Here is a 107,955-nt window from a genome sequence, read left to right as displayed (position 1 = left end):
ATGACCGGAGTCGAAGTCGGACGCTTAACCGACTGAGCCTCCCAGGCGCCCCTAACTTAATTATCTCTTTAAAGACCTGATCTCCAAATAGGATTTCGACATATGCATTTTAGCGGGGAGGCAATCCAATTCATAACACCAACGATCCCAGGAAATAATTATTTTCTCAGGGAAAGAAGATGGAAATAACGGGCAATGAGCATGGTTTATTGTCCTTAAACAAGGCACTGCAGGGAGCTGCGTGTTCCTTCCCAGGAGGCAGATTACTAATTTGGAACAAGAGAAAAATATCAGATAAATTTGCAAAACTTCTTGTGAATATTCCTTCTGATCCTAGGTAATACACATTTTGCTTTTTAAGAAATAATTTTTTGAACAGGTATTATAGTCACTTGCTTCAAAACCCAGAGTCACACAAGGGGTAAAAGATGATCCTTCCTCCCATGTCACTCTCCTTTCCCAGAGGCACTTCATGCTTCCTGTATCAGGAGTGGTCCTCTGCACATAGAAAAACGTGCACATTGACACATTTCTCATCATCTCTTTTTTGTACACAGATGATAGCATTCATGCACTTGTTCTGCACTTGGCTTTTCCCATATGACAGTGGATTCTGTAGATTGGTCCAGAGCTGGGACACCTGGGTGACTCAGTCAGTTAAGCATCTGACTCTTGGTTTCAGCTCAGGTCACGATCTCATGGTTCATAGGTTCCAGCCCCACATTGGGCTCTGTACTGACAGTGCAGAGCCTTCTTGGAATTCTCTCTCTCTCTCTCTCCCTCTCTCTCTGCCCCTCCCCTGCTTGCACGCACTGTCTCAAAAATAAGTACATAAACTTAAAAAAAAAAAAAAGATTCGTTCAGGACTATTATATTTGCTTTTCCATATCCACTTTGTATTTGGATGTATCGTATGCTACAACAAAATGTTCCAGGCCCATCTTGTGATCTTCCCTCCCCAGCTCTGAATCAGCCATTTCTCCAAGGACTCCTGGTTCCTTTTAGTGGCAAACAATATTTTAAATGTCAAGATCTAGGGGAACCTGAGGGGCTCAGTTGGTTAAGCATCTGACTCTTGATTTCGGCTCAGGCCATGGTCTCATGGTTAGTGGGTTCGAGCCCCATACTGGGCTGTGAGCCGACAGCGTGGAGCCTGCTTAGGATTCTCTCTCCCCTCTCCCTGCCCCTCCCCCACTCTCAAAATAAATAAACTTAAAAAAATAAATAAATAAAAGCCACGATCTGAACTCTAGGTATGCTCTCTGTAGTCGAGGCGTCACTGCTCCCAAGCCCTCTGGGGACAGCTAGGGAATATCTGTGTGTATGTGTACATGTGAACATGCACTGTGTGTATTTATTTCTGCATCTATTTGAGTAGATGGTATATCATGGGTCCCCACCGATACCTCCAATTCCAATCTGACACAGCTGGGTTGGTTATTTTGTTTCCCTTTCTGATTTTGTAACTCTGCTCCCACTTACCGGTTTCAGAAGGGACTTGTTCAGTAATAGGAGGGACGAGGAACTGCATTATAATGTGATGGTTGTTGCCAAATTGCCCTGCAAAAAGAATGTACCCATTTATACCCCCACCAGATATTTTTAAGCTTTTTCTTTTGCCGGTATCATAGGTGGAAAATACTATTTCTGATGTTTTAACATGTATTGCTGTTATATAAGATAGCTTGCTCATTTTTGAATGTTTCTTTTTTTTTAAATTAATTTATTTGAGAGGTTGGGGAGGGGGCAGGAGGGGCAGGAGAGAGACAGAGAGAGAATCCCAAACAGGCTCTGTGCTGTCAGTACAGAGCATGATGCCGGGCTTGATCCCATGAAGCATGAGATCGTGACCTGAGCCAAAATCAAGAGTCAGATGCTTAACCCTCTGAGCCACCCAGGTGTCCCCACTTTTGAATGTTTCTAATGACAAATCAAGAAACTTGGCAAGAGTGTTGTAGTTGGATGTAACTACTGTCCTTCCACTTCTGCCCTAAAGAAAACAATAGAAGGGGTAAAAAACCAAAAAACCAAAAAACACCTCTCGGCTTTGGAATTGATGCCTGGTCGTTGCTGGCAGAAACTTGGTTGCAAGCAGTGGGTGTCCCTTCTGTTGCCCATCCCAAAGAGCAAGTGAATCGGCCCTGCATTGGAAACTTGAATTGGTCCTGTCATTTCTGAAGACTCCCCTTGCTGGCAGGGGCCAGGAGCTGGTGGATTGTGACAGAAAATCTGCTATGCTCTGTTTTTGTTCAGGATAGACTCTGGGACAGAAAGTCTCTAGATACTTGTCTCTGGGTGTGCTGAAATTCCTTTCTTGTGATTAAAATAATTAAACTTTAGTCAATCCAAAGAAGAAAGGCATTTCTTATTTTGGTAGATCTTTTTTTTTTTTTTTTTTTAACGTTTATTTATTTTTGAGAGAGAGAGACAGAGAGAGAGAGACAGAGCATGAGCAGGGGAAGGACAGAGAGAGAGAGAGAGGGAGACACAGAATCTGAAGCAGGCTCCAGTCTCTGAGCTGTCAGCACAGCTTGAACATGGGGCTCGAACCCACGAACCATGAGATCATGACCTGAGCTGAAGTCAGACACTCAATCGACTGAGCCACCCAGGTGCCCCTTATTTTGGCAGATCTTTGGTATTAGGTTGAAATTGCCCATAGCTGACCTTTTTTATTAACCTGCAAAAACAACAACTTTGGATGATTCTAATTTTATATGCTGGTATTTTGATCTATGGCCTAACGAGTCCCCTTCCCACTTACTTCCTTACCTGTGTTGTCAAAACATGATCCATCCTTCATGATGTAAAGTGAATGGCACCTTCCCTGGGAATCTTCGCTCATCCCGAGAAATGAACTCTTCCTCCCTTCTCACTACTCAGGCACTGTGCTGGTGCTCCATTAGACTTTTTTAATGAAGTTTTAGGTACCTGTTTGGTCTCTTTCTCCCTATTAGTCTGCAAGCTATTTGAGGACAAAGGCTGAGTCTTGCTCATTTTTGTGCCCCTGGAATCTAGTACCAGGCTTTGTATTAAGTAGATCCTAAAAAAAAAAAAAAAAAAAAAAAAAAAAAAAAAAAAAAAAAAAAAGTTTTTTAATTTTGTTTTTAATGTTTATTTAATTTTGAGAGAGAGAGAGAGAGAGAGAGAGAGAGAGAGAGAGAGAGAAAGCATGAGCAGGGTAGGGGCAGAGAGCAAGCGAGACCCAGAATCCCAAGCAGGCTCCAGGCTCTGAGCTGTCAGCACAGAGCCCCACGCGGGGCTCGAACCCATGAGCAGTGAGATCATGACCTGAGCCAAAGTTGGACGCTCAACCAAATGAGCCACCCAGGTGCCCGCCCCCCCCCCCCAATTTTATTAAACGAATGAACAAATGATTGGAACATGAGTGAGGACAGTCTTCCATCCTGCAGACAGGTTACACCAAAAGTCCCTACAAGTGTTTGGACCCCGGATGCTCAAGGGCTTTGGGACCACCCCAGAAGCCACAGCAGCCCTCATGCTTGGTAGTTGTGTTGAGCCATAGTCCTTCCATCACACACCCCAGATCACCCCCAGATGTTCAGCCCTGGCCCCCAGGATTAACCTGAGAACGGGCTGCCTTTGCTGGAGGCCGGGTTACTTGCTCCTCCAGGGAGGCTGTGGGTGGGGAAGTCCATATTTGCCAAGCCCTCTGCAGTGCCCTGCCAAATGGAGAATCATCTACTACCCCGGGCTCAGGAATAGGTCAAGCTGCCCCACATGGGCTGCACAGGACATTCCTTTGTTGTGAAATTTTCTGGGTCCCCTGGGGCATCATGGGAAATCTGAAATGCCAAATAGCTATTCACCTCTTGGCATGGGATGGGATGGTCCCTAAGCCCTGCCATGTTCCTCTACCACTAGGGAGCTTAGGAGAGTGACCTATGTATGTGTATCTATCATCTATGTGTCTGTCTATCATCTATCAATCATCTATCTATCATGCATTATTTAGAGGGGAAATCACAGTTTTGACTTCATCTCAAACACGGACCTCTTGGACGCCAAATCTGCACAATTTTCAATGTCTTCTATGTCTTGTTATAAAGAGTAGGCAAACCATACTTTAACTTCAGGAATAATGACACAAGTGTAAATCAAAACAATGCCATTTTCTTTCAATTGGCATATTTTTTAAAATGATAATCCCCCATGCTAGCAGGGCTGTGGGAAAACACACACTGCCAATGAGAGTATAATTTGGGATAACTTTCTTAGTGGGCAATTTGAGATATAGCAAAAGCCACTAAAATGTGGATTTCTTTTGATCTAGCATTCCATTTCCAGTAGTTTATCTCAAGGAAATAATTTAAAATACTATCGGGGCGCCTGGGTGGCTCAGTCGGTTAAGCGGCTGACTTCGGCTCAGGTCATGATCTCGAAGTCCGTGGGTCCAAGCCCCGTGTCGGGCTCTGTGCTGACAGCTCAGAGCCTGGAGCCTGTTTCAGATTCTGTGTCTCCCTCTCTCTGACCCTTCCCCATTCATGCTCTGTCTCTCTCTGTCTCAAAAATAAACGTTAAAAAAAATAAATAAATAAAATAAAATACTATCAAACCCTTGGTTATTAGAATTTTTTAAAAGTTTTGGTAATCCAAATGTCTAAATTACCAATAGGATGGAAAACTGCAACCATTAAAAATTATGTAGATGGATGTTTTATGAGATTAAAGTAGATTGTGAAGATTAAAAAATCAAAATACTATTTAAAAATGATCTTCTTAGGGGGGGCCTGGGGGGGCTCAGTCGGTTAAGTGTCTGCCTTCAGCTCAGGTCATGATCTCACGGTTCGTGGGTTCAAACCCTGCACTGAGCTCTGTGCTCACAGTACAGAACCTGGAGCCTGCTTCCCCTCCCTCTCTGCCCCTCCCCCAGTTGTGCTCTCTCAGTCTCTCAAGGATAAATAAACTTAAAAAATAATGTTTTTAATGATCTTTTTAGGGGCGCCTGGGGGGCTCAGTCGGTTGAGCGTCCAACTTCGGGTCAGGTCACCATCTGGCAGTTTGTGAGTTGGAGCCCCGCGTCAGGCTCTGTGCTGACAGCGCAGAGCCTGCTTTGGATCCTCCGTGTCCATCCCCCGCCTCCACTCTCTCTGCCCCTCCTCTGCCCCCACGATCTCAAAAATAAATAAACATTAAACAAAACATAAAAGTGATCCTTTTAAAAGAGGAAACTATATTTAGGCATAGAAAAAAGAACATTACCAGGAGGTGGTAGGTTTTCTCAATTTTCTGAAGTATGTGTTATTTTCGCATATTTTAAAATACTTCTACGCGATCGATAGGAGAAAGACCTACCTGAGAGGTTACTACTTTTGTTGTTGTCCAGGGCTCTCCGCTTTCCAGACGGGGAGGTGGGGGGTTCAGCAGCAGGGTAGGAAATTCCTTTTCTCTCCTCCCACCACCTTTCCCCACCTGTGGCAACCACTTCAAAGCCAGCCCTTCCCCCAAACACCCCCCCAGGCTCTGCAGGTTTTGTGGCTTTTTGCCTTTGTCCTCCCTCATCTGTCTTTTAAGAGAAAGGTAACAACTCCAGGTTGACCCCACGTTGGAAAGTCTCCCTTCCCCAGCATTCCTTACCTGATGGGACACGTTTCTGCCGGTTTTCCAGTGACAAAGAAGGCTTATCTATCAAGGAAATAAGCAGTCTTTCCTCTTCATATGTTTTTTTTTTCTCGTGGAGGAACAATTCCTGCCGCTTTGTGAACGTATTTATCATGGTCTGCGGAGCTGAAATGCCCCCTCTCCCTACACTGCTGGGCACCTGCCGTTCTTTGACCCTTAGGTCATCTGTTATCCTACTGAAGGGTGTGCCATTTCCCTGCCATGCCATGAAATTAGTTTTTCCTCTGCCTGAAGCTCACTGGTTGGAACAGAGACTGAAAAGCAGAAGGAGGGCAGTAAGGGCCTTGGGAGGCAGGCAGTGTCAGATGGGTTGGGAATGGGACAATGGGACAGGGAGGGGAACACTTCAGCAGAACTACCTGGGTTTGAATTCAATCCTGACCCCACCTTGGGCAAGTTAATCCCCCTCTTTATGCCTCAGTTTCATTATATGTGGCCTGGAGCTCTGAGCGATAAGGGCACCTGCCTCGTAGAGCTGCTCTGTGGCCCTGGGGGTACACACACCAAGTGCGTAGAACTCTGCCAGGTACGTAGCGAGTAAGTATTAGCTGTTACCACCCTTACTTTCAAAAGCTGGCAAAGTGCTCTTCCCTTCACCTCCTTACAACTAATGGCAGTGATGTTTGTGCGGACCCTACTGAGGACTGGGGTGGAGACTTGGCACAGATGCTCCTAAAACGTTTTCCCGACACTTTTAAGTATTAGAGAAACACATCCTGACCGTTACCCCAGGACAACGTTGAGAGCGGCCTGATCTAAAAAAAAAAAAAAAAAAAAAAAAAAGTGGCCTGATTTTCTATCCCACAGTGCCCTGCTCTTCCCTCTTCTCACGCCCTTACCACCTTTTGTGATTGTTCACTGTTGTTTGTGATTGTTCACTGTTGGCCTCTCCTACCAGGCAATGACGTCTCCACCTCTGTGTGCTCTGCCCTCTGGTCTTGAGATCTCCATCATTCCCGCCCCAGACTGTGTCTTCTGCTTCTCCACCTCAGGGAAGGGGATGGCTAGCTGCTCAAGGTGCCTTCCTCCAAAGACTGACTTCTTTAGTGGTCTCCAGGTAAAGTACGTTTTATCCCCCTGAACAGTCTTAAGCGAGGGGGAGAGTGTCCTCCCAGAAAAGTGGAGCTTACTACATCATTCTGTTACTTAACACTGTCCAAGTGCTTCCAGCTACCCTGAAGATGAAGTCAAACTTCTCCACTCCTTGCTTGGAGGGCCTCCAGGACCCAGCCCCCGCTGCCCCAGCCCCCGCTGCCCTCTCCTGCCCTGTGCTGAGCCACTGTCCCCCCAGCCCTGTGCTCCTTTTTTTTCCCTTCCTCCACTGAATGTGCCTTCTGCTGCCTTGGTGTCCACGCACACGTGGTGTCCCACCCTTTAGCCTGGCGGTACGGCCCTTCCCATCACAGCTTCTTTGCCCTTCCATCCAAAAGATGCTTCCTGTGCCCCACCCAGCGTGGCTTCCCTGATCAGCACTGCACGCTGTGGGGACGGCCCGCCCTCCCAGGGCAGTAATTGTGCCCGGGTCCCAAACGCAGGGGCCTGCTCGCTGCCGAGTCCCAGTGCAGCACAGGGACTGGCACACTGAGAACGCCTAAGACCGGTAGTGTGTTTCCACTCTGGTTTGGGGCCTCTCCCTGATACCGTCCGCCTCTCCCTGTCCTGTCTCTTGCTAGGCAGCCCCTCCCCAGAGCTGGTGCATCACCACTTCAGGAACTCCTACCACCTAGGCTTTTCCTGCTCGAGGGTTTCTATGAAAACTTCCTGGAAGGATCACATCGCTCACAACTACCTTCATAAGAACCTTTTTAATTATTATTTAGAAATGCAGTTATATACATAGAACAATTAAAATTAAATTAAACTTTGTACAAATATTAAAATACTATCTTCACACCCACCGCAATGTACAGGATACCAAAAAATATATAAAATAAAATAAAGCAAACCCAAACTGATTGAGGGACATCCTGCACAGAGTCAATGATGCATGTGTCGTTTGAAACCATCATCTAGGAGTACCATTCTACAAAGGATTCCACAGTGGTGTGAAAAGAAGCCAGGGCGGGGTGTGGTAGGCCACCATGCAACCCGCGTCCATCTCTCCTCCGGCCTGGCAATCTGAGTGCTGTGCCCCTCCGTTCCCTCCAGCCAGCTCTGCTGCCAGACAGAGGGCTCAACCTCGGGGTTTCCATTCAAGATTCTTCTAGGTTTTCAACTGGAAATTAAGAGCGGCAGCTTCCCAGCAAAGCTGAGCCTGTTGCCGTTCCCTGTTCAGGGAATCAGCTACTCTACCACTCAGTCTGTGCTTCGGCCAAAGTCTAGTTCAGCCCCTCCCCGGGCCCCAGTAAAGACTGGCCCTACGTTGAGAGCCGGGAGTCCCAGAAGCCCTTGGCCTCACTGTCCTCACAAGCACACGGGGACTTAAGCCTGTGTAGCACTTCCCTTCCGGGCCCTTTATTCTCTTTCAGGAGGAAAGAAAGGCAAGGATGTAGCAGTGTTTGCAGCATATCCCATTCTCTATGTGAGGATATCCCTGTGAACGGAGGAGACATTGCTATGTGGCCAGAACTGGGAGGGAGGGGAAATGCCGAATGCCTGTGGATCCCTGTGCCAGCACTAAAGAAGCAGGAAAAGTCTACCTTTGTCTGTCTTGCCATCAGGCTTCTCCACAGAACTTTAAAGCTGGCGGGGGGGGGGGGGGGGGAGAAGGGAGAGGAGGGGGAGGATGAATGGAGAAGACAACATTAGCTTAAGTTCTGTTTGCAAATGGAGTGTTAGTAGAATGCACACTGAAGTGCCTTATAAAGCCAAAAGAACTCACAAAGTGGCTGGGACTCAGTCCATTTCACAGTTCACACCAGTGAGATGGGAACACGGCACACAACATTCAGAAATGGCAAAAGAGAGAGCCTATCTGCTAAACTAAGGCATTGAAAGGGACGGAAACCTTAAGTGATTTTCACCACATACTGGCCCTTGAAAGTCGCTGGCAAGTCAGCAGGATAGAAAACCACTGAGTCAGCTCATGTGTGCAAAAAGACACTTTTAGTCCTTTGGTGCTGGCTACCCTCCTGGACAAGCCCTCTGCTGGACTCCCCTAGAGGTGAGCCCAGGAAAGCCAGGGCTGTGGTTTTCCCACCTGCTCTGGGATCCTTTGGCAGCCTCCTGCCCAACAGCCTGCCACCTGCCACTGCGCTGGTCTCTCAGCCAGGCCCCACTTCAAGGCAGCTGTGGAGTCCCTAATCCCTTGAAAGGGACAAACCCCAGAAGCTCTAGAAACAGCAGCACCTGGCTGATGGCTAAGAAACTGCTTCAGAGAAGAGAACTGCGAGAGATGAAGCCAGCAAGGATGTCAGCTGCAATGGGAGGCCTGGATCCTCCCCCGACAGGCCCCGGGAGGTGGGAGGTGGGAGGGGGGAGGTGGGAGGTGGGAGGGGGGAGCTGGGCCTCAGCAAAGCCAGGGACAGAGGGGACGGGAGAGAGGTGGCAAGGGTGTGTGTATGCTAGGTTCCCATTTATCCAGACTTTCTTTCCTACCAGGTAGGCAAGTCTGGGCTTGTGATCCGCAGGACAGTGTTAATGGTGAGCAAGGTGGAAGAAGGCTTCAGAAGAAAGGCTTTTCATTTTTCATTTTTTCCCCCAAGGGCTAAGTTCGTCACCTACTCGGCTGAATAAACCTCAAATAGCATAATCTCTTAGGGAGGGAAAGATCCAGAGTAATGATATAAAAAAGGGTAAGATCTTCCATTTTAAAAAATATTCTAGACTAGAATTCAGGCTGCAGGCTCAACAATGAGACTTTGGATTCCGCCCCCAACCCCCGCCCCCCACCGCCATTTGTCCCTGCTGTCTTTTCTGGAGGAAGACAGGGCACCCCTGTGGGTAAAGGAGGCAACTAGGGTCTGTAGGGACCCTACCCTCCAGATGGGCCCCGTGCCAGCAACCGCTGACAGGCACATCTCCGGAAATGGCCTCTTTGGAGGCAAGGGCAGGCCCCCTGGTCTGCTGCATGTCCCTCAGAGGCTTCTGTGTTCCAGCACCTTCACCAACCTGCTCTGCATGGAAACACGCCAGCCAGGGCTCTGCGCACAGCACGTGAGGGCTCCTGGGTGGGGAAGGGGGGAGGTGTGGGGTTGCCCGCAGGCCCAGAAGGCACTGCCCTTACCCTGAGCGAAGGAAGACTACAGTGGCGCCAGGAGGCCGGAAGCGGGCAGGTGGTAAAGTGCGTGTTGAGAGTGGCGAGGGAGGCTGAGAGGAGGCCATTCCTCTTAATCTTCGCGGCCAACCACGCCTAGAGCTACCCTGTTAGGTCAGGTACTGAAAATAGACTGGGTTCTTTATTGTTTTCACCATCCCAAACAGAGCGGCTGGGGAGCAGCAGAGGTGCAGGTGGGCTCAGCTACAAGTCTCCCGGCCCCAGCGCTTCAAAAACAAAACAGAAACAAGCATTCTTTAATGCCACGTCTTTTGAGGATGACAGTAGCCTGGCTGAGCTCTGCCACCCCAGCCCTGGTCAGCATTCACACGTGGCAGAGCGAGAGCCTCCAGCAGGAGCATCTGGGAGCACCGAGCCCACCCGCTCCGACTCCAGGACCCGGAGCCAGGCTGCTTCGCAAGCATTCACCCGCTGCAGACCAGCAAGGGGGATGCACAGGAGTGTCGGCCCCTCCCCCAGGTGCCAGGGACTCGCTGGTGGGCTGGCGCGTGGAAGGGTGGCAGGGGGGCCAGGGGAGAGAGCAGGGACTCGCTGGTGGGCTGGCGTGTGGAAGGGTGGCAGGGGAAACACAAGCAGGGAAAGCAGCAGTGCAGCAAGCAGCAGCACGCTTCCTGGGCACAGTTACTAAGGCACGTGACTGTGGTGACGAGGACCCTCAGGACCGGGGCTGGAGCTGCCTGCAGCTGCCTGGGGACTCGGTCTGTGCCTCTCGGGCTCCCTTCCGTCACCACGAACCCAGAACGGGGCAAAGTGCCCCAAATGCCACTGGCCACACAGACCTTCCGTGGCACCTCAGCAACTCTCCCATCCCAGCGATGATTCACCTCGGGCCCCTGTGGGCAGCAAGGAAGCTGGGGCTGCCAAGGACCAAACCCAGGAGGCAGCAGGCCACTTCCCCTCACACTCCAGTGAAACAGAAAAGACCAAGGCCAGGAAGGCTGGTGCTAGAAGTAGGAAGTGAGAACTTGCATATTAGGAAGACAATCGCCCATCAGCCACCTTCCTTCCCTCCCTCAGGATCTTCTCAACGCTTCTCAGAAACTCAACAGGGCCAGGGGCCAGAACCTCTGAGCTGGACACCTGGGTGCTGGGATAGCTTTGGCGTGATTTTCCACATCCTCCAACCTCAGCCAAAGAAATGTGCCACGGGTGTCAACCCAGGGCAGGCCCGGGCACCCACATCCTTGCCCTAATTAGAGCCACTTTTGGATCTGCTCCTGCTAAGGGCAGTGGTGCCAGCCCTTAAAGGTGACAGGCCAGACCCAGACCTGGCCCTCTGTGTGCCGGAGGGCAGCAGTGCAGCCACCAAGGCTTGTAGGACAGCAACAAGCCTGCATGACAGGGAAATCGAATGGGCTGGGTGGGGGAAGGCACGAGTAAACACAGCGGCTCTCAGGCCCACGCAGGCTGGTGGGGTCTGCCGCCAAAGAGCTGGCTGGAGGGGACCCGGAGGGCTCAGGGAAAGGAAGAGTTCAGTCCAGCACATTCAAATGTCTCCGACACAGATGGGAAGGCTGGAGTAGGCAAAATGCCAGCTCCTCCAGCTGTCCAGCGGGCAGATGGCGAGAATCATCTTGAGTTTCCAGCAAGGTGGGCCTGGAGGCCCTCAGAGATACAGAGATACACAGATACACAGGTGGCAGCTCAGGTATCCGGGCAGGGTGGCTGGAGTATGGCGTACTCAAACCCACAGGGAGAGGGAAGAGGGGCAGAGAGGACCGTTGCAGAGAGGAGAGGCCCGTGGCAGCACTCATGCTTCTTTCAACAGCGGGATATCTGCAGGAAGAGAAGAAAGGAAAGCACAGTGGTTACCCTGCTGGGTCTCTCTGCAGCACGTCTGATCGATCCCACTGCATGCTTCCCATGCAGGCCCTGGTCTGAAGAAACAAAATGTTTCACTCATACCTTCTAGAGGAGTCTACCCCTTCGCCCCTTCTTTAGGCCTTCCTTGCTCATCTCTCCCCCTACCTGTGTGATAAACTCTGAATGTTTAGTATTCAAACCCCCTCTGGTCCCACCACCTTGAATCTCCTGTCTGCCTTGACTCTGCTGGTCTAGTTGCTTCTCTTTCTATCCTTAATCTCACCCTATGAGGCTGCTGAGCCCTGCTTAGGTCCTACCTCCTCCTTAGAGCCAATCACCAGCTGTGTGATACCGAATAACTCACTTCCTTCCCTGGGTCTCGGGTCTCCTTTTACGTCCATTGGGTTACACGGATGCCTCATGGTCCTGATTTCCTACGGTGCTGTCAGCCTCAGACAGCACAGGCAGTCTGCAATGACCGATGTATCTTGTTTTCTGTGCCCCTCACACTGACACAGACCCTACAACTCCTGGTTCCATATTTCTTGAATATAGGCCCGATCTTCCCAAGACAATCCATGCAGGCAGACAGCATGTTTCAAATTACTTTCTATCATCTCAGAAATCTAACTGGCACCAGACACAAGATAGGTTCTCAAAAATGTTTGTTCAATAAATGGAACAAAGCAAGGTACTGAGGAGAAGAAGGGAGAGGAGCAAGCACCATCAGGGCTCCTTAGCAAAGATAAGGGCTGAGAAGTACACTTGGGACCTGTGTCAATACATACAGACACACAGGGGCGCCTGGGTGGCTCAGTCGGTTAAGCGTCCGACTTCAGCTCAGGTCATGATCTTGTGGTTCATTGGTTCAAGTCCCAAGTCGGGCTCTGTTGACAGCTCAGAGCCTGGAGCCTGCTTCAGATTCTGTGTCTCCCCCTCTCTCTGCCCCTTCCCTGCTCACGCTCTGTCTCTCACTATCTCAAAAATAAACATTAAAAAAAACTTTTTTTAAAATGTACAGACACAGGGGCGCCTGGGTGGCTCAGTCGGTTAAGCGTCCGGCTTCGGCTCAGGTCATGATCTCGCGGTCTGTGGGTTAGAGCCCCGCGTCGGGCTCTGTGCTGACAGCTCAGAGCCTGGAGCCTGTTTCAGATTCTATGTCTCCCTCTTCCTCTGACCCTCCCCTGTTCATGCTCTCTCTCTTTCTCTGTCTCAAAAATAAATAAATATTTTTTAAAAAAATGTACAGACACATAACATGCATAGCTCGCTGTCCATTGGGTCACTGGCTTCCATCTTTAAACGCAGGTCAATTAGGTAATGGCCCCTTCCCAGCTCTATATCCCACCAAGAGGAAAGAAGGCATGCTGTTGATTCAGGAAACTCCTAAATATGATCTGCATTCAAGAATTTCCAACCTCTCTGCTTTCAGATACTCTCAAACTCAGACATTAATGGCACCCAGGACCTCCAGGGCACATAAGTCTTCCTCACTGGTTTTCGGAGGGGCTTGGTAAGTGCAGAAACCTACTGTCAAAAGGGAAACCTCTAGGTTTAGCCTGCATCCTGAAAAGCACGGGGGTTTCATATAAAGATATTTTTTAAAGTGACAGAGTCAATCCCGATATTCAATTCTCCAGGCCCCAGAAGAGGCAGGTAGGTCAGGAGTTGGCAATTTCCTTCTATGGCTGGCTTGCCACCAAGAACCCAGAGTCACCTGAGAGGTAGCATGGCACTGTGGGGTTATAAACACGGGCTCTAATCCCAGCTCAGCTACTACCAATGGGCAAGTGACACCTCCTCTGGCCTTAGTATCCTGATCCGTAAAATAGGGATGGTAATAGTATCTACTTCTCAGGATCGCTGTGAGGTTTAACTGACACAGTGCAAGAAAACCAACTAGCACAGGACTTGCACGGTCCTGTTGAAAATGAAACTGCTGAATCCCGAGCAAGAAAGACTGGCTCCAGTTTTCTCTGTAACATGACCCCATACCTCTTTGTCACTCCTGTCCTTTCAGGAACATAAAAATCATCACAAGAGAACAGACCCTACTCCCGCCTCCAGCCAGCTGTCCTCTCTTTGATTTAGCACAGGCCTGTGACCACAAATAGTTTTGGAAACTCTAAACTACGAAGATTCACAGACAACAGTCAAAAGTCTCCTACACAGAGCCCAAAGCCCTGCCGGGAACTGAGGGTGAGGCCTTATTCTGCAGGCTAATCCCCCAGGTATTATCTTCCTTTGCCTCCAAATACCCAATTATGAGAGAGGCTCACAGTCCCTCCTCACTCCCAGCAAGGCCCCCGAGCAGCTCATAATTCACAATCAGTGCAGACCACCTACCATCTGTGTAGTCCTCCGATGTGAGGGATAAAAGGCTTTGTATGTCACTGTTCTCTGAATCTGGGGCTTCTTTGTATGCCACTCGGCTGTTCCCTGAGCCGGCCACCCAGGAAGAGGTGGTTGCCTGATGCACCATCACAGTCTCTGAGCCCTGAGAGCCCCAGGCTTCACATAGTCCAGACTGGCCCGGGGCCTCCTCCTCTCCGCCTGCAGAGGAACAGGCCCCCTGGTCCTGCAACTGCTGCTCCCTTGGTCCGTTCCTCCCACCGGGCCCAGACCCTTCTGACAGCACGATCTGCACTCTGGGGTCAGCAGGAGGCACACAGTGACCGGAACTGCCGTATACAGCTTCCTCGTAGGACGGTAGCGCAACCTGGACTCCATCCACCATGATGGAAACCTGGTCGCCAGATACTCCCTGGTCGCGCCTGCATCCAGAAGAGAAAAAGACAAAGGAAGAATGAAAATACACAAAGAAATAGATACCAACCACGACACCAACAATGCCAACCAGTTTTGAGCACTTACAACGTGCCAGGCACAGCACTAAGCGCTTTATCCCACTGAACCCGCAGGTGAGCCCTTTCAGGTACAGATTCACCAAGAATGCAGATGAGGCTTAGAGAAGTCAAGTACCCTGCCCAGTCACACAGCTGGTGCGGGAAGAAGCTGGGATGTGAATCCAGTTCCTGGGCTCTTACCCTCTGGGTACCCAGGCACCCAGCCCTCTCATACGGTGTAAAAACTAGGAACCTAGAGACGTAGAAATAAAGCCATTATGCAGCACAGGGAGGACAGGAAAGTAAGAGAGTAATGCTTGCACATATCTGTGAGTATAGTGTCTGAACGCTTTAAGTGGGCACACTGTGTGGTGTGTGAATTAAATTTCCATGCAGCAGTGGTTAAAAAAAGGAGAGGGAAAAGAAGCATTGTGGTCTTGGGACGCCGGAGTCAAAATGTGAAGAATTCTATTTCTGTGACTCAGCTACTGTACTTGCCCTTTATTTTATTCAATTTTTTAAAAGTGTATTTATTTTGAGAGAGACAGAGACAACATGTGGGGGGGGGAGGGGCAGAGAGAGGGAGAGAGAGAATCTCAAGCCGGCTCCACACCACCAGAGTGGAGTCCGATGTGGGGCTCGAACCCACGAACCGTGAGATTATGACCTGAGCTGAAACCAAGTGCTGGACGCTTAACCGACTGAGCCACCCAGGTGCCCCGCTTGCCTTTTTACCTTTAACTTAAAAAATTATATGTGAATTACAACACACACACACACACACACACACACACACACACACACACACACACAAAATAGAAAAATATACAGCTTACTGTTTTATCCCAAAGGTACTGCCCCTACCGAGGTCAAGAAAGAGCATGCTGCCAGCACCCCACACACCCTTGCTTCCTGTCCCGATGACTTCCTACTTCCTCACACCGGAAGTAACCACTATCCTAACTTACATGACAATCAGGCTTTTGCTTTCTATTTCAATAGTTTTACTGCCTAAAATGAACCCCTCAACACTACAGTTGAGTTTTGCGTACTTTTGATCTTTATATAAATGAGATATACAATGAATGTGTGTGTACATATGTGTATGTGTATCTGGCTTCTTTTACTGAACTTTGTGTGAGATTTATTTATGCAAACACCTTTTTTTTTTTTTATCACTTTTTGATATGAACACACTTTTGTCCTGAACCATTCTGAAAGTAAGTTATTTATGGCTAAATAGAACATTATTCAGCAGCACACTCCTCCGAAGAACCTCTTCTACATACCTGCAACATTATTACCTCCTTGAAATTTAACAATGGTATAATACTGTCATTCAAATTTTCCTAAATACCCCAAAATAGATCTGTTTCGGCTGCAGTCTCGTTTGTTTTCGAGGACCCAATTAGGGCTGGCTCATGCATTGCGGTTAGTCCTATTCTATCTCCTTTCCTCTAGAACAGTCCACGATAGCTCCTCCTTCATGACAAGGATACTTTTTGTTAGAATCCAGGCCAGTTGTCTCCTACGATGTCCCACAGCCCACAGTCCGGACTTAATTGTTTCCTTGGGATTAAGATTCCAGTCAATTTTTGCCTGGAACACTGTATCATTTGTGATGCTGTGCTCTCCTCAGGGTATTACACCAGAACACACAGAAGCTCCATGACTGGACCACATTACTATTGCTAGACTGTTATTAGCTCTTAATTTCCTCATCTGTACTTGCAGATAAAATCTATGCTACCAATTCAAATGGCATAGACACTGTGAGGATGACAGAAGGGGTACTCAGAAGTGCTTGGAGGTTTCTGGAAGGAAGGGAAACTGATGGCAAGGTCACATAGAAAGCACTGTGCATTCTGGTACGTGCTTAGCTTCTGTTATTCAAAATGCATTTTGTTGTTGTTTAAAAAGTAATATAATACGTGGGGGCGCCTGGGTGGCTCAGTCGATTAAGTATCTGACTCTGGCTCAGGTCATGATCTCATAGTTTGTGAGCTCGAGCCCCATGTCGGGCTCTGTGCTGACAGCTCAAAGCCTGGAGCCTGCTTCAGATTCTGTGTCTCCCTCTCTCTCTACCCCTCCCTCCTCATGCTCTGTCTCTCTTTCTCTCAAAAATAAATAAACATTAAAAAAAAATTAAGGGGTGCCTTAATTTGGTGGCTCAGTTGGGTAAGCATCTGACTTTGGCTCTGGTCATGATCTCATGGTTTGTGAGTTCCAACTAACAGCTTGGAGTCTGGAGCCTGCTTCAGATTCTGTCTCTCTCTCTCTCTCTGCCCCTCCCCTGCTCACTCTCTGTCTCTCTCTGTCTCTCTCTCTCTCAAGTAAATAAACATTAAAAAAAAAACTTTTTAATTAAAAAAAAGTAATATGTGTAACACAGTACAAAATTTGAACAGGGCCCATAAACAAACAAACAAACAAACAAACAAACAAATCTTTCTTCCACTCAAGTCAGGCAAAATCAGCCAATTACTTTTAACACACTTACCAGGTAACTACAAAGGGAAAATACTCCCTAATTTGGATGAAGCAACAAACAGATCAGCTTGACTTTACATGGAAATAGCCAATTCTTTCAAGTAGTTCCTCTTCATTCTACGAACTGTGTAACAACCTTGAAAAAACAAATAGCTACTACCTGCCCCCCCACCCCGGCCCCCGAAAGAAACAAAATAGAAAGAAGAAAGAAAAATCACACAACTACACAAAGATGAAACTTAGCCTGAGCCTGGTCTGTAAATTCCAGACCAGGAAGCGTTTGATTTAACACAACTTAGCTTGTTCCTCTGTGCCTGTGGATGACGACAGTGACTGATAAAGGGCTGTGAGTGCACATCAACTATTCTCAGGGGAATGAGGAGCTGCCGGGGCAGCCCAAAAAACTGCAGGGGGCCATGACAGCCCCGGGGCAGAGTTTCCCCTAAGGGATACCCTCAGGGCCAGTCCCCCACCACTGCCACCCCCTCCCCCATCTACCCAGTCTGGGACGACTTGTGGGCAGCGCACTTAACTGAAAAAAGGAAAGTGACAAAGGTGGGCAAAAACCCCCACTTCCTCTGTTTCTAGCACAGTATGGCACAGTGGTTGCCATCCTGGCCGCACATTAAAACCACTGGGAGCTTTTTAAAAAACACTAATGCCACAGGGTGCCTGGATGGTTCAGTCGGTTAAACGTCCAACTTTGGCTCAGGTTGTGATCTCACGTTTCATGGGTTCAAGCCCCATATCTATGCTGACAGCAGAGAGCCCACTTTGGAGCCTCTGTCTCCCCCTCTCTCTGCCCCTCCCCCGCTCGTTCTCTCCCTCTCTCTCTCTCTCTCTCTCTCAAAAATAAACAAAAACAAAACAGGGGCGCCTGGGTGGGCGTCCGATTTCGACTCGAGTCATGATCTCACGGTCTGTAAGTTTGAGCCCCGCATCTGGCTCTGTGCTGACAGCTCGGAGCCTGGAGCCTGGAGCCTGCTTCGGATTCTGTGTCTCCCTCTCTCTCTGCCCCTCCTGTGCTCACGCTCTGTCTCCCTCAAAAATAAATGAACATTAAAAAAACAAATTAAAAAAAAAATAAATAAAAAACAAAACAAAAAACACTAATGCTAGGCTCCCACTCCAAACCAAATTAATCAGAATGTCTGGGGATAGAGGCTTAGGTGTTGGTATTTGTGTTTAATTCCCTACAGATGCCTCTATGTGCAGTCAGGATTGGGAACTAGGGGGCCAGGGCAGTGGCTTGCAAACAGAGCCTGCCTCAGAATCACCTGGAGGGCTTATGAAACTACGTGGATGGGTCTCGGCCCTAGAGTTTCTCATTCAGTTGGTCTGGGATGGGGCCTGAAAATTCTCATTCCTAACAAGTCCCCAGGTGATGCTGATGCTGCTGGAACCACACTTTGAGAGCCACTGGTATAGGGCAAATGACAAGGCTTGGGGGTTGGACAAGTCTGGGTTCAAATCTCCAGGTGGTCATCATCTAGAGGAGTCACGACCTTGACTGAATCTCTCTGAGCCTCAGCTTCCTTATCTGCAGTGATCCAATGAGGATTAAGCTAATGATAAGCAAAATGATAAGCACAGTGCCAGGCATATCCAGGAGTTGAACACATGGCAGGGCCCTCCCCTTCCCCTAGGCACACACATCAGAAGAGGCTGCCAGGCCCACAAGCACCCCTCTGCAGTCAAAGGCCAGGCCTCATGGCAATGCCCGCTGCCCCCGACCACGGGCCTCACCTGCTGTGATGGAACGACTTCAGCTTCGGCTGCAGCAGCACAAACAGCACCACGAGGAGGAGAATGAGTGCCACGGAGCTGGCAGTGGAAGCAACTATGGACAGCGTGGGGACCCCAAGTGATGTGTGGGCATCTTTGTCTACAGAAATAAAACCATCATCAGAAGTGTGCTGTGCCCAGACCCATAACATGTGAGCCCCATAGCTGATCTCGTCAAAGGTCCCTTGCACGGTGCCATGGCCATGGCCATTTTGGAAGTCTAAGTGTGGAGCAGCTTTTACACATAAGGTAAGGGGTCATTTCCCCATCCTGTTCTCGAATCTAAAATTCTCTTCACTTCAGACCTTTGAGGACCATCTCACACCTAACCTCCCATGCCCCTAGAGATCTGGCTTTTACTAACCACTTCTGATCCTGTCCTCAGTAGCAGGTTGGTAGGCATCAACCATGTGCATGGACACAGCCTTCCACCATCCTAGGTCCCACCCATGTTTCCCCACATATGGCAGGAAAACTGGTAAGAACTGGGCTGTGATCCCCTGTTCTAAGACCCTGTAACTTCAGTTGCAAATCTCAGGCTGGTCCCCATCCATCTCTAGGGTGTCATGGTCTAGGAGCCCGAGTGTGAGGCACGAAGACAGCTGTAGGACACATACTTTCCTGCAGACAGTTGGATTTTCCTGTCATGGATGACAGGAGGAGGCAGGAGGGGTCTTCTGTCCAGCTGGACTGTAGCTCTATAACAAACAGTCCATTTCCATTCAAAGAAAAATAATATAAAAGAGACACTCCAGAAGGTGTTAGCAGAACATGGCCAAAGGTCACCAGCACTTGGCTGGGCAAACGAGAGATCCTAAGCATCAAAGAGACTTTACAAAGCAGAACAGATGCCTCGATAAAGCTACCAAGCCCCTCGGTGGCTCAGCTGAAATGCAGTGGGACACGCACCAGCAACCCCAAACGTCTTTTACAAAGACATGAAATCCCAAAGGAAGGGAGGCTGAGGGGCATCAAAGGAGCTACACCGCCCACAGCACAGGTGCTCTGGAGGAAGTGGGCGCCACTTCCCATCAGCTTAAAGGAAGCAGGACCCCAGCAGCCCCCCTTTCTCATCTGCCAGACTAACCCTCATTGAGACGGCAGCTGATCTCCATGGCTGGTTTCCATTCTCCATTCTTACACGTCAGGTACTTGTAATCACCCTTCAACATGTAGCCTTCAGCACACAGGTACTCAATGACGCTGCCCGCGTTCAGGGGGTCTCTGCAGGGCCGGGGGTGGCAGATATAGCCACCATTCTCTGGCTCCGGGGGTAGGGAACACACTGCAAAGACAGAGAGAGAGTGTGTGGGGATACAGCAGTGAGGTTTCCCAGTGGGATCCTGTCCATGCTGCTGACGAGGACAGGAAATGCAGAAGGATCTGAGAGCCATTCTCTTAGAAAGGCTATTGGCCAAACTCTGGAAATTCAGGTTGCCAGTGACAAAAGGAAGCACGCTGGCTGCAGGGAAAGTCTGGCTGCTTGCAACATTTCCCCTCTTGCTCTGTATGTGCCTTGGGAGAACCACACCCATGAGGGAGTGACAGACTCTGACAGTCGTGAACTCAGAGACCTAGCACATCATATGGTTTTGATAAAACCTACTGAAACACACAATGAATCAGAGTGAAAGGTGGTAAAACACTGTCAACCTGTGCAAGGGAAACGTTAGCCCTATTTCTGATAACAATACCAGAAAAGACGCCATGGTGTGATAAAAATGCGCCTTCGTGGCCTGAGAGGGGATTTCTGATGGATTTCCTGGCCTTCCCAAGCCCCCATGTACTGCCCTCCTCCTGACTGGAGAAGTCCCCGCCAGCACTGGTCTCCATCCCACAGTAAAGCCCACAGCTTTCGCTCAGGCGAGACTATTTAGCTTTAAAAGCATCTTCACCTTCTATCCCTTTATTCTGACAGCTCCAAGACCTAGTTATCATTACTCCCCTTTGTCGATGAGGACACTGGCCCACAGAAGTTAAATGACTTTTAGCCAATCGTAAGGCACTGTAAAGGGCAGACCCGAGAGCAGGGTCGAGTCTTCTGACTCTAAAACCTGTGCTCTTTCCACCAGCAGACACTGCTTCTACCCCAGGAGCTGAGTGGGCCTTTAAGAAGTATGCATGTCCTGGTCACCTCCTTTCAAACAGGTCAGTTAGGCAAACGGAGTCCAAGTGTGGTGAAAACCCTGGTGTAGATGAGTTGTAGCAGTAAGTCAGAGGAACAGGAAGGTCTAAGCGGCCTGATGAGAAGGGTGACCTCTGATTCCATGGCTTGCACCTCCAATCCTAGACTGATGCTGCAGAGTTAAAAGTCAGGCAATGGACTGTGGGTGTGCTTAGCCCTAACAGGAGATACACAGCAGGGGCACTAAAGGAAATTCTGTTTGGAAGGCTAGGCTGGGGGAGAAGACATGCTGGCAGGATGGCCAGGTACGATGAACTTCAACTTTCCAAAAGCCTTACTAATATAAAAGATAGAAAATTCCAAAGGACATTTGATTTTGCTGACAAATATTCTGCCCCCATCCTGATTATCACAAGAACATCGGTATGAAAATAAGAACTGTTGGGTTTTTTTTTTTTCCACTTCCTCTAACGGACCTGGAGCCTGACTGAACTCTCTCCCGCTCACAAGACTGCCCACCGCTCCCTTGCACAGAGATGCCCTTACAGCCTCTTATCAAATACCACTTCCCTTCAACCTAAAGACTGCCAGTAAGCAGGCAGACTGCCAGCCAGGCTGGGGGGTAAGTCATGTCGAAAAAGAGATGATGGCTCCTTGCCTTCAAGGTGTGTATGCTGAGATGGGGAGAAAAGACTCATCTATAAAGATTTATCAGACAATAACGCCAGGGTGGGTGCCAAAGGGATGCACAGAAGAGGTCTGGGCAGCTTCTCTGAAACTAGCAGATGAGCCCAAGTAAGTGCCCCAGTGCCCTCTAGAGACACGCCTTCTCCAGATTCTTCCCACGCCACCTACCTCACCCAAAGTCTTAAACAGGAGGAAGACAGACCCACCACACTCCTGGTGCCTCTTGCAACTTTGGCCAACTAGTTCAAAAAGCTGTCCAGCTGGATTTCCAAAGGAACCTCTGTAAACTGCTTTACTCTTTACATTTTCCCTCTTTTGTTCAGGGCAACAAGGCTGCCACAGATCCCCTGGCTCTCCTAGCACTGTGTCTAATTGGGTCATTTCCTCAGCATAATTAATGCTGAGCACCCCAGGGCAGCTTCCGAAAGCAGGCAGGACCCACTCACAGGTCCAATGTGCTGGGAAAGATGGTCTCAGAGGAAAAGCTGCAGATTCTAAAGCCACTCCTGCTGCTGGTATTCCTGCCGGTAAAGCCCAAATCTAGAAAACCTATGAGATCACCTAGCATAAGGAAAGTTTAGTGCAAAAAAAAAAAGTGACAAGCAGACCATCTTGCAGACAGTCTTGACTGCAACAGGAGGTGTTTGTAACATGTTCAAAGGACAAGGGAAGCTTCTGAGGGGTCCTGAGAAGGGGAGAATTATAAGAAGAACTGAATCTGATCAAAGATGGACAAAGCTGGAGGGAGCCTTAAAGTTTGTCAACAGTACAGCAACCCTAGTACGGTCAAATACATGCACACAGGTTCTTTCACATTATCTGTGAAGGCTAAAGGAAACCAGTCAAATGCATAGGGCTCAGCATTGCAAAGAGGCTGCCCCCGGTCCAGGGAAGTAAGGAGGCTATGGAGGTTAAAAAAAAAGGGGGGGGGGAGGGGGCAAGGTCATGTTAAGACACCAAGAACACAAGAAAAAAATATGGCCTTCTTGCCCAGGCAAACAGCAGAGTGGGAGAGTTGTGGCAAAGAGCAGGTGTTCGGGGCGCCAGGGTGGCTCAGTTGGTTAAGCGTCCGACTTCAGTTTGGGTCTTGATCTCGTGGTTTGTGGGTTCGAGCCCCGCATCAGGCTCTGTGCTGACAGCTCAGAGCCTGGAGCCTGCTTCGGATTCTGTGTCTCCCTCTCTCTCTGCCCCTCCCCTGCTCGTGCTCTCTCTCTCAAAAATAAATAAACATAAAAAATTAAAAAAAAAAGTTTTATAAAAGAGCAGGTGTTCAAAAGGACCCTCTCAGTGATGCCTGGGTTAACAAGAAATGGAAGAACATCAGGAAGAGCAAATAATCATCCAGAGGCTTCTGGAAGCCACCATCCTGGGCAAGAAGCTACCTTAATCTTAATCTCAGCCTCTCTCTCTGACAACCCAAGGTTCTCAGAGGGAGTTTTAAGCTCTGTTCTAAACTGCAAGAAGACAATGAACTCATCTGATTTGGTCAAGCCGCGTAATTGTAAAAAGAGAGGGAGAAAGCCAGAAGATAGAAATTTTACAGGAAAAAAATCAATTATTTCTCCTTAGCTTCCTTCTCTGCTTTCCATTATCTCCTACAACCATTTAGGCCTCCAGTAAGCACAGGAAGCAGCAAAGTAGTTCTTCAGGGGCCTCAGAGAAAGACGATTCAGCCAGCTGGGGAGGATGCAGACAGAGAAGATGCAAAATAAGCTGGCTGATCCTTCCACCTCCAAGTCACTGCAGCCTACAACCCTCAGTAGAAAACAAGAACCCTTGATTAGCCCTTCTAAATGGGCTTTGCTTTTGTGTCCTGAGGACCAGCCTTTTAGAAGGAGGAGGCAATAAACAAAACCAACTCTATAAGATTCCGTAACAAGCAAATCAAAATGAGCTCCAGGAGAGGGCCCCGGATCAAACTGTTCAGTGTAACACACTTGAACGAGCACTTGAGCCCCTTCAAAATGAGGTATGAGGAGTAGGGAGTGTGAAGGTCAGTGTGAGGAAGGCAAATAGACATTTAAATACCTGGTGCATTTAAAAAAAGACTCAACAAAAGAGATTCTGGCTGACGTCAGTTATCAAGAAAACACCATGCTCTAAAACACTGACTGAGGGCTTAAGAAACTGGTCAGTGTTCATGCACAAGTTTGAAATAATGTAGTTTTAGACTAAAATCAGAGCAGTAGCATTTAGAACATAACATTAAGCACAGAGAAGTAGGTGCTTAATCAAAGCATCCAAAGAAAGGATGGCTGGAGAAAAGCTTTCCTGGGAATTAAGGGGAGAAGAAAAAGGCTTCCCTAAACCCAGCATACCAACACAGCAGTCGTAATAATCAGGGACACCACGGAGGCAGAATTGTAAATGTCTCTGGTTGTAACTCAGAGCCTCCATCTCTCCACAGGCTGCTCTAGGAGGCCATAAATGTAAATGTGACAAGACTGTGCCCTCAGAAAGCTTAGAGAGGACAGACTCACACACGGCCAACTCTAATGCAAAGCAAAGAAGGAAGTGTTAAAAGGTGAACTCTTCTATTAGCCTGGGCCGTCCTTGTCAGAGACCATCTAATTCCGGTAAGGAGCACTGCTGGCAACCAGAGGAAGGTAAGAACCAGTGGCAAAGAAGAGAAATAGGATCAGAAAAAATAAGGATGGGAGGAAGGAATGGATGGATATCACACATCCAGCGCAGCACTGTCCAACAGAAATATAATGCAGCCACATAGGTAATTTTATATATTTTTTTAATGTTTGTTTTTGAGAGAGACAGAGTGTGAGCAGGGGAGGGTCAGAGTTTGAGAGAGAGCGTGAGCGGGGGAGGGGCAGAGAGAGAGGGAGACACAGAATCTGAAGCAGGTTCCAGGCTCTGAGCTGTCAGCACAGAGCCCGATGCGGGGCTCGAACCCACAAACCGCGAGATCGTGACCTGAGCTGAAGTCAGATACTTAACCGAGCCACCCAGGCACCCCAACATGGGTAATTTAAAATTTTCTAGTAGCCATGGTGAAAAAGTAAAAGGAAACACATGAAATTAATCTTAATAATCTGCTTTATTTAACCTAATTTATATAAAATATAAATTTTTCTATTTTAAAGAGATATCTAATTTTTTTTTTCCATAGTTAAGTCAGCACATCTCAACTCAAACTAACCACACTTCAGGTTCTCAGTAGCCACATGGGGCTTGGATTCACTGTACTGGACAGCACAGATCCAGGAGAAGAGTCCTTGTCTGAGAGTCAGAGGGGGAGTCTGGCGATCTGAAAGCAGTGGAAAGGTTCAGAAGCACGCCACAGGGGCAGGAGGCCCCCCCCCCCGCCCCCCCGCCCAGGGGCCTAGCCGGTTGTTCTACTTTTTTTTTTTAATGTTTGTTTATTTTTGAGAATGAGCAGGGGAGGGGCAGACAGAGAGGGAAACACAGAATCTGAAGCAGGCTCCAAGCTCTGAGCCTGTTAGCACGGAGCCCAACACGCGGCTCGAACTCATAAACTGTGAGATCATGACCTGGGCTGAAGTTGGAAGCTCAACCAACTGAGCCACCCAGGCGTCCCCCCGGAAGGTTGTTTTAAAAGGTACTGTTTATGTGCTTGCTCTCAAAATCCCTTCTTGATATGTGAAGGTCCAATTTCTACTTGTAGCCCTCAACGGTTTATTATAAGCGGAGCCAGAGAAAAAAGCAAGGTAAAAACAGACAAAAAAGGGTATTCAAATGTGCAGTTTGGGGTTTTTGTTTTTTGGACATAAAACAAGGAAAGTAATAATTACTGCAAATAGATTATTACATGTGCCAGGCACTCTTGTGAGTTCTCTCTTTACATGAAGCAGGGACTGTATTTTCTCCTAAGAACAATGAGGCTCAGCTGAGTTGAGTAATTTGCCCCAAAACACACATTTGTAAATAATGATGCTGGATTCAACAGGCACTCTACTCTGGTTCTTAGGCTGCAGGCTTGACCACTAAGCTGACCTGGGCCTGCAGGGGAGGGCAGGACACCAGGTTCCATTCTGTGGCTCATCCCCTGATAAACTAGGCCTGGAGCTTCTGGAACACCTGGCTACTCTATATGTGAAAGGAAAAGTCATACTATAGTGTGAAAAGGCTCAAAGAGAAGGTGATTCTCCTCATGAAAACCTCCCAAGAATGTTGGGACTGGGCATTCCAGACAAATGCAAAGAGGCAGGGGTGCAGGGTAATAATCACATCTGACTATAGTGAAAAGTTTTTTTTTCTGAAGCCTCCTTTAAAAATCTCAGTACTAACAGCTCATATTTATTAACCATCTACTATAAATGCCAAGTGCCATTCCAAGCACTTTACATGTGTAACTCATTTAAGCTTCACAAAGACCTTGTAAGAAACATATTATTACAGCATTATACAGATGGGCAAATTGAGTGAGAGTGAGAGAAGTTCAGAAACTTGCTCAAGGCCACCTAGCAGGAAAGGGGCAGAGTCACGTGTGAACCCGAAAGGCTGACTTCCCTCTCCACGGCACTGGGCAGAAACAGAGGGTCTGCAGGCCCAGGTTCTCCTCCCACATCCACATCCTGAAAAGGGAGGCCAGTGACAAAGGGTACTCACTTACTGCCTGTGGGCAGTGGCCTCTCCGAGCCTCAGTTCCAGTACATGATGGTACTGAACCAGATGACCTCTGAGGTCTCTTCTGACATTTGCAAATTTGTTTTGAGTTGGGTGAGTTGCTGGCCTCACCCACCTACTCAAGGTTCCTTCATCAAAGTCCTACATGTAGCCATGGAGGCTTTAAATTGAGCACAAGGCGTGAGAGGCTTGAGGAAAGCATCGTGTCTGCACAGAAGCTCCTGCATCCATCTGGGCAGATTCCTGCCTTGGGTGTGTAGTGGGAACAGGGAAACAGGCAGGAGGAGTTCACTTACTTAAGAGATACCCAAGGGCTGCTTCTGTCCATGGACTTCCCTGGCTTTCCGCCTTCCTGACCCCCCACTCAAATAGTCAGAAGTCTAAAACAGGCGGCAGCGAGAGGGGAGAGACAATTTCTCATGCCATTTGCAACCTTCCTCTCCTCTAAGACAAACCTTCCCAGCAGTCAGACAGGAAGCCATTGTCCAGCCAGGATCCCTTTTCTCATGAGAACTTCCCACGCACTGGGGGAGGGCCAGACTGCCACAGCTCAGGCCTTTCCCAGGGTGTGGCCCTGGGGCTGGGGCGTTAGAGGAAAGGGGGAACCCGCCCATGGCTTAGGCTGCCCCCACTGCTCCTCCCAGGCCCCCCCTTACTCCCCTACCGTATCCCCCACCCCCACTGCACCCTCCCACCCCAACCCCACAGAGACCTAGGGGAAGCCCTGCTCCGGAAGACTAGTAACTCACAAATGGGTCTGGCTTCAGAGCCTGTCAGTCTTATCTTGGGTCGGGGTCCCTCACTCTCTCCCTCCGCCTCACAGGAAAGGGGAAATGCCAGCCAGCGGCTTCAGAGCCAATGAGGGGGAATGTTTTCTTCACTGCAGCCCACTGCAGGTTACTCCCGTAACCTGGAAGCAGCCAGCAAACCCTCAGTCATTTCAAAAGAAGTGCTGTTTCTCTCCTCTAAACCCTGACCTGAAAGCACATGGCTCAGCTGGAATGCCACACACCACTCAAGATTCAGTTCGAAGGTCACCTACTCTAGAAAACCATTCCAAAGGGCACTGCCAGGGAGGACAAAGCAGCACAGGGTAGCACTATCAACATGGGCCTAGAGCGGGAGCACTGAGTCACGCTGCCGACGGCTACCCACCGTGTGGGGCGTGGGCACATCTGCCCATTCCTTAGTTTCCTTGCTTGTAAAATAGGGATACTAAAGTACAGGTGTCTACCTCACAGGGTGGCTGAGCAGATTAATCACAATTACACAGGTGAAGCGCCTGGTACTGGGTCTGTCACACACTCAGTGTTCAATAAACAGTAGCTTTATTATTCCTCTTCTGTGTTCCCATAACATCTTCATTCTTCTCTATAAACTACCACCACATCGTTGTCTCTGCAACAATTACTTTCTCACAGGTCAGTCCTTCCCCCACCTCTCCACTATCCCCACCTACCCACTCACCCACCCAAGCTGTAGGGCAAGCATTTGTTCCGCTCATTTTTGTATCCCCAGATCTTGGCATAGAATCTGGCAGTTCGTAGATGCTTAGTAGAAAACTGCTTTGACTTGCAAAATTCTGCCCACATTTCAAGGCACTGTCATGTTTTTAATTGCAAAGGGCCATGTGGTTTCTGATTCGACATGAGGCAAGAACAGACAACAGCAAAGAGGAGCCCTCTGCATGGTGCCTCTCATGTTCTCTAAATCTGGTGTATTCCATGAAAATATACTCTCAGCCTGACAGGACTAGGGCCATGACAGGTCAGAGCATGGTCCTGGAGGTCAGCCAGATGAATCTACGTTTGACCCAGGGGCCCCATCTGCAACCCTGTCAAATGCCTAAACTGTTTCGAGCCTTAGTCCCTGAGAGGCATATGCACCTCCAAGTAGTGTTTTAGAGGCATGATAGAACTGCTCACCTACAAGATGCCTGCACGATAACTGGCACATGTGAGGTACATGCCTTCTCACATAGCTAACCAGACCCTTACCTCCAATTTTCAGAATGGGGTAGGGCAAAGCTTTAGCAAAGATAAGAAGGTTGTTTCAGGACGGTCTGGCCATTCGGAGAGAGCACAGGCAGAGAACAGAGCAGGACAAGCACTTTGGGGGGTCTTTGCTTTCCCCTTGCTGCAGCTCAGCAACACCAGCCCCTTTCCCCATGGGCTGCTCTTGACCGACAAATGGCCTCCATATGGCCTGTTACCCTTTTACCTCCTCCTGTTCTCGCAGCTCAAGGACACAGGGGAACAGGCTGCCAGCTGTGGCTGCACACCGTGCCCCCCCCCCTCCAATTCCTGTCATGGCTGCTAAAAAGAGGGCAGCCTGGAGGACCACTGGCCTTCATCCTACTCCCTCCAGGCCTGGGCCACTTGGTGTCTGAACTGCCCCACCCAGTGCGGTGACCTACAGAGCAGAGCCCACAAGAGAGTGGGATGACAGCAGAGCTAGGAGCCAAGCCACTCCATGTGCAGGAACAAATGTGACTATGCACTCCTTGAGAGTGGCAGTGAAAGAGTTAAGGGAAAGTGGATGATGTTTATTTTTCTTTTTTTTTCAGCAACCACTACTTCCTGGTCTCACCTCCTTCATCCTATGACCTAACTAAACTGCACATATGTTTGCCCTCCCCCCCTCAGAATTCCCCACCTCCAAGAAGGATGCATGCTAGTCCTCTGCAGGAAGGCCCCAGCCTGCGGCCTAAGGCACTGTCCAACTCCAGAAGGGAAACCGATAAGCAGGCAGTAATTAGCAGTCTGGCTTGGACTCGGGCACAAAGATCCAAGTTGTGGTTTCATTTCAGACTCTACTGGTAACTCCTAATGCCAAGGCCAGTGCCAAGCACACACAGTAGGCCTCCAAGAAACACAAATTTAAATTTAAAACAAATTTAATGATTTCTGTTGTTCAACAGGGTAGAAGAGAGGAAGAGAATTAACATGTATCACTAGGCACCACCGTGGGCACTTTAAAGCTGCCATCCTATTTAATTTTCTCACTCTACCAGGAAGGTGGTAAAATACTCGGTTTGCTCAGATGAAGAAACTGAAGCTTTGAAAATTGAGTAATGGGTCTGGGGTTACATGGCTACTAAGCATTAGGAGTCTGGATTCCAAACTCTGGTTTGTCCTTCCCCTCTTACAAAGCTCCTTGATTACCGAGGCCTGCAGGAAAATATTTACCCCAAGCCCTACAAAAGTATAACATGGGGGTGGGATACATCTGACAAAAGTTGCAGCGATTCCTGTCTGGAGAAGAGTGTGGACTGGTGAGTTTACCGGTGCCCAGAGGACTCAGCTCATATCTCAAGTGAGCCCACGTTTTCCCAGAGCAGCAGGGGGAAGGGAAGACAGACAGTTTCCTTCACTAATCTCTGAGTGCTAAGAGTAGTCAGAGGCATTTTCAGCTAAGACTGAAAATCTTCCTGGAGGAACATGGGAAAGGAAGGTTGTCACTAAATGCAGAATGGGGATGTGACCTAGAATTAGGCAGTGGGCTGACTTTCTGCCAGCTCCCAGAACACACAGGGTCACTGGGGTGTCTTTGCCCAAGCCCCAAATAATCAGCCTCTGCCATGTGCCACCCAACAGCAGTCAGGCAGCGTCCTTCTCCCAGGTGCTCGACGGGACGCTGCTACTCACAGAGGCACTATCCAACTGCAATACCGAAAGGAAATAATTGTTGTCAACTTCTAGCTATGGATGGTGGCAGAGAGAAGCCGAGGTGATGGCCTAAACCCACCAAAACACCACAGTTCCTTGAAAAACACTCACCAGTAACTGAGGGGTAAAGATCTAAATGGTCTTTCTGAAGAAAGATGTGACTGGGTCCTTGTGACACACAAGGTGTAACTAACAGACTGTGAGTCTGAGGTGTGAAAATTAATTAAGAGAAGCCTCACTAAAGTACACTCAGGAGGGTAGAAGGGGCAGATGGAAGGGAGAGCCCTACCACTCCACGTCCATTATAGGAGGAACGGTCAATCACAGACCCCTAACAGAACATCTCAGTGGAAAGAATCCTCAATGGCAGGCCCCAAAAGATGAACACTGCATCTCCTACAAGAAACTGATTACCCCTGTAACTCAGCCAATGAGAAATCATCATCACCCGGAACTTTTGCTTTTCTCCAATGAACTTTCATTCAAAACAACCCCTCCCAGAGGTGCTTGGGTGGCTCAGTCAGTTAAGCAGGGACTTCAGCTCAGGTCCTGACCTCTCAGTTTGGTTTGTGAGTTCAAGCCCTGCATCAGGCTCTGTGCTGACAGAGCCTGGAGGCTGCTTTGGATCCTGTGTCTCCCTCTCTTTCTGCCCCTCCCCCACTCATGTTATGTCTGTCTCTCTCTCATAAACAAAATAAACATTAAAAAAATTAAAAAAAAAAAAAAGCCCTCCCAACTTCCTCCTTCTCCATAAAAATAAAACAAAGTTCCTCTCCTTTGTTAGGTTTGTCTGCGGTTTTACCACAGTTTGCATGTCCCAAAATGCAATTCTGTTATTACTGAGTAAACCCATTTTTACTGGTAAAATAACTGACTTTTATTTTTAAGGTTAGCAAAGACATGCCATGAGGTGAGCCCTGTACATTCTGTGGGGGTTCAAGTCAGGCCTGACCCTACCATGACACAGGGATAGGAGATATAAAAGGAAAAAGAAAGGAGTTTGGTTTTTTTTAGGGGGAATGAAGCTCTTACAACCTCTGAACCAACAGTTATAAGGAATATGGTGACAAGTGGGCATAGGTAGAAGGGAGTCCACAGTTACAAAGTCCACTGATCTGATATTCTTCCTCCTCTGTCTTGTGGGGAATAGGACTCTCTTGAAACAATCTTAGACCACTCTCTCACATGGCCACCACAGGAAAAGCAGCTTGTCAAGCCTTCTTGATTTCCTTTGTACCTCCTAGAAAGGGAATTTATCACCCTGTGCTACCATCAGCTGATCAAGGATAATGAGGAATCAAACTCGCCAAAGAGTTTTTTTGGTTCTTCCCCACTTTTCAACATTTGGGTCTTTCTCAAGTTCTGGACCAGATGGAGCCACGGAGGTCAATCATGAGGTTGCCTGTGACAGGGCACTTCCTTCCTCCTCCCAGGCAGAGGAGGTGAATCCCTCCCACTTGCTTTTTTCTGAGAAGGCCAAACTTAAACCTCTTTTAAGAAACTTTAAAAACAACAGGAATTCAGGGCCCTTGGGTGGCTCAGTCAGTTGAGCGTCTGACTTTGGCTCAGGTCATGATCTCGCGGTTTGTGGGTTTGAGCCCCGTGCCGGGCTCTATGCTGACAGCTCAGAGCCTGGAGCCTGCTTCAGATTCTGTGTCTCCTCTCTCTCTCTCTGTCCTACTCCAGCTTGTGCTCTCTTTCTCAAAAAAAAAAAAAAAAAAAAGAATAAGTGTAAAAAAAAATTAAAAACAAGAATCCACTAAAACCCAACTGTGAGGTCTAAAGCAGGGCACATGGCCCTCAAGGTGATTTTCCACAAGACTGGGACTTGCCTCCCCTCTGATTTAGCCTGTATATTTGCCAGTCTGGCTTTAGCACAGTGCTGAGACTCCTTGATCATTAAACAGACCAACCTCACAACGGATTAGGGCAGTCTGGGCCCAGACCAGGTCAGAGTCAGGGGTAGAGTCTCAACTGTGCTTTTATTAATGATGTTGAGGCCTGTGCTCCTGTCGCTTCCCCTGCTTCTCCTGGTCTTTGGACCTGTGACCCTGCCAAGCCACTTTCTGACTGACCAGCCCAAGATTCCTGGTCAGAAGATACTGCCTGTTGCAGCCTCACCCATTCTATGTGTAGATAACTATGTCCAGATGTCACACAGGTGAACAGAAAATACCCTTTAACTTTTTGTCTTCCAAAAAACAGGTTTAATAACTTTCACCCAGAAGAGAGTGAAAGACATTTGTGTTATTTTTTAAAAAATTCTTTAATGTTTATTTTTGAGAGAGAGAGAGAGAGAGAGAGAGAGAGAGAGAGAGGGAGGGAGGGAGGGAGGGAGGGAGAGGGGCAGACTGCAAGTGGGGGAGGGGCAGACAGAGACAGGGAGAGACAGAATCGGAAGCAGACTCCAGGCTCTGAACTGTCAGCACACAGCCCAATGTGGGGCACGAACCCACGAACTGTGAGATCATTCATGACCTGAGCCGAAGTCGATTGCTTAACCGACTGAGCCACCCAGGCGCTCCTGTAAGTGTTGATTCTTAACCTCCCTGGGTTTCACTTTCCTGGTAGGAATTACTTCATTAATTTAACAAATAACTATTAAACACCAACTTGCCAATTGGTGCTAGAAATTTAAGAATAAATAGTACGTGGTTCTGTCCTTGAAGAGACTTCAGACTCTTTGGAGTTATAGAGGAGCCCCAACCAGGTTATAATAATGGTAATATTTACTGTCTATCTCCTAGAGTTCATGTTAAGGATTATGTATATCCATTTACTCTTTCAAGTTTTTACTAAGTTCTAAAAGCACTGTGGCAGGCAATGGGAGAAGTTGAAAAAGACACAGGCCCTACTCTCCTCTCTGGGAGCTTACTGCCTAGTAAGAAACCATAAAGGACACACATTAGAAATCAACATGGCCTACAACAGGAAGTTCTGAAGAAGGACTAATCCAATGAAGAAGAGATCAGAAAAGATGGAAGAAATGGTATTAGAACTCTGACATTTTGGGGAAGCAGGACTGTGACCGTGGGATAAAGGAGAATGGGAAGAATATTCAAGGGGGAGATGAGGGCACCAGTAAAGGCAGAGAAGCGAGACGAGGTGGTGTGTGCATGGAAAGCAGCAAAGGATTTCGTGTTTAACAGGAGATAGATGGAAATTTAAAAAACCAGAGCTGAGGAATGAAAAATATTGGGTTCCTCTTCAATAAAATGAGATTTTAAGAACTCTTCCAGTTCTAAAATGCAGTCATGTTGCTAATAATAAAACAAAAGTCTGCTCTCTAGAACTAATCCAGTGGAAGAAGGCAGTCATATAAATGTGCCTGCCTATTCTGGAAACTATTTTTCAACAGAGCAGGGTATGCTGGTGTGGGACAGGGGAAGGACAGAAAGGAAAACCATGTGAGTTTTCCAGCGCAGATTCATCATGCTTCTTAAACTTGCCTAGGTGAGGGGGGCCGGGAAAGAACTGAAGGGATTGGAGCAGAAAAAAGGAACACAAAGATGTCCTGTGGTCAATTTCTTTCCCAGGGTTCACTCACATGGCAGCAGATGGCCTATCCCTGGAGGACTGGATCTCAGAAAGCAGCTGCTCCCAGGTCCTGGTTCTAACAGCTGGGGTTACAGGACCTCTTTGCACAAGCTGCATGCTAGAAATCAATGGGTTCCATTGTGCCTGCATGCATGAGCTCTCATGTTCAGGCTAATGCCCTACGCCTGCCTGGAACAGAGGACTGGGAAAACTAACACAACACATTTTGGAAGACAGCACTTGCAAATTAACTGAAAGATATATTATTATAAAGTTCAATTTTATTTAAATTACCTTGACTTTGCTAGGAAGCTATTGAGATGTTAATTATTTGACAGATAAAGGACTTGCCCATAAAAGGGCCAGTGGGTCAATGAGGGGGCAGAGGGGTAGATCATAATCAGAGGAAAATCACAAACTGCCTCTGATCCCTCTCTTCTTCCTGCTCAATGCATGGAGGAATCTGGCTCCACCATACCAACCAAAAAGCAGGCAGGATGTTTCACGTATGAAAAAAGGGGATAAAAATCCATAAAACCATGTGTGTGTACACAGAGGAGTATAAGTGTACGATTACATAATTAGGCACATTAAAGTATTTATACTGCTGAGACTAAAAGCCCCTACTCAAAGGCATTCCACCAAAGTTGAAAGGGGAAGAAGAAAATAGAAAATAAAGCATCTAATTGCAATCTTCCACAAAGCCAGACATCCCCAGCTGGTGCCACAGCTGAATTCTCTTAATTAACATGTTGTAATGGCAAGTATGAAAGACACTGTATGCTTATCAACTCCATGCCGTGGCCAGCCAGCCACGGGAGAAGCCCGCAACACTGCTATAATTAAAGAGATTTTTCTCTTTCTATTATGGTACTCTGGGGTGGGATGCTGGTTATTTTTTCTTAAAAACTTAGTTGCTTCAAGCACACACATACAATTCTACACGCACAAAGACAGAGGCTGAGACTGGAGAATATGAAAAAGTCCACAGCCTAGGAGCTAGCTGGTTTACTTTTGGTGGTGGTTTTCCTGTAACCTCCTGGAACTTGGGGCTTTGCCAGTTAGAGAAGGCTAGCAGTGTTTCAGCAGCTCAGCCTTTTAAAATAGAAGCCTACCTGACAGCTTAAAATCATAATGTATCTAAGTGGAAAAGGGATGGTAGAAATGAGCATATAAACGAGGTACAATGCAGGGGGTAAAGGCATTCATAGATCAGAGAGTAGGTCAACACAGTTTGGATTCCGAAGGACAGACTCTCACAGTTCTGGAAGGGCCGTGCGCACTTACAAAGAGGGTTTTATTTTTGCACGACTCTTACTTATACCAGAAGCTGGTTACAGGTAGTCCCTCATTTCCCTGAAAAGGCCCTCCAAAATCAAATAACAGGTGTACACGTATTATAAGAAAGTCATGCTCTCAGAGCCAAACAACGTCATAAAATGCCTAGTTATACTCTGTCTTTTAGATACAACCTCGGACAATATAATTTGGCAATTTTATACATTATTCATTAACTCTGGTTCTTCCTCTTCACAACTGAGCAGGGCTGTTGACTTACAATCAGCAAGTGTTCAACTGACACTAATGATTCGCCACTTCCAGCACGCTCACTGAATTTCAGAATCGTTTCCTCAATTTCATCAACTTTAGAAGAACCACCCTTCTTTGATCTACCATTAGCAATGTCTTTTTTCCATTTCCGACTCATCCTTACAAAATAAAGTTCCAAAAATCCAAGGTGCTGCTCCACACACACGGCGGCACAGACGGAGCGCTGGCAGGCAGCCACGGCTCACGGCCGCTCGAGAGTTCTTCCCCCAACTGCAGTACAAAAGTCCAAATTCATCACAGAGAGGCAACTGAGGCGTCCATTTACGACACACCAGGGTACAGGTTGTTCTGAAGACACATGTTTAAAAGCTGGCTCCTCAGCAGAACTTCAGAACCACCTCACAAGGTATCAGATTTGGACTCCTTGCCTCCTCACTCCCCTGGCCCCAGATCATTTTGGTGAACTCCGAGAAAGTAAATTCTTAGGTAGGCCCAGATACAAATGAGGAATGTGTCTAGGATCAAGGATCTTTGGCGCCTGGCAACAAACACACACCTGCATTTTACAAAGAAGCCAGGACTGCAGCCAGGGCTCAGAGGCTTGCGCAGCACCAAGGGAAGTCAAGCTCGTCAGCACCTGCCACGAGCCTGTTACTCAGGATGACAGCTCATTCTGGGTTTCCCCAGCCTCTCTGCCTTGTTGATAGAAACGGCTTGTCGCACGTGCAATCAGGGATGCTTAGTCAGAATCCCGGCAGATGCCTCCCGCCAGACCCTGCAGTGGAATAAGTTGGTAGAACAATGGTTCCTTCCCCAACAGGGAGCAACCTGGCCTACGGGAAATGGAATCAGTGTGCTTCACAATCTCCATGCCGGTGGGTAACATCCTCTGGGGTTGGCCCATTTGTACTTGCAGCCCTTCTGCAAAATCAAATGAAACCATATACCCCAAAACTACACAGAAGTTGCAGGGCAACTGATTTTGAACTCTGGGCCTGCTGCCTTCTCCTCCTCTCTGCCCCCCTCAATCTTCTCATCTAGCCTCATGTCTCAGAGGGACCGAGAAAAACAAATACAAAGACAACTAGGCCCTTTGCAAATGTGGGGCCGGGCCACTCAAAGTCAAGCCCTGTTTTAGGGGAGCACCCTCTTACTCAACTCTAATGAAGAGATTACTCAGAATGGTTTTAGCAGTTTATCTACCAGCAATCCTGAGCAGAGTATCTGGGGCGTCGCAGTTTTAGAGAACAGGAAGAAATCGCTGGTCTTTAAGGCAGTAATGTGAGGCGACAGCTGAAGACTCAAGGCTCCAGCTAAGTGTTCCCCCAGCACCTCTCCTGTACCAGGGGCCCAAACCCACAGGTGGAGAGAACCAAAGCTGGCAGTGGAGCCTCTCTAGCAACAAGCTGGGGTGATCCCCAAAGAGGAACCACTTGCTTCCCAGGGCTGCAAACACAATGTCTATGCTGGCCACGCTGTGGGTCTGTGCCAGGGAGCTTGGGGTGGGTCGGCTGGGAGTGTCGGGCCCAGCCCAGGCACAGCAGCTGGTATTGGAACTGTCATTCATTTTCTGATTTAAGAGAACTGGGCAGTACCTCCCTTGGCAACCATTTACTTGTCCCTCCTACTGGAAATTAACAGATCTTGTGATAAGCATACCACTGCTACAATCTCGCAACAAAAATTTATTTTCCCCGCTTTCCATTTTTCTCTAAGAGCAACTACTAGATAGATTAAGGACCACTTTTTGGTCCTCTTTGGTTTTTTTTTTTTTTTTTTTTTTAATTTATTTTTGAGACAGAGAGACAGAGCATGAACGGGGGAGGGTCAGAGAGAGGGAGACACAGAATCTGAAACAGGCTCCAGGCTCTGAGCGGTCAGCACAGAGCCCGACGCGGGGCTCGAACTCACGGACCGCGAGATCATGACCTGAGCCGAAGTCGGACGCTCAACCGACAGAGCCACCCAGGCGCCCCGCGGTCCTCTTTGATTTTAACTTAAAATTCAAAGTTACCCAAATTCCTTATTTAAAATTGTTAAGAAGGTGCATGGCACAGAGAACAGTAATAGTACTCAGCACTGGCCAGGGTTTTGAAAACAGCACTTTTCTACTGCTGATTAGGCATGAGGTGACTGGTGTCAACTGAACCTGAGCAATAATCCCGGGCCCACGAGGGGACATCACTTCTACACTGAGCTTTACTCAGGGTGGCACCCAACAGGTGGTCTTACTTACTCAGTCAGCAACAACCTGATGGCCTGAGTTGCTGTGCCCTGCTGGGGGAGGTGCAGAGGGCCACGGGCACAGGACCTGTGGGACTGTGTTCATGAAAGATAGAAGCTTTCTACCAGGCCATTCCTCCCTCCCAAAACCTAACAGCATGACTTTGTTCCAAGAACTATGGATGGGGTTGGGAATCCCTCCTACTGCCCACCTGGAGGCATACTCCAATTTACCCTATAGCAGGCTAATCTTCCAAAAAACTACATTTTTCCAATGATGCTCTCTTCTTAGAATCTTCCAAAGTCAAAAGCCTGCCAATTTCTTTCTACAAGTATAAATGTTTCTGCTGGACATGCCAGGCTTTCTGCAATCTGACTTGTCCCATTTCTCCAATACCAAGTCCCATTAGGGCACCAGCACCGGCCTTACTCACCCACAGCTGTAGCCTCAGATCAGCCCTCTGGCTCTTCTCAACTTCTTCCCCTCTCTTCACTCTCCTCCACTTCTCCCTCCATCAACTCAAACCAACCCGATGTGCAAGACCTGATCTTAGTGCTCTCTTCTACAGGAATTGCCTTCCTCTGGGCTAAAGCGCTCATGGCTATCCAATGTAGGACACAGTTAACACACTATTTTGTTCAGTTGCTACATGTGAGTCGGTACTGCCCCTCCAAGTTATCACGAACATCTCAAAAGGGCAGAGTATCTGCCTTCACCAGCCTAGACACATTTAAGGCACTGTACAAAAGCCTGATGGAGCCTGTGGCTGGAACGGCTGAGACCTCTTACAACATGGACTGATTAAATGCTTTAAAAGACCCCCAGCTCTTGCTTCCCTGGGAGTCTCTCCTGCCCGCATCCCACTCCTGGACCGGGTCCTGGTAAACTCTGAGACTTCTGCCTGCAACCAGCCAGTATTCTGGCTTGCATCAAAGCTTCGAACAAAGGATTTCACAACACCCCCCTCCCCCTTCAGGCTCCAAAGCTCTTCGAGGGCACCCTGTTTAAACAAGAGGTGCGGTATATTTTTGGGAAACGATGAAGCAACTTCCCATAAGAGAAAAGAAAAAATTCCCCAAGTGCAAAAAGCCTTCTTGGAAAACAAACAGAACAGCATTCCTGCCAGGACAGAGAGAAAGGATCTGACATCCAGGCTCTTCATGCTTGGCAAGGGAGCCTGTCTTGCAGCGAACAGGAGAGACAAGAACTGCAGGGAGAAAAAGAAGGCAATTCCTCATGGCCAAATGTAGAACTCAGCACAGTGTTTAGGGCTGGAGGCCCAACCTAATGCTTCATTTGATCCTGCCCAAGGTGCCACTGGGAGCTCCTCTACCTTCTCTTTCTCTTAGATGCCTGAAACACCAAATGTGACCTTAAAAGTTGGGTGTGAACGCAATCATATTTTACATACGCCACAAACACCTTTCTTTTAAACACAATTGCACAATGACAGCTTTGGTGGACAGCAAAATCTTCTTGCAAGAACTACACTTTTGCTGGGGGAGGTGACTTTGTATTTCATAATTTGGATTGATTATAAGGATTGTTTTCTTACATATTCCAGAGTGCCTGGGTTTCAAGACAAGGGGGCACAGGCAAACTAGGGTAGAAGGAAAAAATTTCTATCATTTTGCTTCATCTGCAAGGCTTATCTGCAATACTCCTTGTATTTCACTTTCAGAACTACTAGTACTCAAACACGACAGCAACATCAGCAGTACTCTTCAAGAAGAAAGAAAAGCATCCATTACCCACAAAGGGAATCTCTAAGGTCCACGTCCATATGAAGACCTAATGTTTCCACAGCTAGCAATGCAGGACTTATGAGTGTTCAGACCTCACTTCTGTGGCATAAGCTCCTTCTCCTGAACCCGAGAATTCCTATCCACCTAAATTGTGAATGTCTGCATAAATTAGGAGGCAGTGTACAATGGAGCAAACAAAGCCTAGCTTTGTCCTTATCAGCAACATAACCCAGAGAATAACTCTTCCCCTTTTGCTATCTTACTTTCCTCACCTACCTAGTGACTGATCTAATGAAAGGGCTACAAACAAGCTGCCAAAGAAAGTCCGCTTCTTTTCAGATGCAGTGATGATACAAAGAAGGTTCCTGAGACTTTATAATCTCTGCCTTGAGTTCCCCCTGCAGGGCCTTCCCCGTCTCAGGTCCCCACTCCAGCCCTCTTCTAGCAGACCACTCAGGCTTGCAGTCTTTCAAAGCAGAAGGAGCCCCTTTTCTTGGTACCTTGTGGACTCCTGCCATAAAACTCTTTCAGAAAATAAAAGTTAATCTTCCTAATTTGCATCTCTAACAGATTTCTAGGGTTCATGAAATTTTATTTTTTAGGCTGTCGAAGGGGAGGTGGGAGGCTGGGTGTGGCTACATGGGAAAAATAGCATCATCCAGCACCATCCCTGAGGAGGCCCCTTCTGCCAGCAGCGTTAACACATACATGCAACTCATGTACCACTTTTTAAATATGCCAGTCAATTTAAAATAAATGTCAATTTATATTTTTCAAGATAAGCAATAGCTGAATTGGTGGGAGGGAAAGTGAGGGACTAGGTGTTTCCATCCATTTGTTCACTGCGTCCTCTTCATGCAGGCAAGATGTGCTAGAAAACAATTTATTAGGGTGTCTGCATCGGCTCCTTAACCACAAGAAGAAATCCCCTTCTCCTATAGCTATTAAACAACTGGGCTGCAAAACGACAAGGGCCAATCCTGCAAACAGAATTTATGGGGAAGGAACTTCTAGGGAAGGGATGAAGCATAGCAGCTGTGCCTTAACAAAGCCACAAGTGAAACAAAGACTTAACAGAAATTAACTTCCAGTCTTCATTTTAATTGGAAAGGCTGAGTCAGTGTGGAGACTACGATGAAAGCAAAAGCATCCTCTCAGAATTCATACTTGTTGAGTTTTCTGTGGTCTGAGAGCCAAACAGGCTTTCCTCCAACACACAAACGGGGAGTCACATTTGAGCTGGAGGGAGCAGCACAGGGCACCTGGGGCATATTCTACAGTGTATTATGGGAATGATAAAACACAGGACGGAGCACCGGACAGGGAGTGGCTAGAGAGAAAGCTGAAAGCACAGATGAGGGTGATGTTACTAAGGAGTATGAACCTTACTGTACATCTTTCCAGTGAGCCCTGAGTTTGCTTTCTTTTGTTTTAAGGACAGAAGGCTCATTCTAAGTCTGAAATTTTGGGTTACTCTGGCGGCAGGGCAGAAGACAGACTTGAGGAGAGGGAGGTGAAGAAGACACTGGAGACAGAGAAACCAGTAAGAGTCTGCAGAAAGATGGTGAGGACTTGGATGTTAGCAGTGTTCTCTCTTGTAAGGGGCCATCATTTATACCTCAGACTACAGTTAACGTGCCAGCTGCCTGCCCGTGCACCCAGCACAGATACAACCCGGAAGAAAAGCTTGCTGCTTCATGCTAACCCAAACCCAAAGCGTCCAGTGGAAACTGGGAGGGTTGGAAAAAAGGTGTGCTTCCAGAATCTCTGTCACTGGTAAGTTCTGGTCCTCTGGGAGGCAAGCTGCAATGAAACAATGAACACAAGGATCCAAATGAGAGTGTATACCATCTCAGTGAAGGACTGCTATATTCTGCAAAATGCTAGGAGACTCTCTTGAATAACAGGGGTCTGCAGAAGGTGACTAAACCCTTGCCTATCATTCTCCCATCCCCTCCTTCTCCCTCCTCCCAACACACACAAAAAAATCTCAAAAAAAAAAAAAAATTCCATTGTAAGGATTGATGTGGAAATGTTCTATCCAAGCTGTGTAAAATGTTTCTTAAGAGGGTGTGAAATTTAAAAACTATTCCTAGTGGCTGAAGGGCCTGGGAAATGGCACATGCCACCCACAAAAATACATTCCAAAACCTCTAGAAGAAAATATAAGAGCCCATCCTTAAGAAATTTGGAAAGAATTTAAGTTAAAAAAAAAAAACCTCACATTCAAAAAGGGAAAAAATATTAATAAAGCTGACATTGTAAAGCAGCAGTGGTTCTCAAATTCTTTGTTTCCAGGTCCCTTTATACTATTACAAGTTATTGAGGACCCCCAAAGATTTGTCTGTGTTACATATCAATATATATCATAGTTGAAAATAAAACTAAAAAATTTTATTGCATATTCATAAATTCATTTAAAAAATAACAAAAGCATCTCAGCAATCATGTAAACACGTCATGTAGCCTCTAGAAAGTCTACACACCTGTGAAAAAAATGCAAAAACAGCAAATAGCATGTTAGTATTAATATGAAAATAGTTTCAATCTTGTCAGCCTCCTGAAAGGATCTTAAGGACCCTTCAGAACCACTGATATAGAGAAAGTTCAAATAATCTATGGGGCACTTGGCTGGCTCAGTCTGTAGAGCATGCAACCCTTGATCATGGACTCCTGAGTTCAAGCTCTACACTAGGTGTAGAGATTACTTAAAAGTCTTAAAAAAAAAAATCTACAAATTGGGAAAAGATAATCAAGGAAATATAAAATAAAAGCCACATGGGGATTTCATTTTATGTCCATCAACTGGCAAAAACTAGTATCTAACAATACCAGCTGTTGCAAAGCACATGGAGAACTAAGAATTTTCCTACACATCACTAGTGTTGTAAACCCATATAACTACTTTGGAGAGTCATGTGGCAATATGCAGAAAGTTGAAGCTGTGCACCTCTAATAATCCAGTAGCTCTACTGATGGATCTATATGCCTTGTATACATGCTTAGGACACATGTACAAGAATACTCTTTGCAGTACTGTTCCTAACGGTGAAAAACTGAAGTCACCTATATATCCATCAATGAGAGGATGGTTACACATATTTTGGTATATTAACACAACGCAAGGGCATACTCCAGGTAAAACCAACGTATCGACATAGCTAAAATCTCAAAAACCGTGTGAGTGAAAAGGTGGGCTATAGAAAATTACAAACATTTTAAAACAACGCTCTTTTTAAATGTTTTATTATTTTTGAGAGAGAGACAGAAAGCGGGGGATGGGGGGCGGAGGGTAGAGAGAGAGGTGGGGACAGAGGATCTGAAGCGGGCGGGCTCCACACTGACAACACAGAGCTGGATGCAGGCTCTAACTCATGAGCCGTGAGATCATGACCTCAGTCAAAGTCGGATGTTCAACTGAGCCACCCAGGTGCCCCTAAAACAATGTTCCATATTGCTTAGCAATCCAAGTGTAAGTATGTAAAACCTGTGTATGTAACATAAATACACGTGTATGTAATAACATACAAACATGGTGGAAGGATACACATCAATTTAGAACACTGGTTACCTCTAGAGAAAAAGATCTAAAGGAAATATGGCAAAATAATAAATCTGGGCAGCAAGTACCCACATATGATATTAGTCTCTACTTTTTTAATGTTTGAAAATTTTCACTGAAAAACTGAAAATGGGATAATAGATTTAAAATGGCTAGTACCTGGAACATACTGCATGTTTAAGTGTTAATACTTTCGCCATAGGGTACATATTTTTACAAATACCCCAAAACTAAGGTATATATATCATTTTGTAACCGGGTATTTGGTAACCTGGTAACTTTTGTAATCTTCCTAACTACCCTATGCCCCATTTGGTCCCCAAATACAGACAGCAATCTAAGATTCACCAAGATTGCTAAGTCCTACAAAGACCTGGGGTTTTCTTTACCTGAGCTCTCATACAGGGCCCCGAATCCCAGACCTGTTTCCACCCACTAACTGACTCCTGACCACCGCTCCCAACCCCAATACACTCATCTGAAAGTTAAGCTACCAAACAGCATCTGTAAAAATGTTTACTCAATAGAGGAACATGCAGGAACTCTGAGCATGGTCTTCGTTTTCAAGTTACTCAGCCTCAGCAACCCCACCACCTGCCTTCAAGTCAAGGGAGCAGTCAGACTACCCCAGCTGCTGCCAGAGTCAACTTAACATCGTTTAATATCCACTCCCTCCCATTCTTTCTCAGTTTATCCTAAACATGTATTTAGTCCACAGGAGTGGGATACCTCCATGATGCCAAAACCCAGGTCCCTTCTGGGCAACATGGATGGCACAAGCATGCCCTGAGGTACAGTGTTTCTCAAAGTGTGGGCCACCCTCACCACCTGCTACAGAACTATGGGGGCAGCTGGTTAAACAGTTTCTACCTCTGGAAGGGAAATAAAAGAAACAAATGTACCCTTGGTTTCTTTTCTTCTGGGAGAACTGAAGGGCTGCAAGACTGTTTGTCTTGCGGAAAAACCAATTATTCTGACCAAATTATTCTTTGTGGGCATGCGGTGTGCAAATCAGATTTTAAAAGCACAGTACAGTTGGAAAAGCGGGACCAAAATCTCACCATTTTCTCCGCATCCCAGAATCTCAGGCAGACAAATACCAACCCAACTTCCTTTCCCAACTCTCCCCACCAGGCCCAGTGGAAGTCTTGGCTCTTCTAGGAATCTTCCTGGATGATATCAGCATTATTTTCTTTCCAATAGCACTCAATACCTGAGCCACTCAAGGGGGATGAAGATGTATTCGGTCTTACCTTTTCCCCCAATTAGATGTGAGGCCCTCCGTTCCTGGCAGAGGGCCCAGGGTATATATAACAGCTGAAGTGGCTGAAATAATGCTAAAGACAATGGCATAGGGAAGTCATGTTAAAAACATACACTCACATAATCAGTACAAAAAGTATCTGCTTTACAAATGGGAGGACCTGGGTTCAGATCCCAGCTTTATCCTTTACTGGCTGTGGTAAGTTTACTGTGAGAACACCAACAGGACGTGGTATACAATAAAGTGCTTTTCGTCTTGTCAACTGCCAACAGTGGTAGGCTGTTTTACCACTGCTCCCTGCTATTTCTCTAATCTTAAGAGGTGATTTGTATTATTTATTCTTCTTTACACCTAATCCACAAAAAGAGAGACTGCAACCGTTAAAAAGAGAGAGAGAGAGAGAGAGAGAGAGAGAGAGAAAGATAAAGCCTCAGAGACTACAGTTCCCAAGGTGTATGGGCAGCCAGCGACCTGCTACAACCTCACCTCCTTAGGCCTCTGCACTCCCACCAGGGCAGGAAGGAGGTGCCAGGGAAACACTCAGTAACTAGAACCGTGTCTGGCACACCACAGGTGGTCTACAAACGCTGAGTGATAAAAAGTTTGCATAGACTGCCTGGGACAAGAGACCTTGGGGACTCCTTCCCATCTGTACACCAAGAACTAAGTAAAATTTTATAGGAGCAGGTGAGCAAGACTGAGGCTCCCGAGTGGGTGAGAACTTAAGTGCAGAAACAGTCTCAGCTTCTGCAAGTACTGTTGAAGCCTGTCATTAAAATCATCTTCAAACCACTCTTCTAGCAAATGAAAAAGCAGAGTGCAGCAGCCAGCTGTCTCAGATTAAAGCAGGGTAGTGGGGGGAAATGAGAAACAGGGGCAGGATTTCCAATTACTACTAACAGGAGGGTTTTCAGAAGGGAGGAAATTAATGGAATCATCAAAAGGCCGGTGATTTCACTTAAAATGAATGAAAGCAATCTCGATCTTTCCTTGCTTCAGTGAAAACCTTGGGCTGTTCAGTGCTTGAGCTTCCTGAAAGCCACCCGGGCAGGATCAGAGGGGCTAAGTGACAATTAGCCAAGGCTGAGAAATCTTCTGTTCGCCCCTTCAGACAGAGGCTGGAGAGACAGGGCCAGACAATGGTTTTGAGGCAGACGAGCTAATTCTTTCCAAGCCAGGAGTCCTTTAGTTTGCCAATACAAACAGCAGGAAATAAAGGCGGAGAACGGGGTCAAATTCGATCTGAAGAACAACAAATTCCCCTTGGGATGGTGAAAACATTCTGTAACTTATAGCTACCCTAGAAAAGTGGGCAAAGAGAAAAGGGAAAAGGCAAAGGCTGGGGCACTCTGGAAGTGCCCCTCATATAGATGGCTTCTGTAGGGCCTTCCATGATCTCAGGCACACCCCAGTCCCTACCACACTCAACACACAAATATGGAAGGCTCGCTCTGCCAGAGTGCAGGGGAGGTAAAATGAGCACAGAGGAAGGAAAGGCGGAAGGGCAAAGGAAGACAATTTTGCCAGGCTGGAAGGAGGGGAGAAATAGAAGGAAAGAAATGAGGTACAGGGATACAACCCTCTATTCTGTCCACCCAGCAAATATTTACCCAGGCTGACCGCGAGCACCGTGCCGGGCAGTGGAGGATATGGAATAGCAATCCTGATCACCCTGGAAATGGGAACTGAACAGAAAGCCTGTGAGACCTTGCAGTCGAGTGTGGCAATGTGGAATATAAGGATCAGGACTGGACAAGGATGCTAAGTCATTCCTCTCTGGACACAGGTCTTACGGAAGCAACACAGTAATGGCAGAGGCCCAGAGACTCTCTAGAAAGAAGTTAATCCAATTCCCAAACTCTTCTCTAGTTTCACTTTTGGCAAGCCAGTCTCTGGATAGGCATCTGATCAATATTGCTTATCAGCAGAAGTTCTCACGCACATAAAACATAAAAAAAAAAAAAAAAAAAAAAAAAAAAAAGTAACAAGCAGAAGTTCCTGACTGCGAGGGCAGAAGCTGTCAGAAGAGACATTAGAGAATCCCAGAGCTCAAAGGGCCCTGGAAAGCTAGTCCAACCCTCACGTCACTCCTGAGCAAAATATGGGCCTTTAGTTACTGTTCTTTAGAAGCACTGCTGGGCTGATGCCTGGCACCCCCAGCTTAGGGCCCTGCTCTTCATACCACAGAACTCAAGCTGTGGAGACTTCCTAAAATGCACACTTTGAGAGCTGCCTGCTGCCCAGGAGGGCAGAATAAGAAGTGGAGGGAGGATGCCCAAGGTGATCTAACCAGAGGCTCACCACGTCTGGCCCCCACTCTCTGCGGGACAGTCAGTAAGGACCAGGGCCAGCTCAGAGAAGGTAAGTGACAGCCCTGTAAGCTTCCTCCCTTACTCACTTAACTTTTTCCAGGTTCTAAATTATGTTGGTCTGCCTGCAACATTCTATTTCTGAACCACCACCTCTCCTCACAGTGGGTTCAAGACCTCTCTATTCCCCTGTTCCCACCTTACCAAATTTGCTCTGAAAAGGGTCAGATGGGCTTGTTCGCCCCAAGTGTAAACTGGTTCCCAAAGTGTGGTCTCCAAATCACCAGCAGCAGCATTAAGAATTCAGCAGAAATACATATTCTTGGGCCTGCTGAATCAGAAACTCTGGAGGCAAGCCCAGCAATCTGAGCTCTCCAGGAGATTCTAATGCACGCTCAAATCTGAGACCTAATGGTGCATATAACCCGTAAGGTTCAGCCTGCTGGTTCTCTCACAAGTATGTGACTTTTAACTGACATACCTGAATGACCTCTAGAATCTCAAGCCTAGGAGACCATGCAGTTGCCACTAGAAGAAGGAGCTTCCCAACTCAGCACATTCTTCTCTTGCTTCCAGGGTTCAAGACCGTGTGCAAGAAAATATACAAACTGTCTTTAAGCCTTCACCAGAGGCGGGAAAGCATGGGCATGGGAAGAAAGGTGACCCTGTGGGACCATATTTAGCAATGTGAACAAAATGGGACCTGTCTTCACTAGCTCCTGACTAGTGAGACCTTTCAGAAGGGAGAAAGGTGGGCCAGCAGGCCTAAGCTATTCCCTGACTGCAGCACTGACCCCAGGCTGATCTGCCCAGATGCCATGCCACCAAATGTAGGCTGTAGGCATTTGTTCTGCAGTAAAACTGGCCTGGGCCACACACTCAGGGAGGTTTCTGAACCCACCTCCCCGGGGTTTCCCCCTGAGACCTGCAAAATACAACAAGCACCTGCTATGGGTGCCCTGACGCCTCCCAGGACACGATGGAGTAGTGAGTGGGTTTGCACTGGTGTGTGCCAGGAAGCTGGAACCGCTGTGCAGAGCCTGGCACTTCAAGGACTGCAAGCACAACCTGAACAGAACAAAATTAAGAATGCTGCCAGCTCCCTCTCTGTGTCCCTTGTCCCAAACCTACACTGACTAGCCTGCTGCTTCTCTAGCATATACCAAGGCCTAATTCTCAACGGGGACTCCGTGGCTTCTCAGAGAAAAATGGATGTCAGATTTCCACGTCTCTCAAAATCCTGACTGTGGCAACCTTGTCTGACCTGACTAGCTGTCTGTGAAAAGAAACATTAGATGTTTTTAATGATCTCTCCCTTTCTCCTTTCACCTTCTTTTATTCCCAGAAATGAGGCATTATCACATTCAGAGGCCCAAGCTTTAGATTCAGACTCCATAGATTTGGGCTTCAAACTTTGGGGCTCTGTTGGAAACTTCAGTTTGATCCTGTATACAAAGGGGGCTATTAAATACCAGCCTCCCATCCAGGGATAAATGACGGATTAACCAGTTAGTGTCAACCAAGTGCTTTGAGCAATTCAGAGAAGAGATGCTGACTAAAAAAAGGAACATTATAATAATCCCTTCCATTAGAACAGACTTTTATTGTTTACCCAGCACTTGTACACATATTAGCTCATCTAATCCTATTATTCACAATCTTCATTTTTCCTGCAAGGCCAGGGTCTGCCATTACCGCTAACAGAATTTCTGAACGCCAAGGCTGGGACCTCAAAGCGTCTGAACCGCCTAACCAGAAGGTACAGAGAACAACGATGTGGAGAAGGAGCTCCTCTACTGACAGCCACGCTGAAGAAACCTGAGACACTTCTCTGCTGGAAGTCACAACAGTTCTCTGCACCCCCAAACACATCAAATCACAGACAGCCTCACCCCGACGTCTCCAATTACCCCAGCTCTGATCCAAGCTGAAGAGGCCTGGAAAACATCCGCACGCCACAGATGCCAGCTGCTCGCTCCTCCCCTCCTCTCCCTTCCAAATCAATTAGGAGCCTCCCACAGTCCTCCCAGACTGGAGCTAGACCCCCAGGGGACCCTGTGCTGTGAGGCAGACTGGCTGAAATAAGGGGTCCTTGTCAGACACGCCTCCCACCCGCTGGCTGGGCTGAGGCAGAGCACGAGGGGCCTGTCCTGAGTGACCCCACCCCTCCAGCAGGCTGGAACAGGCCTTACTTAGCTGGTCACTTCCGGTTCCTATGGGCAAATAGGAACGTAAAGGCCATTCTTCTCATCCCCAATCTTCTCCACAATTTGTACCCAAACCAATACCCTCCTCCAGCCCTATTTCCCTGTTTAGACTCATTCAACCCTGAATCCATTAACTGGTGTTTGTATTCTCTTTAACCCTTTGATCATGAAGACACTCCAGCACAGAGTTGTTGCCCTTCCTCCTACTCCCTCTCCTCCCGTCCTCAACTGGAACAACTCAGCAGGAAAGGCACGTGCTCCACCAGCAGCATCTCACTTCCCAGATGCTTCCCCCAAACTGCACTGCTGGTGAAGTTCAGCCCAATCTGAAGGCTAGACTAAGACTAAGACTAAGACTAAGGCCCCTCAGACTAAGGCTAGACTTGATTTTCCTTCTGAAACCTTAGCTTCCAAACTTCCTTCACCAAGGCAGAGACCACTCCTTCATCCACCAGGGCAAGAGGCATGCCAGTCTGGAGGACAGAGTATACTGGACTTCCGAAGTTTCAACAGAAGTGTCACAGCAAGCTGCAAAGCAAAGGTCAGGGAAGCGAGCAGACGCGACACTTGACTCTCTCCCTGTCCTCCCTACACATGTCCCCAACATGCTGGCTGTCCCTGCCACTGGCAAGGTGCCACAGAACAGCAACGATGATGCTACACCACAGCCCTGTACAGTCAGTGTGCTCTCATCCCAGTGTCACACAGAGGAAAACTGAGGGATGTTCACTTTGAGAAACTTGCTCAAAGTTATACTACATGTTAGTGGCAGAGCTAGGATTCAAACCAGGCTTTCTGGCCCCAAAGACTACAATCCTAATTCTACTCTGCCATCTTGTCTTCCTTACCTGCTAGCTTCTACTTGCCTTCAGCTCTCTGTGTAGACTTCTCTCTCTCTCTCTCTCTCTCTCTCTCTCTCTCAGAAAAGGCTACCACGGCCCCCCTAATCTGAGCCAGGAACCCCTCTCATGTGCATCCCGTGTGGTACAGTGACTTCCCTGGCCAGGACACGCACCATGCAGAACTGCAGCTGGCATAGTCCTGGCGCTCGGCAGGAGCATCGACAAGTGCCTGTGAGCACAGCAGAGTGCCAAACCATCAGCTCCGGGCTCCTCCCGGTCTACAGCACTGCTCCTGGCTGCAGGTGCCCTCCTCACAGCTTACCCTGAGAACCCAACTGCACGTGAGAACTTCCACCACGATCCAGTCCAGTACCTGGCCCCAGAAAGCCCTCCATGGCATTCTAGAATTCCCTGCCAACCTTATGTCAACCCATGCCTGCTAAATGAGGTAGTGTGCTTAGGAAAATACCAAAGCCAGCATGTGCCCCGGCAACCCTGAGTCGGGAGGCCTTGCAGCAGGTCTATAGGGTATGTGCAACATGATCTGCAGAACAAAGGATTTGGGCTTCCCAAAGCTGCAATTCCCAGAAGTCTCAACAAACTGTCCAATTCCTTCAAATCAAAGATAGTCGAGGTTCTAGGAATTGGAATCCTGTCCATCATCAGAAAACCTCTCTGACATCCTCAAGAGAAAGGACTAGGAGTGCCTGTTCGTTCAAGAAACATACACAAAGCCTACTCTCCTTCCCCCAGGCCCTATTAACCCTACTGGTAAGGGGATGAGTGGTGCCTCATAGAGAAGATGAGTGAATTGGATTTTGAAGGATGATGAGAGGTTTGGGAGGGAGGGGAAGAGGCAGGATTCCAGCCACAGGAATGCAGCCACTGGAAGAAGAGTGAGAATAGGCCTGAAGGTGCTATTGTGCAGGTAAAGAGGGAAAAGGAGTCCCCTTAGCCTTGACTTGAGGTACAGAGTAGACGGAGTTATGGGTGGGAAAGGGGAGCCAAACCCATTCAAGCTGTTCCTCCCGGTCCCTCCCCAGTGTCAGGGAATGTTTCAGAGTCAGCACGCATTCCTCCTCCTGACCTTTCCTCCCCAGGAGAGAGCCTACCTTTCCTCCCTCCCATCACCTAAGGGGACCCACACCCACAGTGGGTTCAAAGTTCCTCACCCAAGTTGAAAGTCCGCACACTGCAATGAACTCTTCTAGGCAGCCTTCCCAGTCCCACCCTTTCTCCTCAGAAGAGCCTCACCACCTGCATCCCCTAAGGCACAGAGGCACTTTCACACCGTTCTTAACTCCCCAGAAAGCTAGGGATGGAATCTTATGGGGAACCATAAATCAGTGCAGAGGCCCACAGGGTACTGCAGCTCACAGGGCTGTGCACTTGGCTGCTTTCTCCTCATGTGCAGGACAAGCCATGATTCTGCACAGCCCTGCTGGGAGGGACCCTCACCCCATAGAGTACCTTTCCCAGGTTGGGTCCACCTGGGATGATCACTGGCCTGGTTACAGCAAAGAAGCAAATGTATAAAGGACTTTGTCCTTACCTTCAAGGAGCTTATGTGCAAACACTTACATACCAAGATCTGAGTTGGAGAGTCATGATAGGAGAAGACCTCAAAGATCAGAGGCCGAAGGGGTCTACTGTCCAGGAGTCATGAAGCTGAGAGCCACACAGCCTACTGAAGTCACCAGCTAACTTCATTGGCCATTAAGCAGCAATTCTGAGCAGCCACGCATGGTCATCAGGAGGTTTAGTGGGGCTACACCGGCTCTAGACACCACAGGATCCTTTGCAAAGGCCTTCCCAAAGTATTAAGATCAACTGGGAAGCAGAAATAACCAAGGCTTCTCTCCCATCTGCTGCCACACCTCACTGTTCCCTGACCGGTGCTCAGTAAACATTATTGGGCTGCTCCTCAGGCCCACTCATTCCTCATCTGGTGGGTGACAATCCCAACAACATTCTCTTGTACCTCCCACCACTGCCAGAGTCAACAAGGCCCAACTGTCAGAACTCGAGCCAGTGACAACAGACACACAGGTCCTGTCCTCTCCCAAGGAGACATGTGTCTCCTACATGTGAAGAACTGATTGTCAGGCCCTTTCATATTTCATAAAGTGTTGCTTGTTACTCAGAATAACAAAGGCTACAGCACAGTTATTTTATAACCCTGTTTCTACTTGGCCATAACTTCCTGAAACACATTTCCCCTCTTGGGTTGAAATGCCTAAAATACTTTTGTGAATTTAAAAAAAAAAAAAAAAAAAAAAGGCTTTGCAAAGAAGAAATCTTGAAGAGAACCTGTTTATCTGCCCTGCACTACTTCCCAGAATTCTGAACGATTAAACAATTGTACTTTAGGAGACCTGCTACTGGCAGAGTTAACAAGTTAAAGAAGCTAAACATGGGGAAAATCCCCATCTCTGGGGAAGCAAATGAATCTAGGTAGAAAAGGGCTCTTAAAAGAAGAAATGCTGTCAAAATAGCTAAGAAAAGTAGGAGGGGGCAAAAGGATTACCATATGGGAGAGGAGACAAGAGAGTTCTTACTTAATTCTGATGTTGTATTCTCCCAGATGTGTTTAAGAATCTTTTATTTTTTTTTTTAATTTTTTTTTTTTAACGTTTATTTATTTTTGAGACAGAGAGAGACAGAGCATGAATGGGGGAGGGTCAGAGAGAGGGAGACACAGAATCTGAAACAGGCTCCGGGCTCTGAGCTGTCAGCACAGGGGCCCGAGGCAGGGCTGGAACTCACGGACCGCGAGATCGTGACCTGAGCCGAAGTTGGCGCTCAACCGACTGAGCCACCCAGGCGCCCCAAGAATCTTTTAAAATACAATCCTCCTCGGGGCGCCTGGGTGGCGCAGTCGGTTAAGCGTCCGACTTCAGCCAGGTCACGATCTCGCGGTCCGTGAGTTCGAGCCCCGCGTCAGGCTCTGGGCTGATGGCTCGGAGCCTGGAGCCTGTTTCCGATTCTGTGTCTCCCTCTCTCTCTGCCCCTCCCCCGTTCATGCTCTGTCTCTCTCTGTCCCAAAAATAAATTAAAAAAAACGTTGAAAAAAAAAATTAAAAAAAAATAAAATAAAATACAATCCTCCTCCCATCACATCATGGTGCTGATAAAAGGAAAAATGTCTTTAATTTGCAAAATGACTCCCAAGGTTCCTAACAAACAGCAGCTTTGAGGAACTCTGGCTCTGAAATGCCAACAAGAGACCCTCTCCGAAGCAAATGGCTTACTGTGAGATTACCTAGCTGATCCCCCACCCCTACCCCAGCAACAACATTGCTAAGGGGTACTGCTGCCCTTTTCTCCTTGTCTTCATATGCAAGATGCCAACATGGAAGTATTTGAGAATTACGGACTTATGAATTATGAATAACACAGGCAGTATGCAGCCAACTCTACTCAGTATGTACTGAATTGAATCAAACAGAATCTAAGACTACAGAAGAAACAAGGTGCACCTTCCAACCTTGAGTCTGTCTGAATTAACTAGCTGTGTGGCAGCAGAAGTGCAGACTGTAGCAACTGCTGCTAGAATCTGATCTTTCAACTTGGAAATTACGTCTTTGTATGCCAGGCCATGTCCTAACTGCTTTATATATATACATTCTTATTTAATTCTTGCAACAGTCTTATGAAGTAGTCACTATTATCATGCCCATTTTAGGGAAACACTGGCAGCGAGGTCAGAAAAATTATCCAGGGTAACACAGAGAGCTATGAGTAGGGGCCGTATTCAAAATATTCAAACCCAGGCAACTGGACTCCAAGGTCCACGCTTTTGATCAGACTACACTGCCTCTCTAAAAACAAGGAGTCAATAAAAAAAGAATGAAATGCTGCCCTCTGCCAACAACATGGATGGATCTACAGGATATAATGCTAAGTGAAATAAGTCTTCTGAGAAAGACAAATACCATATAATCTCACTCGTAAGTGGAATTTAAGAAACAAAACAAGCAAACAAAGAAAAAAAAGAGAACAAAACCCCAAAAAAACCTCAAAACACAAAAACAAAAACCAGACTCTTAACTATACAGAGCAAACATACAGTTAACAGAGGGGAGGCGAGTGGGGGGGATAGATGAAATATGTGAAGGGGGAGGCGCCTGGGTGGCTGAGTCCATTAGCTGATCATGACTTCACCTCAGGTCATGATCTTGCAGTTCACAAATTCAAGCCCTGCATCGGGCTCTGTGCTGACAGCTCAGAGCCTGGAGCATGCTTCAGATTCTGTGTCTCCCTCTCTCTCTGCCCCTACCCTGCTCACGCTCTGTCTCTCTCTCTCAAAAATAAAAACATTTAAAAAAATTAAAAAGAAAGAGGTGAAGGGAATTACAAGTGCACTTACTGTGATGATCACAATGAATGTACAGAATTGTCAATCACTGTATTGTACACCTGAAACTAATATAACCCTGCATGTTCATTACACTGGAATTAAAAGCAACAAACAAGCAAGGGGCAGACCTGAAGGATAACAGATAGATGTTACCCTGAGCTGCATGAGTGACCTCAGTGCCACCACGAGAACTGCAGGTGGTATTTACTATTTTAAGGTGTTTATGAGTTGAATCCTATGCCACCTGACAAGAGACAGCTATGTGAACAAATGCTAGGGGACAATCCTTTTTTAATAGTTATAATCTAGGGCTCCTGGTTGGCTCAGTTGGAAGACCATGCATGCGACTCTCAATCTTGGGGTTGTGAGTTTGAGTCCTACATTGGGAGTAGAGATTACTTAAATAAACTTTTTAAATAAATAGTTATAATCTCACCCTTATCTTCTGGTACATTCAGATTTCATGCTTTACATTGGCTTCAGGTGAGGTGCACGAACAGGGCTAGGAGAGATCAGCAGCCAGCACCCCTCTCTTTCACCCAGCAGCATGAAAGGTTGTCTCTAAATGCTGCTGTCCCTCGGGGCCTCAACACTAAACACAAGGCCTGCCAAGGTCACTCCTGATCTGGCCACACTCCAGGGAGCCAGTCATACTAGCACCAGCCACCTGGAATGGGAGTGAGGGCTGCTCATGCCCTCTGCAGGCTCACATTCCTGAGTGATGCAAAGGAAAGGAATCTCCCAGCGGGTAAGAGGTGATGAAAGGATTCATCTGCAAACCTACTAGAATAATTAAGAACTCTGGAAGCTGACCCTAGGTTGTTGTGTTGTTTTTTTTAAGTGCCCTGTGGCCCCTTTTGCAGGAGTTGGGCAGGTAAGGATAACATCCTAGCTCACAAATTAGGCCAGGGTAGTAGGGCACCTTTGCTTAAAAGGTGGAGTCTGTGCTTACTGAGAGCTTTAGCCCAACTGAGACCCACTTAGGTGTTCAGTTTGGTGGACTCCTGGTTTCTGTTCTTCAAAAGTTACAGTGCAAAGCTGATACCATGTGTTTGCAATGTTCTAAACATGGCACAACAATTAGCCTGAGGAGGGTAATTTCTCAATGTCTTTTTGAGACGCCAGGGTTCAGCAAGCCCTATAATGACCCATCCAGCCTCCTCCCACAATCCCCAAGTCTTTTTATAGTCACAGGTAATTACACCACGGAGAGATTACATCACTTTGTCAGCAGTGTTTACAACCGACAGGAAGATGCTCTGCGGATGTTTTGGGAACTACATCCTCATTTAGCAAACAATTTGCTGTGGTCCCTATTGTTCCTTTCCAAGAATAGAACCGCCCTGGTAAACCATGTGCCTAAACTGGGAACCAAACAATCAAGGGTCCCAGTACACGAGAACAGAAACCACCACAGAGGCAAACACAGTAACCCAGAGATGACTCCTGCATCCTTTATCCAGGGGAGGAAACACAGATGGAGTCTTTCTTCCTCTGTCAAAAGAATCATCCGAAGGTTGCCCCGAGTGCTCCAACAGGGTGACACAAGAAATGGGTCTCAGAGAAGCCTGCTGCCACTCAGCACACGCAGTGTGGTTCTCAGCAGACCATGGGCAGCAAAGTTAGACAGACTCGGCACAAATCCAAGCCAGCTTCCCCACAGACAACTGCCTGTCTCTGAGCAGGTTATGTAACCTCTCTCTGCCTTAGTTTCTCATCTGTAAAATGGTTACATGACCACGCAGCTCACAGGCTTTCCTAAGGGCTTTAAATGGGATGACACACAGAGAGCCTGACACACAAATGATGCTCTGTACATGTCAACTTCCTGCCTATTCTCACCTCTCAGCTCAGTGTACATTATCTCTGACTCCAGGTCCCTTCAGAGATGCAAGATGAGCCAGGGCCACTTGTCAACATCTCTCCAGCACATCAACACAAAGAGCCAAAGCCGTATCACACCCCTGAGAGCCTTGTTCTCAAGGTTTTCCCTCTTCAGTGAACACTAACTGCCATGCTTTCTCACTCTGCTGCATAGAAATACAGATGAGATTTTAAAATGGCTTTAGGTGCTTGTGTGATGTTTAACATGGCCTAAAGTGTCATGGAAACACTCTTGGGGCGAGGGGTTGGGGTTGGAAATCAGAAACAAGTAAAATACTGAGTTTTTTCAGCAAATGCTCAGGAAAGGGAGAGAATGAAAATCAAAAGCTTTTTACATGAGTCAGCAAGCCAGCTGGGTTGAGACCATCAGACTATGGAAACATGAGCTTTCTGGAAAGCAAAGGGGTTTCCAGAAGTAACCAAAACTTCCTCAACTGGTCAAGTTTGACACCTCCTCCCAATTCCTTATCCCCAACACAATGACTTTGCATCTTCATTTTTTTTTTCTTAAAGACAGCAAAGGATGTCATCTGCATAAAGTCTCCTGCCCAGCATGACTCAACAGTGGGTCACATACCAACCCTGTTGTTGTTATTATTTGGGAATTACACCACACATTTTATATGCCAGGTGCCCTCCAATCATTTTTATTAGTCTACACAACACCAACCTAACATCCTTAAGGATTCGATTTCTGTTTTAAAGGAGACACAAAGAGGTCAACTGATTTGCCTAAGGTCCTAAAGCAAGTTTCTTAAGATCCTGGGTAAAGGGAAGGAGTTGTGTGAGATCTGGGAAAGGCTGCTGCACAGCTGAGACCCTGATTCCTCTCTGGTTCAAGAAGAGAGGCAAGCTGTGTACTATGCATATAATTTTATTTTCAATTCTGGTCTTTTGCCTGTATGGTGTGACCAAGTGTAAAGAGGTAAGATACTCTTCCTTCTGCTACTCCAAGAAAGGAAACTTCCAATGATTTTCCCCATATCTGCTTAAGGAATGACCAAGGGGGAAGCTGGACCCACTGCCTCCCTAACACCTTCTCCATTATAACTCCAAATCCCAAACTGTAGATAAGAGAAACCAAGATGGAAAACTGAACTCGATCATGGCACAACTCTGCCCCAGAACTCTCAAGTGCCTGTTCCTACATGATTCTTTTCTTCTAGACCTGAGCAATTATGACCAAGGGTGACTGTGGAATTTATAACCAGAGACTCTACAGATGAACTGCCCCCCAGAAGACACCCACTTACGTATGTCTGGTGGGAGTCTCACAGTTACGAGTGTGTATGTACACACAAAGACTACAGCCCACTGGGTAACAAAGGCTGTGTATTTTATAAGCACCTCATTTTACAATGCCTCTGGAATAAGTGTTCAAGTGCAGCCACAGGAGCAGGTAAGGTAGGCACGAAGAGGAAGAGGGGACTTTTTTTGAACTGGCATGCCTTTCCTCAACTTCAGGGTATCTGAGAGCTCTGGTTTCTTGGCAAGCTGCTTATGGCAGGCACAGCCATGCAGGTGTGCTATGGGTTTCAGGCCAAGGAGTGTGTGCCTTCTTCACCGAGAAGCCACTCCAGAGAGGGAAAAAACCAGCAGCAACTTGGTGCACTGGATCTAAATAATGGTAAAACCCCTTCCACTGCCTGCATCCTGCTCTGTGCCAGTACACATGTTTTATGGGAAGGAGAAAAGACTTGGGGGGTTGGGGGTTGCAGGGAAGGGAGGATTCTTTGCAGATGGGGGAGGGGAAAAAAAGCTACAGAGCCAACGTTTCCATCCTGCTCTGAGCCCACACTACAGACATACATTTTTCCACATTGGAGAATAATAATCCCTTTATCCAGCCAGTCTGAAACCATCAGTTCCTGATAATTGAATTCAGACCTTGGGTGGAAAGTTGGGAAGGTGTGGGTAGTTGGAAAATGGGGTGGGAAATGGGAGGAGGCAGAGGTGGAGCCCATAAAAAGGAGGGTGGCAGTAGGCGGAATGGCTTAATGAAGCTAAGGAAGTTAGAGGCCTCAGACACCAAAGGCAGACCTTCTGCCTTAAAATTGCCAGGTCACACGACCAGACAGCTCCCCTAGTGGAGCCTTGGAAGAAGGTGGTCTTGGTAGCATACTAGGCACTAGGTCAGGTTCTGGAGCCTGGGCCCTAGGACCCTAGGCAAGTGCATGACCTCTAAAATCCTAGCTCTGACAGTTACTCCATTCATGCACATACTTATCGAGCACTATTTGTTCGCGTCTAGGGGTAGGGTGGCAAATCTCTTCTAGAAAGGGTCAAATATCTTAAAGTCTAGGCTTTGGGGTGAAACCGTCTATGTCACAACCATCCAACACCTGCCACTGCAGCACAAATACAGCCATATTTATATTCATAAATATAAAGAATAAACACTGCTATCTTCCAATAAAACTTTATAGGCACTGAAATGTGAGCTCACAATTTTTATGTATCATGAAATATTATTCTTTTGATTTTTTTCCCCAATCATTTAAAAATATAAAAACCATTCTTGGCTCACAGGCCATACAAAAGCAGCAGGAAGGATTCGGTCCATGGACTGTCACTTGCCAACATCTGCTCTGGAGATACAGTGGTGAATAAGGCAGGATCTCTATATTCTATGGCTCTGTGACTACAGCTTCTAGAGGCCTCCTCTGGCTTTGGCTTATATGCCCTGCAAACGTAAGCCCTGCTTCATCTGGTTGCACAACTGGTGTAGTCTGGCCTTCTTTTCCTTTGAAATCTCATATATAGTCATGAGGCCTACATTGTGGGGTCTCAATCATTAGTAGTGGCCTCCTTGGTTGTGCCAGGGGCTCCTCACAGCCAAAGAGGTGTTATGCTTTGTGGGAAAGGTTTAAGTGTCAGAACAGAGTAAAGAAGAGGCAGCAGAAGAGGAAATCTGCACGTGCGTGGTGGAAAAGACTATAATGCAACAACAAAGGGGTAACTGTTTTTCTCAACAGTTCAGAAGAAAAAGCTTAGATGAGACTGTACCATTATCTTCATGTGTCACGTAAGCGGGTGGCAGGGGTTGATAGAAAAAGAATGAGAGGGGGCGCCTGGGTGGCTCAGTCAATTAAGCACCTGACTCTTGATTTCTGTTCAGGTCATGATCTCATGGCGCATGGGCTCTGCACGGACAGCACAGAACCTGCTTGGGATTCTATCTGCCCCTGCCCTGCTCACGTTCTCTCTTTCAAAATAAATAAATAAACTTAGAAAAAATAATCAAGTGTTCAAAAGAAAGAATGAGAAAGAGCACTGTATGGGGACTCTACGTGCCACACTATACCACACTGCTCTCATCCTTCAAGTCCCCTTCCAGAATCTACCTGAGATCCCTCTCCAGGGAATGCTGTCCAAAGAAAACTGCCGTATAAATGTATCTAATGAAGACTGGTAGGGGCCCCACTACTGTTGAGTTCATTCATAATTAGTTGAGACCCCTACTGGTACTTGCAGATACAGAGGCAGGTTCTCTAGCGTCACCCAGAGGCCTATGGTACACATCAGAATATGTGCTTTCTAAAAAGGACGCCAGGTCGAGAGGACCACATGAAGAGAACCTAAGAAGGGTCTTCAGAGCACAGCAGAAGGCAACAAGGATCAAGCTCATGGCTACATCTCTAGCCACTGCTACAGCTCTTGCAGCCCATCAGCTTCAACCAGAAAAGTCCGTAGAATTATGAAAGTATAAACTGAGAGAAGTGGATAGGACCTTAAAGGTATCTGGGTCAACCCCCCTCATTTGATAAATGGAGAAACTAAGCCACAGAATGCCTAAGTGGCTTGTCCAGGATCACGAAGTTTATAGTGTCAGTGACCAGGTCCTCCTTTCATTAAGTTACAACACCTCAACTTTGTACTTATTCTGAGAAAAAAACATAAAAAGACAAGAAACACACAATAAGCTAACAATCATTAAGTGCTTGCTGTGTTATCTCAGACAATCTTCACCCCCCCTCCCCCCCCAGGGTAGGTACTACTTTTATCCGATTCTGTAGCTGAGAGGTAAGGAGATCTGCTCAGGTCGCAGAGCCAGCAATGGGACTAGACTCAGAACACAGGCAGTCTGATTCCAAAACGTGCACCCTGCTGAATATCGTGTTCTGAATCCCTCCATCCTGCCTGGTGACTCCAGCTGCGGGGGAAAGGGGCGACAATGTCAGCCCAGCAGGTTCCTACACACCCGTCTCCCAGGTGACTCAAGAGGCCCCTTAATGCCACACCCCCAGGCCTGGCCCCCCCCAGCTATACCACGGCACAAAAGCCCACCTCCACCCTCTTCTCTCCCTGCAACTTCCCGCTAGATGGACAGTGCCCTATCCCAGCCTTTGGGAGAAACAATGGTACTGAGTCTTTTCCCTCCCACACAGGGGCAGTCGGGGACCCACCTGAGGCAAGTCCGTCTCCAAGGAGGGTGCTAAGGATCAACAGTGGAAGGAACACTCCATGTCCCGCGGAGACCACGGCCAACGCTGAGGTGCTCTTTGGTGTTATCCTGCCATGGCACATCTTTTATCCGTCCAAGTTATTTTAAAAAGAAAAAATTTAAAAGCCAGAAGAATTCTAAAGTCAGCCACGGGTAGATTTACCTATAAAAAAAAAACAGAAAACAAGGACATAAGTGAAAACTTTGGCCCTAAGTTAGCTGCAAGTAGGCACTGTAGCAAGGAAGCCATAATCACATACAAAATGCTAGTAACTGAATTCCTGCTGCCAGAAGGGACAGGCACATAAGTGGCTTTTCAACTCCTATGTGGGGAAATGCCGAGGCCTGCAGCAAGCTGCCATCAGTGTCAGCATCTAGGAGCCAGATCCTCGCTCTAGGACGAGGAGACCAACACAAGCTCACCTGGAAATCTGTCAGGCATGGCAGAACTTTCAGCAACTGCCCAGGCTCTGCCCCCACCGCCTCCAACAGAGAAGAGGAGAGAGAGGCAGCTGTTGACACAGATGCTACACCCCTGAGTCAGGCTTTGCCTTTGCCATTTGGACTCAGAGCGAGTTCAACCGACCGAAAGGAAAAAAAAATAGAGAACACGTGTCTTAAAGGGAGAAATACACCGCCTAGAGAAGGAATGCAGCTGCGGGAGCCAAGGGCCCACGGCTACGCTTGCTCAGCTGCCAGAGGCCGGATGAGCCCCTGAGGATCTGACGCTGACTCCACAGCCATGAATCTCAAAAATGGACCAATTACTCCAGGCTCACCTGACACACCTGTGACCCCAAGAGGCCACACTTGCTGGGTGTCCCTGACAAGGACTGGGAGAGGACGGGCTGTGACTGTTAATTAGCACCCCCACCCACTCTAGTTCAGACGATGACTTCAGAAGAGTAGGAACCAGGGTCTTTAAAAAATATATGTATCAGGGGTTAAGACTTTAAGGGATTACTTTCTATAAGCCTTCAGAGAAGCAGCTGAGTTGATGATGATACACTATGATATGGGCCTATTATATTTTAGTTAAGTCATTTGATTTTATTTACCCTAGTTTATAACAAGTATTCCAAATAATAAGATTATACTCCCTTTTTAAATTCCATACACACCTCCTTCTCCATTAATAAGGCTTTATGTAAATAGATAAGGGAGCCTGCCATCTACAACCCTAATAAAGGATGCCTCTGAGACTCTGCCAGGGATATTAAACAGACCTGCCTTTAATCCATGTCTGAAGCCTTGACTCAGGCCTACATCCCCTTCTAAAGAGAGTTACTGCAAACAGCAACATGAGCTACCTCAGCATGAAGGAAAAGCAGCTAGGAGGGCCTTCAATGAGCATGAGCTAGCCACTGGGTCCTTACTCACTACCCCTAAGTAGCTGTGACTATAGCAGTCTTCTGTCCACAGCTTTTACCCAGACTCCAACTTGAGCCTTTAAAGCTGTAGAAAAGGGATGGTTCATGAGGAGGTCTAGGGGTGGAGTCTGTAAGTGACCGAAAACAGTACGCAAAACCGTGTGTGTGTAAATGTGTGGAATGTGTATATATTTATGTGGCTAAGAACAGCAGAGTTAGAATGCCAGAATTCCAATCTGTGTCCTCTATTATGACCATGTGGCCAAATCACTCTCTTAGCCTCAGTTTCCTCATCTGTAAAATGGGAGCAGTAACCATATGTCTTCGTTGGTTTGATGTAAGGATTAGGATCAGACAAAGCACTTGGCAGTTCCTGGCACTTTGCCAGTACTCAGTAAATACTGCCTGCTGTTGCTGTTGTAATTAGTAATAAGGCTGAGCTGCAGAGACCTTAGAGGTCATCAGGCTTTACCTCCTCATTCAGGAGATGCCAAAACCCAAGGTCAGAAGAGGTTCAACAATATGTCCAGTTAGCAATGGGTGCTGTCATTTTTGATTCATCCACAGCAGGTATTTGTACCAGGCAGTCATCACCCCCTGAAGGCAACATTGAGAATAACACGTGGTTGGGCCACATTACAGCACGTGCACAACAAATATTTCTATAGTGAATGGATGGGGCTGGATCAGAGTGGTGCTTAGGTGTTCTGTGCACAAGTGAAGGTAACCAAGAGAGACTCCCCAGAGGAGGTGATGCTGACTGCTAGTGCATATGTTTAGTGAAAAAGAAGGTACCAAATACAAGTGGAACAGAACAATGGGAGCACAGCACGCTTGGCAGAGGCTAGAGTTAAGGGCTAGGCCAAGGAGGTCAAACTTTACCCTGAAAACCATGTACAGCTTAGAGGATCATAAACAGAGGAGTTATAAGACCAAATTCATTTAGGAAGAGCACTGTGGCAAGGATTTTAGAGGAAGGGAAGTGGGGGGCATCAAGTGGTAAAGGATCTTAAATTTAGCATCATTAACGTGGAGCTCTTTCAAGGGCAATTTGACAATATCTGTCACATATTCTCTAACCTATCAGTTCTACTTCTAGAATCCGTCCTCAAAAATCGCATGAGCAATGATATAGATGCAAGACAGTCACTGAATTCTTTGTACTGGCAAAAGACTGAAGTGAGGCAAGTTAAACAAGTGGTCATACACACACCTAACAAAATACCACGTACTGGTCTAAAAAGAGTTAGGCAGGAGGTGCCTCAGTGGCTCAGTCGGTTAAGCATCCAACTCTTGATCTCAGCTCAGGTCTTGATCTCAGCGTCCTGGGTTCAAGCACCGTGATGGGCTCCATGCTGGGTGTGGAGCCTACTAAAAAAATTAAAAAGAACTAGGCAGGTCTAGTCTGTCCTCATATGTGAAATGACTTCCACAATCAGTACATGAAGAAAGCCACTTGCGAGGCTGCATGTATTTTTAAAGGGGATACACACACACACACTCTTGCATGCCATGAAAATCTCTGCCTGGAATGATGCACAAGAAATCGGTAGCTAATAATTGCCTTCAGGGTGGAGAAGTGAGCAATTAATAGGGAAATAACTCGTTTTTCGCCATATGTATTCCTTTTTAATGTCCTTGAGTATACTGTACCTTGTGCATGCATTACCTATTCAAACAGATAAAATGTAAAGTAAAATTAATGTAGCCACGTGTTCCAGTAGACCACCTGTCTCCTCCCTCAACATACGGACTGATGTTCAAATAAACCTGATTGCTCCTCCTACCAGGAATATAGTCACTCTTAGGGCTCAGCACAAGAGTTGCCTAGAGGAATTCTTTTCTGACACTTCACACCACACCCACCTCCAGTAGGACTAACCCCCTCTTATTCCCAAAGTGTCTTGAGCACCCTGCTAGGACTGTACCTCTAACAGGTTAATGCGTCTACATGTTTATCTGTCTCACCTCACCAGACTCAAAGCTCCTTGAAGGCAGTGAACAAATGCCTGCCAAACTCATGAATACTGTGGGGAGGAGCCAATATAGAATTAGGAAAAAGATACACAAATAGGAGCTCCTGTTTTGTCTTATTTGAGAGAAACAACGGACTCCTCCCCCTGACTTAAGGAGCTCCCTGGGCCAAAGGACCAATTCCACCACGAAGCCTAACACCTGATCAAGTGCATGACAGATGGGGTAGTGACGATGGGGGCTTTGCAAAGGAGAGAAAAGATGAATAGAGAATAGAGGGTAGTCAGTGGCAGTGTTTACTTGCAAGGCTAGGCCAAGAGTTAGTGCTTCAGAAACAATAGAGAGAAAAGCGAAGCCCTGTGACCCCAGGGTATTGCTCAGAATGGGAGAACCTGGCTACTGTGGAGAAAAGGTCACACTATACATATCTTATCATTTTAAGAAGGCATCTGCTTTAAACACAGAATTAAAAAATAAAATAAAACCTGGACTTGAACTGTGGCTTTAGAGCAAGTGAAAAGAAAAACATTTCAGAAAAAATTAAGTAGATATTCATTATCCCTAGAGAAATACATGGAGGAGTAGGAGGAGGGGAAGGGGAAAGAGGAGGAAGAAGAGGAAGGAGGAGAAGAGGAAGTAGATCCTGGTTGTCTGGGCTGGGGGAGGAAGGAATGCGGAGTTAGTGTTTAACAAGTACAAAGTTCCGTTTTTGGCAGATGCCAAGAGTTCTGGAGACGGACGGTGGTGATGGTTGCACAACAGTGGGAATGTGCTTAATGTCACTGACCTGCATACTTACAACTGGTTTAAGATGATTGATTTCATTTTATGTGTATTTTACCACAAAAAATATTGGGAAAAAGTTATGATTAAAGAGGAGCCTGGAACTAAGCCTCGTCTTTAAAGATGGCACTTATCCACCCTCACAAGGCATGTCACATTTAAACTTAGAGGTAAGAAGAGAGAAGAAAGAAAAGAGAAAGCCTGAGGCTGCATGTCAGTCCCATCTCTGCCACTAAACAGCTGACTGGTCTCCCTGGCTTCCATTTGCACATCTAAGAAAGGCTCTACGGTCTCTCTCAGCCACAGAATTCTCCAAACATCCAAGCTTCTCTGTGTATCACACAACCCTTCCTCCAGCAGCCAGTTTCCCCTCTAAAACATGGGGTGTAGAGGAGTCATGGAAAGTCTGCATTCATCCTTTTCTGATAATCTTTCCTGGGACCATGGCTGCACCCCAACAGTGTGTGGTAGAAAGAGACCCCATGAGCTAGAATGTCAGCCCCTCAAGGTCAGTGTCTGGTCTTTCCCCCTCAGTGAACTCAGAACATTAAAAGCAGGGTGACTGTGCTCTGCTGAACGTCATGAACACTCATCTCCTGTTCAAAATGATCCTCTGTGACGATCCATGGCTCTGATTTGGGGAAGCCACTTACCTCATTTTTGCCTCTGTTACCTCATTTCTGCCTTGTTTCCTCATCTATAAAACGGGGTTGTTGCTTGCTTTAAATATCTCCCTACTCTCTAATGAGGCTCAAAAAGGACAAAATACAAAGGACAGCTCTATAAACTGAAAAGACTCAGGTCCTTCTATCTACAGTTCTGGCCTAGAAGCCAACACAGCAGAGGTCTGAGAAACTGCTCATAAAAAATGACGATGAAAACAGGACAGGCTTCTGGAGTAAAGGACAACCTGTAACATGAACCCAAAGTTCACGTGGTTTGCGTATCGTTGCCATAGATGCTTCCAGGTTAACCAAAGAGCCTGAAAAGATTAAAGGTGTCCTCAGAGTCACCTTCAAAAATGGCTCACAGACTAGGGAAGCAGCAGCACCAGGTGGGGCCAGCCATGAAACCACCACAGCACCCTGTCCCCAAGACAGCTGAGGGCCCAGACCTCCTCAGCCCATGTGCCTGGTTGCCTTGGGGCCTACCCCTGGAGAATGTCACAGTCCTCCTGGAGTGGCAGGGTCATGTCACACTCTACTGATCTCTCCTTTGTGAGACAAGGGTCCTGACTCTGTCAAGCTTGGCTCCCAGGTGCTAAGTAGGTTTCTCTACAGTTCTAGGAGATCAGCCTCAGTCTCCATGTAATTGTCAGGACTGATTATTTCCTAAACTATGACCCATCTCTCCATTAGTTAAGAGAGGAAACTAGATGGGTAAAACCAACAAAATCCTTTTCTTGCCTCAGATCTAGTCGGGAAAGAAGATGGTGGTAGTAGACAGTCTGGAACAAGAAAGTCTGGTTTTTTTCCATGAACCGACTTCACCAGCCCCAGTGCTGCTACGTGACGGTGGAAGACAAAGAATAGTTCATGAGATGTGACCAGAATTTAACCAGTTAATTACCTTTCAGAGTGTAAAGATAGGAAGTCCTAACTCTGCAAAGTCCAAAGTCTCCCAGAGGGTTTGGTAAGAGAAGTGGCTAACGTGCCAGGAAGGCCTCTCTTCCTGCTCCCTTTCTTCTCTTCCATGTCTCCCCCACTTCCCTCCCACTCACCCTGAAATAGCTAGGCCACGGCAGCAAAAGACATCTAAACGTTTATCAGATCCTAATGCTTCCCACTCTTGCTTCCAAAATGAAAAAATGAAGTTACTTCTAGATGTCTTTAGTTTACTTTTCCCCCCTGTGACTCCTTCCAATCTTGCTAACCCCTGTATCTTCCCCTTCCTTTTGTGCCACTAACATGTGAGGGCCTCAACAGGCACAAACTCTTCTACTGGACTTGAAGATCCGTGACAGCCAGAACGGTACCTTATCCATTTCCTTTTCATCTCCAGCTCCAAAGCCCAAAAGACACAGTCAAACTCATTAAAATTCACCTCCTAGAAATACCAAAATAACCCTCAGCTTTCCTCATAAGCCACCTAAACCAGAATAGGGTAGGTGTTAGCAGTTTTTCTGAATCACCTTGATATTCTTTGTATCCTTGTCTGGCTTCTCCAGAAGCTACATCCTCTTGTTGTCACACTTTCCCCCTACCGTATTCATCAGGCTGCAGACAGCAGGACATCAGCAGACAAGCTGCCCCCACCCCCATCCTAAGCCTTCTCTTTAACAGTCTCCAACCTAACAGCAGAAGGACTGCAGCATGGACCTGAATGCATAAGAGAGCTCTAGGTCCCAGCTCCACCAACCAGTCATTCTTCCTGGTCTTCAGGGGGTGGGCCTGGATGATCCCCGAATGCCCTTTCAGTTCTAAGGAATCTGGAATGTCTTCTAGGGAATAGGAGGGGCCCAGGAATATTTTCTCCAAAAACATAAGTAAACAAAAGTACTAACTGGAAGGAACAAATGTTAAATCCTTCCTCTATGTTCTGCATGAGGAGTCCTCTCCCCCTTCATCTTCCAAGACCCATCCTAGCATCTGTCTCCCTCTGCACTGCAGCAAACTCAGGAAACTCCACTTTCCCATTTAGAGCTTAATCAATCCATCAGCACATTTGTATAGGCCATTTGTACACAGTGTTCCTAAAGTGCTTTCCAAAAATAACAAATGTCTGACAACAACAACAAAAAAACCCAGCCTCCACGTGTACACGTGCACGCACACACATGCGCACATACACACACAAGCGTGCGCGCGCATGAGACACAGCCTGCGTCACACACAGGGACCACTGCAGAGCTGTAGGGGCCCAGAGAAAAGAGAGAAGGACTGAAGAGAACAAAATAACACACACAGACTCAGGACAGAAAAAAAAGGAGAGTGAAGGCAGAGTGGCTGTGAGCAGGGACTTGGCTCAGTCAGTAAATTTCCGACCCTGAAGGCAGGAAACCGCTGCTTCTCTAGTCCCAGCTTCACCAATAACTGATGGGCTGAACTAGGACAAATCACACCACCTCCCTATGCCTCTGTCTCCTCATAAGTAAAATGAAACAGTTCAACTAAATATTTCTCAGGCAGACTGGGATGGTGGAAAGATTCTAGCAGACTGGGCCAGAATCTCTGCTCTGCTTGGATATTATTAGTGGGGTGATCTAGGGCAAATCATTCAGTTCCCATCTATGAACTGGATACACAATACCCACTTCATTGGGTTGTTGTGAGATGGAAATGAGATAAATGTGAAGGATGCAGGATGGTGTATGGAACAGTGGGCACTCAAATCAGTGCTGGCTAAGGCCCCTTCCTGCTCTGACCAGCTCTGATTGAGCAGCCACTGGATTCCTAAAGGGCACTGTTTCAGCTGGGCTGGAAACATATGTCCTGAGACTACGCTCAAAACACAAATTAGTTTAGATGAAAGAACTGCCAACAGGTGAACCTCCAAGGTTCTCCTCCATGAAGTTCTAAAAATCTATCTTTGGGGGTACCTGGGTGGCTCAGTCGGTTAAGTGTCTGACTTCAGCTCAGGTCATGATCTTGCAGTTCACTGGCTCGAGCCCCACGTCGGGCTCTGTGCTGACAGCTCAGAGCTTGGAGCCTGCCTCAGATTCTGTGTCTCCCTCTCTCTCTGCTCCTCCCCCACTCACGCTCTGTCTCACTCTTTCTCTCAAAAATAAACATTAAAATAAAATTTTTAATAAAAAAATAAAAAATGTATCTTTTAAGGAACTTAGCACTCCTTCCTGCAAAATTAAATAATTATGTATGTGATTATACTAAAGCAATATTTGTGTCCAGGGGGACACAGGAGTTTTCTAGTCTGAGCGTGTAGTAGGGAAGGATGAGGCACCAAGCTTACATGTTTATTACATATATACACACACTCATTACCTCATTAAATAGGTGCCATTACCCCTCTTCTACAGATAAATGAAATCCAAGGGGCCAAAAGCCTATCCTTCTCTGCTTTCCTACTGCAAAGGGCTCCCTGTTTTTTTGTTGTCCAAATACAAGATAAAGTTTAGTTGCATCAATTGAGCCCATAAACATGGAAGGCCCTTCTGAACCCAAAGCATCACTGCCTGAGCGATGAACGGGACAACCAATCATATCCCTCCCCAAGGCCTGCTCAGTTACTTAACTGCTGTATGTTGCATATACTGCAGATAATAAATTCCTGCAGAGACCACCAACTCTGCCTCTTTCTGTGCCTCAAAGCACTCAACATTTACTTGTTCACTGAAGGAGGAAAAAAGATAAACCCAAAAGACATAATTTGTGTAGGAAATAAAAGATGGCAAAGTCTCAACAGACATAAAACAGGAGGGGAAAGGGGCATAAATCCTGAAGTTTGGGCCAGGTAGCAAAACAAATGCTTGGCAGAAGGGGCTGTAATTGGTTCACAGACCCCAGAGACATATCTATGTGTCATCATACCCCTCTGTTTGGTTCCTATCAGAGCTAAGTGGAGCAGGCTTCAATACCCACTGGACAAATAAAGTCTGGGAAGCTGATCTGCTAAATCTGACTTCTTACGGCTCGGTGTTTGCAGTGACTATACTGCAATTCAGCAAATATTTACTGGCTGTCTTCAGTGCAAGGCTTGGGTGATCACAGAAATGAAGTGCAGCACAGACATGAATTCCCCACTCTCAAGGAATTCACAGTCTACGTGAGAGGAATTATAAGCTTATCTATATAACACCATGGAAGTGTTATAAGAGCCCAATAAAATGGCTATTTAAAAAAAAAAAAAGTGCTATGAGGGGGCGCCTGGGTGGCTCAGTCAGTTAAGCGTCTGACTTCAGCTCAGGTCATGATCTCACAGTTCATGGGTTCGAGCCCTGCATCGGGCCCTGTGCTGACAGCTTAGAACCTACAGTCTGCTTCGGATTCTGTGTCTTCCTCTCCATCTGCCCCTCCTCAGCTTGTTTGTTCGTTCTCTCTCTCAAAAATAAACATTAAAAAAATGAACAAAATAAATAAAAATCAAAAGTGCTATGAGAATGCAGAGGAGGTAGGAACAGTGACTTCTGAGTGGGAACAGGGGGAGGGGGAAAAGAAAGGTTGAACTGGACCGTGAAGCTCATGCACATACCTAGTGAGCTCTCAGGACAGATTGCATGCGCAGTGCTAATTATAAAGAAAGACAAAGAAATGGAAGAGCAATTCACCAAAAGGATGGCAGAGAGAGAAAGACCAAAAGAAAAAAAAATAAGTGGTAATTTTGTCTGCCAGGCCCCACTGACTGCTGTCTGGTAATGAGAAATAAATACCTATGTATATACCTTCAATCAAGATATTTAGGCTCTAGGATTGCAGTTTCCAAAGTACTCATAGCTGTGCAGGAAACACCTCCTCCAGGTCAAAAATAGCAAACCCAAGAGAAATGCCTGATGCAGTTATATTTACTTTTTACCATCTCTGTGGATCACTTCCCAAAGGCCTCCAAATGGGATGGTATAAACAGGTCTGTGTCACTTCCTGGTTCTCAGGCCTTCTGCTACATTCCCAGTCAGTCTGGGAAGGCTGCCTATTTAAAAATAAACTTTAAAAAACTCACCAAAACCCTAACTCTAAACCATCCTTTCCTCTACTTCGTTCAATTTCACTAAAACTAAAAGGGACTGAATAAGAAACGAGACACAAATGACCACAAAGAATGAATTCTCAGCTCAAAACAAAAATATATGCTGAGTTCAGAGTCAGGAGATTTGCATTCTACTCATGTTCTGCCTGTAACTGGAAAATTTGACCTTCAGTAAGCAAGATGCTTCATCTTTCTGCACAATAGCTGCTTCAGCATACTTAACTCCAATACAGCTATTCATTTGCTCTGGACCTCAGTTTCCTTATCTATAAAATAGCACTAATAACAGCTACCTCATGGGTAAGTACTATATGGGGAAATGCATGTAAAGCACTTAACATAATACCTGGAACTTAGTGAACTGTCAAACATGTTAGGTATTCTAATTATTACCAGCTATCATTATTACTATTGCTACTTTTTGAAAACATGTCAGGGTTGGGCTAGATGACTACTACCTGAAGAGCTTCTCTGGCTCCAACATCCTATGATTTCTTTTTTTGAGACAGAGAGAGAGAGAAAGAGAGGGTGCCCAAGTGGGGCAGAGGGAGAGAGAGAAAGATCTTATTAAGCAGGCTCCACGCTAACACAGGACCTGATCCCATGACTATGGGTTCCTGACCTGAGCCGAAATCAAGAGGCAGACACTCAACCGACTAAGCCCCATATGATTAAGTCATTGTCTCCATTTCTTTTTTCTTTTTTTAAAGAAAGTTTACTTATTTATTTTGAAAAAGACAGAGAGTGCAAGTCGGGGAGAAGTGGAGAAAGGGGGACAGAGAATCTGAAGTGGGCTCTGTGCTGACGGCAGAGAGCCAGATGCAGGGATCAAACTCAGGAACTATGAGATCATGACCTGAGCCAAAGTCAGACACTTCACTGACTGAGCCACTCAGGTGCACCACCTTTTCTTTTCTTTTCTTTTCTTTTCTTTTCTTTTCTTTTCTTTTCTTTTCTTTTCTTTTCTTTTCTTTTTAAGGGGCTATATGAAAAAGAAAATAAACTTGGTAAAGCATTATAGTTACAAACATATCCTCAGCATTTATGTTACAAACACTAGGATACTATTAGGAAATCCATCAGTGAGTTGCAAGGAGGCATACTACCCTCCCCAATGGAAAAGTCTTACCTATTCCTGCATTAAACCCATAGCATGTGGCAAGTTCACCCACAACACACTGCCTCTACTCCCATGAACACCAAGGACAATGCCCTCATGAGCCAGTTACAGTCTGACTTCACCCACCTCATCTTTAACTGATAGCAGCTCCTTAGAGCAGCCCTAAAAGATAGCACAGTGGCCAATCCACCCATTTCTAATAATGACTAACCCTTCCACAAAGTGTTCCTGTTTTAAATTAAAAACTGCCTTCTCCTTAATAGAATTTGAATGTGGCCAAAAGTCAGATGCCCTTCCCAAAAGTTAGAGTGTAATCAGAGGTATTCAGCTTCATGAAGGCCAAAGTGCTAGCTAAATTATAATTAAATTCAGATGAAATAAACTTTTTCTCTTATTTATTCATTCAATTTTCATGATGTGCCAAATGCTGTAGAAGATGCCAAAAATAGGATGGGGTGAGTAAAAACAACAATAAAGGATGACGCCAAGGTTTTTGGCCTAAGTGATGGGGTGACTGGTGAAAGCCAGCAAAGGAGAAAAAGAACACAGGTGGAGGAGCAGATCTGGGGGACGAATGTAATGAACTGAGTTCAGGTAATTCTTGGATATGCTGAATTAGACACTTCAAGGATATCCATGTAGAAAGGTCTAGCAGGCAAATTGGAAATAAGCATGGTGCTCGCTTTGGCAGCACATATATTAAAACTGGGGGGCGGCTAGGTGGCTCAGTTGGGTTAGGTGTCTGACTTCAGCTCAGGTCATGATCTCAGTTCACGGGTTGAAGCCCCGCGTCGGACTCTGTGCTGACAGCTCAGAGCCTGGAGCCTGCTTGGGATTCTGTGTCTCCCTCTCTTGGTGTCCCTTCCCTGCTCGCTCGTGCTCTCTCTCAAAAACAAACATTTTTAAAAAATAATAAAAAAAAAATTGGAATGATACAGAGAAGATTAGAATGGCAGGAAATGAGCATGAAACTCTGCAGAGCGCTTTGAGCTTGGAGTTAGCAGCCTATAAGTGACGGCTGAATACATGCACAATAGATGGACTCACCTAAGAGAGCTGAGTGGGAAGAGAAGAGAGTCAAGGACAGAATCCTGGGAAGAACACTAACTTTTTAAAGGAACATGTCAAGGAAGGACAGCCCACGAAAGACACTCCAAAAGTACGAGAAAACCAGGGCCTATGCATCAAAATGTCAAGGGAGGGAGAGATTCAAGGAGGATGTAGGAGGAGTTGGCAGTGAAGGTCCACTAAGATGAAGACTGGTCTTGTCACAAGATGCTTGGTGACTTCATCAAGAGTAGTTTCATTAGAGTGGTGAGGGCAGATCATGCTGATCTTAACATGAATTCAAAGTGACAAAGTGGACACAATAAGGGCAAAAATATTTGAGTGAAGAGCTGGAAAAGAAGGGAGAAGAAAGACTGGAGGACAGCTAGAAGGAATTTATATCTTTTAAGCTGTACCTTCTCAGTTAGCCCAAGGATTTTAGTTAAAATTCCTGAACTGCCCAGACAGCTTGGAGAACTCCCACAGAGAGGGTCTCTGAACTAACACTCCCGCATGCCATGATTGGCCAAAGCTAGGGAGACACTGGGGATGAATATTAAAGAGCTGCCTGCTTCCTTAATGTTCAACTGCAACAAAAGAGCCTCTCCACTTCTACCCCAAAACTGCTACATCTGTAAGATTCGTGAGAGAAACAGTCTACCTAGTAGCTGAGTCAGAAGCAACCTTTCCTAGTGTCTCTCAGGCCTTAAGATTCTGCATAAATATGGTCCCACTTTCTGCCATTTTCCTCTTTTCTACTCACATGCCACCTGAGTATTTTCCCCTGAGGTTCTGGTGCAGGCTCAGGATTCTAGGAACATGTTCTTCACTTCCATCTACTAAAGCTTAACAGCCCCAATCAGGTACACACTTAAGCTGTACAAGACTCCAAATGTTCTCCATCTTGCGTAAATTCCAAGAAGCCTCTGAATCTATAACCAAACCATGACTCTTCCTGTCCTCTCCCTCACAAATTACCCAAACTTCCTGTAAGCTGTCAAGGTTAGACTGTGAGGTTCCAAGCAAAAACAAGAAGCAGGAACCTGCCTACTGTTCCTTCCCCTTTGATTAGTCCCACACCCCTGCCCCCACCTATACCCTCCACCAAGGCCTATAAGCTCCAGTTCTAGCTCCAGCCATACTTCTGGTTCTCTACATGCGGAGCTCTAAATCACAGCCCGAGAAGAAAGGAATCTAATTCACAACAGATATTTCCTCAAATCTCCAAACACAGACTCCAAAAGTAATCTCAAATTAGTCAAAATTCAGGCAGAGGTACCAAACAAAGAACTTCATAAAGTCCAGGTTACATCCTGGAAGATGTTAAGAGGGATTATGATAAACACAGCAGACAGAAAGAAATATCGTAAATTAATGAGGGAGGGAATCTGGTATTTCCCTCCAGACAGGCATCTGGACTCATTCCTAACAAATATCTTTCTTAAGGAACTTACTGACTTCATTCAACACCTATATTGGGTACCTACATATTCTAGACTCCATGAAAGGCACAAAGATGGGGAAAAGCATATGCCCTAAAAGAGATAACAGTCTACTGGGGGAGGTAAGACACATACAGAGGTAGAAAGTGAGAACACATAGGCGATATACAGCCCAAATGTCAAAAACAAAACACAGAAGTAAGCTGGAGCCCAGAAGAGGGAAATGAAACTGTTAGTTACAGGATCAATCAATGTGGATTTTAGAGTTACACAAAAGTGAGTTCAAATCCTGATTCTGCCTCTTGCTTCTTACAGGTCCTAGGGGTACCACTTTACTGTTGTGAGTCTCTATTTTGTCATATAGAAAATGGGGAAAACAACACCGAATGCTTCACAGAATTTCAAAGAGTCCATGATTCACACATATAGGATCTGGCACAGAGTAAGCCTAAGTAAGATGGAAGAGCCACTGAACACAGAGAGTTAAAACTCCTCCCTTCCCCACACAAGGCTCTCTGGAGATGGCTATCTGGCTAACTCATGCATACACGGCTGGGCACCTACTGTTTGTTCATGGATTGTGCCTATTAGTTCAACTAGCTGCCCAGGTTAAATGGGAGCATGGTCAGGAGGCACAGGAAGGAGGCTCAAAGTGTGTATAGATGTGCATGTTTGTGCCAGGATAACACCTAGAAGCGCACCCCCAGCTTTCTGCTAGAAAGTGCAGCACAGGTAAAATTACAGATTGTGCCATGTATAGCCTAATACTGAACCATGCTATTCTCTGGATGCAGGTGTTCAATAAATGTTTGGCAAACTAACAAGATCTAAATCTGAGTAGAATTTGTCTTGATGGATCCATTTTTCAACAAGCAAACACAGGAGGGAAAAAAATATCCAAGGTTGGAAATTAGTCTGAGGGACTTCTACCTCCAGTCATGATGGAATAACAGAGACTAGATTTACTCTCTTTCCTTAAACAACTAGAAAGCCAGATTTAATATATGAAATAATGGCTTTCAGACATTTAACAATAGGCAGCACAGGGCAGTGATCCTTGAAACGCAGTGAACCCTACTAGTGCCCTAACTCTCTCAGGAGCTTCCAGAACACAAAGCAGAAAGAAGAAACATGAAAGAGTTCAACAATCTCAGAGTTAGAGACAGAGTTGGGAGTGTGGGGAGACCAATGTGGCTAGAATTTGCAGGGCAAAGTAACTAAAAATAAGGAGCCATAAAGAGAAAAAGCCCCAGAGATCTGAAGAGAGAACCCCTTGAAACTTTGGCTGAGTACTCATCTGTGCATGTGTATGAGGAAATTAGCAATGCTGGGGAAAGAATGAACGGAAAGAAGTAGGTGGCATAACCCCCAGAGTTCACACAGAGACAGAAATATTCATGTTCCTACCGGCCAAAGTGGAAAAATGTCCTAACAAACAGGGCATCAGATGGAATCTTCAGAAGGGTTTGGCCTTAGTAATGGGGCCATCCTGGCCCCAGACTAAAGGCTGTTCTGGACCCAATCTAACAAAGCTAAAAAGCAGGCCTTGAAATGAAAGGATCGAACAATTTCCAAGTAACTGAACTGTTTCTGAGAACAAAGCCCAAAAGCATTTAAAGGAATATAAATAGTTCCAGCACCCACAATAATAAAACTCACTATGTCTAGCTTCAAATAAAAAAAATTAACAGGAATGCAAAGAGGCAGAAAAATATGACCATAACTAGAAGAATAATGAAACAAAAGAAACAGGCATAAAACTGACCCAATGACAGTGGAAAAGGATGTTAAAATCTCTATTATAAATATTCTCCATGTGTTCAAGAGAGAAGAGGAAGGCATGAGCATGATGAAAGAAATGGAAGACATAAAAAAGACCCAAACTGAACTTCTAGAAGGAAAATATACAAATATCTGAAAGAAAAAGATATAGGATGGGATTAACAGATTAGATACTGTAGAAGAAAAATTAATGAACTCAAAAACACAGCAATAGAAACTATCCAAAATAATATATATAGAACACAGCAGTGGGACACTATCAAGCAGCCTAACATAGATATGTATCCGTATGTATACAGACTATATAATCACATAACATGTGTGTGTGTGTATTTATTGGGGATGGGGTAGGTAGACACAAAAAAATTTTCAAGAAATGCCAGAAATTTTTCCAAATTTAATGAAAACTATAAACCCACAGGTCCAAGAGCTCATCAAACACCAAGAAGAAGGACAAAAAGAAAACACAAGGCACAACATAATCAAAATGCTGAAACAAGTGATAAAGAGAAAGTTTTGGGGCCCCTGGGTGGCTCAGTCAGTTAGGCAACCGACTCTTGATTTTGGCTCAGGTCATTATCTCACAGTTTGTGGGTTCGAGCCCCACATCGGGCTCTGCACTGACAGAGCAGAGCCTGCTTGGGATTCCCCCCAACCCCTGCCTTTCTCCTGCTTGATGGCTGATTGATTGATAGAGAGATAGACAGATAAGAAAGTGTTAAAAGCAGCCATGGCAGGTAGGGGAATGAGGGACATACTGCGTTCAGAAGAACAAAGAATTTGGGGTGCCCGGGTGGCTCAGTCAGTTAAGCATCCAACTTTGGCTCAGGTCACGATCTCAGGGTCCATGAGTTCGAGCCCCGCGCCGGGCTCTGTGCTGACAGCTCAGAGCCTGGAGCCTGCTTCGGATTCTGTGTCTCCCTCTCTCTCTGCCCCTCCCCTGTTCATGCTTTGTCTCTCTCGGCCTCAAAAATAAATAAACATTAAAAAAAAATTAAAAAAAAAAAGAAGAACAAAGAATTACAGCAGGTTTATTATTAGAAACAATGCAACCCAGGAGGCAATGGAGCATCCAAAAAAGTAATGGGAAAAAAGCAGTCTCGCACTGGTCAAGTTATATTGACTTCATTGAACTATGAGCTTCCCATCACCAATGCTTTTTGTGCCCTGGAGGAACATTTTTCAGGGAGGCCTGTGCTAAGCACAAGATGGGGAGGGAAGGTACTCAGTGGCCTTAAAAACATAAGTATAGTATCCTATGAAAAACGAAAAGAGGTAAAGACTCTTTCTCAGGTTCACAAAGGGGCATTTAACCATGTTTTTTACCTATGTACTCAGAACATGACAGTTCTTACGTAGCCTTATGTCAATATTGCTTAACACAATGGTAAAGATGCAAGAAAGGTCTACCAGAGCATTCATCCCAAGCAAAAGAAAATCAAACTAGAAAGAAAAAGTAAATCTCACTAAGGAATGGGTCACTTTAACAGCATCAGGCCTGAGCAGGCCTCCCTCCCTTCAAGTATACATATGTGCTGGTTAATGTGTCTGATCAGATGAAATGCTTTTTCAGAATGGAAGAATGCTGCTTGAGCAGAAGTAGGTAAGGATAACTAAAGATATGAATGAGAGTTACTAAATTCTTAGCTATGTAATCCTTCCCAGAGCAGCAAAATCCCCTCATTAAGTACCCTGGGCTGGCACCACATTCCTCAGAGTCCAGCCTGCAGCCCTACATCTTGGAGGGACCACTACGATGGCAATTTATCTGACCCATGCATTGGCTGGTCTGGTCTCCCCACTAAACTGTAAACTAAACTGTAAGTGCACAGGAAGGGTGGGTCCCCTTTTATGCTTTCTTTGTAACACAGAGACCAACATACACTAAAAAAAAACCACTGTAGGTGCCCAAGGGGACCCTCCTCCCCAAAATACTTAGTGCCTGAACTAGAGGTTCTAAACTGGGGGCAATCTTACCCCCCTCCGAGGGTATGTGACAATATCTAGAGGCATTTTTGACTGTTATAACTTGGGGGTAAGGGGATGCTACTGGCATCTAGTGGGTAGAGGCCAGGGATGCCACTTCAACATCCTATGATGTTTAGCAAAGAATTAAAGAAAACAAAGAATTACGTGGCCCGAAATGTCAACAGTGCTGCAGCTGAGAAGCCTGGCCTAAGTGAGTGAATGCTGAGCTGTAGCAGATGCCAGCAGACCTGCCTTAGTTGTGCATGTAGTGTAAAATTCCCTCACACCACTACAAAGCCTCTTGTCTTAACACCTGTCCCCAGAACAACATTTTGATCCTCCCACAGTCCCTAACTTGGGCTTACAGTGCCTCAGAAAGAAGAGCTTAGGAGTCCAGACATCTGGCTTTTAACTCCAGCTCTGCCACTAGCTAATTCTGAACATGTCACAAAACTTTTCTTGGGCGCATTTCCTCCTCAGTAAAATAGAGGGACTGGAAAAGATAATTTAAGAGTTCTTTCAGCTCTAAAATTCTATTTGAAATGCTAGGTTCAGCCTTACCTATTTATAATGAGCCGAAGAGAAAGGGGAAAGATCCAGTCTTATTGTGAGTATGCACACCCACCCTCGAAGGACAGAGGTTCTTATACTGTGGAAACCAAACTGGGCCAAGGGAAGCTCCAGAGAAGCCAAGAACTCAGGCATGAAGGAGGGAGGGATGTGGAAAAGGGCTCTGTCAACACTGGCTGGAAGGCCAGCTCAGGCCCTCAGGTTTAAAATTGAAAGTCCTTACTAGCCTCCCTCCTGCCTTCCCCAAGTCAATCTTTTTAATCAGTGTTAAGAGGAGGAGGAGGAGGCTTACTATTCAAATTATGGGTCTTTGAACAGCAGCACTGGTGGAATCTCAGCCTCTATCCCTGATCTCCTGAATCATAATCTGCATTGTAATAAAGTTCCGCAGGTGATTCCTTCACTTGTTAAAGTTTGAGAAGTCCTAGTTTACGGTATATTACCCTTCTGTTCTCTGCTCTGTCACCTCTTCACTTGGTAAAGACGACTTTAAAACTCTGTCCACATTCCCTCCTAATGCCTCCTCCTGGCACAGCTTGTGCACATGTGTGCATACACACACACACACACACACACACACACACACACACACACACACAACCAGTTCTGAACGTCCAAACCCAGAGTCATCAAGAGTGATGAGGATAGGTTACTTTCTCTTTGCCTCTTTCTTATGTCCACACAAGGCCAGAAAGAGGCAAGGCTTACAGCACAAGCAAAATTAGAGCTTTTGCAAGTGACTCAGCCCACCCCTGCTGTTCAAAGATTCCCTGGGAAGAGGGATGGAAAACAGGGTGGTGAATCCAAAGGTACAAACTCCAGGGGCACTTGGGTGGCTCAGTCAGTTAAGTTTCCAACTCTTGATTTCAGCTCAGGTCATGATCTCAGGTGGAGCCTGCTTGGGATTTTCTGTCTCCCTCTCTTCTCTCTGCCCCTCCCCTGCTCACTCTCTCTCTCTCCCTCTCTCAAAAGTAATTTTAAAAACATTTGGAAAAAAGCAAAAACAAAGGTAAGAGTCTCCTCATTTACATCTGAACACAGGCCAACAGGAGTCCAAGGTTTCATTTCTAAAGTTTGTTTTTTGTTTTCTTTTCTTAAAAATTTTTAACATTTATTTATTTATTTTTTGAGAAAGAGAGAGAGAGCGAGAGAGAGCGAGCGAGCATGTGTCGGGGAGGGGCAGTGAGAGAGAGGGAGTCACAGAATCCGAAGTAGGCTCCAGGCTCTGACCTGTCAGCACAGAGCCCAACACAGGGCTCGAACACACGAACTGTGAGATCATGACCTGAGCCCAAGTCGGATGCTTAACTGACTGAGCCATCCAGGCCCCCCTTTTTTGCTTTTTTCTTTTTGCTGCTGCTGTCTCATATTACATAAAGATTCTTGGGGGCTCGGGCTAAAGGGCAAGGCACACACACAGAATAAACAGAAACACAGCAAGGGTTCTCCCAGCAGAGTGGTGGGGGCAGCAGCTGGAACAAAAGCAAGACCTCGATGAAGAGTAGTATAACAGAGAGCTTGAACAGAAGACAGAGTGTAGAGAGAAGGGGGGCTGGACTCGGCCATGTAGTCAGTGCAGCGAAGGAGATTAGGTTGCTGCGCACCCCTCACCCCACCCCCTGTCACCGGCAGCAGATGGCCCAGCCCCAGGCAGCTGGCAGAGACAGCAATCTGCACGTGCCTGCTTGCCCCTCCTTCAAGGATGCAGATGGGGAAGAGCAGGACAAAGTCCAGAACCATCCCAGGTCAAAGCAACACCTAGAAGGAGCACCCCCAGGGTGGGGTGGCAACATCACTTAATGCTTTGCTACAGTGAGATGAAACTTCAACTCTCAGCATTATACAAGGTTCTCCTGTATCCACATACAACATCAGAAAGAGAGCTTGGTGAGGTGGGGAAAAGCCCACCTGAGTGCACTGGGTGTGTTGGCCTAGGAGAGGTCATTTTATCATTCAACATTTGTTGGGTATATACCACATTCCAGGCACTGCACCAGCCAACTGAGGCACAGTGGCGAGAGCAGACAGTCTCTGCCCTCAGGAAGCACAAGGAAAAAGACATTAAGACAGTGGGGCTAAGTGCTGAGCACAGAGAGATATGGCAGCACAGAGGAGGGGCACCCCACCAGTATTGGGGCAAGCAGCGGTCTAACACCGACTGTAGGAAGGCACATTCCAGGGAGAGGAGCAACATGTGCAAAAGCCTGGAGGCAAAAAGAGAATGGGGGGGGGGGGCACCTGGGTGGTTCAATCAGTTAAGCGTCCCTCTCTTGCTTTCAGCTCAGATCATGATCTCACGGTTCATGGGACTGAGCCCCGCCAATGGGCTCTGTGCTGGCAGTGTGGAGCCTGCTGGGATTCTCTCTCCCCCCGCCCCTCTCTCTCTCTCTCAAAATAAATAAATAAACATGGGGGGGGGGGAAGAGAGAGAACTGAGAAGTGCAAGTTTTTCTGTCCCAGCCTTTTTTGGCCTCTTGTCACCCTCACCAGGAGCAGACTCATGGGTCCTGGGGATCCTAACACATTATTGTCTGAAGGAACTTGGGGTCCTCTTGTTAAGTCTAATCTACCCATTTTAGGAGGGGAACTGAGGCCTAGAAAGGGGCCATGACTTGCCCGGGGAGATGGCTTGCTGGTGGCTGAACCAGAACTCAGTTCCCCTACCTCTTCACTAAACAGAGTTCTCTCAAATATCCCCCAGTCAGAATCCAACCAATGGGCTCCCACAATACCAACCCAGAAATGTTCCCCACTGTGTGTGCTCTGTCCATTCAGAGCACTCGGGGCTCGGCTCACATCCTGGCCTCTGCCCAATGAGGAAGTTCAGCAGCATCAGCCTCCAGGAACTCCAATGTGGCAGGAGCACCTCAAGAGAAAACAAGAGTGGCTGCCTGCCTCTGCCGGAAAACAGGCAGAGAAGGCACACATAGTAACAATCAAGGTAAGTTGCAGTTTTTGGTGGGTTTTTTTTAGGGGGGTGGTTGTTAGCAAAAATGGGCCCCCCTTTGGAAATGAAGAAGAGTTGTTTGGAAAATTGGAGGAGACTACTGGCCAACACAGAAACAGGAGATGAGTCTGAGTGACTGCCAAACCAGGCAAGTTTAACAAAGACTCTCCTACCCAGGGCTCCTGGGTGGGTCAGTTGATTAAGCATCCAACTCTTGATTTCTGCTCAAGTCATGATATCAGTTTGTGGGTTCAAGCCCCCAAAACTGGGCTCTGAAGTGGCAGTGCAGAGCCTGCTTGGGATTCTTTCTCTCCCTCTCTCTCTGCCCCTTCCCTGCTTGTGCATGTGCTCTTTCTCTCTCAAAGTAAATAAATAAACTTAAAAAAAAAAAAAAAAAAAAAAAAAGGACTCTCCTACCCTTTCCCAGAGGAAGCCCATCCCTCTGGCTGGTCACACTAAATGAGCTGTGAGTAGTAGTCATTTCAGGGAAGCTGAAGGCCTCCCCGTTGGCCTAGCTGTGGTGGATAGGTCATCAGCCAGGGGGCCAAGCCACTGGAACTTCAGGGCACAGCTGCCCTCAGTGTCACCTCAGTATCTGCCTTCAATAACACTTGTTCTATGAAGGTCCCCCAGCCTCCAGCCTGCCACCCACCCACTGTGGATCAGTGTGTGCAGAGTGGAAGTACTTATTAGCTTTTCGAGTGTAACCCTCCATAGAATTTGAATAGAAGGCACAGTTATTCAACTGCAAAGTAGAATTCCTCCTCTTCTAACAAAACAAAGATGCATGCCAAGGACCAGCTAGCTGGTGAAAAGTGTGGAAAGAGGCTAAGCGGCACTAGGGTTATGCCCATTTACTAACCTCATCTAGACCCTGGCAAACCTCACCTCCAAGGCCTTGAAACATCAGTACAATGAAAACATTCTAATGATCAGATCTCTTTCCTGTCCCAAATGTCCTTGGATGCTGCCTCTGAACCCACACCCAAGTACGATCCTGGCCTTGAGTGCCAGTGCCAGCCCAGGACCCCAGGCACAGATATTCAGGGCAAGGATGTGGGCTGCCAGAAAAACTGACTTTCTCAGGAGCTGAAAAGAAATGTTTGGTCTAGTACAACAAAGGGACCGTAACGGGCACCTCATGTCCTAAACTCTTTCATATCTGCTACAAGGAACCTCTGGGTGGAGGGGGGCGGGGGGGGGCATGTGTGTTTTGGGGGGGTCTGTAGCCAGACTTCCTTTTTGTCCACTCAAACAGCAACTCTTAAGAACCTGCCTTCCTGAAAGACAAATGCAGTTTGTTTCCAAACATCACTGAGAGAACTTCTTGTTTTCTCTCTCTGCTTTTTAAAACAGATGAATACTCCCCTAGGGAAAAAGCAGCTGTAAATACAGGAGAGGGTAGAAAAAGAATCCTGCTATGAGTTCCAGAGGAACCATTATACTATTGTAAAAAGCATTCTCAAAAGAAACAATACACCCAATCCAAACAGAAAACATACAACTTCATTCGAAGTACTTCTCTAAAATATAAACTTCGGGCAGATGATTTCTCTATACTCCAAGGCTGTTTCCTCCTCTACTCAACACGAAGACCTTCGCATATAAAGTAAGTTAGTGATTTTCTTCCCAGGAGACTGGGAAAGAACCAGCTCACAGCACAATCAGTGTACCTGCTACCGAATGCCTATCACCACCACCACCACCACCATCAAAGGGCTAAATTTCATTACCAAACTGCTACAGAAATTTAAGCAAATTTAAGCCATTATGTTTTTACGCAGACTGAGACCACGTATTTAATAGCTGAGAACAGAATGGGAAGAAGGAATAAATCGGAGACAGGCAGCCCGGCTTCTGTACTTATTACCTTCCAAAAAGAATAGCAGTTTTCAAAGGCTCAGAATTCTGGGAAATTGCCCACTGGCTTATTATACCCCTCCATCACAACAGTAATGAGGCTGCCACCTCGAAGCCCATTTGCCAAAAATAAAAGATCTAAAGAGGTGTTTCAGAGAAAGTTTGTGAGAAGAAAATTCAAGCTGGTTTTATTTTCATATAAGCTACAATTAAATGGCTTTGCCTTTGCAACCGCACTTCCTACCTAGAATTCCAGTAAGTTTAGATGTACCCTGTAGACTTAAACTGGATTATAGGGAATTCAGCTAGCTAAAACTGGTCCCAGTCCATAGCTGTTATTTACTAGCCTATTTCACAGTCCTGGGTGGGTCTGAGAAATAAACTGGGGATTGAGGAGGGGGTCAGCACTATGCTTACAATTCTGCCCAAATTGGAAAAGGAAGACACTGCTTTCAATTTCACACAAGATTCGAATATTAGCAGAAAAAATGCAACATAACCCTGTAAGCCCCATCAGTGACAAAATATTTATATTTGCAGAATGCATTCATATCCCCAAATTTCCCAGAGAAATCAATACAAATCCCATTAACCACAAATAAATCAAACGCTGAGTCCAACAGGTTTGTTCATTGTTGCCCCTAATTATCTGTTTCCTTAAGCCATAAGCTTCCCTATGGCCCAGCATCTTTTACCCTCCTTTTGGGAAGATTCACCACACAGGCATCTGGCCTCAGAATTCCCCAAGAACCCTGGTGGCCTTCTAGTATGAACACATTTTCCAAGTGAACTAGGATTTCAAGAGAATCTCAGAATGAGACAAACTCTTGGGGGACAAGCCTGACCCTTCTGCCTTTGCCATTTTCTCTCAGGTCTTAGAATCCTAGAACTACTCCTCGATGGTCTTTGGGCCTCCAGTCCCTGCTCTGCTCTAGGCCATCCAGAATTCTGCTAGGAACCACACTCTCAAAACATTGTGAGATCACCTCTCACTTCTAATGGGTTACCTCTGTCTACCCCATGTAGCATCATTTCCTGACAGTCCTCTATATTTTGCTTGTAACATGCACAGAAGGCACAGGCCCCAGCCCATTTGGAACCTTCAAGGGAGTTGGGGAGGCTACAAACCCAGACAGCAAACAATTAAGGTACACAATAAGGCAGGAGTATCTATTGCATTACTCTATGTGGATGCAATAGAATACTAAATCGTGAGGTATGAATATTTAGAAAATAAGAAAGAACAAGCAGCCACTTCTGGTAAATTAAGGACAAAATAATGAAAGCAAACAAAAATCAGAAAGGATCTGAACCAAGACCATCAAAGAGGACCTTTAAAAGGAAGGAAGGGAGATCTGACCTGAAAACTTAGAAAGCTGAATAAATATAGAGAAAGAAAAAGGAAACTGCTGGGGCTGGAAGGCTGAAGTAACCATGATACACTGGGGGGGGTGGAGGAGGTGGGGAAAGGAGGGGGAGAGAGGCCAAGAATCAGGGAAAAACAGAAAAAAAAAATTCCATCTGAGGTCCTCCAGGACATGGGACAATTCTTATGGTTTCTCTAGTATCTATCACCTTGCAGACTCTGGTTATTCCACAGTATTAAGCATTTAGTTGAATACTTACAGTGAAACCAGTCTGTACAGCCATGAAAAACAGAAACTTCTGCTTTGGATGAGTAGGTAGTGGGAGCCAATGAACGTTCTTGAGCAAGAAACATGACCTAAGCCAATTAAACGTTCACTAAAGGCCTACTATGTGAAAGGCACCAGAATACTTAGTGCCAAAGGGCACTGCCACCATGGAAAAGGATGGTAATACTACCTCCCACACACATCAGGCTTCTTTCTCTTACCTAATCACACTTGAGATGAGAACAACGTTCATGGGAGATGAACCTGGCAAGAGAGACTAAAGCAGCCTAAGAGGCTAGACAGGGTGATGTCTGGCCAGTGTGGTGGTGACAGAAACCTACTGAAGAAAGAACTGGCAGGGCCTGTCTACTGACCAGAAAGGAGGGGCTCAGAGAGGGGAGTCATGATGACAAAGAAGTCAGAGCGCAGGAAGACTTGGGTTTCAATTCCCAGATGGTGACATTATTTCAGGCCATGCTTTCGCTCCCCTGACTGCCAAATACTGAGGTCAATCAGCTCAGCCATTCTTCCTGTTTCTGGGAATGGGGGTTACACATTCCATCCTTCCCATCTGCCCACGGTCGTTTAAGCTGGTTGTGATTTCCTGTAATTCCCATTTGCAAGGAGTGAAGGGGATCGATAAGGAGAAGATTTGACAATTCTTTTGACCATCACAACAGTGATAAATATATCTCAATAGTCCTGCACTAAAATTTTACTGGCAGCTTTTATTCTGGGCAGAGGAAAAAAAGGGGGAGGAAGCATTACATTTAAAAAGCCTTGAGACAGTGTTCTCCTCACCCCATGAGTTCTTCTCTGTGGCAGAACCCCCTAGGTGCATTTAGTGAAAAGGAGGGATGAGACAGAGAAGCATCAACCCTGAGAGCCAGTACCATGAGAAAAGAGAGAAGAGGCCCAAGAACCCTCACCACCTGGCTATGTGGAAAATGAGCACAAAATCAGGAGAGCAGGATCAACATAAGCCAGGCCAAAAATGCTTGAACATGCAGCATCACTGGAAAGAAGTAGCTGGCCTTCAACATAACCTCTCTGAAGAGGAGAGGGCACTTAGGGACAAGGGTGTTGCCAAGTGCTTGTCCCAAAGTGGGACTGTCCACTGTAAGGCTGAGCCACAGGAGGGCCACCCTGGCTGCCAGAAATGTGGTCCTTCTCTCCAAGACCCTGCCAACCACTCTGCCATCCCTGACCATCCTAGACAGAAGGAAGGAGCACAGTAAGAGGTGAACAGTGGTGACGGCTGGAAGGGAAATCACAGGTGCTTTTCTCCTTCCGTGACTGCTAGTAACCTGTACATCCTGAACTTTCTTCAAGAAACAAGTATGACTTGAGATTTTTCAAATTTTGAGATGTGTACTTTATAAAGGAAAAGTACAACTTAGCCCTCTTTCCTAACTATTAAACAAGAAAAAAGAGTACAGACTGAAGAACATTTATCAGCCAAAGGAACTTGGTGGATTCTCTGACATTTTCTAAACAAGCACTTCCCTCCCACCAGTGATAGATTCTGACTGCTTGAGCATAGTCATGCTTCACACAGCGACCTCAAACAACTAAAATAAAACTGAGTGTGACCTGAGAATATGTTATGACAAAGCATTTCCCCAGTGCTCTGTTTAGGGTTCCTATAGGTGGCAAAAGGCCTTTTTATAAGCCTATAGCCTGGCTGTGTCAATGGAGAGAGGGATGTTTGTCATATGCCATACTCCCAGGGACACAGACCTTCAGGACAATAATAATACCATCATTAACTGGCACTTGACTGCTTAATCATTGTGCATGGATCCAAGCATTTTCTAATATTTGATATAATCCTCATAACAACCTTAAAAGGTAGGTATTATCTCCATTTTTAGACAAGGCACAGAGAAGTTAAATAACTTGCCCAAGGTCATAGAGTTAGCAATTCATGACACCAAGATTACAAACTAAGCAGTCTCACCTCACAGCACACAATCTTGATAAAGGTTCAAATTTATTCCATGTTAGATGTGTGTGTGTGTGTGTGTGTGGTGTGTGTGTGTGTGTGTGTGTGTGTGTTTGAGAGCGAGGGCGAGAGCAGTGGAGGCGGGGGATGGGGGAGTGGTGAAGAATCCCATCACCCTGAGAATCATGACCTGAGCCGAAATCAAGAGTCAGATGCTTAACTGATTGAGCCACCCACACACCCGTAGTGTAACTCATTTTAAATATTAAAATTATCCTGGATATATTGTGGAATAGGAGGCAAAATTCTCATTCATTATAAGAAGAAAACAGGAAGCCTCGAAGACTGTCCATACTGCTACTTGCAGCTGCATACCCTCTGGAGATGGGCTTGGACTTGGCTTGCAGCTCTGCTTCAGAACCCGAGCAGAGGGAAGCGTTTTCTGTGTGAACGCCAGGACCACACCCACAAGGGAACTGACCCCAAGGTATAAGGTATAAGCACACTTTGAGAAACATTCCTTTGGGGCATTCTAGAAACTTCTGAACCTGCTGGAAATCTGGGAACTAGGTCATTAGATGTTGATGGCTAATTCCCCTGAACTGCTAACGAGACAGGCGCGGCATGTTAAAAGAGCTATTCAAAGAGTGGAGTGGACTGAAACAGGAATTTAGAGACATTAACTCCCAAAGCTCTCTTTACAGACATACATCTAACGGAGAGGTTGCCCTCCCCACGATGTGTATATGTTTGCTCCCAATCTTCCACATCTGAGATAACCTGGCTAGAGGGTGCCTCAAAAAATGAGCTGGATTTCTCTGGAAAATAACTGCTAAAGATGGATACACTGCATATTAGTGGTCAGACTCTGATACCCTTAATGGAAACTTCAACAGAGAAAGGCTGAGGGGAAGAATTCTTTTTTTTTTTTTTTTAAAGTGTGTTCTTTAGAAGTCCCAACGCAAAGCAGCAAACACGCTGCCTGAGTCTTTGCCCTCATTTGTAAATTGAATAAAGACGTATTCACTTTAAGGTTTGCCTCTCTGTGTTTTATTTAGTCTGTCAGTAAGTGCCCATGAGCATATGTAAACTCACTCACCAATTCTGTCCTTCCTCCTTGGCTTAAATTATCTTGAATATTGCATTACTATACAAGAAACATGGCTCCAAGTTCAGAAACAGTTTCGGTAATTTAATTAAGTTGTGTAGAAATCCTAATGCTTTCTTGGGCACCAGGCTGACCTTTCCCTGCTCCTTTCTAGTCTCTGAGGGTAAGTCCTGGCTGCCGCCTCCCTTGGGGTGGGACTCCTCTCTTCCCAGATTTCCACAGGGTCTTAACAGAGGCCACACAGTGCAGTTTATAGTTCAGATTAACTGGCTCTGCCACTTACCAGCCATGCCATCCTAGAAATGTTGTTGTTGTTGTATTTATCCAATTTGGCATTAATTCTTACAACTGTGAAATGGGTATAAGCAACCTACTTCACAGCTGCTGTGAAGATTAGATAAGCTAATACAAATAAAGCACCTAGAACAGTGCCTGACATGTAGAAAGCACTTGATACGTGTTATCTTTTATTATGAGCCTACCTTATAATATTAAGAAGGTTTTACACGAATCTGGAGCTTTATACTTTTCAAGGCAGTCTCAATTCATTATTGCTACAATCAGTCCTCACAGTAACGACTTAAGTTAGACAAGACCGAAAATGTATGGGCATTTCCCGAGATAAGGAAGAGGAACTAGCCTGACCACGGGAGCTCGTTACTCACTATCCCCCTCATGACTGGAGACCTATCTCAGTCACCTTTGTATTCCACCCCATACATACTAGCAGGTATCAATAAATCAGTGTTGAATTGGACTGAATGTAGGGTTTGGCCATGGTATGTATAAACAGAGCAACCCTAGCCTTGAGGCAAGGAGCTGGGCAACAAATCAGAATCATTATTCTAGGGAATTCCTAGCTACCCTGAAGAGAGAGACAAGAGGGCCACCTTTCCCAGTCCTGACTCCAACTCATCTTTGAGAGGAATAGAAGCACTGCAGAAGAGGGAGCAGCCAGAGGTCACTTAGAGGTAAATGACAGAAGTGTCTCTGCTCAGCCTCTGAAGAAGGAGGGAGCCAGGATAATATAAGGGGCATATCACCACGCCCCTCCTGCTGGGTCAAATGGGGATCCATAAATGCGGCATCTCAAAGGCAGATAATGCTGCCTTCCATAACTGAAATGGGAGTTGTCTTTCACTAGAGTACAGGCCAGTCTATAAATACCAGGGATTAAAAGGCTTCCTGTGTGGCCAAGTGCCACCTGCCTAAATACAGACACTATCTGGTCTTCCTTACCCCAAACAGACCCCAGAGCTTCCCTGAGGGAAAAGCCACCATCATCCAACAGTATACCCCCCTCCAAGTGATACCCCAACCTTTATTTGTTCCACTTCGGGTTATTTTTGCTCACCAGCCTCTCCCTCCCAGACCGTCACCCAGGGCCATCCTCTCTTGCTAAGTCCCTGCGCTGCAGCTCCCACCTGGCCCCGACTGACCTCCTCTCTCCAGGTTTTTGTTCTGTCTCCCTCACCACCTTGTCCTCCCCTCCAGCTTCCTAACCCACATCTACTTTATCTGCCCTGAATAACACAGGCTCTAGAATCACCCCGCCTTTGGTTCTTGCTCCAACAGAGTAAGTTACAGTACTTAACTTTTCAGAGCTTGGTTTTTTGATCTAGAAAGTGAAGACAAACCCACAAAAATACAGAACCTAGCACGGTGCCTGGCACAGAGCACGCGCTCTCCACCTTTTTCTTCTTTCTTTTCCGAAAAAAAAAAAAAAAAGAAAGAAAAACTTTTCTGGCTTCCGTGACTGTCACTGTTCCTAGGTATCATGTGTGCTACATCCAAATGTCTTAACCCAAAGAAGTCACTCAAATTATGAATACTTTAGCCACCAATGTTATCTATGTAACAGGTACATTCTGGGCACAAGGTCCCATCACTAACCTTCAAATTACACTAGAGAGGACTGGTTACCTTATTATCCGCCCCTCACCACCATCACCACAAATGGCCCATTTGGTGAAGAAAGTAACCAGAGAGGATAGGAAGACATAAAGCTGAGGGTCACTTCTGACCAGAAGCAAGGGATGAGTAAAGGCCTCTGTAAGGTAAAGGCAGCACTTCCACATGCGACTAAAACCCCAAAAGAAAGATTCCCATAATTCCACATTTACATATAAAAATGTTTAATTAATTCTGACAGCAAGAACAGCTGCCAGTTTTACTAGAAACACCATCTGGTTCATTTCTGATAAGGCCCAGGCACGACTTCACGTAGGCCAGAGACTGCCTACAATATGGTTCCCAAAAGGTGGCATCTTCGATGACAGCTCCAAGGCAGTGTGCCATTCCTCTCTCCCCAGTGCTCGGAAGCTGCTCCTGCAGGTTCGTGATCAGGCCTGAGATAAACCCGGAGCTTGGCTCTCTTATGTCTTGGAGAATGTCCTCCAAAGTTTCCAGGCACCACCCTGGCTAAGTCCACGTACGGCCCTAGGACAAGTCACCAGATCTCTCTGTGCCTCACTGCCTGTAACTGTGAAGGGGCATTAGTCCCCCGCACCCCATGCATCAACCAGAATTCATTTAAGCAGGTCTATCTCCAAAAACCAGATAAATACGACAGAAACATGATAAACAGCTGAAAAACTTGTATTTTAGAGGAGTTTTCACAAAGCGGGTGGGCGCGCGGCTTCTCCACTGTAGAGTCTCATTTTGCGATTAGCGAAGAGTCAGAGGGTCCTTTCCACGAGGCCTTTAAGCTCCTCCAAGGATCTTCCTTTTGCCAAGCCAACAGGAAGCACTTTGATGTACTTCACTGAAGGCCTTTAGGCAGCCACAAATAAGGAAAAGAAACCAGTCTGGGAATCAGAGCAGACTTGTCTAGAGGTGCAGAGACCGGACTGGTGATAAGTACTGAAAAGTAACTGCCCTTCAGATCCTGCTGTGGAATTATATGATGTGAACGCAATACCTACACAGCAAGTATATATTCCAAAGAAATACAGATGACAAGAGTTGCTAGCCACCACTAAATGCAAATTTGGAAAAAGATCTATTTGGAACACACAAAAACAACATAAAAACTATAAAGTGCAAGAGTCTGTACAAATACGTATACTCCTTCCAGTCCACTAGGCAAATTTAGATTGATAAAACTTTTGACATTGCATTGCTTGTATTTTTCACCAAATGGTAAGTATTTCATGACCTCTATGAAGAAGGGAGCGAGGCCAATGTCGTAAAGTCCGATGAAGAGAAAACCAAAGAAGGGTGAGAAGTGTACTGTACAAACCCAAGGTGAGAAACTGGTGGCATCAGCTCTGACCCCCTAAGTCTGGGGATGAGGATCTCCCACTTTCTGGAAACAATTCTGGGCAGAAATCACTCAGGGTTTTGTTTTCTTTGTTTCGGGGGGAGGGGGGTTTCCTCAAAGTGTGAACACACAGAACAGGAGCCCACAGCAACAAAGCTCAAAAGCTATTTCCCACCAGGTCTAGTAACTTTAGCCCAATCAGTACCACAAACACGCAAGGCAGGTCTTTATGGAGCAGGTGGGAAGTCACAGGCAGTACCAAAGTGGTATGGAGAGAGGCCTTCCCCTAGAGAGGCTGAGCCCGTCCTTGTGCAGGCCTTCCGGGATGAAGGAAGGAGATGAGCAGACTCAGGGCTGTGAGGCCGTCAGTGTGGACTCCGGCAGGAGGGCAGTTAACAGAGAAGGTCACTGCTGCTGCTAACTCAACATATGACCTTAAGACAAGTCACCAAATGACTCTGCCTCACTTTCTGTAACTCTGAAGTAGGCATAACTCCCACCTCACTTCTAGCGTAGCTGTGAGGATAAAGCTGATAACAGTTAATATTTACTGAGCACTAACTATACGCCTTTACTAGCACGAGGCTAACCTCTTGATAGGTCTCCTCCACCCCCTATATGTGGTAGATACTACTATAAACCCCCGTTTTCAGTTGAAGAAGCTGAGGCTTAACAAAGAGACTTATCCAAAGCCACACAAGGCAAAAGGAAAATTTAACACTATAAAAGCAAGGGTCAACCACGAATTATGATCACTTCTTCCCCAAATAAACTGCCATTTGAGTATTTTTTAGTTATCAGGCACTGCACCTGGTATTTTAAATACCCCAATTTATTTGATTTTCTTAATAATCCCATGAGGGGATACTTTTAATTAAGTTCTATGTGCCAATAGTGAAAAATTCAAGTGATACAAAAAGAAACTTTAACAAGTTACAGTTTTCCTATTATCCCAAGATTCACCACCCCAAAATTCCCACAGCAAGTAATTAATATTTTGGTAGCTACCCTTCTGGAGATAGCGTTAATAATATCATCTCCATTTTATAGATAATGAAAATGAGCACCATAGAGGTTAAACTTGCTCAAGGTCATACAGCTGGAAAATGGCTGAGCTGACAGTGAAAGCAGGGTCATTCTGAGTCCAAGGCCTGCTATCCTCCACTTGTCTCCCACTCAGTACCCACTTCTTCAAACAATCGTCCATTTTCATTCACCACAGGAAAGGGAGAAACCATGCCTGGCCCACAGCCAGTCTTACTCCTCCACTTTCCTAAACTAAATGGAAAAAACAGGGCTGTCCAAGCACACCCTGCCTCAGGAACATCAGCACTGCTTTATGTCTGTCCGAATCTAAGCTGTCACGGGTGAAGCGGGACCTTCACTTCCAACCTCCTCACCACCCACACAGACTCATCTTTGCCTCTGGAAACAAGGGCAGGACAGTGGGGAAAAGGGGTTCAAGCCTCACCTATAGGAGACTGTCGTTTCCCTTGTCTGCAGAAAAAGCAAAGATGTTCCTTCAGGAGCCCTCATGAGTTCTCAGGCACAGACAGTCCTCCTCTGGAAACAGTGTTTACAGAGCTGCTCAAAATCTCCATCACAGAGTCCTTAGAATCCAAAGAACTCAGCATTCATTCTCTGGCTTACCCCCAAACGCAACTTCTAACACCAAAACTGCATGGATTTCTATATACCAGGGTTTTAACTCTATGGCCTCTCCCCTCCTCCAGAAAATAAAAATAAAGGTCCCTCGGCCAATATGGGAATGCTTTTCCTTAGTTAGGAGATGAAAGTTGCCTTTCAAATTTTATACACTTCCGCATTTTTGTCCCATCGGTACAGAAAAACATACTGACATACTGACCTTGAGAGTACCTATGCCGAGATTGAGTAGGGGAAAGGGAGAGGGGTTGTTATAATGTTTTCCATGAGAAAGTTGAAATTTATGAAGTCTGCAATTCCAGGAGGTTTCCTTCTCCCTGCAGGAGGTACCAACGTTTGAGTCCGTTGAGCCCCTAGGTGACTTGGTGTCACTAATTACAAGTATAGCGGATGTTAAATGTCTACTGGTTACCGAAGGCCTTGGCTTTCCCATTTGTAAAATGGGACTATAATCTTCCTCATAGTATTATATGACATCTCACATGAAAGCATTTTGTAAAATGAAGAAATTTTTATTGTTATTAATACAGATGCCCAGCCTGCAGAGTGAACACAGAGGAGACTTAAACCAGCACTTCCATCCTCAAGGGGCTTAAAATCTGCGTGTAAAAGACAAATCAAAATACTGAAGCAACAATACAAAACATTTGTTGGGCTATGTGCTGCAAAGAATCCCTATGAGGAGGGGGCACCTGGGTGGCTCAGTTGGTTAAGTATCCGACTTCGGCTCTGGCCATGATCATACTGATCACTGTTTACTGCTCTTATGTGGGTTCAAGCCCCGGGCTCTGTGCTGACAGCTCAGAGCCTGGAGCCGGCTTTGGATTCTGTGTCTCTGTCTGTCTCTGTCTCTGTCTCTGTCTCTCTCTCTCTCTCTCTCTCTCTCTCTGCCCCTCCCCAGCTCGTGCTCTGTCTCTTCTCTCAAAATTATTAAACATTAAAAACACTAAACATTGTTAAGCATTAAAAAAAAAAAAAAAAAAGAATCCCTGTGGGGAGATCATTAAATGGGAAAGAGCATTCAATAAATACTTGTTCACGTAATAAAGTCAGACGCACTGCTTGAAAAATACCTGCCTTGTTGCTATTCACAGAAAGTTCTAGGAACACCAAAGGCTCTGAAATCTGTTACTCTGTTGTTGCTCACATATATCCAAGAAAAGCAGTTAGCATTTGTAGAGAGCAACCCTTCTTTCAAAGACATGATTTTTCTTTTTATAGTCTCTTACACTTTTTAAAAAATGTTTATTTATTGAGAGACAGAGAGAGCATGAGAGATTGGGGGAGGAGCAGAGACAGAGGAGACAGAGGATCTGAAGCAGGCTCTGCACTAAGCAGAGAGCCAGATGTGGGTCTCCAACTCACAAACCACAGATCATGACCTGAGCCGAAGTCAGATGCTTAACTGACTGAGCCACCCAGGTGCCCCAAAGATGTGATTTTTCCAAAGCATGCACAGACCTTCAAAGGAGATGACCCATACAACTACATGTTATAATTCCAGAAGTAACAGAACCACCCCCAAAAGAGCTGGGTTCTGGAGAACAAACAGAAACAAGGTGTCCCACTACTAACTACTTCCTTGACTATAACAGGATTCACAGTGGATGCTAAAAATACATTAAGTAAATAAGGCCAAACTGTAAACACTTGTAGGTTGGATTTAGGGCATGACTAATGCCTCCTGAGGCTTTTAAAAGATGGACAGAGTTCTAGAAATAAAGACCTGTGCCTAAAAATTAGCAGGGTAATTCTGGTCTTGGATCCAAGTTCTTTTTTTTTTTTTTTTCTTTAAAGCTTTAAATGTTTATTTATTTATTTTGAGGCAGGGAGGGGCAGAGGCAGAAAGAATCTTAAGCAGGCTCCCTTGTCAGCGCAGAGCCCAACTTGGGGCTTGATTTCAAGAATGATGAGATCATGACCTGAGCTGAAATCAAGACGCTCAACCAACTGAGCCCCCTGGGTGCCCCTTGGGCCCAAATTCTTAAAGGATCCTGTAATTTGGTTCTCACTGGTCTTGCTAAAACATTTGGGAAAACCTCCATTACCATCTCTTTCCTTCACCTCCTCCCACCTCCATGGTTTCTGAGCAGTCTTCTTTTCCTACCACCAGAGTAAAGCTGGTGAATGTTAACCGCTTTTTATCGTCTTGTTTATATCTGTTTTTCACTCAAATGAGGTCCCCCTCCAAATGTCTCTTTTTAGAATTTCATCAATAATACCATTCTTTGACTCCTTGTCATCAGGGCTCTTGGCCTCAAAGTCACCTTGCCCTCTCACACTTTTTTGACTTTAATCCTTTCTACCTGGTCCATCACTTATCAACCAAGTAATCCAGGAGCTGAGTACAAAGAAGTGGACAAGACCATCAATGACCTCCGGAGACTCCCAGTCTAAGCCTGAAACCTGGGCCAACAGAGATGGCTAAAAAATATATACAGGATGTGTGCTTATTGGGAGCTTTATTTATGCCAGTATTGTGTTAGGTCCTTTAATGCCCCAGCAGGTTATAAAGCCACAGAAAGATCAAGAAAAGAGGTATCACAAGTCAATATTTACATCTAAAATTGAGGCTTGTGGGAGATGGGAGAAAAAAAGATTCCCTAAAGAATTCACACTATTGATCTATTTCCCTTCCTCCAATTTCTCACTGTGGAATCCAGACCCGCTTTTCTCCCTTCATTTAAAAAAAGTGGGGGGGGGGGGGGTACCTGGATGGTTCAGTCAGTTGAGCACCCAACTTCAGCTAAGGTCATGATCTCCCAGTTTTTGAGTATGAGCCCTGCATCAGGTTCGCTGCTCTCAGTGCAGAGCCCACTTTGGATCCTCTGTCCCCCTTCTCTCTCTGCACCTCCCCCACTCATGCTCTCCCTCAAAAATAAATAAACATTAAAAAATAAAGTACTTAAAAAGAAGATATTTCAGGGTCAGAAAACATTTGCACAATAAAAAATGATTAGTTAAATAAAGCCTGTAAACAGGAATCCTCACAGCAGACCAAACTCCTAGACCTAACTTACTCTGCAGGGAAAGGCAATTTGCTTTCTTGCCTGGAATGCCAGGAGGATTCTCCAAGGATATTTTTTTCAAGCCTACCTCTCTTCCAGGATGACTGCTGGATGGGAGCACAGAGGTCACTGAAAAAGAGTGACTCTTTCAGAGTATCAAATTGAAAGTCTACTTTACACAACAGATTCCTCCAATGCTATACTTCAAGTTAAATAACCAATGGGTATTCTCCAGGACAGTTAAGGCCATGATGGCAAGAACTGTGTCCATTTTGTTCTTTGTTTACAACTGTATACCTAACACTAACCACAGGCATTCACTAAATACTTGTCAAGCAAATAACCAGACTTACTTCCTTTTGGTTTCTGCACCAACCACCTACCTAACTCCCACCAGCCCGACATCACAGCCCAACCAGATTATCAGTTGACAAATTATTATGACTTGAAGGTGCATGTAAAGGGAAAAAAAAGATGGACCAATGAACTCTTATGAAACCCAGAGCCTGTTTTTCTTGCCATCCCACTGTGTAATAAGCAAAATCCCCACAGGACTGAAATGAGGAGGTAGATCGCCTTCCCACAGCACAGTTTCTACCTAGCAGGTAGATGAGAATCAAGGACTGATAAAGGTGTGGACCAGCTAACATACCATTTGTCAATTCTCTAAAAATGTCTTGAGCAGGCCAACTGAAAAAGCTGTACCCACTGAGCATAAAACTGCTCACCGGCTTTCTAGGGTGGAGAAAGCTAGCATACATAACCTCAGCCCAAGAAGCCTGGTTCCTTCCAGACTGATTAGGGATACAGTTAGAGATGTGTGTTCACACTGCAATCAGAATCACAGTTATGAAGGGTTCTGGATTGCTAATGGGGTGGGGGCAGGGAGCATCAGCCCTCCCAGACAGCATGTTCCCAACTACCACATCTAGGATGCCACCAGCACCTGCCACTGTCCCACCTGGTCAAGGGGGACCCAAAGGGGAAAATGACTCAGAGAACACATCCCATTGGTCTAAAGCAGGTGGTGTTTTATTAATTACAAGGAAGCACAGTACAGAGATAAATAGTTAAGCAGGGCCGACCTAAGCACAACAATGCCCAGTTTCTTCCTCGCAACTGAACTTAACGACTCATTCCTCTTTGTAATTTCACTATTAGATTCAAAACCACAATCACAAAAAGGAGATGAATTTGTTCCAAACAGTATGAGCCATACACTGTTCTGGGCTCCAATGCCCTTTCCTGAGACAAGCCCAGAGGAGAGAGAAGTTGATCGTACAGGGGAAGAAACAGCACTAGACTCGGGATCAGGACGCCTGGGTTCTCCCCTGGCCCCGTCACCACTCAGGGAGGTCGGCGCTGAGCACCGCATTTCCCATTCTTCCTTTCCATAAAGTGAGGAGGTAGGAGGAGACTATCCCCAAAGTCCCATTCTTCCAACTCTAGCATCTAATGAACCTAGAGTCTCTCTCATCACATACTTGGTTTGGTGTTCAAGAAGTTTTGGTAATATCTGGATACTATACTCAAGAATTTTAACCTTCAGGTAAGAATTTTGTATTACCTTACTCCCCCAGGACTTGGGAACAGAATTTGCATTACCAGGTAGAGAACACTCAAAAAATTCTAAAACTGTGGCAGGGAAGTTATGGCTGCATACATTTACATTTACACACATATACACCCAGGAACTTTCTGGAAGGATAGATCCTTGAGCTTGGCTCCAGGTACAGGAAACTAATACAGGTCCAAGAGAAGATAATTCAAGTTCCTACTTTTTGTCTGGCTTATTGGACAAAAGGCACGTGCCCTGTGCCCCACATTTCTCTGGGGTGGAAGCATCTTGATCTTCTGATAAGAAAAAAAAATTAGGTGGCCTGTATACACATACTTTCAAGAGCTTTTGGTAGTGAACCAGGAGTCAGGAAAGCAAGAACAGCTATTGATCATGAATGCTAGTAGTTCCAATTAGGACAAGGGCGAAAGGAGGCACTGCATTATTTCAGTCATATGGCTGGTATGGTGTGAAACCACCCAGGGGTAGGTCCTGTAGAGGAAACGACACTCCCAGCAGTACCATCTGTTCCTCTTTGTGTCTGGCATGAGCTATATTTTTAACCTCAGGTGCAACTGAGGTCCACCAGCAAGAGCCCTGTAAGAGCTGCTCTAAAGAGCAGTCTTTCTCAGACCTATATTTAAACCACACTCACAGCCCCTCTCCCTCCCCTTTACCTTGATGGTTGGCTCTCCATTCCAGCCTACCAGAAGCCTCTAAGCAGGTGCACACAGCCCCGGCATGGAATGTTTCATAAGAAAAGGAAAAGCTTCTGAGAACTATAAATTACATTTGATAAGGAATGCTCTGTGGGGTTCATGGTAAAGTTCACTCCATAAAACACAATGACGCAATTTAGAACTGAGACTTCAGGCTGAAAATCCTTTTTTTTTTTTTTTAAGCAGCAGTACATGTGCACTGAATTTAGGCACTACTGCATCTGTGAACTCCCACTACTGTTTAAAGTTCTGCACTGAAGATTTGGAAACAGTGTTATATTTTTTTTAAACTTATTTATTTGACAGAGACAGAGAAAGTGAGCAGGGGAGGGGCAGAGAGAGAGGCAGAGAGAGAATCCCAAGCAGGCTCCACACTGCCAGTGCAAAGCCCAATGTGGGGCTCAAACCCACGAACCATGAGATCATGACCTGAGCCAAAACCAAGAGTCGAAGCTTAACAGACTGAGTCACCCAGGCACCCCTAGAAACAATGCTATATTCTTACACATAATTCTTCCTTTCATTTTCTTAGTAGCATCTTTTCTGAATTCAGGGCAATATCCTCAACAACACAGGACCAAAAGGTTCTGCAATAACACTGTTCTTCCCCAAACAAACTGTATAACCAAGTAAAATGTTAACTCTAAAGTAGAAATATGGATGCAGCTTTTAAAATATCTCCCTAAGAGGGGCACCTGGCTGGCTCAGTTGGTAGAGAATACAATTCTTGATCTCAGGGTTGTAAGTTTGAGTCCCACATTGGGCACAGAGATTTTAAAAATCAATCAATCAAATCTTTTAAAAAATAAAATAAAATACCTCCCTAAGAAATGAAAACATATGCCTACACAAAATTTTATACTAATCGGTGTTCACAGCAACATTTATAATAACCAGAAAAACAATTCAGATGTCCATTACATTGCTGATGAATGGACAAACAAAATGTGATATACCTATACAACAGATCATTTATCAATAAAGTTCTGATATATGCTAAAACATGGATAAAACTCAACAACATTATGCTAAACGAAAGAAGCCAATTACACATTCTGTTTATGTGAAATGTCCAAACAGGTGAACTGTAGAGAGAAAAGATCAGTGGTGGCTGTGGGCTACAGGGATTGTGAGGAACTGGGCGTGACCACTAATGGAGTTTCTTTTTGGGGTGATAAAAGTGTTCTAAAATTAGAATATGGTGACAGTTGTACAACTCTGTAAATATACTAAAGTCTACTGGATTGTAAACTTTAAATGAGTGAATATTATGATATATAAATTGCGTCTCCGTAAAGCTGTTTTTAAAAATTATGACAAATGAAATGACCCCTCGGAAAAAAATCGCCTTGAGCAAACCTTAGGAATAATCTAGACAGGGGCATCTGGGTGACTCAGGTGGTTAAGCATCTGACTCTGGATTTCGGCTCAGGTCATGATCTCCTGGTTCTTGAGATCGAGCCTGAGTCAGCCCTAAGCTGACAGCACGGAGCCTGCTTGGGATTTTCTCCTTCTCTCTCTGCGCCTGGCCCCACGCAACACCCCCCCATACGTGTGTGTGCACACATGAGCACGCTCTCTCTCAAAACAAATTATAAAAAAAGAAAGAAAAAAATAGTCTAGACATATGAGAGGCTATTTATTTTTTTCATGTTTCTTTATTTTTTCAAGTTTATTTTTTTTAAGTTTATTTATTTTTGAGAGAGAGCTCACACGTGCAAGCAGGGGAAGGGCCAAGAGAGAGGGGGACCGAGGATCTGCAGCAGACTCCACGCTGACAGCAGTGAGCCCAATGGGTGGCTCGAACTCACGAATCGCTAAGATCATGACCTGAGCTGAAGTTGGATGCTTAACCAACTGAGCCACCCAGGTGCCCCTATTTATTTATTTTGAGAGAGAGGGAATGAGAGAATCCCAAACAGACTAGACTCAAGCTCAATCTCATGAACCTGAGATCATGACCTGAGCTGAAATCAAGAGTAAGCCCCTTAACCAGTTGAGCCACCCCGGTCCCCCCAATGAGAGGCTATTTAAATCACAGCTGATCTATTTGATGGAATATTATAAAGCCATTAAAAATAAAAATAATTATAAAGCCTATATGTTGTTACAGAAAAATATTTATGGTGTAATGCTAACTGGAAAAAACAGAATACAAAATTAAATGCACGCCAGGATTCCCAACTGAAAGAAAAAGCAGAATAGATGGAAATGATGTTTGTGGTAGGATGGTAGAATCACGGTGATTTTTTCTCCCCCTCTATTTTCCAAGCTTTCGGTAATCTTATCCCAGTGTATTAACAATTAAAAAAAAAAGTAGCCCCAGTCTTCTCCCTGACAGTTTGCCTAGGCTACCACTTAAAATGAATAAGCAAAATCACCTTGTTCTCTTTTTCAAGTTCCCTTTTTAAACTTCCACCCACTTAGTTTATTGAGATCTACTGAGAACAGCCCAAAGAAGGAAGAATGGGATAAACAGTCCTATCCCATTCCCAGAAGCCGCTTTCATTTTACTGGCTTTGTCAAAAGCCCAAGCCTAGTCTAGCCAAAAACCTAGCAAAGACAGTCTACACACAGGCCAACTCCATGCTCTGATCTTACACTTCTGTGGGTGAAGGCAAGTCAACGCTGGCAGGAGGGTGGATTTGGAAAGATTAAACTTTCCCCCTCCTTCGGAAAGGATGCTAAGAAAGGGGAGGTTGGGAAAGAGCCCCTATTTATATCTCCTCTCTGAGGTTTTACGTCCAATCTCCAACTACAGGAGAAAAGAATCCTGAGTCACTGAATTTTTCACCACAAAAGATCCTCCTCTTCTGAGTAACAAAGAATTGTCAGTCACCAACTCTGCTGTCTGCAAACCCCTGAGAACCTATTTCTGTCTTCAGGAACCCAGGCTAACTTTCCTCAAACCAAGCAATGGAGCTCTACCAAAAAACAAAAAAACAAAAAACCAGTCTAGCACTTGTACACGTGCGTGTGGGAGGGGGAGTATAAGACGGGAGAGTACGTTTAAGGGCACACACAGCTATCAGGTAATTTTCAGGATCTACTAACACTGGCGACAGTAACTGGGAACTACATATGTTTCTGCTTGAGAAAAATGCTTCAATAATATCCTGTTTCTGGAGTATTGCATGAATTCTTGGCATGCAGCCTTCAGATGTTTCAAGGGTGCTATTTTCCTTTTCTGAGATGTAAGGGCCCAGGAAAGAGAATACATCACAGACAACAGCAGAGCCTGCCTGTGAAACCCGTCCAGTTCTCACTACAGTTGCTACATTTTCTACTGTTGCCATACCAGTACCTTCACAGAGACTCAAGTGTCCCCAAGCCCCGACAGAAGCACAGGTGGCCTTTCACAGCCAAAGTGACCCAGCTCAGCACCACTGGAGGTCTACCAGCAGAGTGGAGACTTCCACACTCAGGTAAGAATCAGAGGATGAGAGAGCAAATGGAGACACCCTGCTGGTTTCTAGGCCAAAGGACTAAAAGGGAAAGAAAAAGGACACCATCAGAGACACACATGAGCACACAAAAAAAGGAAACGTCCACAGGTGCCTGACAGGTTTTACTGCTAAAATCTAAGCCTTATAAGAGGTACCTCTTTCCCCCGCACCTCTACTTTTTCAAATAAAGGTTTTACACAAAGACACGAACTTATAAGCAACTTATAAGGGAACAATGGCTGTTGCCTTGAATCTGAGCCAGAGTGGGAGTGAACAGATCTTGATGCTCAAGGACAGTCACCCCAACGCTGTCCTGAAATTGCTTCACTGGTCTCAGATTCACAGCTGTTAACAGCTTCAAATAAATACCATCACAAAACCCTCAGCCCCAACCTCAATTTGCATCCTTTACTTCTACCTGTATGAAAACAGCCCTCCCACACTACAGGCATTTTTTTTCTCACTGATCTAGTTTCCAACTTTCCTGCAATGTGGCACCAAAACTTAAGAATGTTAATTTTTTAGGGGTGCCTGGGTGGCTCAGTCAGTTAAGCGTCTGACTCTTGTTTTCGGCTCAGGTCATGAGCTTGGATTCCACGTCAGGCTTCGTGCCAACAGCGTGGAGCCTGCTCCGGATTCTCTCTCTCTGCCCCTCTGCTCCCCACGCACTCTCTCCCTCAAAATAAATAAACTTTAAAAATATATATTATTTTTTTAAAAACCATTCCACTCAATGAAATCTCACTATCGTGGAATATGTGGGTGACCCCAAGACTGAAGCCTTCTTGAGGAGAAACCAGGGAAAAGAGTCTCTATTATCATATACGTATTTGTCCTAATGCTTACCCTTAACCCAACTGTCCTAATCCTCAACACTCAAGTCTGCTTTCAAATATGTGTTCTTTCTCCTCTATTTGTTCTTCCTCCTACTACTTAAAGGAATGCCTCTAAACAACAAGACTTTCCTACTGTCCAGGAAGACAGAAGGAGGAAAGTGAATCCCACTGAACAGCTTCAACTAGGAGACCACATGTCACGTCAGGAACTCAGTAAAATGCTTCCTGCGTGGCAATTACACAACCAGTACCGGGGGGGTCTGCTGACATTCAGGCTTCCCGGTGGGCTTTACAGTCCCGGGCTGCCTCTCAGGGGAACTAGAGGGGAAAAAAACGGCATATCCGCTCTCTGGTCTTCCTTCTCAGCCCACAAGCAGTTCTGCTAAAGACTTCACAGTTTCACTGGTTTTAGTACAGAAATGAGTTAGATTAAGTGACTCGGATTTTTTTTAAAGATAGCATTCTCTGAGCCCAGACACAGGCACCAGCACAGGTGACCCTGCAACAACACTGGTTTGAACTGTGTGGGTCCACTTCCACACAGATTTTTTGCGGTACAGTATTGTAAATGTTATTTTCTCTTTCTTGTGATTTTCTTTGTAACTTTTTTCTCCAGCTTACTTTATTGTACTAATGCAGTATATAATACATGTAACATACAAAACAAGTGTTAATCAACAGCTTATGTTATCAGTAAGGCTTCCTGTCAACAGTAGGCTATGAGCAAAGTTTGAGGGGAGTCAAAGTTATACATAGATTTTCGACTGCATAGGGATCAGTGCTGCTAATCCCGTGTTCTTTAAGAGTCAACTGTAGCAAGCATAGTTATCTGGTTGTCAAAACAGCTAAGGATATGGGAAAAGAGCACGGGAAAAATTTAAAACATAAGGCAAGTTTTTATCAGGAGGACAGAAAAGTACAGAGGGAGTGAAATAATGCTTAGGAGCAATAAACCTGAAATAAGCTCTTACTTTTAAAAAGCCAGATGCCTTATTACCTTCAGAGAGTACCTATGTGTGTATGGAATGGGAGGGTAGCTGTAGAAATCGCTGCCCCGGCAACAGCAAAGGAGGAAATCCCCTGCCAGGAGATGCACCATTACATAAGAGCACAAGTTCAGCCGCCACACAACGGACACCTGCCAGGAAACCAAACAAAGTGCTGAGGTCTCTTCATCTGCCAGCCTGCATCTGGAACACCTCATTCTACCTTTCTTCTTCTTTCTGTTGCCTAAATTCTGGGCTTTGAGAAGGCAGGCCTCAGCAAATAAGATGAACACTGCCATGTGACACCGGGTTTGCTCTCAGGGTTTACACATTTGGGGGTGGGGGGAGGGGGTCAGTCCTACTCTGAGCACCCAGGGACCTGATACCCCCCCGATCTAGCTATAGGTGAGGATTTGTTTCATATGCCCTGTCTACTACAGTATCCAAAAAGCCACTCTGTGGACAGGAAGTCCTATCTATCAGGCTTCATACCAGTAGTCTCCTCTAATTTAACTTACCGGACAGAAGTTCCTTAAGCAGCAAATGGTTGCCAATGAAAATTAACAACATAAATCAAAATACACGGACTTAAAGACCACGAACTCCATGAGGGCATGGCTGGATTCTTACTCACTGCAGTATCTCCAAAACCTAGCACAGTGCCGGGCATACATTCTGTATCACATAAATACTTGTGAATACTGAATGAAGGAATAAATAAGCAAATGATTATTGTGCACATACCATAAATGTGTACCTGGGAGAGTTATGGATGCTCATGACATGAGAAAGAGCCTGAAGAAGTAGTGCTTTGAAAAAGTTCTAGAAATACTCCATTTTTAATTTTACCAAATGGCAAGCAAATTAGAAGCTAACAGTAGAATCTAGCAGTTAAAGTGTGGGCTCTACCATGAGCTACTTTTATGACTCTGGGCAAGTTATTTGTTTGGCTTTGGTTTCAACTGAAAAAAAAAAAGGAGGGGGGAACAGTAACAATACCTAGGGGCGCCTAAGTGGCTCAGTCAGTTAAGCGTCTGACTTGGGCTCAGGTCATGATCTCACAGTTCGTGAGTTCAAGGGCTACGTCGGGTCGGGCTTTGTGCTGACAGCTCAGGGCCTGGAGCCTGTCTCAGATTGTGTCTCCCTCTCTGTCTGCCCCTCCCCTACTTGTGCTCTGCCTCTCTCTCTCAAAAATAAACATATATATATACATATATATACATATATATATAAAACAATATCTACCACAAAAGTCTGTTATTAAATGAGATCAAGAAAGTTCTTGATACAAAGCTTGGTATACAGTCCTCAAGAACTCTTCCTATCGTTGCTGTTATTGTTGTTTTATTAAACACCTCTTTTACGGAGGGGGAGGTAAACCTACTTCCGCTTCTCCACTCAACCAACTGAAAATTTTCATTTCAGGCTGAATCTGCATCTAGCTAAAAATGCAAAGCCCAGAAAATTCAAAACTCAATGCCACGAACATGTCTCTACTAGCCTCCACTAGATGGTGACAATTTGGGTGTGGAATTCCCCAAAGAGAAAAGGTGTGTGCATCCTTCAGACATATGTTTTAAACCAGAGGAATGAAAAGAGCAAGAAATGAATTCACCACTGCTGAGGATGGAAAGACACTTCGTACTCCCACCGCTGCAGGTCTCGAAAGGGAGTAAATGCCTCCTCCAGTTAAGTGAACTGGGTAGTTTCACTGCACCTCTGCACAGAGCTGACACAAGCCCAGTTAGCAAGAGCAACAAAGCCCTGCGAGCCGCCTGCCACAGAGAGTACGTTCTGTGGGAACAGCAGTATCAGGCCTCTGGGCCAAGACATGAACTTCCCCCTAGCCAGCCAAAGACTTGATTGTGACTCCTCTTTCCTCCCGAGTCTTGTGGTCCCACCTCACCCCCACCCCATGCTAACCTCGTTACAGGTAACTTTCCAATTCAACAGCCTCACAGCCGGACGACGCGGGAGAGTCAGACCTCCACCAATATCTGGAGTCCCCAAAAGCCAGGAGTAAGAAAGCAAGTCTACATATATAAACAGGAAGTGGTTTCGGTGAGTCTCAGCCCGGATAATAAGTAAAGTTTTTGAGATTAAAGACCAGACGAGGCGCGGAGGCTCCAGAAAGCTCCGATGCTCCCACACACGGGCTCCAAGATTTCCTCAGGAAATCCACCGTCGCCAAGCCAACCCTGCCCGGCGCAGGACCGGCGGCTTTGGTCGGCCCGAGGGGAAAATAACAGCAATAAGAAAGAGGGCCTCCGCCTACCTTCTCTCCCGCGACCCGCAAAGTGTGGTCTCCGCCCTGACTCCCGGGCAGGGAGCACGACCCCCACGGCGGGCGAGGCCAGGCGGCGCGCCCCGGTCCCGGCCACCAGCTCGCAGCCGAAGACCGGCAGTCCGGTCCTCCTCCCGGCCTCGGCGCAGCCCACGCCGCCGCCGGGTCAGCCTCCCCGGTGGCCCTCCCGGCCCCTCGCGCGGCCGTCCGGGTGACAGCGGGGCCAGCGCACACAGCAGCAGACGCCGGGCGGCCGGCCGGGGCTCCCCGACGTCCCTCCAGAGCAGTGCGCACCAGCCCGGCGCCCCTGACAGCCCGCGGGGCGCGCCAGTGACACAATGCCTGGCCCCGCCGCCCCCGGGCCGCAGTGACAACTCACCCGGGGAACGGCACCGCGACCTCCGCGAGGGGGGCGCTCGAAGCTTCCGCAGCGCCGGGATCCGCTCTGCCGCCTGCGCGCGCCCGTAACCCTCTCGGGTCTAGGCGAGGCCCTGCGTGCCTGGTCTGGCTGGCGCTGGCCCGCGCTGCGGGAGAAGGCGGTGGGAGGCTGGGGGCGACGCTGTCGCCGGCTTAGGAGAATGGAACGCGGTGGCGACGGCAGTGGCGGCGGCGGTAGCTCCCGCGTCACTGGCCCAGCTGTACCGCGCGGGCGGGGGAGGACCGCGGAGTGCGGGGGGAGGGGAAGGGGCGGGCAAGGGGCGGGGTCAGGCGCGCACGCAACAAGCGCCGGCGTCGCGCCGCCGGGACCGCCCCGCTGGGAGGCCCTGCAGATCGACCGCTGCCAGCACGCACGCGCCGCCGGAGGGGCCGCACGCCCCGCGGGAGGCGAGCCTGGAGCCGTGACGGGGGGAGGCGGGCGCGGGGGACTGCTTAAAGGGACAGTCACGCCTACTGCGCTGGAGTGGCCGAGGCCGTGGTACCGACCTAGCCTGCGCCGCGTTTGCAGTGCGCTCTCCAATTCTTTTACTATCATTATTTTGTAGATATTTGGGATGTTACTAGGATTATTGGATTACTATTATTTGCAAATAATTTGCTCTCAGGTTCACAGGGCACTTTCCACGCACGTTGGTTGCCTTGTTAGGTCTTGAATCGCTTGCCAGACCTAGGGCTGATGCAGATCATTATCTCCCTATTCAGAAGTGCTTCCCAGACTGTGTAGCGTAGATGAACAAGCTCCAAGTTGTCCCGGGGTTGGGGGCGGGGGGTGGGGGTGGGAGCTTGAAAAATGCAGATTCGGGATAGTCTCCAGCCATTCTGATTAAGTAAAGCTAGGATCGGATTCTGGGATCTATTTTAAGAAGCATTCCGAAGTGATTTCTCAGCATACTGAAAGCACTCAATGGATCTCAAGGTTGAGAAAACAGTGGTTAAAAGCAAGAATTGGCAGAGTCAGGGCTAGGACCCTGTCATACTCCTAACTTTGTTTCCCATCCTGAGCCTTGCCCCTTTGGGCTGTTTTCCAGCATATACTATGCCAACAGTTTGTGCACTGTATCACTACATCATTTGTTGGTGATCTCACTGCAACCCTGGGAGATAAGTCCTCTGTTTGGGTGTTTACAGGGCTTGTGGCCCGTTCATGGCCAAGATGGTGACTTACTGTCTTTGTGCCCCAGGGCCTCATGCAGTGCCTGTTCAGAGATGCTCGCTGGCTCAATAAATGTTGCAGCTCTCCTACCTGAGAATTCAGGCTCCAGCTGCAGATTGGGTCAGGCAAGCCCTTTCTCCCAGATGCCCTTTGGACAGGATACTCCCCCCACAGGACCTCTCAGCAAACCTAGTTCTAGTAGGTGCTCTGAGAAGATGCTGTGAATTAACAGGGCAAGTCCTTGAGGTAGCTCAAACCAGACAAGCAGAGTGTTCCTCACCACCCCATGCACAGGCACCCATCCCCAAGGGAACCCTCCCCTTCTAGGCCCCGCAGAACCTGTGACTGTAGCTACCTTTTCCATTATGTCTGTCCTTGCTCTGCCTTCTTTCTCTCTTGCCTTCCTGCTGGGCATCCCTCCCTTCCTCCTCATTTTCCCTCTCTACTGGGGTTGCACTACCCAGACCACCAGGGGGGTTGAAAAGCAAGTATTAGCTTGGCCTGGATCTGCAACAGAGCTCAGCAACCCTGTGTGGGCTGCAAGTACACACCAGGCACACCCAAGGCCCAGGAAGGGGACAAGGGAAAGGGTGGAGGAAGAATTAGAGAAGACAAATGGAGAGGAAAAAAAGGTGGGCAGATTACCTACAAAGGCAGCTTGGTGTAACGGAAGATGGATTAGGCCAGCCATCAGATCCCCTGGCTTTTGGCCACTAACCAGCTCAGTGACTTCATGCAAGACTCACCACCTCTCACACTGTAAAATGGCTCCTAGACCCTCTGCAGATCTGTAACTCACTTCTTAAAAATCGTCCCCTGGGTGCCCCCAGTGTCCACAGAATGAAATCAAACTCCCAAGCAAGGACTGTGTCCAGGGCTCTCCACAATCTGTCCCAAGTCTTCTCCATCCTTCCATACACCCTACATACCCCTTCTGTACCTCAAATATGCTACCTACTTCACATCTCAGAACTTGTGCTCACACTATTCCCTGGGCCTGGAATGTCCTTCCCACGTACCCTTGCCACCTTTGCTCTCCTTCTTCCATTCTATGGCATCTTGGACAAGCCTCAGTTTAGCATGTATTTCTTTCTGCTTTCTATTACAGGATGCGGGGTGAATCCCTTTTCTTCCTTTGTAAATGCTGGCTCCCCAGCCTCTCCTCTCCCACATTTCCCCTCCTGCTTGAGGCTCCACAGGCCTCCTACAGAACTGAGCAAAAGCCTCTTTACATTCTGCTGTGGGTCTTACTCATCTTACCTGCAACATTGGGGTGGTATTTCACAGCCTAGGTTAAACATTATTATGCCATTGAAAAGATAATTCTTAAAATGAGGGTTAAGAATAATTTAGATTTACAGGCTCTGTGCTGAGCATAAAGTGTGCTTAAGACTCTCTCTCTCTCTCTGTCTGTGTCTCCCCCTCTGCCCCGCTGCCCCACTTGTGCACTCTCTCTCTCCAAAATTTAAAAAAAAAAATTTTTTTTAAATAATATAGGCTTAGAAAAAAAAGAATAATTTAGACTTAGAGATTCTAATGTGGAAGAACCCTTTTTTTAAGTCAAAAATTGTCTTAGGGGCACCTGGGTGGCTCAGTCCATTAAGTGTCAAACTCTG

At 46.3% G+C, this 107,955-nt stretch overlaps 1 protein-coding gene across 6 annotated transcripts; it reads right to left on the bottom strand.

Annotated features, from left to right (window-relative positions):
* Positions 1 to 8,339: 8,339 nt before the first annotated feature.
* Positions 8,340 to 105,424, bottom strand: SUSD6 (sushi domain containing 6). Of its 6 annotated transcripts, none has more exons than XM_042989995.1 (6): positions 105,128 to 105,424; positions 59,757 to 59,957; positions 19,871 to 20,068; positions 18,745 to 18,883; positions 14,009 to 14,436; positions 8,340 to 11,635 (listed from the first exon to the last, which is right to left on the bottom strand). In XM_042989995.1, exons 2-6 carry the CDS (start codon positions 59,875 to 59,877, stop codon positions 11,610 to 11,612), a joined length of 912 nt encoding a protein of 303 aa, XP_042845929.1. In that variant the 5' UTR covers positions 59,878 to 59,957; positions 105,128 to 105,424; the 3' UTR covers positions 8,340 to 11,609. The 6 variants fall into 6 exon arrangements, with proteins under 6 accessions (XP_042845929.1, XP_007095209.1, XP_042845932.1 ...); XM_007095147.3 differs by lacking the exon at positions 105,128 to 105,424 and adding an exon at positions 104,740 to 105,114; XM_042989998.1 differs by lacking the exon at positions 105,128 to 105,424 and adding an exon at positions 80,227 to 80,663.
* Positions 105,425 to 107,955: the final 2,531 nt, after the last annotated feature.

Source organism: Panthera tigris, chromosome B3 (assembly GCF_018350195.1).
Source record: "Panthera tigris isolate Pti1 chromosome B3, P.tigris_Pti1_mat1.1, whole genome shotgun sequence".
NCBI classification, from domain to species: Eukaryota; Metazoa; Chordata; class Mammalia; order Carnivora; family Felidae; genus Panthera; species Panthera tigris.
This window is presented reverse-complemented; position numbering and strand designations above follow the sequence as displayed.

Coding starts and splice junctions, on each gene's coding strand:
- SUSD6 (XM_042989994.1), bottom strand. CDS start 20,318: ATGGGTGTGGTTCTCCCAAGGCACATACAGAGCAAGAGGGGAAATGTT. Junction 18,884..19,870: donor CAGCTGCCGTCTCAATGAGG/GTTAGTCTGGCA, acceptor TTATTTCTGTAG/ACAAAGATGCCCACACATCA. Junction 11,636..14,008: donor ATCGGAGGACTACACAGATG/GTAGGTGGTCTG, acceptor CTCTTCCTGCAG/ATATCCCGCTGTTGAAAGAA.